The sequence below is a fragment of the Oncorhynchus keta genome, chromosome 4 (assembly GCF_023373465.1).
Source record: "Oncorhynchus keta strain PuntledgeMale-10-30-2019 chromosome 4, Oket_V2, whole genome shotgun sequence".
Taxonomy (NCBI): domain Eukaryota; kingdom Metazoa; phylum Chordata; class Actinopteri; order Salmoniformes; family Salmonidae; genus Oncorhynchus; species Oncorhynchus keta.
In genome coordinates this window covers 18,738,439-18,882,617 of record NC_068424.1, presented here as the reverse complement: position 1 = coordinate 18,882,617, position 144,179 = coordinate 18,738,439, and the positions used below count along the sequence as shown (strand labels likewise).

General features: G+C 43.6%; 6 protein-coding genes across 20 annotated transcripts; 3 read left to right on the top strand and 3 right to left on the bottom strand.

Moving 5' to 3' along the window:
• Positions 1-19,003: 19,003 nt before the first annotated feature.
• On the bottom strand, positions 19,004-22,184 carry LOC118383174 (forkhead box protein H1-like). The gene is made up of 3 exons (XM_035769777.1): positions 21,794-22,184; positions 21,046-21,150; positions 19,004-20,431 (listed from the first exon to the last, which is right to left on the bottom strand). The coding sequence occupies exons 1-3, from the start codon at positions 22,016-22,018 to the stop codon at positions 19,451-19,453; spliced, it is 1,311 nt and encodes a 436-aa protein (XP_035625670.1). The 5' UTR covers positions 22,019-22,184; the 3' UTR covers positions 19,004-19,450.
• Positions 22,185-29,116: 6,932 nt separating this feature from the next.
• On the top strand, positions 29,117-66,596 carry LOC118370304 (protein phosphatase 1 regulatory subunit 16A-like). 4 transcript variants are annotated; one of them, XR_008103301.1, is made up of 13 exons: positions 29,117-29,265; positions 38,118-38,187; positions 38,389-39,468; positions 40,407-40,477; positions 41,673-41,818; positions 45,875-45,978; positions 46,186-46,310; positions 46,979-47,104; positions 47,418-47,493; positions 47,697-47,826; positions 47,983-48,145; positions 48,283-52,085; positions 65,604-66,596. XR_008103301.1 is itself a non-coding variant. In XM_035755266.2 (12 exons), exons 3-12 carry the CDS (start codon positions 39,216-39,218, stop codon positions 48,763-48,765), a joined length of 1,677 nt encoding a protein of 558 aa, XP_035611159.1. In that variant the 5' UTR covers positions 29,117-29,265; positions 38,118-38,187; positions 38,389-39,215; the 3' UTR covers positions 48,766-53,068. The 4 variants fall into 4 exon arrangements, 3 of the variants coding, with proteins under 3 accessions (XP_035611159.1, XP_052359250.1, XP_035611164.1); XM_035755266.2 differs by lacking the exon at positions 65,604-66,596 and having other exon boundaries at positions 48,283-53,068; XM_052503290.1 differs by lacking the exon at positions 65,604-66,596 and having other exon boundaries at positions 29,128-29,265; positions 38,122-38,187; positions 48,283-53,068.
• On the top strand, positions 63,089-101,721 carry LOC118370247 (alanine aminotransferase 2-like). Of its 9 annotated transcripts, none has more exons than XM_035755201.2 (13): positions 63,089-63,213; positions 64,241-64,429; positions 77,666-77,854; positions 98,507-98,596; positions 98,702-98,810; positions 98,907-99,040; positions 99,203-99,446; positions 99,549-99,628; positions 99,747-99,883; positions 100,055-100,229; positions 100,370-100,525; positions 100,668-100,780; positions 100,877-101,721. In XM_035755201.2, exons 2-13 carry the CDS (start codon positions 64,292-64,294, stop codon positions 100,965-100,967), a joined length of 1,656 nt encoding a protein of 551 aa, XP_035611094.2. In that variant the 5' UTR covers positions 63,089-63,213; positions 64,241-64,291; the 3' UTR covers positions 100,968-101,721. The 9 variants fall into 9 exon arrangements, with proteins under 9 accessions (XP_035611094.2, XP_035611085.2, XP_052359247.1 ...); XM_035755192.2 differs by lacking the exon at positions 63,089-63,213 and adding an exon at positions 63,338-63,657; XM_035755185.2 differs by lacking the exon at positions 63,089-63,213 and adding an exon at positions 63,785-63,969.
• Positions 101,722-101,962: 241 nt separating this feature from the next.
• On the top strand, positions 101,963-105,345 carry LOC118370296 (ER membrane protein complex subunit 9-like). 2 transcript variants are annotated; one of them, XM_035755264.2, is made up of 6 exons: positions 101,963-102,227; positions 102,597-102,837; positions 103,007-103,083; positions 103,298-103,367; positions 103,466-103,560; positions 104,765-105,345. In XM_035755264.2, exons 2-6 carry the CDS (start codon positions 102,643-102,645, stop codon positions 104,943-104,945), a joined length of 618 nt encoding a protein of 205 aa, XP_035611157.1. In that variant the 5' UTR covers positions 101,963-102,227; positions 102,597-102,642; the 3' UTR covers positions 104,946-105,345. The 2 variants fall into 2 exon arrangements, with proteins under 2 accessions (XP_035611157.1, XP_035611149.1); XM_035755256.2 differs by having other exon boundaries at positions 101,976-102,227; positions 102,641-102,837.
• LOC118370276 (interferon regulatory factor 4-like) lies at positions 105,073-110,633 on the bottom strand. Of its 3 annotated transcripts, none has more exons than XM_035755239.2 (10): positions 110,145-110,632; positions 109,146-109,204; positions 108,846-108,968; positions 108,531-108,711; positions 108,021-108,163; positions 107,813-107,897; positions 107,599-107,649; positions 107,103-107,492; positions 106,883-106,986; positions 105,073-106,522 (listed from the first exon to the last, which is right to left on the bottom strand). In XM_035755239.2, the coding sequence occupies exons 2-10, from the start codon at positions 109,200-109,202 to the stop codon at positions 106,364-106,366; spliced, it is 1,293 nt and encodes a 430-aa protein (XP_035611132.1). In that variant the 5' UTR covers positions 109,203-109,204; positions 110,145-110,632; the 3' UTR covers positions 105,073-106,363. The 3 variants fall into 3 exon arrangements, with proteins under 3 accessions (XP_035611132.1, XP_035611124.1, XP_035611137.1); XM_035755231.2 differs by having other exon boundaries at positions 107,599-107,652; positions 110,145-110,629; XM_035755244.2 differs by having other exon boundaries at positions 106,373-106,522; positions 106,883-106,922; positions 107,599-107,652; positions 110,145-110,633.
• A 6,413-nt stretch (positions 110,634-117,046) lies between these two features.
• On the bottom strand, positions 117,047-137,903 carry LOC118370239 (E3 ubiquitin-protein ligase RNF31-like). Its single transcript, XM_035755164.2, has 24 exons — positions 137,715-137,903; positions 129,757-129,964; positions 129,512-129,658; positions 129,086-129,241; positions 128,907-128,975; positions 128,670-128,814; positions 128,383-128,520; positions 128,146-128,299; positions 127,898-128,043; positions 127,461-127,675; positions 127,088-127,333; positions 126,650-126,997; positions 126,281-126,466; positions 125,959-126,165; positions 125,635-125,808; positions 121,623-121,721; positions 121,440-121,529; positions 121,150-121,264; positions 120,819-120,931; positions 120,385-120,498; positions 120,221-120,269; positions 118,026-118,122; positions 117,657-117,822; positions 117,047-117,521 (listed from the first exon to the last, which is right to left on the bottom strand). Exons 2-24 carry the CDS (start codon positions 129,955-129,957, stop codon positions 117,474-117,476), a joined length of 3,423 nt encoding a protein of 1,140 aa, XP_035611057.2. The 5' UTR covers positions 129,958-129,964; positions 137,715-137,903; the 3' UTR covers positions 117,047-117,473.
• Positions 137,904-144,179: the final 6,276 nt, after the last annotated feature.

The following is a 144,179-nucleotide window of genomic DNA, read 5'->3' as shown; positions in this document are numbered from 1 at the left end:
GTATGACTCATGCTACTGTTGGTATGGTATGACTCCTGTTACGGTTGGTATGGTATGACTCCTGCTACGGTTGGTATAGTATGACTCCTGCTATGGTTGGTATGGTATGACTCCTGCTACGGTTGGTATGGTATGACTCCTGCTACAGTTGGTATGGTATGACTCCTGCTACTGTTGGTATGGTATGACTCCTGCTACTGTTGGTATGGTATGACTCCTGCTATGGTTGGTATGGTATGACTCCTGCTACGGTTGGTATGGTATGACTCCTGCTACGGGTGTATGGAAGGAAGTGTGTTCTTTATATTGTTGCCTATATTATGAACCAGCCCTACACTTTTGGTTTGGTAGTACCACACAGAAGACAAAAATATGAGTTGTAGACTGTGGTCAAAGGCCTGGTCTAATATACAGGTATTCTTGTCTAATGTCCATAGGTTGTTCTCTGACGCGACCGATGGCAACCTGGTTCTGGGCCGCCTGCTCCCTTCCTTCTTCCCCAGGATCTTTCATCCGGGAAAGGACGAGCCTCTGTCCAGCGATGACACCATGAAGCACTTCCACCAGCTCACCCGCGAGATCAACCTTTTCCTTTCCACCAACCAATCCCAGAGCAGTGCCAACGGGAGCGCCTATTCACACAACAGCAGGGTCATGGATGACAAATCAGAGATGAGCGTTGAGGAAGTTGCCATGGGTTTCGTCAGAGGGGCCAACGAGGCCATGTCGTCCAATCAGAGCATTGACACAGGTATTGAGGGGAGGGATTATTATCATGACACACAGCGAGACCCAGGAGGCAGATGGTTGGAGTTTAAGATGCTTAATAATCCAAAAAGGGTAGGTAAGAGAGTGGTCGTGGACAGGAAAAAGGTCAAAACCAGTTCAGACTCCACCCAGTCCAGGAGATACAGAGTGGCAGACAGGCTCGAGGTCAAAACCAGTTCAGACTCCACCCAGTCCAGGAGGTACAGAGTGGCAGGCAGGCTCGAGGTCAAGGCAGGCAGAATGGTCAGGCAGGCGGGTACAGAGTCCAGAAACAGGCAAGGGTCAAAACCGGGAGGACGAGAAAAAGGAGAATATCAAAGGCAGGAGTACGGGAAAAACCACTGGTTGACTTGGAACATACAAGATGAACTGGCACAGAGAGACAGGAAACACAGGGATAAATACACTGGGGAAAACAAGACAAACTGGTACAGAGAGACAGGAAACACAGGGATAAATACACTGGCACAGAGAGACAGGAAACACAGGGATAAATACACTGGCACAGAGAGACAGGAAATACGGGTATAAATACACTGGCACAGAGAGACAGGAAACACAGGGATAAATACACTGGCACAGAGAGACTGGAAATACGGGTATAAATATACTGGCACAGAGAGACAGGAAACACAGGGATAAATACACTGGTACGGAGAGACAGGAAACACAGGGATAAATACACTGGCACAGAGAGACAGGAAACACAGGGATAAATACACTGGCACAGAGAGACTGGAAATACGGGTATAAATATACTGGCACAGAGAGACAGGAAACACAGGGATAAATACACTGGTACGGAGAGACAGGAAACACAGGGATAAATACACTGGCACAGAGAGACAGGAAACACAGGGATAAATACACTGGGGAAAACAAGAGACACCTGGAGGGAGTTGAGACGATAACAAGGACAGGTGAAACTGATCAGGGTGTGACACCAATTTCATTAGTCTTTTGAGGAAAATTCCCAGACGCTGCCCAAATGCTCTGTCTAAACGCAAATACGCCTCACATTTATATAAGCAAGAAAAAATTATACTTTTTTTAAAGCATGTGTTGGCATGTTTTGGCAGACCAGGTGGGCAACACGCATGTGCCATCGCACAAGCTTTAGGAATGAGGACTGTCTTCATACACAAGTTAATCCTGTTGCCTGTGCACACATTTGTATGTCTGAGTACATGTGTGAGTTGAGTACACATGTGTTTGCAGGGGTGCAACTTCGGTTTTAGAAGTGGGGGGGACATAAAATATAAATGTTTTCATCCGGTTGGATAAACACTCCAAACATCCTACCCGACCTCTCGGAGTGGTCCACATGGTCCTAAAGCACACCGTTGCCTCGTTTTGTATTACATTCCAATGATACAACTGGGGGGGGACAAAAATGCAATTTCAGAATGTTTGGGGGGAGGGCAACAGTGAAAGTTGTGCCCCTGTGTGTTTGTGTATCCCAGAGAGGGACATGTGGAGAAGGAGAAAGTAGGGGTGAGAGAAAGAGGGGCAAGGAGCTTGCGAGGCTGGCATGAAAATAGTAGGCTTGTGTTTGAACGCTGGTGACATTTGATTTGAGTCCAACCAGTCGTTGCTCATGTCCCATGATTTATACCAGTGGCCACTGGCCAAGATGAAAAGGTGCCTAGGATGTTGCTGCCGCCTTTCACTATATCATTTATGACAGTATCAACCGTTACTTTCTTCAGAAACACTAGTGCCTTAGTTTCATGTTGTGTGTCCATGTCAAATCAAATCAAATCCAATTTTATTTGTCACATACACATGGTTAGCAGATGTTAATGCGAGTGTAGCGAAATGCTTGTGCTTCTAGTTCCGACAATGCAGTAATAACCAACAAGTAATCTAGCTAACAATTCCAAAACTACTACCTTATAGACACAAGTGTAAGGGGATAAAGAATATGTACATAAAGATATATGAATGAGTGATGGTACAGAGTGGCATAGGCAAGATACAGTAGATGGTATTGAGTGCAGTATATACATATGAGATGAGTATGTAAACAAAGTGGCACAGTTAAAGTGGCTAGTGATACATGTATTACATAAGGATGCAGTAGATGATATAGAGTACAGTATATACGTATACATATGATATGAATAATGTAGGGTATGTAAACATTATATTAGGTAGCATTGTTTAAAGTGGCTAGTGATATATTTTACATCATTTCCCATCAATTCCCAATATTAAAGTGGTTGGAGTTGAGTCAGTGTGTTGGCAGCAGCCACTCAATGTTAGTGGTGGCTGTTTAACAGTCTGATGGCCTTGAGATAGAAGCTGTTTTTCAGTCTCTCGGTCCCAGCTTTGATGCACCTGTACTGACCTCGCCTTCTGGATGATAGCGGGGTGAACAGGCAGTGGCTCGGGTGGTTGTTGTCCTTGATGATCTTTATGACCTTCCTGTGACATCGGGTGGTGTAGGTGTCCTGGAGGGCAGGTAGTTTGCCCCCGGTGATGCGTTGTGCAGACCTCACTACCCTCTGGAGAGCCTTACGGTTGTGGGCAGAGCAGTTGCCGTACCAGGCGGTGATACAGCCCGACAGGATGCTCTCGATTGTGCATCTGTAGAAGTTTGTGAGTGCTTCTGGTGACAAGCCGAATTTCTTCAGCCTCCTGAGGTTGAAGAGGCGCTGCTGCGCCTTCTTCACGATGCTGTCTGTGTGGGTGGACCAATTCAGTTTGTCTGTGATGTGTATGCTGAGGAACTTAAAACTTACTACCCTCTCCACTACTGTGTTGTGTGTGTTTAAGGGTTCTGAGTTGTGTATGTAAGGGTTCATCAGTATACTGTGTGTAAGGGTTCTGGGTAATACTTCACTTGAAACCCAGTATCATAACACATTATTATTTACACCTGTTGTGACATACAGTATATTGCATTAACTTATGGCTGGTTATGACACCTACATAAGAGTGTCAAAACACACATGTATTCAAATGTGTTTTTTCCTTGCCAAGAAGCTTCCTTTCGTTTCAAAGTTTGTTTCTTAAGTTCTGTTGTAAGAAATTCTTAACATACATCTTTTAAATAACTTGTAGAAAATGCACTTCATGACACTGTTATGAAGCATTATGACCAACCTCTGTCACTTTACTTGGACTAAGAAAATACACTTTATAACACTGTCAAGAAGCATTATGGACCCACTCACTGTCACAGTCATACGCTGGACCTAGTTTTGTCACATGGAATATATGTTGTCGATCTTAATGTTTTTCCTCATAATCCTGGACTATCGGACCACCATTTTATTACGTTTGCAATTGCAACAAATAATCTGCTCAGACCCCAACCAAGGACCATCAAAAGTCGTGCTATAAATTCACAGACAACACAAAGATTCCTTGATGCCCTTCCAGACTCCCTCTGCCTACCCAAGGACGCCAGAGGACAAAAATCAGTTAACCACCTAACTGAGGAGCTCTATTTAACCTTGCGCAATACCCTAGATGCAGTTGCACCCCTCAAAACTAAAAACATTTCTCATAAGAAACTAGCTCCCTGGTACACAGAAAATACCCGAGCTCTGAAGCAGGCTTCCAGAGAATTGGAACGGAAATGGCGCCACACCAAACTGGAAGTCTTCCGACTAGCTTGGAAAGACGGTACCGTGTAGTACCGAAGAGCCCTTACTGCTGCTCGATCATCCTATTTTTCTAACTTAATTGAGGAAAATAAGAACAATCCGAAATTCCTTTTTGATACTGTCGCAAAGCTAACTAAAAAGCAGCATTCCCCAAGAGAGGATGACTTTCACTTTAGCAGTGATAAATTCATGAACTTCTTTGAGGAAAAGATTATGATTATTAGAAAGCAAATTACGGACTCCTCTTTAAACCTGCGTATTCCTCCAAACCTCAGTTGTCCTGAGTCTGCACAACTCTGCCAGGACCTAGGATCAAGTACTATATCTGTTGACACAATGATGAAAATAATCATGGCCTCTAAACCTTCAAGCTGCATACTGGACCCTATTCCAACTAAACTACTGAAAGAGCTGCTTCCTGTGCTTGGCCCTCCTATGTTGAACATAATAAACGGCTCTCTATCCACTGGATGTGTACCAAACTCACTAAAAGTGGCAGTAATAAAGCCTCTCTTGAAAAAGCCAAACCTTGACCCAGAAAATATAAACTATCGGCCGATATCGAATCTTCCATTCCTCTTAGAAAAGGCTGTTGCGCCACAACTCACTGCCTTCCTGAAGACAAACAATGTATACGAAATGCTTCAGTCTGGTTTTAGACCCCATCATAGCACTGAGACGGCACTTGTGAAGGTGGTAAATTACATTTTAATGGCATCGGACCGAGGCTCTGCAACTGTCCTCGTGCTCCTAGACCTTAGTGCTGCTTTTGATACCATCGATCACCACATTCTTTTGGAGAGATTGGAAACCCAAATTGGTCTACACGGACATGTTCTGGCCTGGTTTAGATCTTATCTGTCGGAAAGATATCAGTTTGTCTCTGTGAATGGTTTGTCCTCTGACAAATCAACTGTAAATTTCGGTGTTCCTCAAGGTTCTGTTTTAGGACCACTATTGTTTTCACTATACATTTTACCTCTTGGGGATGTTATTCGACAACATAATGTTAACTTTCACTGCTATGCGGATGACACACAGCTGTATATTTCAATGAAACATGGTGAAGCCCCAAAATTGCCCTCGCTAGAAGCATGTGTTTCAGACATAAGGATGTCTTTCTACTATTAAACTCGGACAAAACAGAGATGCTTGTTCTAGGTCCCAAGAAACAAAGAGATCTTCTGTTGAATCTGACAATTAATCTTAATGGTTGTACAGTCGTCTCAAATAAAACTGTGAAGGACCTCGGCGTTACTCTGGACCCTGATCTCTCTTTTGAAGAACATATCAAGACCATTTCGAGGAAAGCTTTTTTCCATCTACGTAATATTGCAAAAATCAGAAACTTTCTGTCCAAAAATTATGCAGAAAAATTAATCCATGCTTTTGTCACTTCTAGGTTAGACTACTGCAATGCTCTACTTTCCGGCTACCCGGATAAAGCACTAAATAAACTTCAGTTAGTGCTAAATACGGCTGCTAGAATCCTGACTAGAACCCCCCAAAAATTGATCATATTACTCCAGTGCTAGCCTCTCTACACTGGCTTCCTGTCAAAGCAAGGGCTGATTTCAAGGTTTTACTGCTAACCTACAAAGCATTACATGGGCTTGCTCCTACCTATCTCTCTGATTTGGTCCTGCCGTACATACCTACACGTACGCTACGGTCACAAGACGCAGGCCTCCTAATTGTCCCTAGAATTTCTAAGCAAACAGCTGGAGGCATGGCTTTCTCCTATAGAGCTCCATTTTTATGGAACGGTCTGCCTACCCATGTCAGAGACGCAAACTCGGTCTCAACCTTTAAGTCTTTACTGAAGACTTATCTCTTCAGTGGGTCATATGATTGAGTGTAGTCTGGCCCAGGAGTGGGAAGGTGAACGGAAAGGCTCTGGAGCAACGAACCGCCCTTGCTGTCTCTGCCTGGCCAGTTCCCCTCTTTCCACTGGGATTCTCTGCCTCTAACCCTATTACAGGGGCTGAGTCACTGGCTTACTGGGGCTCTCTCATGCCGTCCCTGCAGGGGGTGCGTCACCTGAGTGGGTTGATTCACTGTTGTGGTCATCCTGTCTGGGTTGGCGCCCCCCCCCCTTGGGTTGTGCCGTGGCGGAGATCTTTGTGGGCTATACTCAGCCTTGTCTCAGGATGGTAAGTTGGTGGTTGAAGATATCCCTCTAGTGGTGTGGGGGCTGTGCTTTGGCAAAGTGGGTGGGGTTATATCCTTCCTGTTTGGCCCTATCCACACTGCCCTTTCCCATCTGAACAAAAGGAAAACCTATGTGATAATGCTATTCATTGACTACAGCTCAGCATTCAACACCATAGTACCCTCAAAGCTCATCACTAAGCTAAGAAACCTGGGACTAAACACCTCCCTCTGCAACTGGATCCTGGACTTCCTGATGGGCCGCCCCCAGGTGGTGAGGGTAGGTAGCAACACATCCGCCACGCTGATCCTCAACACTGGAGCTCCCCAGGGGTGCGTGCTCAGTCCCCCCCTGTACTCCCTGTTCACCCACGACTGCATGGCCAGGCACAACTCCAACATCATCATTACGTTTGCTGACGACACAACAGCCTGATCACCGACAACAACGAGACAGCCTATAGGGAGGAAGTCAAAGACCTGGCTGGGTGGTACCAGAATAACAACCTATCCCTCAACGTAACCAAGACTAAGGAGATGATTGTGGACTACAGGAAAAGGAGCACCGAGCACGCCCCCATTCTCATCGACGGGGCTGTAGTGGAGCAGGTTGAGAGCTTCAAGTTCCTTGGTGTCCCCATCAACAACAAAGTAGAATGGTCCAAACACACCAAGACAGTCGTGAAGAGGGCACGACAAAGCCTATCCCCCCTCAGGAAACTAAAAAGATTTGGCGTGGGTCCTGAGATCCTCAAAAGGTTCTACAGCTGCAACATCGAGAGCATCCTGACCGGTTGCATCACTGCCTGGTACGGCAATTGCTCGGCCTCTTTCCGCAAGGCACTTCAGAGGATAGTGCGTACGGCCCAGTACATCACTGGGGCAAAGCTGTCTGCCATCCAGGACCTCCCCACCAGGCGGTGCCAGAGGAAGGCCCTAAAAATTGTCAAAGACCCCAGCCACCCGAGTCATAGACTGTTCTCTCTACTATCGCATGGCAAGGGGTACTGGAGTGCCAAGTCTAGGACAAAAAGGCTTCTCAACAGTTTTTTTTACCCCCAAGCCATAAGACACCTGAACAGGTAACCAAACGGTTACCTGGACTATTTGCATTGTGTTACCAGTGGTCCAACACATTGGCTAACCGGGCTATCTCCATTATGTCCCACCACCCACCAATCCCTCTTTTTACGCTACTGCTACTCTTTATTCATCATATATGCATAGTCACTTTAACCAAACCAACATGTACATATTACCTCAACCGGTCTCTGTATATTCATCTAGTTTGCTACTCTTATTTTCAAATGTCTTTTTACTGTTGTTTTATTTCTTTACTTACCTACGCAGAAACACACACACATACCTTTTTATCGCCCTATTGGTTAGAGCCTGTAAGTAAGCATTTCACTGTAAGGTGACCTGTTGTATTCGGCGCAAGTGACAAACTTTGATAAATTGATAAAGTATGGGACTGTTGGTGTGGTGTACGTGTTGTCCATCTCTATTCATCTAGTGTAACACACTGTCTGTGTTGTCCATCTCTATTCATCTAGTATAACACACTGTCTGTGTTGTCCATCTCTATTCATCTAGTATAACACACTGTCTGTGTTGTCCATCTCTATTCATCTAGTTTAACACACTGTCTGTGTTGTCCATCTCTATTCATCTAGTATAACACACTGTCTGTGTTGTCCATCTCTATTCATCTAGTATAACACACTGTCTGTGTTGTCCATCTCTATTCATCTAGTATAACACACTGTCTGTGTTGTTCATCTCTATTCATCTAGTATAACACACTGTCTGTGTTGTCCATCTCTATTCATCTAGTATAACACACTGTCTGTGTTGTCCATCTCTATTCATCTAGTATAACACACTGTCTGTGTTGTCCATCTCTATTCATCTAGTATAACACACTGTCTGTGTTGTCCATCTCTATTCATCTAGTATAACACACTGTCTGTGTTGTTCATCTCTATTCATCTAGTATAACACACTGTCTGTGTTGTCCATCTCTATTCATCTAGTATAACACACTGTCTGTGTTGTCCATCTCTATTCATCTAGTATAACACACTGTCTGTGTTGTTCATCTCTATTCATCTAGTATAACACACTGTCTGTGTTGTCCATCTCTATTCATCTAGTATAACACACTGTCTGTGTTGTCCATCTCTATTCATCTAGTATAACACACTGTCTGTGCTGTTCATCTCTATTCATCTAGTATAACACACTGTCTGTGTTGTCCATCTCTATTCATCTAGTATAACACACTGTCTGTGCTGTTCATCTCTATTCATCTAGTATAACACACTGTCTGTGTTGTCCATCTCTATTCATCTAGTATAACACACTGTCTGTGCTGTTCATCTCTATTCATCTAGTATAACACACTGTCTGTGCTGTTCATCTCTATTCATCTAGTTTAACACACTGTCTGTGTTGTCCATCTCTATTCATCTAGTATAACACACTGTCTGTGTTGTCCATCTCTATTCATCTAGTATAACACACTGTCTGTGTTGTCCATCTCTATTCATCTAGTATAACACACTGTCTGTGTTGTCCATCTCTATTCATCTAGTATAACACACTGTCTGTGTTGTCCATCTCTATTCATCTAGTATAACACACTGTCTGTGTTGTCCATCTCTATTCATCTAGTATAACACACTGTCTGTGTTGTCCATCTCTATTCATCTAGTATAACACACTGTCTGTGTTGTCCATCTCTATTCATCTAGTATAACACACTGTCTGTGTTGTCCATCTCTATTCATCTAGTATAACACACTGTCTGTGTTGTCCATCTCTATTCATCTAGTGTAACACACTGTCTGTGTTGTCCATCTCTATTCATCTAGTGTAACACACTGTCTGTGTTGTCCATCTCTATTCATCTAGTGTAACACACTGTCTGTGTTGTCCATCTCTATTCATCTAGTATAACACACTGTCTGTGTTGTCCATCTCTATTCATCTAGTATAACACACTGTATCTCTATTCATCTACTGTCTGTGTTGTCCATCTCTATTCATCTAGTGTAACACACTGTCTGTGTTGTCCATCTCTATTCATCTAGTGTAACACACTGTCTGTGTTGTCCATCTCTATTCATCTAGTATAACACACTGTCTGTGTTGTCCATCTCTATTCATCTAGTGTAACACACTGTCTGTGTTGTCCATCTCTATTCATCTAGTATAACACACTGTCTGTGTTGTCCATCTCTATTCATCTAGTATAACACACTGTCTGTGTTGTCCATCTCTATTCATCTAGTTTAACACACTGTCTGTGTTGTCCATCTCTATTCATCTAGTATAACACACTGTCTGTGTTGTCCATCTCTATTCATCTAGTATAACACACTGTCTGTGTTGTCCATCTCTATTCATCTAGTATAACACACTGTCTGTGTTGTCCATCTCTATTCATCTAGTATAACACACTGTCTGTGTTGTCCATCTCTATTCATCTAGTATAACACACTGTCTGTGTTGTCCATCTCTATTCATCTAGTTTAACACACTGTCTGTGTTGTCCATCTCTATTCATCTAGTGTAACACTGTCTGTGTTGTCCATCTCTACTCTAGTCTGTGTTGTCCATCTCTATTCATCTAGTATAACACACTGTCTGTGTTGTCCATCTCTATTCATCTAGTATAACACACTGTCTGTTGTTGTCCATCTCTATTCATCTAGTATAACACACTGTCTGTGTTGTCCATCTCTATTCATCTAGTCACTGTCTGTGTTGTCCATCTCTATTCATCTAGTATAACACACTGTCTGTGTTGTCCATCTCTATTCATCTAGTATAACACACTGTCTGTGTTGTCCATCTCTATTCATCTAGTATAACACACTGTCTGTGTTGTCCATCTCTATTCATCTAGTATAACACACTGTCTGTGTTGTCCATCTCTATTCATCTAGTATAACACACTGTCTGTGTTGTCCATCTCTATTCATCTAGTATTGTCTGTGTTGTCCATCTCTATTCATCTAGTTTAACACACTGTCTGTGCTGTCCATCTCTATTCATCTAGTTGTCCATCTCTATTCATCTAGTATAACACACTGTCTGTGTTGTCCATCTCTATTCATCTAGTATAACACACTGTCTGTGTTGTCCATCTCTATTCATCTAGTATAACACACTGTCTGTGTTGTCCATCTCTATTCATCTAGTATAACACACTGTCTGTGTTGTCCATCTCTATTCATCTAGTATAACACACTGTCTGTGTTGTCCATCTCTATTCATCTAGTATAACACACTGTCTGTGTTGTCCATCTCTATTCATCTAGTATAACACACTGTCTGTGTTGTCCATCTCTATTCATCTAGTATAACACACTGTCTGTGTTGTCCATCTCTATTCATCTAGTTTAACACACTGTCTGTGTTGTCCATCTCTATTCATCTAGTATAACACACTGTCTGTGTTGTCCATCTCTATTCATCTAGTTTAACACACTGTCTGTGTTGTCCATCTCTATTCATCTAGTATAACACACTGTCTGTGTTGTCCATCTCTATTCATCTAGTATAACACACTGTCTGTGTTGTCCATCTCTATTCATCTAGTGTAACACACTGTCTGTGTTGTCCATCTCTATTCATCTAGTATAACACACTGTCTGTGTTGTCCATCTCTATTCATCTAGTATAACACACTGTCTGTGTTGTCCATCTCTATTCATCTAGTTTAACACACTGTCTGTGTTGTCCATCTCTATTCATCTAGTATAACACACTGTCTGTGTTGTCCATCTCTATTCATCTAGTATAACACACTGTCTGTGTTTGTCCATCTCTATTCATCTAGTATAACACACTGTCTGTGTTGTCCATCTCTATTCATCTAGTTTAACACACTGTCTGTGTTGTCCATCTCTATTCATCTAGTATAACACACTGTCTGTGTTGTCCATCTCTATTCATCTAGTATAACACACTGTCTGTGTTGTCCATCTCTATTCATCTAGTATAACACACTGTCTGTGTTGTCCATCTCTATTCATCTAGTATAACACACTGTCTGTGTTGTCCATCTCTATTCATCTAGTTTAACACACTGTCTGTGTGTTGTATAACCATGTCTGTGTTGTCCATCTCTATTCATCTAGTATAACACACTGTCTGTGTTGTCCATCTCTATTCATCTAGTATAACACACTGTCTGTGTTGTCCATCTCTATTCATCTAGTATAACACACTGTCTGTGTTGTCCATCTCTATTCATCTAGTATAACACACTGTCTGTGTTGTCCATCTCTATTCATCTAGTATAACACACTGTCTGTGTTGTCCATCTCTATTCATCTAGTTTAACACACTGTCTGTGTTGTCCATCTCTATTCATCTAGTATAACACACTGTCTGTGTTGTCCATCTCTATTCATCTAGTATAACACACTGTCTGTGTTGTCCATCTCTATTCATCTAGTATAACACACTGTCTGTGTTGTCCATCTCTATTCATCTAGTATAACACACTGTCTGTGCTGTCCATCTCTATTCATCTAGTGTAACACACTGTCTGTGTTGTCCATCTCTATTCATCTAGTATAACACACTGTCTGTGTTGTCCATCTCTATTCATCTAGTGTAACACACTGTCTGTGCTGTCCATCTCTATTCATCTAGTATCTGTGCTGTCCATCTCTATTCATCTAGTATAACACACTGTCTGTGCTGTCCATCTCTATTCATCTAGTATAACACACTGTCTGTGTTGTCCATCTCTATTCATCTAGTATAACACACTGTCTGTGCTGTCCATCTCTATTCATCTAGTTTAACACACTGTCTGTGCTGTCCATCTCTATTCATCTAGTATAACACACTGTCTGTGTTGTCCATCTCTATTCATCTAGTATAACACACTGTCTGTGTTGTCCATCTCTATTCATCTAGTATAACCATCTGTGTTGTCCATCTCTATTCATCTAGTATAACACACTGTCTGTGTTGTCCATCTCTATTCATCTAGTATAACACACTGTCTGTCTGTATAACACACTGTCTGTGTTGTCCATCTCTATTCATCTAGTATAACACACTGTCTGTGTTGTCCATCTCTATTCATCTAGTATAACACACTGTCTGTGTTGTCCATCTCTATTCATCTAGTATAACACACTGTCTGTGTTGTCCATCTCTATTCATCTAGTTTAACACACTGTCTGTGCTGTCCATCTCTATTCATCTAGTTTAACACACTGTCTGTGTTGTCCATCTCTATTCATCTAGTATAACACACTGTCTGTGCTGTCCATCTCTATTCATCTAGTATAACACACTGTCTGTGTTGTCCATCTCTATTCATCTAGTATAACACACTGTCTGTGTTGTCCATCTCTATTCATCTAGTATAACACACTGTCTGTGTTGTCCATCTCTATTCATCTAGTTTAACACACTGTCTGTGCTGTCCATCTCTATTCATCTAGTATAACACACTGTCTGTGCTGTCCATCTCTATTCATCTAGTTTAACACACTGTCTGTGCTGTCCATCTCTATTCATCTAGTATAACACACTGTCTGTGTTGTCCATCTCTATTCATCTAGTATAACACACTGTCTGTGTTGTCCATCTCTATTCATCTAGTGTAACACACTGTCTGTGCTGTCCATCTCTATTCATCTAGTATAACACACTGTCTGTGTTGTCCATCTCTATTCATCTAGTATAACACACTGTCTGTGTTGTCCATCTCTATTCATCTAGTTTAACACACTGTCTGTGTTGTCCATCTCTATTCATCTAGTTTAACACACTGTCTGTGTTGTCCATCTCTATTCATCTAGTATAACACACTGTCTGTGTTGTCCATCTCTATTCATCTAGTATAACACACTGTCTGTGTTGTCCATCTCTATTCATCTAGTATAACACACTGTCTGTGTTGTCCATCTCTATTCATCTAGTATAACACACTGTCTGTGTTGTCCATCTCTATTCATCTAGTATAACACACTGTCTGTGCTGTCCATCTCTATTCATCTAGTATAACACACTGTCTGTGTTGTCCATCTCTATTCATCTAGTATAACACACTGTCTGTGTTGTCCATCTCTATTCATCTAGTATAACACACTGTCTGTGCTGTCCATCTCTATTCATCTAGTATAACACACTGTCTGTGTTGTCCATCTCTATTCATCTAGTATAACACACTGTCTGTGTTGTCCATCTCTATTCATCTAGTTTAACACACTGTCTGTGCTGTCCATCTCTATTCATCTAGTATAACACACTGTCTGTGTTGTCCATCTCTATTCATCTAGTTTAACACACTGTCTGTGCTGTCCATCTCTATTCATCTAGTTTAACACACTGTCTGTGTTGTCCATCTCTATTCATCTAGTATAACACACTGTCTGTGCTGTCCATCTCTATTCATCTAGTATAACACACTGTCTGTGTTGTCCATCTCTATTCATCTAGTATAACACACTGTCTGTGTTGTCCATCTCTATTCATCTAGTATAACACACTGTCTGTGTTGTCCATCTCTATTCATCTAGTTTAACACACTGTCTGTGCTGTCCATCTCTATTCATCTAGTTTAACACACTGTCTGTGTTGTCCATCTCTATTCATCTAGTATAACACACTGTCTGTGTTGTCCATCTCTATTCATCTAGTTTAACACACTGTCTGTGTTGTCCATCTCTATTCATCTAGTATAACACACTGTCTGTGTTGTCCATCTCTATTCATCTAGTATAACACACTGTCTGTGCTGTCCATCTCTATTCATCTAGTTTAACACACTGTCTGTGTTGTCCATCTCTATTCATCTAGTCTACTCTCTTCTGGACTGTAGTCTGCTGCTTCTCATCACAGCTGATTTTAACCATGATGTAAAAGCAACAATATATGAAACAGATGTATGTGTCTACACGGGTGCTAAGTAAGAAGACTTGAAACATTACTCTCACTTCAGTTGTACCTTCTTAAAATCTGTCCAAGTCGAGGTGTATCCGACTTCGGATCTATGCAGTCAATAATGCAGTCAATAACTTGGATTTATTCTTGTGTATGTGTGTAACCTTAAGACCCCTCAAACTCAACTCTGGACCTTGAAGCCAGTTCCACTGTGTTTTTTCATTGTTCCCCTCTAATCAAGGACTGGTTGAGACCTAGGACACCAGGTGGGTGCAATTAATGATCAGGTAAAACAGAAAACCAGCAGGCTCCGGACCTCGTAGTGTCAGAGTTGAATACCCCTGCATTATTATACAACTGTAGAATTGGAGAATACATTTATTAAATCTTCCAGTGAAAGCATTCTGTTTATTTATATACAGTACCAGTCAAAAGTTTGGACACACCTACTCATTCCAGGGTTTTTCTCTATTTTTTTTACTATTTTCTACATTGTTGAATAATAGTGAAGACATCAAAACTATGAAATAACACAAATGGAATCATGTAGTAACCAAAAAAGTGTTAAACAAATCTAAATATATTTCAGATTCTTCAAAGTAGCCAACCCTTGCTATGATGACAGCTTTGCACACGCTTGGCCCTTGAATGAGGTGTGTCCAAACTTTTGAACGGTACTGTATATTAAAAATATATATATATTTAAAACAGTAATATATTCCAGGGTTTCCCAAACTCGGTCCTGGGGCCACCCCCTGGGTGCACATCTTTGTTTTTTGCCCTAGCACTATTGCTGATTCAAATCATAAAAGCTTGATGAGTTGGTAATTTGAATCAATCGTGTAGTGCTAGGGCAAAAAACAAAATGTGCACCCAGGGGACAGACCCAGGACCGAGCTGAATAATTAAAGAGGTTTTATAGTTGAAGTCAGACATTTACATATCCCTTAGCCAAATACATTTAAACTCAGTTTTTCACAATTCCTGACATGTAATCCTAGTAATAATTCCCTGTCTTAGGTCAGTTAGGATCACCACTTTATTTTAAGAATGTGAAATGTCAGAATGATATAGTAGAGAGAATGATTTATTTCAGCTTTTATTTATTTTATCACATTCCCAGTGGGCCAGAAGTTTACATACACTCAATTAGTATTTGGTAGCATTGCCTTTAAATTGTTTAACTTGGGTCAAACATTTTGGGTAGCCTTCCACAAGCTTCCCACAATAAGTTGGGTGATTTTTGGCCCAGTCCTCCTGACAGAGCTGGAGTCAGGTTTGTAGCCCTCCGTGCTCGTACACACGTTTTCAGTTCTGGCAAAAATTCTCTATAGGATTGAGGTCAGGGCTTTGTGATGGCCACTCCAATACATTGACTTTGTTTTCCTTAAGCCATTTTGCCACAACTTTGGAAGTATGCTTGGGGTCATTGTTCATTTGAAAGACCCATTTGCGACCAAGCTTTAACTTCCTGACTGATGTCTTAAGAAGTTGCTTCAATATAGCCACATCATTTTCCTCCCTCATGATGCCATCTATTTTGTGAAGTGCACCAGTCCCTCCTGCAGCAAAGCACCCCCACAACATGATGCCGACACCCCCTTGCTTCAAGGTTGGGATGGTGTTCTTCAGCTTGCAAGCCTCCCCTTTCTCCTCCAAACATAACGATGGTCATTATGGCCAAACAGTTCTATTTTTGTTTCATCAGACCAGAGGACATTTCTCCAAAAAGTACGATCTTTGTCCCCATGTGCAGTTGCAAACCGTAGTCTGGCTTTTTTATGGTGGTTTTGGAGCAATGGCTTCTTCCTTGCTGAGCGGCCTTTCATGTTATATCAATATAGGACTCGTTTTACTGTGGATATCGACACTTTTGTACCTGTTTCCTCCAGCATCTTCACAAGGTCCTTTGCTGTTGTTCTGGGATTGATTTGCACTTTTCGCACCAAAGTACGTTCATCTCTAGGAGACAGAACGCGTCTCCTTCCTGAGCTGTATGACGGCTGCCTGGTCCCATGGTGTTTATACTTGCATACTATTGTTTGTACAGATGAACGTGGTCCCTTCAGACATTTGGAAATTGCTCCCAAGGATGAACCAGACTTGTGGAGGTCTACAAATTTTTTCTGAGGTCTTTCCCATTTTCCCATGATGTCAAGCAAAGTTTGAGTTTGAAGGTAGGCCTTGATATACATCCACAGGTACACCTCCAATTGACTCAAATGTTGTCAATTGGCCTATCAGAAGCTTATAAAGCCATGACATAATTTTCTGGAATTTTCCAAGCTGTTTAAAGGTCACAGTCAATTTAGTGTATGTAAATCTCTGACCCACTGGAAACTATTTTTGGAAAAATGATGACTTCAACCTAAGTGTATGTAAACTTCCGACTTCAACTGTAGCTGTGAGAGCACAGCCCTGACCACATAGACCCAGGGAAAGTAGTTCTCCTCATCCAAACACACACACACTTCAAGCAAAATGTCTGACCCATCTATGTTTGCTGTTATTGCACTGCCACCCTGTGTTCAGAGCACCACATGCGGGTTTCTCAACCCTCTCCTCTGTCCCCCCATATGTTTCACATTTTAGTTAACCCAACACTGGCACACCTGTTTCAATTAGTCAAAGGCTTTATGATTAGTTGAATCTTGTTTCCAGTTTAGGGGTAAAACAAAAAGCTGAAATGTCTGGGGGGGGCTGCATCAACGACACCCAAATGTTACACAACATAACCTGAGTCATGAAGGGGCAATGAGCTATGGGAATGATTACAATGATTTTCCTCCCACGCCTCAGTTATAACACCAACCACTGCATGGTGTCTAGGTTTACAGTATCCGTCATTCTAACTCAATTCAAACCTCTAAAATAATAAATCCCAAACCAGCCTCCAATTGAATTCCAGGGAGTTGCAGGGTGTTCTGGGAGAGATAAGGAGACCCAGCAGAAGGATTGGCATATGGGGCTGAGAGGCAGGAGGGTTTGGGCGTGGAGCTGAGAGGCAGGAGGGTTGAGGCGTGGAGCTGAGAGGCAGGAGGGTTGGGAGTGTGGTGGAGCTGAGCGACAGGTGGGTTTGGTCATGGGACTGAGAGGCAGGAGGGTTGAGGTGTGGTGGGGCTGAGAGGCAGGAGGGTTGAGGTGTGGTGGGGCTGAGAGGCAGAAGGGTTTAGGTGTGGGTCTGAGAGGCAGGAGGATTGAGAGGGCCTCATCCCCACAGGGGGAGGAGAGTTTTCAGTGTCTATGATGACAGGGGAGAGGAGGGGGTGCAGGCCCAGGGCAGGCAGGCATGGAGAATAGATTGGGAGATAGTGAGCATTGATGTCCGAGCAGCAGGACGTTGGTAGAGTGATGTAAATCAGATGTTAAGGAGTGGCTTGGGACCTTACAGCACGGATCCAAGACAAGAAAATAAAAAATGTAAGGATCACAATTCCTGTGGTAAAAATGTTAGTCACACCCAAAGAGAAATCCTCAAACTCTGCCCCCTCCCAGTGAGCGGATATCTGCCTACTCATCAGGAAAGACGACTTGAAGACTCTACAAGTATTTCTTCAGTAGTAGCCAGTATTGTACACTAATACAGGGATAACATCGATGAACATTTAGGGGTGAAACTACATGACACCAATCTTTAGCGGTACCGAAACACTAAGTCTAGGACCAAAAGGCTCCTTAACAGCTTCTACCCCCAAGACATAAGACTGCTGAACAACTAATCAAATGGCCACCTGGACTATTTACATCGACTCACTCTTTATTTTTACACTGCTGCTACTCGCTGTTTAATATCTATGCATAGTCACTTTACAAATTACCTCAACTATCTTGTACATTGACTCTGTACCGGTAACCCCTGTATAGCCTCGTTATTGTTATGTTCATTTCTTGTGTTACTTTTTGATTGATTTGTTTACATTAGCTTATTTTGTAAATATTTTATTAACTCTATTTCTTGAACTGCATTGTGGGTCAAGGGCTTGTAAGTAAGCATTTCACGGTAAGGTTCGGCTCATGTGACAAATAAAAATATGATTTAGACTAGAATAACAGCTACCATTAACAGTAACCCTTATGCAAATAAGCCGTTTAGAGCTGGCTGGGGGAATTCAAGCTTTTTGTCAGGCAGGCAGACAGTAAGATCACGTTGTCTTGTGTTGTAACATTGGGACATCTCTATAGGACAAAGAATACAAGGCATTCGACACTGAACTTTAACTCTGAACCAATTATGCACAGCTTATCTCAAGTCAGGGACAAACACTCAATTTTGGTTTAACCATCTGAACAAACACACCTAACCTCACTGGAGTAAGAGGCAGTGATCCACTGGGCACCGATGAGACAAGATGACCAACACAGCACACACAGAAAGACAAAGAGCTCTCTCTTCACTTAGGTGAGGCTTAGAAAACCTCACTTCTCTGCAATATTGAAAAGCGCCATGTCTTTTCCTATATGAATACTATCAAAGCCAACAGTTGAGTGAAAGAAAACATTTTATTTCATACCCTGTGAAGAAAAAGATGACTTTTCAACACTGGCTCCATGTGCAGTTTTACATCTTAAAATATATTTACAAGCTTTTCAAAAGACAACCATAAAAACCAAAAGGAAGAAAATACTTTTCCTCTGGAAAAAAAATCCACTGAAAAAACACATTCAATAGTCGAGGTAGGCAACATTTAAGAGAGATTTCTTAAAAGGAAAAATTCATCACATTGACAATACAATCGTGCAAACGCGGGCAGTGCAACATCCCTGTATTAACTGATTTCATAAGAATGAGGTAAATATTAGTGGTTGTATATTTGAGGTAGATATTAGTGGTTGTATATTTGAAGGAGATATTAGTGGTTGTACATTTGAATTTACAATTTGGTCTTCTGTAAACATTTAATAAATGGGGACACAAAGTTAAGTTTGTACGGATAGGTCATTCTTATCCCTGCATTGCACTTACAATATGTTCGGTGCTTGCTTGATTTGAGTCATAGTCAATAATGGGGATAACGTCTGAGAGGGGGTTCACTCTGCAGGGCATACTGACCAGCAGGCTGGTGAGACGACTGATTGGGTGGACCCAGCACATCAAACACACTCTTATTGGGCGGTACTGACTGGAGCATAGTGTCCAGGTCCATAATGAGGGGAGGGCGCCCACTGGGTAAGAGGGGCCAGTAGGCATGACCTACAAAATGGCTGGATGTGACAGGAGACCCTCCGTAACCATACAGAGGCATGCCCAGAGGCATCAGAGGGCCTCCGTTAAAACGCATGCTGGGCGGGGCCACAGCATTGGGCGGTGTGTACTTGGCATATGAGGTGGGAAGCTCCCAGGGAGGGGGGCAGCCTCGGCGGGCAGTCTTGTGTGGAGGGGGTCTGCTGTCCTCGTACCCGTCTGATCCCGCCTCACCCTCGGGCACCTGCTTCCCGCCTTGCGACACGCCCCTCCAGTCCTCATCGGAAGATGAGGCGGGGCTGACGGAGCTCGCTGAGGCGCTGCGGGCGGAGGAGTAGCGAGCGCATGGAGGAGGGGAAGGACGAGAGTGGGGCTCCACCCCCCAGCAGTCCCTGCCCCTGTCGGGTTCTCCTGCTTCGCTGGCCGGCCTCAGGCTGTGGAGGAGGGAGTCAATGGCAAAGGACGAGTCCAGCTTGGGCCGGTACAGGTCCTCCTGAGAGGGGGAGAGCTGTCTGGTGGGCATGGGGGATAGAGCGGTGAAAGAGGGGCCGGGGTGGGGGGTTGTGATGGGTCCTCGGGGTAGAACAATGATTGGTGGTGGGGGGGCCGGGGGCTCTGCATCTGGCTTATGTTGGTGCCCATGCAGGATGTAAGGAGCAAGATCCTGGGCGAAGATGGTCTCATCCTGGCGTGACACAGCAGTGTTCTGCCTCTTGAGGAGCTCCAGCGGCACCCGGCTCACTTCCACGGCCCAGAAGTTCCCCTTCCCCTGGGGCTTCCCAGGATCCTTCAGTACCTACAGGGACCAGGAGTGATAGACAGCGGTGAGATCAAAAGTATAGTACAACCTGAAAACCAGTCAGACAGGATCTCCCCAGTTTCACATCTCATAATTTGTTAGAATGATTTGCTTCATCTAATGTTTCATAAAGCACTGCAGTGGCTTTCGATAGGCTACACAGGTAGTCTAGTGGTTAAGTGCATTGGGCCAGTAACCGAAAGGTCGCTGGTTCGAATGCCCGAGCCAACTAGGTGAAAAATCTGCCAATATGCCATTGAGCAAGGCACTCAACCCTAATGTTGGACTAGTAACCGGAAGGTTGCAAGTTCAAACCCCCGAGCTGACAAGGTACAAATCTGTTGTTCTGCCCCTGAACCCACTGTTCCTAGGCCGTCATTGAAAATAAGAATTTGTTCTTAACTGACTTGCCTAGTAAAATAAAGGTAAAATAAAAGTTTAAAAAATAATAATTGTTCCCGTAAGTCGCTCTGGATAAGAGTGTCTGCTAAATGACTAACATGTAAATGTAATATGTATACTTGCTTATAGGTTGTTTGGATTCTAGAATCAAACATATAATTGAGCCCACTGATTGACATAACAATAAAGAAGACACTAAACAGACACACCTTAACAAAGCAGTCATAGGAAGAGAGGTTGTGTCGCACTGAGTCCCGCCAGCCTTTGTAGTTCCCTTTGAAAAAAGGGAAAAGTGTACTGATCTCCTTTAGAATCTGGGGAGAGACAATAAGAAAGGAGTCAACTTGCATCAATGGGTGTCTGCATTAAACAGTCAAATTAGCAGACTATATTAAAGAGATACTGTATATGATTGAAAACATGATTGTAGCCTTTTCATAGGCCTATAATACAAAAGTAAGATGAACTGTCGGACTGATAGCCTACACAGAGAGCTATCATCGACTATGTTTCTTATCAACTCAACCAACTCCAGCTGATACATCTCAGTGTCTGGTTTCACTGTATGCTGCTATCCTTAACAAAACAAACCCAGAAAAGCATGGCAGTCACTGAAGTGGGCCAAGAGGTTACTAGCTTACTCTGTTTAGCGTCAAATGATTGTACTCTTCTGTCTGTTTAATGCAATCGAACGTCGTATACCTACCCCTACAAAGACCGTTTTTTAAAATTTGCGATAAGACAGAATCCCCGATTAGAACTTTTTAAATAATAAAGTATATCAACTTTCTTTGCTGGAACTTAAATAATACATGAAAATAACAATAATTAACAGCCAAAATGTACACAAATAACCATGCGTAATTTGGCCTAAATTGACACAAATAACCTTGCGTAATTTGACCAAAATGTACAATTTATTCTAAACTCGCATGTTCGCACACCAACTCACGTTACCTCAGACAACGTAAGCTTCTTCTCTGAAGAATTTTGGATGACCATGGCAATCATTGCGAGGTAGGAGTAGGGTGGTTTGGGGTAGCGCTGATAGTTTTTTTTCTTTCCATTTTTCGTCTGGTCCCAAGATTCCTCCTTAATCGGCCCATCTTTGTTGAGCTCGGGCGACGGCTGGTAGGATGACCCCGGCGGTCCGTGGTGGTTTGGCAGCATCGCTTTATCCATGGGCGCTGTGGCCCAGCTGAACTGGGCAGGGGCAAGCTTTTCCAGCCGTGGAGGCTGTTGGACTGGCACCTGGGTCGAGTATGAAGGCCCGTGTTAGGCTGCAGAGCTCCGCGCTGTGGCAATCAGAGGATGGATATGGAAGTCAAGTTGATGGTCGTGGTGGCCTCCCAGGCGAGGAGAGCGCAGGTAGGAGAGCGGGTGGTGCCAGCAGGCTCTGACCCCCCCAGTGCTTTGTCATGCTGATCATCCAGGGGGCTGCACTGTCGGGCAGGAGGGGGAGGGAGGGAGTCGGTTCGTAACCTCTGGCAGACTGTTGGCTCCAGGCCGCCTCTATTTAAAGAGCAAACAATTAACAGCTTCATGTAAATCCCGCTGCGTAATGGAGGAGAGAATGAAGCGCTATCTGCGGGCAGAAGGGGGGGGGGGTCTGTGTGTGCGAGAGAGTAAGACAGTAAATCTGTAAATAACCCCTCAGACAACAGGCAATTTACCACAGCATTCCTTTTGGCAAAGGTGCCCCAAAACTTTTACGCAGCAGGTGCGCATGGGAGTGATGAAGACAGTTTGGCTGTTATTACATTTTTGCATCTGAGCTCCTAGAGTGTGCGGCTCTCTTTTATTTTCAAGTTTCTATTCCGCTAGCCAGCACCTCGTCTTAATAGGTGTGCGTTTCTTTTTCTTCTAGCGCATGGGAGTGAGCCACACAGATTATCCAAATTGTGTTGTGTTGTATATCAGTCCACTTGAACGTTCCTTTTGAATCATTACCCCCCGCCTTACACAAGGTATTGGGGGTCATAATGAGAAACCCCCATCTAACTTTCTTAAATGTTGAGACTTGCTTACAGTAAGCACAGATTGTGACCCACAGAACGTGACCCATATAAAAGAGGTGGGAGACTCCAGAGATTTGAGAATGAAAGTAGAACGTTGGAGTGGGGGGAGGGAACGAGAGTGGCCCACAAGCAGAGAGGGGGAAAAAACGAGGAATTTTGGGTGAGGCTTTCATTCAATCAACAATTTATGGCAAGCAATATACATAGCACAGCTAATATACAAACATTGAGGGATTAACACCCTCGGTCCACTATAAACAGATACACTGAATGAAGATAGAGATCATGTCAATTCAAAATATTAGGCGTACTTCTCATTAATTGTGTTGCTGATTTGTTGTGCCATTGTGACAAATTGTCAACAAGTAGCCCAAAAAGTACTAGATCACATTAGGCTATAGTAACAGCACGGAAAAAATAGGCAGTCCTGTACACCATATTTATTACAAAACAATATATTATTGTAGCCTATTATAAAATATATATTTATTATCTAAATATATGGCTCTGCGTGTAAATATTAAAATATGGCCGATTGCATATTTTGAAAATATATAAAACAGTAGGCAGACTAGCCTAATGGGCACTGGCAGTAGCCTGCATGTGTCAGTATAATTAAAATAGATGTTCTTATTCAAAAGTATATTAAAACTTCTGAGAGTACTCAAACGCAGGTACTGTGCAGGAGCGTACCAGTTGGGTGTAGGCTATTTGCGCACAGTAGGAAGTCCCTTGAGAATATGCAGTGCGAGTCCAACGTGAAAGAATAGTTTCGGGAATGCATGTCTCTTTTGTGAAAGTTAATGTAGTGCTAATGCCCAAGCCCTTATTTCAGCAAGACCGTGAAAACAAGTTGGATTAGCCAGATTTTCATTGGCAGACAGACTGTCTCGTTTCATGGATGGACTACTATTTAGCGTGAGAGGACATACAATCGACGATTCAACACCATCCATGATCGCCAAGTGGTGGGGATATCATCTCGTTCCGATTTATGCACAGGTTTAATTTAAATATAGGCAATGCAGAAGCTGTTAAAGGCCACATTATGATGAAGGCTATCTAACCAAGTGAAAGTTTCAATGAATTAACTGGGCCCATTGAGACAATTAAGCAGACCAATATGGGGAGAAAATTGCACTTTCTAATAAATACATTTCGAATAAATAAATACATGTATATATATATATATATGAAAGTGTGAAATGAGTTTTAGCCTATTGTGTGTCTTATGTAGCAAAGGCCTGAAGTGTTTTTTAAAAATGTCAACCATCATGTCTTCTATTTTACCGTGTAGAAATCAAAAGTCAAATGTTTCAAATTAGAGTGAAGATTATATGGAAAGGTTGTGCATTCATGTTGTCCTCACCTGGCTGGCACATGTTCTAATTGCTCCAATGTGATCTCTTGTTTCCAATTGGTTGTAATCTATTATGAATTCTGTTTTTGACACGTTTTCCATGACAAACACAATTATGAAACTAAAATGTCCTTGGTTCATTTGGTATTTATAGAATAATGATGTGATATAGTTACTAAAGAAGAACTAACATTTTATTCTCCGCTGTTCAGAAACTCGTTAGGACATTTGAGTAGAGACAATGTTCAGGCCAAAATAGATACTTTGGTATTGTGCCCTGATTACTGTTAAAATGAGAAAATGAAGGATAATAGGTGTGTCCAAAATGTTACTGCTCTCTAGTAGGCCTAAAAGTCAATAAATGTGCCGTGTTTTTGCAGTTACACTGTGGTGCAATGGCAAGTATGAGGATCTCTACAAAATGACAGAAATTATACAGATATATAATTTGTCCAAAATACTCAAGTTCACTTCATTGTGTATTTTAAGAGTTCACATCTGCAGTTTTTGTGAGGTTTGCTAACAAACATAGAAAATTAAACTTTGACAAATATATTCAAGTTGCACACTATTCCTTATTCCAAAGACAGGTAGATTTGAATACATGCTGCAATCACTTCCAGGATATTGAAGAGACAAAATGGGTTTTGGTTGGATAGTGAAAACGGTGTGCCAATGAATAGAGTATCCTACAGGATTGGAATGGAGTGTACAGATGTCAGGACTAAAGAGAGCAGGTTTAGTCCTGCTGGGAGAGAGGAGTCTCTGTCTTTGTCCCCCTGAAGCTTTGAAATAAGGGACATATTTCATGTTTGAATCAATTGCAGACATTTTAAAGGGATTCTCAGTCAGGATGCACAATCCTCTGGTTTGGATAAGACAAAGACAAAGCTTTTGGTGTGAGAAGTAGAAATTGAGGGCATTGCACAGCATGGATGATCCACATGAACAAAAATCATGCAATCCCAATATCCTATTTAAGTGATCTTGAATCAGTACACTTCATAAAATAATTGTCATCTTTCTTTTCCCGAGCTTCCTATTACTGATCATATCTAAACAATGGTGCCTCAACAAGTACAGTCAAATATAATTTCCCCACCGATCACAGAACAATTTAGAAAACACAGGGATTGCATGATTATATAATTCCCAACGCATCAGTCATTGAGTGAAATACTACAAGAGAAGCTTCACATCTCCTGTGTCTAGTCCTCTGCAGAATGTTACTCCAGTGTTGACCGTGGAGGTCAGTAGTTCAGCAGATTGTCCCCGCCTGGGACTTTTCCCAGGATTCTCTATCAGTCCAACCTACCTTGAACAGTCAGTGGACCCTTCACATAAGCAGAATAGGCCTACTACATCTTGATTAAGGCCCTACTATATATCAAATAAGTTTAGGCTCAGGACCTACTACATTTAAAAAAAAGTTTTGATTCAGGTCAAATTTACTAGACCATGTTAACTAAATCTCATTAGATGAACATCAGACGATGTTTTGATTCTTATGCAACGATCTGACAACTATCAACTAAATCACTCCCTTCTCAGTTTTATTATCCTGCCCTTGCTATGTTCATTCTCTGATAGATACAACACCCTTCCTTTTTACAGCTGTAAAAGATAACATACTGTACCTACCCCCACATTACCTGCTCACAGACTCTGTCTTACGTCAAGAACATACCTTATCACTGATAGGGTAGGAGGCTCTTCATATCACTGTATGGTATGTTTCAGGTTCTTTCCATATGATTTCAATCACATTTAGGTGATAGGGGAGCTCAAAATGGAGCCTTTTGGCATACACCACCCTACCATCACTTTAAAAAGATAAACTGTTCTAAATCTTTTTATATCTAACCTTTAACATCTTATCTAAAAATGAGTAAACTCTGATTTGTTTCATGTTGCCTAGAAGGCCAGCATCCCGGAGTCACCTCTTCACTGTTGTTTTGTGGGTACTATTTAATGAAGCTGCCAGTTGAGGACTTGTGAGGAGTCTGTTTCTCAAACTAGAGAATCTAATTGTCCTCTTGCTCAGTTGTGCACTGGGCCTCCCACTCCTCTTTCTATTCTGATTAGAGCCAGTTTTTGCTGTTCTGTGAAGGGAGTAGTAGACAGCGTTGTACGAGATCTTCAGTTTCTTGGCAATTTCTCACATGGAATAGCCTTCATTTCTCCGAACAAGAGTAGATTGACGAGTTTCAGAAGAAAGTTCTTTGTTTCTGGCCATTTTGAGCCTGTAATTGAACCCACAAATGCTGATGCTCCAGATACCCGACTAGTCTAAAGAAGGCCAGTTTTATTGCTTCTTTAAATAGAACAACAGTTTTCAGCTGTGTTAACATAATTGCAAAAGGGTTTTCTAATGATCAATTAGTCTTTTAAAATTATAAACTTGGATTAGCTAACACAATGTGCCATTGGAACACAGGAGTGATGGTTGCTGATAATGGGCCTCTGTACGCCTATGTAGATATTACATTACAATAGTCATTTACAACATTAACAATGTCTACAATGTCTCAATTTGATGTTATTTTAATTGACAAAAAATGTGCCTTTCTTTCAAAAACAATGACATTTCTAAGTGACCCCAAACTTTTGAACGGTAGTGTATGTTGTAACTTAGAGACCTTATTTTGCGTCATCAAACGTGTTTGTGTTGTGCCCACCATTGGTGGAAAAACAGCATGCTCTTGAATATGTGTCATGTTTTGGCTGATACATGAACTAAAATGTCAATGAAAACAAATGTTGACTATCAAATGGTACCACAAAGATGGTTAGAGGTCCACACATCAGAGAATGTTGATGTGAGTTGGAATATCCATTGTCTTAAAATAAACTCTAAATATTCCATAGAAAACCTATTGAAATGATAGAAATATAGATATTAGAATAGACAGTCCCATTCAAGTTGATATTTGATGGTTGGTGGACTGCTGGCCAATGGTGGAAAAAGTACCGAATTCTCATACTTGAGTAAAAGTAAAGATACCTTATTAGAAAATTACTAAAGTGAAAGTCACCCAGTAAAATACTACATGAGTAAAAGTCTAAAAGTATTTGGTTTTAAACATACTTAACTTTCAAAAGTAAATGAAATTGCTAAAATATACTTAAGTATCAAAATAAAGTAAAAGTATAAATCATTTCACCAGATGGCTCAATTTTCTTGATTTGAACATTTATGGATATCCAGGGGCACACTCCAACACTCATACACAATTTACAAACGAAGCATTTGTGTTTAGTGAGTCCACCAGAACAGAGGCAGTAGGGATGACCAGGGATGTTCTCTTGATAAGTGTGTGATTTGGACACTTTTCCAATACTCTTAAGCATATAAAATGTAACGAGTACTTTTGGGTGTCAGGGAAAGTGTATGGAGTAAAAGTATTATCATTATTTTATTTAGAAATGTTAGTGAAGTAAAAGTAAAAATTGTCAAATATAAATAGTAAAGTACAGATAACCCCAAAAAACGACTTAAGTAGTATGTTAAAGTATTTTTACTTAAGTATTTTATACATCTGCTGGTGGCCATCTTTATGGCAGTAATTGAAACTTAAAAATCGAATTAAATGTAAATGTGTGTACCAGCTAAATTGCAGTGGTCTTAATGGGTAGGTCCATTCTATTCATTATGTTTCCGTTATTGAAATGACACCCACCCTGTGTTCAAGAGAATACTGTGTCTCAACCAATGATTTATATATAATGGTTTATATACATCATTGTTCTCAACCGATGATGGGCACAACACAAACACTTCAGACATTGTAAAATAGGGTCTAAGCTACAACATCTGAAAATGACAACAACAAAAAATCAGAGTTCACACTTTTTTGACAATTGACGTTGAAGATTAAATTACACTGTTGTGTTTTTTTCTCTCAAGAAATTATAAAATAGTTTGACAACCCTATTTCTAAGATTTCAAATTGTATTAAACTCAACCGTTAATCGTCCTCAGTGATTAAGACATGGATGTGTCGTGGTTGCCTGACGACAAAAGGAATTATTCTGCTGCTCTACAGTGCGTTCAGAAAGTCTTCAGACCCCTTGACCTCTTACCCATTTTGTTTTGTTACAGCCTTATTCTAAAATTGATTCAATTGTTTTCCCCTCTCATCAATCTACACACAAACCTGTTTTTGCTTTGTCATTATGGGGTATTGTGTGTAGATTGATGTGGAAAATGTTTTATTTAATCCATTTTAGAATAAGGCTGTAACAACAACATGTGGAAAAAGTCAAGGGGTCTGAATACTTTCTGAATGCACTGTATGTTCGCTACATACAAACGGCCCTGGGCGTGGCGTAGCGTTTGTCCGACGCAAGGAGTTTGAGTATCCAGGCAAGTCTCATGTGTGGGGTGTGCAAAATGGGTCGACTTTGAGCACCTATTTCTCCTGAATGTTTTCGGCATTGTTTTGGCATTCGGTTCCAAAAAGTAACTTTCTGACCTCTACCACGACCAAACATGTTTGGAAGGTTTCGTTCAAATCTAAAGGGGTGCAGTCAGAAAGTGATTGAATTCATACGAACCTTCAACAATTTATTATTTTGGTAGGCTATATTTTTACAGTGTATGTCATTGGGGGAAATGTTCTGCCCTTGATGACGAGTCCATATTTTTTTGTTAACATACATTTAGATGTACATTATATGGAGCTCCATAAACAGATGCTCCAGGTGGGCTGCAGTATTTTTCAGACAGCTGTTATTTTGAATGAATTTTAGAGGAAAATGTCAGAAAATGTGAGACTAAGTTTACGTAGGATTTTGTTGCCAAATAGTTTGGTGAGAGTCATTATACATTACAGTTAGGTAAACATTGCACTCGGTTTACAGCATTTACATTTCTAGAGTTTGCTCTGAGCAATGTTTCCCTCTAGTGGGCACCTTTCGATGACAGCACAGTGGTTGTTATGGAAAAGCATTTCCCCGGAGGATCGGGGACAGAACAGCTGATCGGGTTCAGTCGGGCTGAGAACACGGATACGAGTTTGTGCTGCTGTCAAACTGAATGAACTTCACAGGTAAGCAACAAGTCTTGTTTTTAATCTACAGTACATTTGAAGGTTGACATTTGAGTTACCCAAAGCAAACTTTTACCGGGGCTGAATGAGTACGGGTAAGTGAGCTGTGTAAACTAACGTTAGCAGGCTAGCGTGGATGCTACTGGGTTGCTAATTAATTGGCATTACAAAATGTTAAAGACTAACAGATTGCTGTCACGGATAGAGCGGGCATGTTGGATGTTAGAAGGTTATGATAAGCGATATTAGAAAAATAGTTGTTTATGGTCACACAACTTATTCAGCAGCTAGCTACAGAGTTATGTGACCGGAATATAATATAGTCTATTTTTGACTGAATTACTCGCATTCAGTGAAACCAGGCAGCAAGCATCCTAGCTAGTTCGCCTGTGTTACCTGGCTGTAGAGTGCTAGTAATCTGCTAACATCTACCCCGTGAAGAAGAATTTGCTTACTATTTAAGGCTTTTAATGTATTGGTCTGTCATCGGACACATCGGTTGAGAACAATGATGTATATAAACCATTATATAAAATCATTGTTTGAGACACGGCATTCTCTTGAAAACAGGGTAGCTGGCATTTCAATCATAGAAACTTAATAAATAGAATGGACCTATCCCTTAAGACCACTGCAATCGAGCATCTCCTGTTATTTTTGGTGGACAACTTCTTAGATGATTGTAGACTGTTGTTAACATGTTCAATTCATTAAACCGTATACTTGCATTTTTCAGTAGGTAATTTTTTAATAGCTCATGATTCAGTGTTATGAATCAATATGGTGCAGAACTGTTGTTTTGCTCACTTGGGTACCAGGTAAAGAAGCCTAGATCGATGCATACATGTAATACCTTACGTTCGAATAGAAATGTAAGTCTTTATTCTGAGTTTATCCACTTATGAGCTGTGTGGTGGAATTTGGCCATGCGTTCTTCTGCAAGTCTGACTTTATGAGTTGTATGTTAGTGTTTGTTTGTGTGTCCAGGGCCAACAGGATAGCAACCATAGAGTTTATGTTATAAGAATGCCAATGCTTTAAGATGCTAAGTGCCTTTCTCATTCATATGGCGGCAGTCCCTTCACTAAGGTGCGTGGTACATTTATTTGGTTACTTCCATTTTATTTGTTTTCATTAAGAATCTTTCTAGGAAAGAGAGGAAGCAAGCAGGTCACATTTCTTATTGTGCTTAGAGGTAACTTTTAGATGTAACTATGGCTGGCACAATTAATCGTATAACAGACAATTATGGACAATGACCGTGGATAAAAAAATTGTCTTAATACATATTAATTTTAGGAGAAGGGGGGTGGATCAACATTATATTCAAGTAGATATAATTTATCCAATAGCAGTTTTACATTTTTACATGAAGTTGGTCAAGTTCGTAGTCATTTTACGAGCAGAACAGCTTAATTTAAAAAAGTTCCAAGCAGTCAAAACCATTTGTTTTTTAGACCGGGGTGTCACCAAAGCGGTGTTGTATTAATTAGGTTTCTCGTAGCCATTTGTCAGAGATGCATTGCAAGCAACAACAAAAATGCCAACATAAATAACATTTGTGACAATAACCTTGGCTATTTGCATGACAATTAATCATTACCCCAAATTCCACAATGGTCACAGCCCTAGTTACAACTAGTACTTTTATTTGAGTAGCACGCACACAATGCTGCTGCACTCACAACTGTATGCTATCTCAGATTCTGGAGATCTGAGAACACAATATCCTAGGCCACATTGTGACATGGCACAAACACTGGCTTATGTAAACTTCTGCTCTTGCTCAGTGGCTGACTCTTTTGAACGAGGGTAAGGTTCTTAAGGTCTTTTATCTGAGCAGCACAGTTTTCATACAGAAAGGAAAGAGACCCCTACTTAATCAAGTCTTATCCAACTATTGAATAAACAATACTAGCTCCTATTTTCTCTGCCTTAATCAATATAGGCCTAACCATTGGGAACAATGTCCATTCTTCAAAGGAGCCAGACAGTATAGCCTTTACTAACCTGGCTGTCATTGATCCATCTCTAACTACTATGTAGCCTAATGATCTCTCTCTTCCTCAGCTTTGTCTTTTTAATTGCACATTAAACCAATTGCACATTGAAGCTGGGGATGGAAAAAAAAGCCTTTAGGAATATTGAACAGGAGATTAGACCACTGGGCAGTGGTTCAAGTGGCACGATCATTCCATAACACCAACCATTGATTCAGCATTGTTAGCCTACATGAAACCCACAAGCCATAGACACAGTGTACATGGGGTTGGTTCTTGCCTGGCTACCCAAACTCTTTTCTCTGGCAAAACGCTACGCCCAAATGCTACACCATGCCCAATGATTCTGGATGAACCTCCCTGATGATTTCTAGAATGGAAGATTGGTCCTAGAAACCGATGGGTTGGGTCAGAGCCAGAACACACGTGGGTATAGCAGGGTTTTGAGAATTCTTCATTGGCTTTGATACTCTGATTTGTTAAAGATGTTCCAATCGCTGATGGCTTTGTTTTGTACAACACCCCTCATTTTGACTTCACCACTAATGACTTCAATGATGGCAGTCTCAGAGTGAAGTATTTGAGAACGCTAGAGCAGCGGAAGAATTCAGTTTGAGTTGTCAGGCAAGGTTGGTTCTTTCTGTCCTTTGATGGAACAGAAATACAATTTAGGCCTAAATGTAGCCTACAGGTACGTTCAACTAGGCCTATCATTCTGACTGTAGCACTACCAACTTAGGCTATGTTTGCTTATTTCATCTTATCGCCTAAAACGCTGCTTTAATCAGATCTCAAACATATTTTGACATTGACTTTGTCTCACCAAAATACTTAGGCCTATTGGTTATGAAGTCATCCCTTTGTTTGCCCTATAACAGTCCTTCTGAAAACCTTCCTCTGTAGGCCTTAAACTGTAACTCATTTATGCACAAATGTGTTTTATGATTTGTAGGCAAATTAAGTCATTTGCTTTTTCACTTGGGGACTAAACCACACCAAACACATATGAATGTGTGAGTATTCATAGTGAGGGACAGTCACTGAGTGATTTGTTCCACAGAACCACCGGCCCTCCCTGCCCACACTGAGTCAATGACTCATTGATGGTGGCTCTCCTGTAAACAGTTTCAAGCATTTACTGACCAAACTCAAAGTACACCGATGATACATGAAGAACGCAGGTGACCAAACTAGGCCGCCCAGAAGCCGATAACCTGGGTCGTTCCACCTCAAAAATCACAAGAAAGAGGATTTCAACACCCATCATCTCAGATTGTTATGAAATTGTTTCTGTTAGAAACCAATAAGATTAGCATTCCCGCAACATTATTTTGTTGAAATATAATTTGATATCAGAGAAATGCGTCATTGCATTTTGGTACACCAGAAGTACATTCATTTCCATTGGAGTGCTGTGTTTGCCTTGAAGCATTGCGTTGCAGAGGCAGTTGCAGTGCGTTCTGTGTGGTGTATGCTCAACCTGAAAAATAACATTCCTATCCAGCTTTTAATATACTGAAGAAAAATATAAACGCAACAATTTAAAAGATGTTACTAAACTACACTTCATAGAAGGAAATCAGTCAATTTAAATAAAATCATTAGGCCAGAATCTATTGATTTCGCATGACTGGGCAGGGGCGCAGCCATGGGTGGACCTGGGAGGGCATAGGCCCAACCCACTTGGGAGCCAGGTCCACCCACTGGGGAGCCAGGTCCAGACAGTCAGAATGAGTTTTTACCCACAAAAGGGCTTTATTACAGACAAAAATACTCCTACCCCCCCACACACACACCATCTGGTATGCGGTTGTGAGGCCAGTTTGACGTACTGCCAAATTCTCTAAAAGGACGTTGTAGGTGGCTTATGTTGGAGAAATTAACATTAAATTCTCTTACATCTGCTCTGTTGGACATTCTTGCAGTCAGCATGCCAATTGCACACTTCCTCAACTTGAGACATCTGTGGCATTGTGTTGTTTGACAAAACTGCACAATTTAGTGGCCTTTTATTGTCCTGGGCACAAGGTGCACCTGTGTAATGCTAATTCTTTTTAATCAGCTTCTTGATATGCCGTGCCTGTCGGGTGGATGGATTATCTTGTCAAAGGAGAAATGCTCACTAACAGGGATGTAAACAAATTTGTACACAACATTTGAGAGAAATAAGCTTTTTGTGTGTGTGGAACATTTATGGGACCTTTTAATTTTAGCTCATGAGAAAAGGGACCAACACTTTACATGTTGCGTTGATATATTTTTCCCTGTATACTGGGTATGGTGACGTTGTGAAAAGTTCAGTAGGCCTACCAAGTGGTATGCCCATAAAAAAATGTATGATAAACTGTAATCTGATTGCTGCCAGAGTACAGTAGGTTTTACTATCTATTGAAATATGCCCAGTTGCCTAAATGAACTGAGATAGAGGAGAGAGCGTCCCTCCCAGTCTACCAGTAAATGATCCCTGATTTAATCTTCCCTCCTCTATCGACTGTATTAATAGCCACTCAGCCACCACACACACTAAACACCAAGGTGTTTTTTTCTGCCAAATTCAGCATCCCACCAACTTTTTGCAGACTTTTCTTTATATATGAAAGGTATTTATGGTTGACAAAGCCTCTACTTTTAATTCCACGAATCAAACTAGTCATGATTGCGGTAAAGTTCAGCTTAAAATGAACTGTAGCCGAGAGGCAGCATATGTACACACGGCGAGGTAGGGTACTCCCGTTACTTCTATGTTAAATTGCCTACTTCAGTCATAACCCGACAACGGCTGTATGTATATGTGTGTGTATGTGTTTATATACATACATACATGCATACATACATACATACATACATACATACATACATACATACATACATACATACTACCTTTCAAAAGTTTGGGGTCACTTAGAAATTACCTTGTTTTTGAAAGAAAAGCTCATTTTTTTGGTCCATTAAAATAACATAAAATTGATCAGAAATACAGTTTTAGACATTATTGTTTTAAATAACTATTGTAGCTGGAAATGGCTGATTTTTAGTGGAATATCTACATAGGCGTACAGAGGCCCATTATCAGCAACCATCACTCCTGTGTTCTAATGGCACTTTGTGTTAGCTAATTCAAGTTTATCATTTTAAAAGGCGAATTGATCATTAGAAAACACTTTTGCAATTTATGTTAGTACAGCTGAAAACTGTTTTGCTGATTTTAAAGAAGCAATAAAACTTGCCTTTTAGACTAGTTGAGTATCTGGAGCATCAGCATTTGTGGGTTCGATTACAGGCTCCAAATGGCTAGAAACAAAGAACTTTCTTCTGAAACTCGTCAGTCTGTTCTTGTTCTGAGAAATTAAGGCTACTCCATGTGAGAAATTGCCAAGAAACAGAAGATGTACGAGATACTCCCTTCACAGAACAGAGCCAAGTGTCAGTCAAAATAAGATCACTCAAGAAATTACATTATTTTTGACGTTTTTACTAAAGAGATTTTTACATCTAACAAAGATGTTTGGTGCAGTATTTGTCAATGAAAAAATGTGCATGAAAACGAGTCGTCTCTCGTTGAATGACAACAAAGACTTTATTGAAGAATCGCTACTGTTGACCAATCACCGATGAAGTAGACTTCAGCTCCGAACTTCGGCTTGCCTCCAGAATTTGTTTTGTGTGCCAGAACAGCCGAAGAAACCCTCACCAAAGTTCAAAACAAAAAACGTATCAAAATGTTGTCGTAATATATGCACAAACTCTACCGAACTGTTTCAGGTGGGAAGCATGTGGATGCCTTTACAGGGCAGAGAGGTTCTCTGAGTTGAGGAGGCACAGTGGCTGTTATTGTGCTAAACCTCGCTGTGGGCCACTGTGCCAGTCTGTGCTGGGCTAAAGTACACATACTGATCTGCTTCTGTTCCAGACTTACTCGCTGTTCCACTGCCTGGCTGTGACTTGGTGTGCTTTATGTTTCGCATTTGAACTGCAACAGACGGGCAAGGATGTCCTTCCGGCCTAAAACTCACTTTGTGACTTGCTCTATAAAGGACGCCTTCCATCCGCCTCAACCTTGTGTACACAAAGGGTCATAAGTTGATCCATAGGCGCCAACATGTTTCCTGACCCCAGGCAGAGCCCTGAGTTCATATCGATGTTTGGTTATGTAATTCAGCTATCACTTTCAAAATGCCCTTTGAGACACCAGGCACAGTATATTCACAGAAATATGAGCGTGATCTCTTTTTTTATTGTTATCATAAGTTGAGATCTAGGTGTATTCTACTGGCTATTCAGGGTGAAAGGAGACCCTTTTTTGTAGGTTTCATTGCCATTGTTCAGTGTGATTTTTAAATAGGTGAGGTTTCATGGTCACTAATGGTCTTAAGATATAGTGGTGGCGTTTATATCCTTGGTGATTGACAGCATTACTGTGAGGACTGTAAGCCAAAGACATTGAGATTAGGCAGGAAGCGGAAGTTAGAGGTTTTGTGATTAAGCCATCGTTATGTACAAAGATGTAGCCTACTGCTACGACATCATATATCACTTCTGTCACACTCACGCTGAACACACTGCAACTGAACAGGCTCAACACAAGCATGCATAGAAAGCTATTATGTCCCTGAGTCCCATGGAGTTGTGTGTTCCAAGTGAGGTCGGCCAATGATCTGTGATTCAGAGGACAAACGCATACAGACCAGTAGTTCTCTGTGTCTTCATCACTTCATCCCTTTTGTTACATTGTGATGAGAGAAGTACATTAAAATATAGGCCTAGCTATTGGTGGTGTTGAATAAGATGTCACGTGCTGATTTGTGCTCTTTTTTTATTTGAAGCATTATGATTTACCTGAAGTGTTTAGTTCTTCTGTGCTGATCCTAAAGGGATTGTGGGGATCTTCTTCCCAAATCTCCTTAAAGCTGGAATCCTTAATGCTGAAATTGTCACGTCCATTTGTGATATTACAACAACAAAGAAGTTACTGAAAACAACATTTTTTTCATTGCACTCTTGATAGCAGAGCACCATTTAAAAAAAATATATATATATTTTACCATAATGCGGCAGCAAAAACCAGTGGTGGGGCACCTACTGCAGATTCCATCTTTAAAGATGGAGTCTGGGATCTTAAGCATAACAAATTCGTAACATATTGTACAAATCGGATTTGTAACATATCATACAAAATGGATGACGTAGTACACAATTAGATGATGTGGTACACAAAAAACGAGTACCCATTTTGGCTCGTGAGCACCACTTTCAACACTACTGGCTAAAATGATACAAAGTTCTAGAGCATCACTTTAAGAGTCTGTAAATAAGGATTATTCTCTTTCTGTGTTTACTGTAGTGGAAACCGGGCACCATCCCTCCGGTTTCTTATTGTGCACTGATTACAAGCTGTTCTGTGGAGTGTGAACACACTAGACATCGACAGCCTGTGTGTCAGCAGCAGGTGTCTGTCTGTTTATGGCTGCTTGGTGTCTCTGTAGCTAGGTCTTGTTTAGGAACAAAGTTCAGTTCTCTGTGATTGGGGATCAAGCAAGGTGTGGCCCTGGCCTCTATATTGCAGTAGGGCCTCATTATATTTTAATAGGAATACCGGTATACTCTGTGCCACTTTGTTAGTGTGTGCGGGTGTGTAGGATAAACATTCTGATTTGAATCCAAGGAAATCCTTACATTGTGGTCTGGGCACTGACAAAGGAAAGGTCATCCTAAATATAGTTTGAAGCCATAGTGACAGAAGTGTCCCTAAAGCAGGTCTATTCATTCAATCCTTCATTCAAGGGATGACAATTATGAAAAGATTATGTTGTAGGCCAGTTGTTTTCCAACTCTTTCAGTGGGGGCCACTTAATTTTTTTTCACCAGAATTTCTGGGTACCCCCCTCCCCCCCCCAAGATTTAATCGCAACCCCCATCCCAAATCTAATGGCAACCTTACAATTGGTACATTTTGATTTTTACATCAACAAATAAACTTACATTCATTACATGTTCATTTCTTATCAAAAATACATCGATACATTTTTCTAATTATCTTTCTCATTAACGATTGTATATTGTCTCATTAATTTGTTTTAAATGTTGGCGACCCCGACATTGATTACCACTGATGTAGGCTGCAGTAAGGTCACAACACAGTGGTCTCTGTAGTTTCACCATAGGTATACTTGAATGTAGCCAAAAGTGCCATGTGTTTGTGATGCCATCTTTCCTGTCTATGTTACAAGATATTTGATGTCTTTTTCCAGTCCCAGACCTGGTCCCCTCTGTTAGGCCTCTGTGACTTGAGTGGTCTCCGTCTAAGCTGGGCCTGCCCGTAACAACTGCTCCCTCTATCTCCCTGAGTGCGTCTAGTTGACCTTCCTCTCAGCGACTCACAGGCCAGGCTAAATAATGGATGAGGTGCCTGGAAAGAGCGACTGGTGTGAGATGTTACTTACCTGGATAAATGGGAAGGGAGGGACAGAGGGCTCGGTGACAGCCAGGAGGGCCACTGCTAGCCTAGCACTTAGCACCCAAACCATTGTCTAGTTACTAGTACTACAGCCTGACTAATTAACAACCTACAGAATCCCTTCCTGATCCGTTCTCTTACACTAACCAACCACAGAGCGTGCTGTGCTGAAGTTGAGGGGGCATACGCAGGGCAGGCAGGGTGTCAATCATTAATGAAAGGCGTCCCATCTCCGGTTTCCCTGGGATAGAGGAGTGGGAGTGAAGAGTGGAGGATAAGGAGTGTACAGCTTCCAGATAACAGGCTTAGGAGGGCAGGTTGTGTACATTGCTGTAACAGGGCTCTCTCTCTCTCTCTCTCTGAATATCACACTCACACACACTCTCTCCCTCTGTCAGGTAGCCTGGCGGGTAAGAGCGTTGGGCTACTAAACGAAAGGTTGCTGAATCGAATCCCCAAGCTGACAAGGTAAAAATCATCTGTCGTTCTGCCCCTGAGCAAGGCAGTTAACCCACTGTTCCACCCGATGGCGTGGATGTTGATTATGGCAGCCCCCCCCGCACCTCTCTGATTCAGAGGGGTTGGGTTAAATGCGGAAGACACATTTTCAGTTGAATGCATTCAGTTGTTCAACTGACTAGGTATCCCCCTTTCTCTTTCTGTTTGCAGGTGTCAGGGGAGGGAGTAGAATGTTCTGTATTCTAAGAAGCACAATGGATTCTTGAGACGCTTTGATGCCTGACTCTTCCTGGTTCCCGAAGCACCACCTGCAGTGGCCTATTACAGGACTAGAAGTGATCCAATCCCCATGCATCCCCCACCTCTGACCAACCCCTGCCCTTACATTCTCTCATACTACTGCACTCTAAAAACAAGCTCTATGCAGTATTAGTCCAAATCTCTGTTTATATTTTATTATCACATTGAACAATGTGACCTGGTTCCTCTTAGATGCTGAGATTGTACTCTAAGTAACCACTTCACTTCAAGGTTTGCACCACAGCTCTCAGTATGGACTCCCACCCGGGGACTTGTGTGCTGGGTCCACTTCCCAGAGAGTGTAGGCCTAACCATCAATGGTTGCATTGCTGGCACTGACAGGGGGCAGAGGCGAAGTAGTGTCACTGTTTCGGTCCCCCTCCCTCCAACCCAGAGGAATACAGGAAGGAACACAGGATTTAAGGACAGAGACGTGGTTCAGTAATCTGGATGGATCTGTTCCAGCAGGAGATGTTCCATAAAGATCTAGAGTAAGAACCAGTTGGTTCTCAGGTCTTGAATTTCCATACATAGTCTTTAAAGCATATAGGCCCATGGAAGAGAAATTGATTCTGTGTTACTCACACAAAGAATACCGACTTGGACCTTTACACCTTGGAGATGTCTGCCACCTGACCTTCCAACAGCAGTGTTCACTTTCAACTGATAAAACCCAGAACCAGATCAGAACAGTGAAACGGGAGGTGTAGGAAGTCTGAGGTGGGCGGTGGTGTGGCATGGCGGAGCACGGCGAGCTGCTCGGTGAGATGGCTACGGTTGGGCGTCTGAGTGCCACGGAGCGCCTGAAGCACGCCCAGAAGCGGCGCGCCCAGCAGCTGAAGGGCTGGGCCCAGATGGACAAGGATATGGCCCGTGGCGGGGGCAAGGCCGGACAGAAAGTGGACAAGAACAAGGGGCGCACGCGCAGGGTGGTCTTCCCCAACAACATCACCCTGCTGGAGGCTGCAGCCCGCAATGACCTGGAGGAAGGTGAGTCAGTCAGCACACAACTATGGGCTGGTTTCCTGGACACAGAAAGACTAGTCCTGGAATAAAAAACATGCTCAATGGAGAATCACTATTAAAAGTGTGTTTTAGACCTGGACTAAGGCTAATCCATGTTTGGGAAACCAGCCATAGAGGTTATCCCACTTTATAAACTGGGTGGGTCCAGCCCTGAATGCTGATTGGCTGAAAGCCGTGGTATATCAGACCGTATTCCACAGGTATGACAACATGTATTTCTACTGCTCTAATAACCAGTTTATAACAGCAATAAGGCACCTCGGGGGTTTGTGATATATGGCCAATATACCACGTCTAAGGTCTGTGTCCAGGCACTCTGCTTTGCGTCGTGATTAAGAACAGCCTTTAGCTGTGGTATATTGGCCATATAGCACACCTCCTAGGGCCTTAAATAACCCTCACTGTTGTTGTTATGGTTGCTGTTCTTCCAAGTAGCCTAGCATGAATTACACAGTACAACTACTCTATAAACACAAGGGCAATTCCACAATAACAGTGATGCTGAGACTTTGATTTTTCACTTTAAATGTATGTTAAACAAAAAACAATGATTGTTAACAGAATGACTGTTTGTGCTGTCATTCTGTTATCTAACTTTGCATCGGCACTGTTCCTCAAGTAAATGTGTTTTTGTAAAATGTTCAATGGAAATTGTTAAAAGTTGTACTTGTGTATAGGAAATGATTCATGCATATTTTTTGTGAGACATACTTCTAAACTTGTCAGACCAGGCATTTGGTTTCAATGGTGCTATTGTTTCCACACATGATTATGGTTAATTATAGTGGTCACTCGTAACTAACTTTTGCCTGCATTACAAGAGCAGAGGCTATCTGAAGTTAGGATTCGTAGCATAGCTTAGTGAGTAACGTTCACGCTGTTGTGATTGTGTGTCTCTGCAGTCAGGGAGCTGCTGAACGGTGGAGTCAGTCCAGATCTGTACAATGAGGACGGACTCACTGCCCTGCACCAGGTACACACACACACACACACACACACACACACACACACACACACACACACACACACTGTAGCTCAGTTGGTAGACATATGCACCAGGGTAGTGGGTTCGATTCCCGGGACCACCCATACGTAGAATGTATGCACACATGACTGTAAGTCGCTTTGGATAAAAGCGTCACAAATAGCACATACATACATACATACACATACATACACTCAAACACTCTCAAACATATACACACGCACACACACACCAGGTACAGACAGTTGTGACCACCCACAACCAACAGGTCAGCCTGTGTGTGCATTGTTTTGTGTTGTCAGCTCTCAGAACTGTAAGTACTGTCTGTTGTGTCTATCTGTCTGTTTTGTCTAACTAACATCACAGTTTATGTAAACACTGTAGAGCGTTTTCACATTGCTTCCAGGGCTAGACATGTAACTGCTGCTCTGGACCAAGGCTCTTGCTTACATTCCTAGACCATTGGGGAGGATAAGTGTAGTTATGCTTCCCTTCATAGCACTGCTGTGTTGTTTGGAAAGTTCTACGAACACCACCAAGAAACAACACTGCTCTCTTTATAAGTCAAAATGACACAGACCCTACATATATACATTAACACACCCTGTCAACACATGAGTGTCACTAGAGAGAACAGTGTTCTCTTTATAAGTCAAAATGACACAGACCCTACATATACACATTAACACACCCTGTCAACACATGAGTGTCACTAGAGAGAACAGTGTTCTCTTTATAAGTCAAAATGACACAGACCCTACATATACACATTAACACACCCTGTCAACACATGAGTGTCACTAGAGAGAACAGTGTTCTCTTTATAAGTCAAAATGACACAGACCCTACATATATACATTAACACACCCTGTCAACACATGAGTGTCACTAGAGAGAACAGTGTTCTCTTTATAAGTCAAAATGACACAGACCCTACATATACACATTAACACACCCTGTCAACACATGAGTGTCACTAGAGAGAACAGTGTTCTCTTTGTAAGTACTATCTATAATTATTTCTTCCCTTTGAAAAAAGTGAATGTGTTTTACTTAGTAAACGACTGGAGGCCTGGGCCTATGCAAATTCAGCTTACACTGCAGTTGACTTACTGATGGTAGAACACTGTAGGTGAGCATGTATTCATTGGTTTGTCTGTCTGTCTGCCCCCCCCCCCTGCAGTGCTGCATTGATGACTTTGTGGAGCTGGTACAGTGTCTGTTGGACGCCGGGGCCAGTGTGAACGCCTGTGACAGTGAGCTGTGGACGCCGCTCCACGCTGCTGCCACCTGTGGACACACAGCCCTGGTGCAGCTCCTGGTGCAGTCGTGAGTCACATTTAGAAACCCTTCAACGTGACACACTCTCTCGCTGTACTGCTGGTCACAGAAATGTACACACAGTTACAATGTACTACTTAGACTTGGAAAAATAAGTTTGAGTAACTAAGTATGAGTTTGGACACGGCCCTCTGATTGAACTTCCCCAAAATCTATTCTTAGCCTTTCTTCATAGGCACTATCGTATCATATAAACATATGGTTACAATTCTAGGACATCATTTACTACAGTAAATTACCACTGTGTGTCAGTGAATATACTGTACTGCAGCTACATGTCTGCTAACCGTTAGCTGTCTTACCGGCTGCTATCTGAATAGACAATCGGACAATTTTATTTTATTTTATTATTATTATTTCACTGTAGAGCCTCTAGTCCTGCTCACTATACCTTATCCAACCTATTAGTTCCACCACCCACACATGCAATGACATCTCCTGGTTTCAATGATGTTTCTAGAGAAAATATCTCTCTTCATCACTCAATACCTAGGTTTACCTCCACTGTATTCACATCCTACCATACCTTTGTCTGTACATTATACCTTGATGCTATTTTATCGCCCCCAGAAACCTCCTTTTACTCTCTGTTCCAGACGTTCTAGACGACCAATGCTTATTGCTTTTAGCCGTCCCCTTATCCTACTCCTCCTCTGTTCCTCTGGCGATGTAGAGGTGAATCCAGGCCCTGCAGTGCCTAGCTCCACTCCTATTCCCCAGGCGCTCTCTTTTGACGACTTCTGTAACCGTAATAGCCTTGGTTTCATGCATGTTAACATTTGAAGCCTCCTCCCTAAGTTTGTTCTATTCACTGCTTTAGCACATTCTGCCAACCCGGATGTTCTAGCTGTGTCTGAATCCTGGCTTAGGAAGACCACCAAAAATTCTGAAATTTTAATTCCAAAATACAACATTTTCACACAAGATAGAACTGCCAAAGGGGGCGGTGTTGCAATCTACTGCAAAGATAGCCTGCAGAGTTCTGTCCTACTATCCAGGTCTGTACCCAAACAATTTGAACTTCTACTTTTAAAAATCCACCTCTCTAAAAACAAGTCTCTCACCGTTGCCGCCTGCTATAGACTACCCTCTGCCCCCAGCTGTGCTCTGGACACCATATGTGAACTGATTGCCCCCCATCGATCTTCAGAGCTCGTGCTGCTAGGCGACCTAAACTGGAACATGCTTAACACCCCAGCCATCCTACAATCTAAACTTGATGCCCTCAATCTCACACAAATTATCAATGAACCTACCAGGTACCTCCCCAAAGCCTTAAACATGGGCACCCTCATAGATATCATCCTAACCAACTTCCCCTCTAAATACACCTCTGCTGTCTTCAACCAAGAATGATCTCAGCGATCACTGCCTCATTGCCTGCATCCATAATGGGTCAGCGGTCAAACGACCTCCACTCATCACTGTAAAACGCTCCCTGAAACACTTCAGCGAGCAGGCCTTTCTAATCGACCTGGCCGGGGTATCCTGGAAGGATATTGATCTCATCCCGTCAGTAGAGGATGCCTGGATATTTTTTTTAAATGCCTTCCTAACCATCTTAAATAAACATGCCCCATTCAAGAAATTTAGAACCAGGAACAGATATAGCCCTTGGTTCTCCCCAGACCTGACTGCCCTTAACCAACACAAAAACATCCTATGGCATTCTGCATTAGCATCGAACAGCCCCGTGATATGCAGCTGTTCAGGGAAGCTAGAAACCATTATACACAGGCAGTTAGAAAAGCCAAGGCTAGCTTTTTCAAGCAGAAATTTGCTTCATGCAACACTAACTCAAAAAAGTTCTGGGACACTGTAAAGTCCATGGAGAATAAGAACACCTCCTCCCAGCTGCCCACTGCGCTGAAGATAGGAAACACTGTCACCACTGATAAATCCACCATAATTGAGAATTTCAATAAGCATTTTTCTACGGCTGGCCATGCTTTCCACCTGGCTACTCCTACCCCGGTCAACAGCACTGCACCCCCAACAGCAACTCGCCCAAGCCTTCCCCATTTCTCCTTCTCCCAAATCCGTTCAGCTGATGTTCTGAAAGAGCTGCAAAATCTGGACCCCTACAAATCATCCGGGCTAGACAATCTGGACCCTTTCTTTCTAAAATTATCTGCTGAATTTGTTGCCACCCCTATTACTAGCCTGTTCAACCTCTCTTTCGTGTCGTCTGAGATTCCCAAAGATTGGAAAGCAGCTGCGGTCATCCCCCTCTTCAAAGGGGGGGGACACTCTTGACCCAAACTGCTACAGACCTATATCTATCCTACCATGCCTTTCTAAGGTCTTCGAAAGCCAAGTCAACAAACAGATTACCGACCATTTCGAATCTCACCATACCTTTTCTGCTATGCAATCTGGTTTCAGAGCTGGTCATGGGTGCACCACAGCCACGCTCAAGGTCCTAAACGATATCTTAACCGCCATCGATAAGAAACATTACTGTGCAGCCGTATTCATTGATCTGGCCAAGGCTTTCGACTCTGTCAATCACCACATCCTCATCGGCAGACTCGACAGCCTTGGTTTCTCAAATGATTGCCTCGCCTGGTTCACCAACTACTTCTCTGATAGAGTTCAGTGTGTCAAATCGGAGGGTATGCTGTCCGGATCTCTGGCAGTCTCTATGGGGGTGCCACAGGGTTCAATTCTTGGACCGACTCTCTTCTCTGTATACATCAATGAGGTCGCTCTTGCTGCTGGTGAGTCTCTGATCCACCTCTACGCAGACAACATCATTCTGTATACTTCCGGCCCTTCTTTGGACACTGTGTTAACAACCCTCCAGGCAAGCTTCAATGCCATACAACTCTCCTTCCGTGGCCTCCAATTGCTCTTAAATACAAGTAAAACTAAATGCATGCTCTTCAACCGATCGCTACCTGCACCTACCCGCCTGTCCAACATCACTACTCTGGACGGCTCTGACGTGGACAACTACAAATACTTAGGTGTCTGGTTAGACTGTAAACTCTCCTTCCAGACCCATATCAAACATCTCCAATCCAAAGTTAAATCTAGAATTGGCTTCCTATTTCGCAACAAAGCATCCTTCACTCATGCTGCCAAACATACTCTTGTAAAACTGACCATCCTACCAATCCTCGACTTTGGCTATGTCATTTACAAAATAGCCTCCAATACCCTACTCAACAAATTGGATGCAGTCTATCACAGTGCAATCCGTTTTGTCACCAAAGCCCCATATACTACCCACCATTGCGACCTGTACGCTCTCGTTGGCTGGCCCTCGCTTCATACTCGTCGCCTAACCCACTGGCTCCATGTCATCTACAAGACCCTGCTAGGTAAAGTCCCCCCTTATCTCAGCTCGCTGGTCACCATAGCATCTCCCACCTGTAGCACACGCTCCAACAGGTATATCTCTCTAGTCACCCCCAAAACCAATTCTTTCTTTGGCCACCTCTCCTTCCAGTTCTCTGCTGCCAATGACTGGAACGAACTACAAAAATCTCTGAAACTGGAAACACTTATCTCCCTCACTAGCTTTAAGCACCAACTGTCAGAGCAGCTCACAGATTACTGCACCTGTACATAGCCCACCTATAATTTAGCCCAAACAACTACCTCTTTCCCAACTGTATTTAATTTATTTAGCTCCTTTGCACCCCATTTTTATTTCTACTTTGCACATTCTTCCATTGCAAAACTACCATTCCAGTGTTTTACTTGCTATATTGTATTTACTTTGCCACCATGGCCTTTTTTGCCTTTACCTCCCTTCTAACCTCATTTGCTCACATTGTATATAGACTTGTTTATACTGTATTATTGACTGTATGTTTGTTTTACTCCATGTGTAACTCTGTGTCGTTGATTCTGTCGAACTGCTTTGCTTTATCTTGGCCAGGTCGCAATTGTAAATGAGAACTTGTTCTCAACTTGCCAACCTGGTTAAATAAAGGTGAAATAAATAAATAAATAAAACATGTGACGGTGATGCATGTACCACTGGTGTCATGAGTCCCTGTCTCCTGATGTAACGTTCTCCTTGTCTGTGTCCAGTGGTGCAGAGATGCTGGCGGTCAACGCTGATGGCAACATGCCCTATGACCTTTGTGAGGACGAGGCCACGCTGGAGCTGCTAGAGATGGTCATGGCAGAGCAGGGTCAGAACCCAACTCGACATCCTCTCCTTCTCCACAACCTTGTCCTCTATTTGCATTCCCAACTACTCCCAATCATTCTCATGCCATGACTACAGCCTTGAGCCTTCATCATTAGCTACCTAGCCCTTCTCTTCCCAGTTGCGATCCCCACCATGACCCTTACTAAAAATCGGTCCTAGTGTGTTGACTTCCTGTGTACCTGTGCAGGTATAACCCAGGACCGTATAAACCAGTGTCGTGGGGCTAAGGAGATGGAGATGCTGACGGACCTTCGAGCGCTGGTCCAGAGTGGTGCGGACCTGAACGCTCAGGATGACAATGGGGCCACACTGGTGAGACACTGTAATCTGTTTGTTTTTTAAAATGTTTATCTTCCCCTCTAATCAGGATGACAACAACAGGTGGGGCCAGATAAAACACTGGACCTTGTATGAGACACTGTAATCACCTGAAAACACACTTTGGGAATAACTGTTTACATTACTGAAAATGTTTATCAAAAGCACTTCCCCTCTAATCAGCACTGATTTTAGACCTGGGACAACAGGTTCACATTACTGGTGCACTAAGGTTCAATTATCAAACAGATAAAACAAACAGAAGTTCACATTACTGACAAACCTTTCACATATGACAAACAGTAAGGTTCATTTTGAATAAAGCACTAAGGTTCCATTACTAAACCTTAAAATACACCTGAAAACACACTTGGCTGGGAATAACTGTTCAAATACATTACTGACAAACAGCACTAAGGTTCACATTACTGACAAACAGCACTAAGGTTCACATTACTGACAAACAGCACTAAGGTTCACATTACTGACAAACAGCACTAAGGTTCACATTACTGACAAACAGCACTAAGGTTCACATTACTGACAAACAGCACTAAGGTTTGAACTTCTAGTCTCATAATATAATCCATAGATTCACCTCACCACTGGTATAAAAGGTTGACCGTGTAACAATCTGTCCTCTTGTCTCACTTCACATCCAGCTGCACTTAGCGGCGGCTAACGGCTACCTGTTGGTAGGGGAGCTGTTGTTGGAGCACCAGGCCAAAGTGGAGGAGAAGGACACAGACGGCTGGACACCACTCCATGCCGCCTCCTGCTGGGGACAGGTCAGTATTGCCGCACTCAGAACAGTTTAGAAAGAAGCTACGTCCCCCTTTCTCAACTGTCATGCTATGGGCGGCAGGTAGCCTAGCGGTTAAGAGCATTGGGCCAGTAACCGAAAGGTCGCTGGTTTGAATCCCCGAGCTGACTAGGTGAAAAATATGTTGATGTGCCCTTGAGCAAGGCACTTAACCCTAATTGCTCCTGTTCAGGATAAGAGCGTCCTCTAAATGACTAAAATGTAAAATATGCCATGCTATGCTAAATGGCTGTATTGCCTGACAAACCTGAACATGCTGGTGTGTCTTGTTTCCCCAGGTCCAGCTGGTGGAGCTACTGGTGGCTCATGGGGCCAGTCTCAACACCAAGTCCGTTCTGGAAGAGACCCCACTGGGTAAGAACACAACTATCAACCCAATCAGAGACTGTGTAGATGTGAAGGGCAATGACAGAAAAGGATTGGACAGTATAGATTAACTTACTGTTGTCTTGGTAGATAATTGTTGTCCAGACACAGCATAAACGTGTTTCAGAGGGACTGAAATCCTGAATGGGGATGACATCTCCTGACCCTGTTGTGTTTTCTGTCCGTGGCAGATGTGTGTGCGGATGAGGAGGTGAGAGCCAAGCTGATGGAGCTGAAGCACAAACACGATGCCATCATGAAGAGTCGGGACCGACACAAGGGCACCTTGCAGAAACGAGCCTCCAGCACTGGCAGCAGAGGGTGAGTGGGGGGACAAGAGAGAGGATTAGTTCAAGAATTGAGGGGATAGGATAATGGTTTTGTTTAGACACATGTAAAACCCTCAAGCTACTGTCACTCTCTCCAGCTTGTAGCTGTATCTACAGTATCTCTCTCTGTCGCCCCCTGTCTGAGCAGTAAGGTGGTGCGGCGTGTGAGCATCAATGAGCGTTCCAGCCTGTACCGGCGGGAGCACCACAAGGAGGCCATGGTGTGGCAGGAGAGAGGCCGGCAAGCCGAGCCGCAGGACGACGACGAGGACAGACAGACTGACTACGAGCTCCACCAGCATGTTGCCATGGTGAGTGGTACTGTATTACTCCTGTCATAGCAACAACACCAGGACAAACTTCTATCATGTTCAATTAACACTGAGAATAGATGATATGGTTGATAGGTGAATGTGTCATATTAACTCTCTTGCGCTGGCTCTCTCAGGCTGCAGGTGCCATGTCGAGGGGGGAGGATGACGAGGGAGGGGAGAGGAAGTTCAATCTGGGGAACGGTGGGATTCCCCTGGCCCTGTTGGCGTCAGTCCCAGGGGAGCAGTGGAGCGCAGGCCGGATGGACCGCAGCGCCTCTTACCAGCTGAGCCCTGCCTCGGGGACCGGGGAGGCAGGGGACAGCATGACCCGGGAGAAATCCCACCAGACACTAGCAGACCTGAAACGCCAGCGGGCTGCAGCCAAGCTCAACAAGCACCCAGCCCCACCCGCTCCAGAGGAGATGCCCCCTTCTCCCGCCCCTCTGCAGGATGTGACCCCGTCCGGAGCCGCCCAGGAGACACACAGCACAGAGGTGGCCTCCCCCGGCACTGTGTACTTCACCCCAGCCAGCGGGGACCCGCCCCTGCTCAAACTACAAGCCCCAGAGGAGGACACCTCCAACAACACCAAGGAGCCCTGCTGTGGACTCATGTAGGGACAAACACTTCCAAACACCAACTGCCTGACTGGAAATTAAAGTGGGCGATGTGTAACAATCAAAAATGATTTCAAAACGCTACGGTGACGACCAGATATACTTTTAAAGATTCATTGCAGTTGGATTTATTCTAAGTTTATTATTTGGTTCCGTTAAGCGCCTACTTCCATCAATTACATGCCATTGAATTTTTGGTCTACTCTCCATTTTGGTCAATGTGGTTATACATTCCATCTTCTTGCATCAATTTATTTTTAGCCGTCCTTCCTGAAATGTCTAAAACAAGATTTATCTAATGGAGGGAATGTAAAACATATTCCAATATATGAGCACTTAACGTTCCTCTGTTGATAAGGGTGTGGCCAGAGCCATAGATTTACATACATGGATATTGCTCTGCATATCTATGGACCTCGTATAGAGAGAGACCTTATGTGCCCACCTGGTGGCTTCTAAGAGAACTACAGATTCCAGTATTACTCCTTCAATAGCACGGAGTACTTCTTTTTGTTTAATCCCTTTTTTCCATGTTTGTTTAAGGCAATTCAATCAAAAGAGAGCGTTTTCTCATATCAAGCATATTATATATGAACTGGCCATCTGACTTAAGTGAATAAGATTTGCTCATTTAAAGCAGAAAGGGGCTAGAGAAGCGTGAATGAACCAAAGCTGATTATTTTACTTTATTTTTTTCAAGCTGAAAATCGGACCAATGAATGATAATTTTCTACTCATGATTGACTGAGCATGATTTGAGATATGCACAGTAAATGGATTTAAGAGAAGGAGAGATTAGGATCGAGAGTGATTGTTACAAAAGGGTACATAATAATGGCATTTGTTGGTGTTATTTGTTTTCTATACACACTCACACCAGTCTGTCTGTTGACAGGGTACAGAAGTGGGAGTGTTTGTAGATTATGGTTTCTCTTTGTTGTTGCTTTGAATTTGCATCAAATTTACACACGTGTAGACAAGTGCTATTTCCCTGCCTTTCTACTGATCAGCACTGTTCTCAAAATTGTTTTTTTTTGTTCGTAAATCAACATACTGTTCCAGTGCACTAAGAACCTACATTTTCTACGGTGCAATTTGTAAACAAGGGTTTTGTTTTCTAAATGATTGTAAGAGATGATCTAATATTCAAATTAATATAAATTGTGTTTTTGTCATGGTGTTTGTCCCACCTCAGGATAAAATGACTTCTTATAGGCATTTCTATTTAAACTATTTCTATGCTGTGAATAGGGATGTACACAGTGTACAAAACATTAGGAACACATGCTCTTTCCATGACTTGGACTGACCGGGTGAATCCAGGTAAAGTCTATGATCCATTATTAATGTCACTTGTTAAATCCACTTCAGTCAGTGTATATGAAGGGGAGGAGACAGGTAAAAGAAGGATTGTTAAGCCTTGAGACATGGCTTGTGTATATGTGCTATTCAGAGGGTGAATGGGCAAGACGATATTTAAGTGCCTTTGAACGGGGTATGGTAGTAAGTGCCAGACGGACCGGTTAGTGTGTCAAGAACTGCAACGCTGCTGGGTTTCACGTTCAACAGTTTCCCTTGTGTATAAAGAATGGTCCACCACCCAAAGGACACAATCGTGGACCGCATTGGCGTCAACTTGGGCAAGCATCTGTGTGGAACACTTTTGACACCCTGTAGAGTCCATGCCCTGACAAATTGAGGCTGTTCTGAGGGCAAAAGGGGGTGCAACTCAATATTAAAGGTGTTCCTAATGTCTTGTACACTCTGTGGATATTAATGACATTTCATTTTTGTGTCAACACAATTTGGCAACCCATCCATTACAGGATTATTTCACACACAAACTACAATGATTCACAGTGATAGTTATTCCGGTGTTCCGTACAGTGTGCACCTCAAAAGGAATGAAAATCAAAACATAAATAGTAGATATGGTTATCCAATCAATAATAACCCTAGGGCAGTGAAAAATGAAATACTGAAAAATGTCTTATATTTTTGTGTATGGAGTAGATTGACCTGAACCATTCCTGCCTAGAAAGCAGTATCTTCTACATTCCTGCCTAGAAAGCAGTATCTTCTACATTCCTGCCTAGAAAGCAGTATCTTCTACATTCCTGCCTAGAAACCAGTATCTTCTACATTGCTGCCTAGAAAGCAGTATCTTCTACATTGCTGCCTAGAAAGCAGTATCTTCTACATTCCTGCCTAGAAAGCAGTATCTTCTACATTCCTGCCTAGAAAGCAGTATCTTCTACATTGCTGCCTAGAAAGCAGTATCTTTTACATTCCTGCCTAGAAAGCAGTATCTTCTACATTCCTGCCTAGAAAGCAGTATCTTCTACATTCCTGCCTAGAAAGCAGTATCTTCTACATTGCTGCCTAGAAAGCAGTATCTTCTACATTGCTGCCTAGAAAGCAGTATCTTCTACATTGCTGCCTTAATTAAATGAAGGGGGCATCAGAACAACTGACAGACCATCTTGGTTAGCCTTGTCAATGTGATGGTTTGTCAACAGTAAGTGCCTACTGTAGGGTTGATTGGCTAAGTGTAAATAGTTTGCATTGCTTGCACAAAGTTCCACATAGACCATGTGGGATTCTGATTGATGTGAAGTATGGGACTAAATGCCTTTGACTCTCTCCTAAATGTACTATTGAAATGTCTCCTTCCATAATGGAACTCAGTCCTCAATTACACATTTACATTTGTTTGTTTTAATGTAGAACATCATTTGTATGGTTGTTGCCTGTTTAAAAAGTCATGTTTTCACAGAGGGTGGTGCGACATGGGCTTAGGAGTACATGTGTGGACATGTCATTTATTTGTATATATTGGGAGTAAGATGGACAGTCGTGCTTGCTCTCCTAATAGATACACTATATATACATAGGTATGTGAACACCTCTTCAAATTAGAACATTCAACTAGTTCAGCCACACCTGTTGCTGACAGGTGTATGAAGTTGAGTACACAGCCATGCAATCTCCATGGACAAACATTGGTAGTAGACTGGCCTTACTGAGCTCAGTGACTTTCAACGTGGCACCATCATAGGATGCCATCTTTCCAACTAGTCAGTTTGTGAAATTTCTGCCCTGCTAGAGCTGCCCCGGTCAACTGTAAGTGCTGTTATTGTGAAGTGGAAACGTAATTTAGAAACAACGGCTCAGCCACGAAGTGGGAGGCCACACAAGCTCACAGAATTGTACCGCTGAAGTGCGTAGTGCAAACAAATCGTCTGTCCTTGGTTGCAATACTCACTACTGAGTTCCAACCTGCCTCTGGAAGCCTTGTCAGCACAAGAACTGTTCATCAGGTTCTTCATGAAATGGGTTTCCATGGCTGAGCAGCTGCACGATCACCATGTGCAATGCTAAGCACCGGCTGGAGTGGTGTAAAGCTCACTGGCATTGGACTCTGGAGTAGTGGTGAGGAATGATGGTCTGGGGCTGTTTTTCATGGTTCGGGGTAGGTCCCTTAGTTCTAGTGAAGGGTCATCTTAAAGCTATAGCATGCAATGACATTCTAGACGATTCTGGGCTTCCAACAGTTTGGGAAAGGCCCTTTCCCATTTCAGCATGACAATGCCGGCGTGCACAAAGCGAGGCCCATACAGAAATGGTTTGTCAAGATCGTTGTGGAAGAACTTGTCTGGCCTGCACAGAGCCCTGACCTCAACCCCATCGAACACCTTTGGGATGGATTGGAACGCCGACTGCGAGCCAGGCCAAATTGCCCAACCTCACAAAGGCTCTTGTGGCTGAATGAAAGCAAATCCCCGCAGTAATGTTCCAACATCTAGTGGGAAGCCTTTCCAGAAGAGTGGAGGCTGTTAGAGCAGCAAAGGGGGACCAACTCCATATTAATGCCCATGTTTTTGGAATGAGATGTTCGACGAGCAGGTGTCCACATACTTCTGGTGCTGTAGTGTGTGTATGTGTAGCGTCCTACATCTGCTACATAACTGTACTTCAAGCCAGCAGGGGGACACTGAGGGAAGAAAACCATGCTGCTCAACATTCACACCAGTTTCATTCTCTCTATTGTACATGGAAGTACCTGCACTGAGTATATGAATGGTTGAAATATTGAAGGTTCCTGGAGTTCATTGTCTTTCCTGTCCAGCTAATGAAGATGAACCATAAAAGGGTGGGATGTTTGTGGGAAGGACTCAGACTGATCAAGGACCTACAGTAGCTTACCTGTCAATGTATTTCTGATACCTTAATTTTGATCACCTTAAAACAAATCTAGAGCCTTTGTATATATTTTACAATAAATATATTATGTCAAACTTGAGTGTGTGCTTTCCTTGTATTTTATGTGCTTCTTTCATGTTTATAGTACATATGGATACAGTAAACATTACCCCTTAGTGGTGGAATTGTACAGTGAATTGGCACATAAGATCTTCCATTCTTTACACCACCTAGGTGTAATTCTGATGTGAGCTCTCGTAGCTTTACACACACACAGCACAAATGCACACACACTACTGATCACGGACCAGGATGTCTTGCTCCCAGGCAGACTAAACTTTTTTTGCAGTCGAGGTGAGTAAGACATTTAAACATGTTAACCCTCGCAAGGCTGCAGGCCCAGACGGCATCCCCAGCCGCGCCCTCAGAGCAGCAACCTCAGAGCAGCAACGTCATCCTCACACAACTGCATGAACTTGAATGTTTATAGCTACATCCACAAGGCTCATTGCTAACAAAATACCCACAATCTATACAGTAGACTAGACACTGGTGGACATTATACTATACAATGAAATAATAAATGTCTGAAATTATATGACAGAAACAACAGGGTTAGCAGGCTTACAGGTAAACACACTAATTAGCACAACAAAGGAGTACGTTCCACATGAATAGTAAGAAATATGAACTCACAGGAGATGGCTGGAACTTATCACTTGGCTTGTGTACTTTCTCTAGTTACGTCCTTCTCCTCAATTAGAGATCACCCAGCATGCTCTGCTCCACATCACCAGTGAGCAGAGTGACAGCTCTCCTATGATGAACTAATATTTACTCTCAATAGTCTTTTGTATAGCCACCCCAAATTTTGACGTCAATTTGGTTCTGAGATAGGCTAAGGGTTCTTGAGCGTGGTTACGGCAGGAGTACTGTTGTTGTCTTCTCTGTCCGGGAGAGCTGAGAGGACTACCAGACGGGCAACAGGACAGGTGTATGTTCTGTCCTCGATCTTGACCTCGGCAGACCTCACATGACCATCTGCGCTTGAGTGAACTTTAATGACACGTCCGATTGGCCAGAGGGCCCTCAGAAGCTGGGTTCCACCAACATTACCACCATATCCCTTTTGAGGTCGTCAGGGATGGTATGCCACTTCTGGCGGGCTTGCAGGCTGGGTAGGTAGTGCCTGATGTAGCTGGACCACAAGTGATCCGTCAGGATCTGGCAGTGTCGATGTCTGCTGAGGAGCTCAGTCTCTGTGTACACCAGTTGTGGCAGGGATCCGTCTGGCCGCCCCATCAACAGGAGCGTGAGGCGCAGGCATGCAGCTGGCAGGTCAGCCATCTTGGGGACAGCAGGTCTGGATTTACATCTACGGCATTCTTTGCAGGTGTGCTGGAATCGACGGATGGCTTCCCGCCCGCAGAGGACCCAAAGGATGTGGCGGATCTCTGCAAACACTCTCTCAGGGCCTGGATGGCACAGATGGCTGTCGTGATCTTGGATAAGGAGTCTAGTGGATGGATGACCAGGATTGAGGACGATGGGATGAACTGTAGAATGTTCTAGATCTTCGGCATAACCTAGTCTACCACCAACTCGGATGAGCTCTCTGGACTTGTCAAGCTCAGGTGACAAACTAAATAGACGACTGCTGGAAGGGACAGGCTTACCATCTTTCAGGACACAGAGCTCATCTGGTAAACTCTCCCGCTTGGCTCTCTTGAAGATGACAGTGTCCGCTTTCTGGTAGTCTTCAACAGTAGGGTCACCACCCTGTCTTTGCTGTTGAAGTTACCGAGTCAATGTGCAGGGGTACAGGTTAGTCGACGTAATATGTGCAGTACCAGTCAAAAGTTTGGACACACCTACTCAAAAAGGGGTTTTCTTTATTTTTACTATTTTCTACATTGTGGAATAATAGTGAAGACATGAAATCTGACTATGAAATAACACATGTGGAATCATATTGTAACCAAAAAATTGTTAAAGAAATCTAAATATATTTTAGATTCTTCAAAGTAGCCACCCTTTGCCTTGCTGACAGCTTTGCACACTCTTGGCATTCTCTCAACCAGCTTTACCTGGATTGCTTTTCCAACAGTCTTGAAGGAGTTCCCACATGTGCTGAGCACTTGTTGGCTGCTTTTCTTTCACTCTGTGATCCAACTCATCCCAAACCATCTCAACTGGGTTGAGCTCGGGTGATTGTGGAGGCCAGGTCATCTGATGCAGCACTCCATCACTCTCCTTCTTGGTTAAATAGCCCTTACAAAAGTCTGGAGGTGTGTTGGGTCATTGTCCTGTTGAAAAACAAATTATAGTCCCACTCAGCTCAAACCAGATGGGATGGCGTATCGCTGCAGAATGCTGTGGTAGCCATGTTGGTGTGCCTTGAATTCTAAATACATCACAGACAGTGTCACCAGCAAAGCACCCCCAAACCATCACATCTCCTCCTCCATGCTTCACGGTGGGAACCACACATGTGGAGATCATCCGTTCACCTACTTTGCGTCTCACAAAGGCACGGCGGTTAAAACCAAAAATCTCAAATTTGGACTCATCAGACCAAAGTCTAATGTCCATTGCTCGTGTTTCTTGGCCCAAGCAAGTCTCTTCTTCTTATTGGTGTCCTTTGGTAGTGGTTTCTTTGCAGCAATTTGACCATGAAGGCCAGATTCTCGCAGTCTCCTCTGAACAGTTGATGTTGAGATGTGTCTGTTACTTGAACTCTGTGAAGCATTTATTTGGGCTGCAATTTCTGAGGCTGGTAGCTCTAATAAACTTATCATCTGCAGTAACTCTGGGTCTTCCTTTCCTGTGGCGGTCCTCATGAGAACCAGTTTCATAGTAGTGCCTGATGGTTTTTGCGACTGCAATTGAAGAAACTTTCAAAGTTCTTGAAATGTTCTGTATTGACTGACCTTCATGTCAAAGTAATGATGGACTGTTTTTTCTCTTTGCTTATTTGAGCTGTTCTTGCCATAATATGGACTTGGTCTTTTACCAAATAGGGCCATCTTCTGTATACCATCCATCGGAAGGACAGAAAGTTAGCATCGGGTAAACTCAAGGGGTGGTGTGTGTCTTTGTTAACAACAGCTGGTGCACAATATCTAATATGAAGGAAGTTTCAAGGTTCTGCTCGCCTGAGTTAGAATACCTCATGATAAGCTGTAGATCATACTATTTATTTTTGTAGCCATCTATTTACCACCACAAATTGATACTGCCACTAAGACCGCACTCAACAAGCTGTATAGGGCCATAAGCAAACAAGAAAATGCACATCCAGAGGCAGTGCTCCTAGTGGCCGGTGATTTTAATGCAGGAAATCTAAAATCAGATTGACCTCATTTCTACCGGCATGTCACCTGTGCAAAAAAGGTGAAAAAAACTCTAGATCACCTCCACACACAGAGATGCATACAAAGCTCTCCTTTACCCTCTATTTTGGTGAGGATGCTAAGCTACAGGACTGTTTCACTAGCACAGACTGGAATATGCTCCAGAACTCATCCAATGGCATTGAGGAGTTTACCAAATCAGTCACCGGCTTCATTAATTAACAACTTGCAAACTATAATGGATTACAAAGGGAAACATAGTCACGAGCTGCCCAGTGCTGCGAGCCTACCAGATATGCTAAATGCCTTCAATGCTCGCTTCGAGGCAACCAACATTGAACCATGCGTGAGAGCACCAGCTGTTCCGGACGACTGTGTGATCACGCTCTCCGTAGCCGATGTGAGTAAGACCTTTAAACAGCTTAACATTAACAAGGCCTCAGAGCCAGATGGATTGCCAAGACGCGCACTCAGAGCATGTGATGACCAGCTGGCAAGTGTCTTCACTGACATTTTCAACCTCTCCCTGACCCAGTCTGTTACACCTACATATTTCAAGCAGACCACCATTGTCCCTGTGCCCATGAACACCAAGGGAACCTCTCTTAATGAAATCACCCCGTAGCACTCACATATGTAGCCATGAAATGCTTTGAAAGGCAGGACATGGCTCACATCAATACCATCATCCCAGACACCCTGGACCCACTGCAATTTGCATACTGCCCCAACAGATCTACAGATGATGCAATCTCTATTGCACCCCACACTGCCCTTTCCCACTTGGACAAAAGGAACACCTACAGTACATGACAATGTTGTTCATTGACTACAGCTCAGAGTTCAACACCATAGTGCCCTCTAAGTTCATCACTAAGCTGAGGATCCTGGGACTGAAAACCTCCCTCTGCAACTGGATCCTGGATTTCCTGACAGGACACCCCTAGATTGTGAGAGTAGGCAGCAACACATCCGCCATGCTGATCCTCAACACGGGGGCCCCTCAGGGGTGTGTGCTTAGTCCCCTCCTGTACTCCATGTTCACCCACGACTGCGTGGCCAAGCACAACTCCAACACCATCATTAAATTTGCCGAGACACGATGTTGGTGGGCCTGATCACTGACGACGATGAGACAACCTATAATTTTTATTTTACCTTTGTTTAACTAGGCAAGTCAGTTAAGAACAAATTCTTATTTTCAATGACGGCCTAGGAACAGTGGGTTAACTGCCTGTTCAGGGGCAGAAGGAGAAGGTCAGAGACCTGGCAGTGTGGTGCCAGGACAACAACCTCTCTCTCAACGTCAGCAAGACAAAGGAGCTGATCGTGCACTACAGGTAACGGAGGGCCCAGCCCATCCCCATTCACATCGACAGGGCTGTAATGAAGTGGGTAGAGAGCGTTAAGTTCTTCGGTTTCCACATCACTAAGGATCTATTATGGTCCAAACACACCAACACAGTCATGAAGAGGGCATGACAATGCCTCTTCCCCCGCAGGAGACAGAAACGATTTTGCATAGACCCTCAGATACTCAAAACGTTCTACCGCTGCACCATTGAGAGCATATTGACTGGCTGCATCACCGCTTGCTATGGAAACTGCTTGGCATCCGACCACAAGATGCTACAGTGGGTAGTGCGGACGGCCCAGTACATCGTTGGGGCCGAGCTCCTTGCCATCCAGGACCTCTATACTAGTCGTGTCAGAGGAAGGCCCTAAAAATTGTCAAAGACTAGCCACCCAAGTCATAGACAGTTCTCTCTGCCACAGCACGGCAAGCAGTACCGATGCACCAAGTCTGGAACCAACAGGACCCTGAACAGCTTCTACCCCCAAGCAATAAAACTGCTATATAGGTAGTTAACTAACTAACCAAATATCTAACCGGACTATATGCATTAACCCTTTTTTCACTAACTATTTTAGACTCATCACATACACTGCTACTGTCTACTATCTGTCACTTTATTCCTAGTATATGTACATATTTATCTCAATTACCTCGTACTCCTGCACATCGACTCGGTATTTGTACCACTCATTGTGTATTTATTACTACGTGTTTTACTTATTTCTCTATTTTCTTTCTCTGCATTGTTGGGAAGGGCCCATAAGTAAGCGTTTCAATGTTAAATCAAATCAAATTTATTTGTCACATACACATGGTTAGCAGATGTTAATGCGAGTGTAGCGAAATGCTTGTGCTTCTAGTTCCGACCATGCAGTAGTATCTAACAAGTGATATAACCTAACAATTTCACAACAACTACTTATACACACAAGTGTAAAGGAATGAATAAGAATATGTACATAAAAATATATGAATGAGTGATGTCCGAGCGGCATAGGCAGGATGCAGTAAATGGTATAGAGTACAGTATATACATATGAGATGAGTAATGTAGGGTATGTAAACATGATATAAAGTGGCATTGTTTAGTGGCTCGTGATGGCACATTACATCAAGATGGCAAGATGCATTAGATGGCAAGATAGATGGTAGAGTACAGTATATACATATGAGATGAGTAATGTAGGGTATGAAAACATTATATAAAGTGGCATTGTTTAGTGGCTCGTGATACATTACATCAAGATGGCAAGATGCAGTAGATGGTATAGAGTACAGTATATACATATGAGATGAGTAATGTAGGGTATGTAAGCATTATAGAAAGTGGCTAGTGATAAATTGATTACATCAATGTTGCTATTATTAAAGTGGCTAGAGTTGAGCCAGTATGTTGGCAGCAGCCACTCAATGGTAGTGATGGCTGTTTAACAGTCTGATGGCCTTGAGATAGAAGCTGTTTTTTTGTCTCTTTGATGCACCTACACTAGAGGTCAACCGATTAAACGGAATGGCCGATTAATTAGGACCGATTTCAAGTTTTCATAACAATCGGAAATCGGTATTTTTGGGTGCCAATTTTGCCTTTTTTTATTTTTACACCTTTATTTAATCTTTATGTAACTAGGCAAGTCAGTTAAGAACATATTCTTACTTTCAATGACAGCCTAGGAACGAGGCAGAAAGACAGATTTTTACCTTGTCAGCTCGGGGGATCCAATCTTGCAACCTTAAAGGTAACTAGTCCAACACTCTAACCACCTGCCTCACGAGGAGCCCGCCTGTTACACGAATGCAGTAAGCCAAGGTAAGTTGCTAGCTAGCATTAAACGTAATCTTGTAAAAAACTATCAATAAACGACTGTCATTGCACCAATGTGTACTTAACCATAAACATCAATGCCTTTCTTAAAATCAAAACACAAGTATATATTTTGAAACCTGCATATTTAGCTAAAAGAAATCCAGGTTAGCAGGCAATATTAACCGGGTGAAATTGTGTCACTTCTCTTGCGTTCATTGCAGGCAGAGTCAGTGTATATGCAACAGTTTGGACCGCCTGGCTCTTTGCGAACTAATTTGCCAGAATTTTACGTAATTACGACATAACATTGAAGGTTGTGCAATGTAACAGGAATATTTAGACTCGTGTATGCCACCCGTTAGATAAAATACGGAACGGAATAAACGTTTTGTTTTCGAGGTGATAGTTTCCGGATTTGACCTAAGGCTAGTGTTTCTGTGTGTTTATTATAGTTAAGTCTATGATTTGATATTTGATAGAGCAGTCTGACTGAGGGGTGGTAGGCAGCAGCAGGCTCGTAATAGTCAAAGGTACAGTGGAGCAAAAAAGTATTTAGTCAGCCACCAATTGTGCAAGTTCTCCCACTTAAAAGACGAGAGAGGCCTGTAAATTTGTAGGATTTTTAATAAATGTATTTTCAAATTATGGTGGAAAATAAGTTTTTGGTCACCTACAAACAAGCAAGATTTCTGGCTCTCACAGACCTGTAACTTCTTCTTTAAGAGGCTCCTCTGTCCTCCACTCATTACCTGTATTAATGGCACCTGTTTGAACTTGTTATCAGTATAAAAGACACCTGTCCACAACCTCAAACAGTCACACTCCAAACTCCACTATGGCCAAGACCAAAGAGCTGTCAAAGGACACCAGAAACAAAATTGTAGACCTGCACCAGGCTGGGAAGACTGAATCTGCAATAGGTAAGCACAACCTCAAACAGTCACACTCCAAACTCCACTATGGCCAAGACCAAAAACGCCTTGGCGTTTTGATATCAGTGTAAATCTCACTAGGATAAGGTAACGTTTGTCCAAAAAAAATCATAAATCCACTTTACAATTTTTTAAAATCTTTGCTTATATTTAGCCAATATTGATCAGAGTTACCTTGTCCTATGGATATCTACACAGTTCTAAAATTGGCAAGCTGGTGTAAGCCTACAGGAAACACAGACCTTATTTTAAGTGAATCAGAAAATATCCTATGGAAAAAATGAATGAAGGAACCGCTTTTCAGATTTTGCTAGAAGGTGTCATGGGAATTATGCCTCGCACTTTGGTAGTCAATTCATACCATGTCCGTTATTAGAATAGGATTTCCTGCATATAGAAATTACAGTTTTTGTTTTCAACATTCATCACAGGTAACTTAAACTCTATTTTTATTCAAACAGTTGAGAGTATTTGTCTCCTAAGCAGATTCTTCAGTATCATTGTCACTTCAGAGCTGTGTGTGTGTTTTACAGATGACAGAGAAAAGCAGAGCACCAGTGTGGGACTATTACATGGAATTGGCACCAGGGAAAGCAAGGTGTCTTATTTGTGATAAATATGTAAGCATGGGGTCAGCAACGGCTAAATCAAAAAATACCACCAACCTGTGGAAGCCCCTTAAGAACACCCATCCAAAAGCCCATATGTATTATATTAAGTTAAAATAAGTGTTCATTGTTCATTCAGTATTGTTGCAATTGTCATTATTACAAAAATGTGTGTATATATATATACATTTTTAAAAATTGGCCGATTTGATCGGTATCGGCTTTTTTTTGTCCTCCAATAATCAGTATCGGCGTTGAAAAATCATAATCGGTCGACCTCTAACCTGTACTGACCTCGCCTTCTGGATGATAGTGGAGTGAACAGGCAGTGGCTAGGGTGGTTGTTGTCCTTGATTATCTTTTTGGCCTTCCTGTGACATCGGGTGGTGTATGTGTCCTGGAGGGCAGGTAGTTTGCACCCGGTGATGCATTGTGCAGACCTCACTACCCTCTGGAGAGCCTTACGGTTATGGGCGGAGCAGTTGCCGTACCAGGTGGTGATACAGCCCGACAGGATGCTCTCGATTGTGCATTGATTGTCCATTTCAGTTTGTCCGTGATGTGTACGCCGAGGAACTTAAAACTTTCCACCTTCTCCACTACTGTCCCGTCAATGTAGATAGGGGGCTGCTCCACCCCACTCCAGGTGTTGCCCATCTTCCCCATTATCCAGTGTTTTCTGTCTGTCTGTGCAAGTTTGTCTTGTTTGTTCAAGTCAACCAGTGTTCTGTGGCTCAGCTCCTGCTTGCCTGCCTGACCACTCTGCCTGACCACTCTGCCTGGCACTAAGCCTGCCTGCTGACCGGTTCTTCTGCCACCCTCTGGATTACCAATCTCTGCCTTACCCTGAGCCTGCCTGCCCTCCGGTACTGTTGCCCCACCTCGGGTTTTCTGACCCCTGCCTGCCTTGACCTGTCTATTGCCTGCCCCTGTTTGGAACATCAAACTATTGTTTATCCGACGTGGTCTGCATCTGGGTCTTCCCTTCATACCTGATAGTTAGTCCACACCTTGATTTGATTTTCTCTCCTATGTCCTGGGTGTCAGGATAAAGCTAAACTAATGTAGCAGGCGTAAAAGAAATGCCTGACCGGGGTCGCCACATCCAGTTTACAGGGGAAAAGTAAGCTAGGTTGAAAATACTGTATCCCTAAGAACCGGATGTTTCTGGATTCTTCCAATGGGGTACAGGTAGAGATAAAACGGCCTCACAGACACACAGGGATATGCAGAGAGAACCATTGTGCTTCCACTGACTCGTGCAGGGGTGGGCAAACTTTTTGGCCCGAGGGCTAAATTGTGATTTTGACATACTTTCGATCTAGTTTTAGACGTTTAAGTGTGGCAAGGGCCGTGGCTTTTGTGGCACGATGGGTAACGATGCTTCGAGGGTGGCTGTTGTTGATGTGTGCAGAGGGTCCCTGGTTCGAGCCCAGGTAGGGGCGAGGAGAGGGGGAACATTGTATTGCTGACATATGTGACATGGATAATTGCAAACTTGTGCATTGGAGTAATTTAGGACATGGGAGGAGTTATTTAGGTTAGGATGTTGACATTCAAGGGAATGGTTTGATAATTACATGTGTGCAGGGGTGTGTGTGAGGGTGTTGTTGTGGTAGCAACCTCTGGAGTTGGGCCATGACCTCAGGGTGGGGGTGCAGCATGTGTACATTTGTTCAGGCAGTAAGAGTAACACCACACCCCTCGGTGGGAAGAGGGCCCAGTTAAGAGCACACAGAGTGCTGTGCCAGTGCCACAGACTAATTTGTAGCCCTTTCAGGTTCTGTGCAATTCAAGAAAGCAATGTAAAGAGCTCAGGCAAAAATGCATTTCAACACTCCATGGCAATAATATTAATATTTCAATTAAATGGTTAATGTTTTAACTTTGACCATTGAAAACCTACATGGCGATAATTATAGATAATAATAAAAAACAACAAATATTTTGGGTCACAAGTGTTCTTTAAATCCACCCCAGCTTCATTGTCTAGGCTGGCCTATTTAAGTAAGTAACTACACTCTTAGAAAAAAGGGTGCCAACGGTTTCTTCGGCTGTCCTCATAGGAGAACCCTTTGGGTTCCATGTAGAGCACAGCCCATATTTTTTAAATATATTTTGTAATATATTTTTTGGTGCACGGCCCATATGTTATAGCTGTCTAGTGCCCGCCTGCATATTCGATGACGAGGTAGGCAACCATTGGTTGATGCATCCAATTTAGCCACCGAGAAAAATTATAACGCCGATAATAATTGTCATCATTCATTCATCTCTTAGTGCCATTGAGAATACACTGAGCGCATCCGTTACTGTCATGCTTGCACCATTACTACAGAGAGAACGGATTGTTTCTAGCCCAAACCGTTCAAAATCTATGATACATATTACCGATGCAAAGTTTTTTTTCTTCTCATCTCACATAGGCAGGACAGCATTTTACATTCACGAACTATGGCACACAGGCCGTTCTAAAACTACTTACAAGCCGCTAACCGATAACCTAGTTCAGTCGTGTTACAGCATTAGCTAGCTATCTAACAACCTGAAAGTTATCATATTTGTGGGAACTTTACCAGTAGTAGGCCAAACATTTGGTGTCACCGAAATAAATGAAAAGTGAGAGCTTATTCAGGTGATGTGCTTTTAAAGTTGCTAGGATCCATATCTCAAAACAATTTAAATCACATTTTTCTGGTTCTACTAAACTTGCATAAATGTTTTCGTGCTCCTAAATTGATCAAGTTAAGAGAACATGATGTACAAAAAATGACATTGACTGGCCTGGGGGGTTTAGATACCAGAAGTCTAAAGGAGGCGTGACAACCTTATAAAACCATCGACTATTATTTGTAAGAGAGGTTGTCACTTTAGCGGAATAGAGAAAGAGCTGGAACTGACAGGAACTATCTAGTGACCGCTTAAACGTGCGTTTTGGGTGGTTCTGGTAAGCTCTGATAACAAAACAGTTTTATATCCAGCTTAGGTCATTGAACGAAAGAAAGCAAGACAATTAGGGAAACAATTATTTCACGCTGAATGGTTGGTGGGCTTTTTGCCTTCGCATTGTGCACGTGTCTTCTGCTGCAACAGTAGGCCTAATGTTGTCTTTGGCTAGTACCAACCCGTACTGTAAATCCTGGTGTGGTGCTGCTGTGCATTGGTTGTTTCACACTTAACTTCCCAACCACTCTTCATTGTTTCTCTAAATTCCACAGACCAGTTCGTGGACTATCAGCGGAACATTTTGTGAGCTCCAGAAACCGAACATGACTGAAAATGGACTTGGGCACCGGGAGAGGGTGCTTAACGTGGACACCATGAACCCGAATGTAAAGCGGATTGAGTATGCTGTCCGTGGTCTAAATGTGCAACGTGCGGTGCAGATTGAAAAAGAGCTTAAAGAGGTACATTTTCATGTCTACTATTGGATAGAGGTTTGCAATAATCGGTCCTTCTGGTGGGCAAACAAAGCTTTTGAACAAGGGGTTGACTTTTTCCTTTAGAGAATACAGCTCAGGTGACATGGAGCAAATGACCAGATGTATTCGGGCAATGGGAAGTTGCCCATTAAACTAATGTAGCAGGTGTAAAAACATACCAATTAGCTATAAGAAGGTGATGAAAAGTGGAATCCCTCCCACTAATTTAGCAAAGTGCCTCACTGAAACACTCACTTTTACGTTTTGTATTGTATGTATTCATTTGTGGATGTTCATTCATTTCGTATGATATTGTACAAATTGCAATTAGTAACATACACACATATGTTACGGATTTGCAAAATGTACTGTAGGGTTGATTGGCTAAGTGTAAATAGTTTGCATTGCTTGCACAAAGTTCCACATAGACCATGTGGGATTCTGATTGATGTGAAGTATGGGACTAAATGCCTTTGACTCTCTCCTAAATGTACTATTGAAATGTCTCCTTCCATAATGGAACTCAGTCCTCAATTACACATTTACATTTGTTTGTTTTAATGTAGAACATCATTTGTATGGTTGTTGCCTGTTTAAAAAGTCATGTTTTCACAGAGGGTGGTGCGACATGGGCTTAGGAGTACATGTGTGGACATGTCATTTATTTGTATATATTGGGAGTAAGATGGACAGTCGTGCTTGCTCTCCTAATAGATACACTATATATACATAGGTATGTGAACACCTCTTCAAATTAGAACATTCAACTAGTTCAGCCACACCTGTTGCTGACAGGTGTATGAAGTTGAGTACACAGCCATGCAATCTCCATGGACAAACATTGGTAGTAGACTGGCCTTACTGAGCTCAGTGACTTTCAACGTGGCACCATCATAGGATGCCATCTTTCCAACTAGTCAGTTTGTGAAATTTCTGCCCTGCTAGAGCTGCCCCGGTCAACTGTAAGTGCTGTTATTGTGAAGTGGAAACGTAATTTAGAAACAACGGCTCAGCCACGAAGTGGGAGGCCACACAAGCTCACAGAATTGTACCGCTGAAGTGCGTAGTGCAAACAAATCGTCTGTCATTGGTTGCAATACTCACTACTGAGTTCCAACCTGTCTCTGGAAGCCTTGTCAGCACAAGAACTGTTCATCAGGTTCTTCATGAAATGGGTTTCCATGGCTGAGCAGCTGCACGATCACCATGTGCAATGCTAAGCACCGGCTGGAGTGGTGTAAAGCTCACTGGCATTGGACTCTGGAGTAGTGGTGAGGAATGAATAGGAATGATGGTCTGGGGCTGTTTTTCATGGTTCGGGGTAGGTCCCTTAGTTCTAGTGAAGGGAACTCTTAAAGCTATAGCATGCAATGACATTCTAGACGATTCTGGGCTTCCAACAGTTTGGGAAAGGCCCTTTCCCATTTCAGCATGACAATGCCGGCGTGCACAAAGCGAGGCCCATACAGAAATGGTTTGTCAAGATCGTTGTGGAAGAACTTGTCTGGCCTGCACAGAGCCCTGACCTCAACCCCATCGAACACCTTTGGGATGGATTGGAACGCCGACTGCGAGCCAGGCCAAATTGCCCAACCTCACAAAGGCTCTTGTGGCTGAATGAAAGCAAATCCCCGCAGTAATGTTCCAACATCTAGTGGGAAGCCTTTCCAGAAGAGTGGAGGCTGTTAGAGCAGCAAAGGGGGACCAACTCCATATTAATGCCCATGTTTTTGGAATGAGATGTTCGACGAGCAGGTGTCCACATACTTCTGGTGCTGTAGTGTGTGTATGTGTAGCGTCCTACATCTGCTACATAACTGTACTTCAAGCCAGCAGGGGGACACTGAGGGAAGAAAACCATGCTGCTCAACATTCACACCAGTTTCATTCTCTCTATTGTACATGGAAGTACCTGCACTGAGTATATGAATGGTTGAAATATTGAAGGTTCCTGGAGTTCATTGTCTTTCCTGTCCAGCTAATGAAGATGAACCATAAAAGGGTGGGATGTTTGTGGGAAGGACTCAGACTGATCAAGGACCTACAGTAGCTTACCTGTCAATGTATTTCTGATACCTTAATTTTGATCACCTTAAAACAAATCTAGAGCCTTTGTATATATTTTACAATAAATATATTATGTCAAACTTGAGTGTGTGCTTTCCTTGTATTTTATGTGCTTCTTTCATGTTTATAGTACATATGGATACAGTAAACATTACCCCTTAGTGGTGGAATTGTACAGTGAATTGGCACATAAGATCTTCCATTCTTTACACCACCTAGGTGTAATTCTGATGTGAGCTCTCGTAGCTTTACACACACACAGCACAAATGCACACACACTACTGATCACGGACCAGGATGTCTTGCTCCCAGGCAGACTAAAAACTTTTTTGCAGTCGAGGTGAGTAAGACATTTAAACATGTTAACCCTCGCAAGGCTGCAGGCCCAGACGGCATCCCCAGCCGCGCCTCAGAGCAGCAACCTCAGAGCAGCAACGTCATCCTCACACAACTGCATGAACTTGAATGTTTATAGCTACATCCACAAGGCTCATTGCTAACAAAATACCCACAATCTATACAGTAGACTAGACACTGGTGGACATTATACTATACAATGAAATAATAAATGTCTGAAATTATATGACAGAAACAACAGGGTTAGCAGGCTTACAGGTAAACACACTAATTAGCACAACAAAGGAGTACGTTCCACATGAATAGTAAGAAATATGAACTCACAGGAGATGGCTGGAACTTATCACTTGGCTTGTGTACTTTCTCTAGTTACGTCCTTCTCCTCAATTAGAGATCACCCAGCATGCTCTGCTCCACATCACCAGTGAGCAGAGTGACAGCTCTCCTATGATGAACTAATATTTACTCTCAATAGTCTTTTGTATAGCCACCCCAAATTTTGACGTCAATTTGGTTCTGAGATAGGCTAAGGGTTCTTGAGCGTGGTTACGGCAGGAGTACTGTTGTTGTCTTCTCTGTCCGGGAGAGCTGAGAGGACTACCAGACGGGCAACAGGACAGGTGTATGTTCTGTCCTCGATCTTGACCTCGGCAGACCTCACATGACCATCTGCGCTTGAGTGAACTTTAATGACACGTCCGATTGGCCAGAGGGCCCTCAGAAGCTGGGTTCCACCAACATTACCACCATATCCCTTTTGAGGTCGTCAGGGATGGTATGCCACTTCTGGCGGGCTTGCAGGCTGGGTAGGTAGTGCCTGATGTAGCTGGACCACAAGTGATCCGTCAGGATCTGGCAGTGTCGATGTCTGCTGAGGAGCTCAGTCTCTGTGTACACCAGTTGTGGCAGGGATCCGTCTGGCCGCCCCATCAACAGGAGCGTGAGGCGCAGGCATGCAGCTGGCAGGTCAGCCATCTTGGGGACAGCAGGTCTGGATTTACATCTACGGCATTCTTTGCAGGTGTGCTGGAATCGACGGATGGCTTCCCGCCCGCAGAGGACCCAAAGGATGTGGCGGATCTCTGCAAACACTCTCTCAGGGCCTGGATGGCACAGATGGCTGTCGTGATCTTGGATAAGGAGTCTAGTGGATGGATGACCAGGATTGAGGACGATGGGATGAACTGTAGAATGTTCTAGATCTTCGGCATAACCTAGTCTACCACCAACTCGGATGAGCTCTCTGGACTTGTCAAGCTCAGGTGACAAACTAAATAGACGACTGCTGGAAGGGACAGGCTTACCATCTTTCAGGAGACAGAGCTCATCTGGTAAACTCTCCCGCTTGGCTCTCTTGAAGATGACAGTGTCCGCTTTCTGGTAGTCTTCAACAGTAGGGTCACCACCCTGTCTTTGCTGTTGAAGTTACCGAGTCAATGTGCAGGGGTACAGGTTAGTCGACGTAATATGTGCAGTACCAGTCAAAAGTTTGGACACACCTACTCAAAAAGGGGTTTTCTTTATTTTTACTATTTTCTACATTGTGGAATAATAGTGAAGACATGAAATCTGACTATGAAATAACACATGTGGAATCATATTGTAACCAAAAAATTGTTAAAGAAATCTAAATATATTTTAGATTCTTCAAAGTAGCCACCCTTTGCCTTGCACAGCTTTGCTCTTGGCATTCTCTCAACCAGCTTTACCTGGATTGCTTTTCCAACAGTCTTGAAGGAGTTCCCACATGTGCTGAGCACTTGTTGGCTGCTTTTCTTTCACTCTGTGATCCAACTCATCCCAAACCATCTCAACTGGGTTGAGCTTGGGTGATTGTGGAGGCCAGGTCATCTGATGCAGCACTCCATCACTCTCCTTCTTGGTTAAATAGCCCTTACAAAAGTCTGGAGGTGTGTTGGGTCATTGTCCTGTTGAAAAACAAATTATAGTCCCACTCAGCTCAAACCAGATGGGATGGCGTATCGCTGCAGAATGCTGTGGTAGCCATGTTGGTGTGCCTTGAATTCTAAATACATCACAGACAGTGTCACCAGCAAAGCACCCCAAACCATCACATCTCCTCCTCCATGCTTCACGGTGGGAACCACACATGTGGAGATCATCCGTTCACCTACTTTGCGTCTCACAAAGGCACGGCGGTTAAAACCAAAAATCTCAAATTTGGACTCATCAGACCAAAGTCTAATGTCCATTGCTCGTGTTTCTTGGCCCAAGCAAGTCTCTTCTTCTTATTGGTGTCCTTTGGTAGTGGTTTCTTTGCAGCAATTTGACCATGAAGGCCAGATTCTCGCAGTCTCCTCTGAACAGTTGATGTTGAGATGTGTCTGTTACTTGAACTCTGAAGCATTTATTTGGGCTGCAATTTCTGAGGCTGGTAGCTCTAATAAACTTATCATCTGCAGTAACTCTGGGTCTTCCTTTCCTGTGGCGGTCCTCATGAGAACCAGTTTCATAGTAGTGCCTGATGGTTTTTGCGACTGCAATTGAAGAAACTTTCAAAGTTCTTGAAATGTTCTGTATTGACTGACCTTCATGTCAAAGTAATGATGGACTGTTTTTTCTCTTTGCTTATTTGAGCTGTTCTTGCCATAATATGGACTTGGTCTTTTACCAAATAGGGCCATCTTCTGTATACCATCCATCGGAAGGACAGAAAGTTAGCATCGGGTAAACTCAAGGGGGTGGTGTGTGTCTTTGTTAACAACAGCTGGTGCACAATATCTAATATGAAGGAAGTTTCAAGGTTCTGCTCGCCTGAGTTAGAATACCTCATGATAAGCTGTAGATCATACTATTTATTTTTTGTAGCCATCTATTTACCACCACAAATTGATACTGCCACTAAGACCGCACTCAACAAGCTGTATAGGGCCATAAGCAAACAAGAAAATGCACATCCAGAGGCAGTGCTCCTAGTGGCCGGTGATTTTAATGCAGGAAAACTAAAATCAGATTGACCTCATTTCTACCGGCATGTCACCTGTGCAAAAAAGGTGAAAAAAACTCTAGATCACCTCCACACACAGAGATGCATACAAAGCTCTCCTTTACCCTCTATTTGGGTGAGGATGCTAAGCTACAGGACTGTTTCACTAGCACAGACTGGAATATGCTCCAGAACTCATCCAATGGCATTGAGGAGTTTACCAAATCAGTCACCGGCTTCATTAATTAACAACTTGCAAACTATAATGGATTACAAAGGGAAACATAGTCACGAGCTGCCCAGTGCTGCGAGCCTACCAGATATGCTAAATGCCTTCAATGCTCGCTTCGAGGCAACCAACATTGAACCATGCGTGAGAGCACCAGCTGTTCCGGACGACTGTGTGATCACGCTCTCCGTAGCCGATGTGAGTAAGACCTTTAAACAGCTTAACATTAACAAGGCCTCAGAGCCAGATGGATTGCCAAGACGCGCACTCAGAGCATGTGATGACCAGCTGGCAAGTGTCTTCACTGACATTTTCAACCTCTCCCTGACCCAGTCTGTTACACCTACATATTTCAAGCAGACCACCATTGTCCCTGTGCCCATGAACACCAAGGGAACCTCTCTTAATGAAATCACCCCGTAGCACTCACATATGTAGCCATGAAATGCTTTGAAAGGCAGGACATGGCTCACATCAATACCATCATCCCAGACACCCTGGACCCACTGCAATTTGCATACTGCCCCAACAGATCTACAGATGATGCAATCTCTATTGCACCCCACACTGCCCTTTCCCACTTGGACAAAAGGAACACCTACAGTACATGACAATGTTGTTCATTGACTACAGCTCAGAGTTCAACACCATAGTGCCCTCTAAGTTCATCACTAAGCTGAGGATCCTGGGACTGAAAACCTCCCTCTGCAACTGGATCCTGGATTTCCTGACAGGACACCCCTAGATTGTGAGAGTAGGCAGCAACACATCCGCCATGTGATCCTCAACACGGGGGCAGGGGTGTGTGCTTAGTCCCCTCCTGTACTCCATGTTCACCCACGACTCCCTGCCGAGACACGATGTTGGTGGGCCTGATCACTGACGACATGAGACAACCTATAATTTTTATTTTACCTTTATTTAACTAGGCAAGTCAGTTAAGAACAAATTCTTATTTTCAATGACGGCCTAGGAACAGTGGGTTAAAGGGGCAGAAGGAGAAGGTCAGAGACCTGGCAGTGTGGTGCCAGGACAACAACCTCTCTCTCAACGTCAGCAAGACAAAGGAGCTGATCGTGGACTACAGGTAACGGAGGGCCCAGCCCGTCCCCATTCACATCGATGTAATGAAGTGGGTAGAGAGCGTTAAGTTCTTCGGTTTCCACATCACTAAGGATCTATTATGGTCCAAACACACCAACACAGTCATGAAGAGGGCATGACAATGCCTCTTCCCCCGCAGGAGACAGAAACGATTTTGCATAGAGCCTCAGATACTCAAAACGTTCTACCGCTGCACCATTGAGAGCATATTGACTGGCTGCATCACCGCTTGCTATGGAAACTGCTTGGCATCCGACCACAAGATGCTACAGTGGGTAGTGCGGACGGCCCAGTACATCGTTGGGGCCGAGCTCCTTGCCATCCAGGACCTCTATACTAGTCGTGTCAGAGGAAGGCCCTAAAAATTGTCAAAGACTAGCCACCCAAGTCATAGACAGTTCTCTCTGCCACAGCACGGCAAGCAGTACCGATGCACCAAGTCTGGAACAAACAGGACCCTGAACAGCTTCTACCCCCCAAGCAATAAAACTGCTATATAGGTAGTTAACTAACTAACCAAATATCTAACCGGACTATATGCATTAACCCTTTTTTCACTAACTATTTTAGACTCATCACATACACTGCTACTGTCTACTATCTGTCACTTTATTCCTAGTATATGTACATATTTATCTCAATTACCTCGTACTCCTGCACATCGACTCGGTATTTGTACCACTCATTGTGTATTTATTACTACGTGTTTTACTTATTTCTCTATTTTCTTTCTCTGCATTGTTGGGAAGGGCCCATAAGTAAGCGTTTCAATGTTAAATCAAATTTATTTGTCACATACACATGGTTAGCAGATGTTAATGCGAGTGTAGCGAAATGCTTGTGCTTCTAGTTCCGACCATGCAGTAGTATCTAACAAGTGATATAACCTAACAATTTCACAACAACTACTTATACACACAAGTGTAAAGGAATGAATAAGAATATGTACATAAAAATATATGAATGAGTGATGTCCGAGCGGCATAGGCAGGATGCAGTAAATGGTATAGAGTACAGTATATACATATGAGATGAGTAATGTAGGGTATGTAAACATGATATAAAGTGGCATTGTTTAGTGGCTCGTGATACATTACATCAAGATGGCAAGATGCAGTAGATGGTATAGAGTACAGTATATACATATGAGATGAGTAATGTAGGGTATGTAAGCATTATAGAAAGTGGCATTGTTTAGTGGCTCGTGATACATTACATCAAGATGGCAAGATGCAGTAAATGGTATAGAGTACAGTATATACATATGAGATGAGTAATGTAGGGTATGTAAACATGATATAAAGTGGCATTGTTTAGTGGCTCGTGATACATTACATCAAGATGGCAAGATGCAGTAGATGGTATAGAGTACAGTATATACATATGAGATGAGTAATGTAGGGTATGTAAGCATTATAGAAAGTGGCTAGTGATAAATTGATTACATCAATGTTGCTATTATTAAAGTGGCTAGAGTTGAGCCAGTATGTTGGCAGCAGCCACTCAATGGTAGTGATGGCTGTTTAACAGTCTGATGGCCTTGAGATAGAAGCTGTTTTTTTGTCTCTTTGATGCACCTACACTAGAGGTCAACCGATTAAACGGAATGGCCGATTAATTAGGACCGATTTCAAGTTTTCATAACAATCGGAAATCGGTATTTTTGGGTGCCAATTTTGCCTTTTTTTATTTTTACACCTTTATTTAATCTTTATGTAACTAGGCAAGTCAGTTAAGAACATATTCTTACTTTCAATGACAGCCTAGGAACGAGGCAGAAAGACAGATTTTTACCTTGTCAGCTCGGGGATCCAATCTTGCAACCTTAAAGGTAACTAGTCCAACACTCTAACCACCTGCCTCACGAGGAGCCCGCCTGTTACACGAATGCAGTAAGCCAAGGTAAGTTGCTAGCTAGCATTAAACGTAATCTTGTAAAAAACTATCAATAAACGACTGTCATTGCACCAATGTGTACTTAACCATAAACATCAATGCCTTTCTTAAAATCAAAACACAAGTATATATTTTGAAACCTGCATATTTAGCTAAAAGAAATCCAGGTTAGCAGGCAATATTAACCGGGTGAAATTGTGTCACTTCTCTTGCGTTCATTGCAGGCAGAGTCAGTGTATATGCAACAGTTTGGACCGCCTGGCTCTTTGCGAACTAATTTGCCAGAATTTTACGTAATTACGACATAACATTGAAGGTTGTGCAATGTAACAGGAATATTTAGACTCGTGTATGCCACCCGTTAGATAAAATACGGAACGGAATAAACGTTTTGTTTTCGAGGTGATAGTTTCCGGATTTGACCTAAGGCTAGTGTTTCTGTGTGTTTATTATAGTTAAGTCTATGATTTGATATTTGATAGAGCAGTCTGACTGAGGGGTGGTAGGCAGCAGCAGGCTCGTAATAGTCAAAGGTACAGTGGAGCAAAAAAGTATTTAGTCAGCCACCAATTGTGCAAGTTCTCCCACTTAAAAAGACGAGAGAGGCCTGTAAATTTGTAGGATTTTTAATAAATGTATTTTCAAATTATGGTGGAAAATAAGTTTTTGGTCACCTACAAACAAGCAAGATTTCTGGCTCTCACAGACCTGTAACTTCTTCTTTAAGAGGCTCCTCTGTCCTCCACTCATTACCTGTATTAATGGCACCTGTTTGAACTTGTTATCAGTATAAAAGACACCTGTCCACAACCTCAAACAGTCACACTCCAAACTCCACTATGGCCAAGACCAAAAACGCCTTGGCGTTTTGATATCAGTGTAAATCTCACTAGGATAAGGTAACGTTTGTCCAAAAAAAATCATAAATCCACTTTACAATTTTTTAAAATCTTTGCTTATATTTAGCCAATATTGATCAGAGTTACCTTGTCCTATGGATATCTACACAGTTCTAAAATTGGCAAGCTGGTGTAAGCCTACAGGAAACACAGACCTTATTTTAAGTGAATCAGAAAATATCCTATGGAAAAAATGAATGAAGGAACCGCTTTTCAGATTTTGCTAGAAGGTGTCATGGGAATTATGCCTCGCACTTTGGTAGTCAATTCATACCATGTCCGTTATTAGAATAGGATTTCCTGCATATAGAAATTACAGTTTTTGTTTTCAACATTCATCACAGGTAACTTAAACTCTATTTTTATTCAAACAGTTGAGAGTATTTGTCTCCTAAGCAGATTCTTCAGTATCATTGTCACTTCAGAGCTGTGTGTGTGTTTTACAGATGACAGAGAAAAGCAGAGCACCAGTGTGGGACTATTACATGGAATTGGCACCAGGGAAAGCAAGGTGTCTTATTTGTGATAAATATGTAAGCATGGGGTCAGCAACGGCTAAACCACCAACCTGTGGAATCAAAACACCCATCCAAAAGCCCATATGTATTATATTAAGTTAAAATAAGTGTTCATTGTTCATTCAGTATTGTTGCAATTGTCATTATTACAAAAATGTGTGTATATATATACATTTTTAAAAATCGTCCGATTTGATCGGTATCGGCTTTTTTTTGTCCTCCAATAATCAGTATCGGCGTTGAAAAATCATAATCGGTCGACCTCTAACCTGTACTGACCTCGCCTTCTGGATGATAGTGGAGTGAACAGGCAGTGGCTAGGGTGGTTGTTGTCCTGAACATCTTTTGGCCTTCCTGTGACATCGGGTGGTGTATGTGTCCTGGAGGGCAGGTAGTTTGCACCCGGTGATGCATTGTGCAGACCTCACTACCCTCTGGAGAGCCTTACGGTTATGGGCGGAGCAGTTGCCGTACCAGGTGGTGATACAGCCCGACAGATGCTCTCGATTGTGCATTGATTGTCCATTTCAGTTTGTCCGTGATGTGTACGCCGAGGAACTTAAAACTTTCCACCTTCTCCACTACTGTCCCGTCAATGTAGATAGGGGGCTGCTCCACCCCACTCCAGGTGTTGCCCATCTTCCCCATTATCCAGTGTTTTCTGTCTGTCTGTGCCAGTTTGTCTTGTTTGTTCAAGTCAACCAGTGTTCTGTGGCTCAGCTCCTGCTTGCCTGTCTTGACCCCGCCTGCCTGACCACTCTGCCTGGCACTAAGCCTGCCTGCTGACCGGTTCTTCTGCCACCCTCTGGATTACCAATCTCTGCCTTACCCTGAGCCTGCCTGCCCTCCGGTACTGTTGCCCCACCTCGGGTTTTCTGACCCCTGCCTGCCTTGACCTGTCTATTGCCTGCCCCTGTTTGGAACATCAAACTATTGTTTATCCGATGGTCTGCATCTGGGTCTTCCCTTCATACCTGATAGTTAGTCCACACCTTGATTTGATTTTCTCTCCTATGTCCTGGGTGTCAGGATAAAGCTAAACTAATGTAGCAGGCGTAAAAGAAATGCCTGACCGGGGTCGCCACATCCAGTTTACAGGGGAAAAGTAAGCTAGGTTGAAAATACTGTATCCCTAAGAACCGGATGTTTCTGGATTCTTCCAATGGGGTACAGGTAGAGATAAAACGGCCTCACAGACACACAGGGATATGCAGAGAGAACCATTGTGCTTCCACTGACTCGTGCAGGGGTGGGCAAACCTTTTGGCTCGAGGGCTAAATTGTGATTTTGACATACTTTCGATCTAGTTTTAGACGTTTAAGTGTGGCAAGGGCCGTGGCTTTTGTGGCACGATGGGTAACGATGCTTCGAGGGTGGCTGTTGTTGATGTGTGCAGAGGGTCCCTGGTTCGAGCCCAGGTAGGGGCGAGGAGAGGGGGAACATTGTATTGCTGACATATGTGACATGGATAATTGCAAACTTGTGCATTGGAGTAATTTAGGACATGGGAGGAGTTATTTAGGTTAGGATGTTGACATTCAAGGGAATGGTTTGATAATTACATGTGTGCAGGGGTGTGTGTGAGGGTGTTGTTGTGGTAGCAACCTCTGGAGTTGGGCCATGACCTCAGGGTGGGGGTGCAGCATGTGTACATTTGTTCAGGCAGTAAGAGTAACACCACACCCCTCGGTGGGAAGAGGGCCCAGTTAAGAGCACACAGAGTGCTGTGCCAGTGCCACAGACTAATTTGTAGCCCTTTCAGGTTCTGTGCAATTCAAGAAAGCAATGTAAAGAGCTCAGGCAAAAATGCATTTCAACACTCCATGGCAATAATATTAATATTTCAATTAAATGGTTAATGTTTTAACTTTGACCATTGAAAACCTACATGGCGATAATTATAGATGATAATAATAATAAAACAACAAATATTTTGGGTCACAAGTGTTCTTTAAATCCACCCCAGCTTCATTGTCTAGGCTGGCCTATTTAAGTAAGTAACTACACTCTTAGAAAAAAGGGTGCCAACGGTTTCTTCGGCTGTCCTCATAGGAGAACCCTTTGGGTTCCATGTAGAGCACAGCCCATATTTTTTAAATATATTTTGTAATATATTTTTTGGTGCACGGCCCATATGTTATAGCTGTCTAGTGCCCGCCTGCATATTCGATGACGAGGTAGGCAACCATTGGTTGATGCATCCAATTTAGCCACCGAGAAAAATTATAACGCCGATAATAATTGTCATCATTCATTCATCTCTTAGTGCCATTGAGAATACACTGAGCGCATCCGTTACTGTCATGCTTGCACCATTACTACAGAGAGAACGGATTGTTTCTAGCCCAAACCGTTCAAAATCTATGATACATATTACCGATGCAAAGTTTTTTTTCTTCTCATCTCACATAGGCAGGACAGCATTTTACATTCACGAACTATGGCACACAGGCCGTTCTAAAACTACTTACAAGCCGCTAACCGATAACCTAGTTCAGTCGTGTTACAGCATTAGCTAGCTATCTAACAACCTGAAAGTTATCATATTTGTGGGAACTTTACCAGTAGTAGGCCAAACATTTGGTGTCACCGAAATAAATGAAAAGTGAGAGCTTATTCAGGTGATGTGCTTTTAAAGTTGCTAGGATCCATATCTCAAAACAATTTAAATCACATTTTTCTGGTTCTACTAAACTTGCATAAATGTTTTCGTGCTCCTAAATTGATCAAGTTAAGAGAACATGATGTACAAAAAATGACATTGACTGGCCTGGGGGGTTTAGATACCAGAAGTCTAAAGGAGGCGTGACAACCTTATAAAACCATCGACTATTATTTGTAAGAGAGGTTGTCACTTTAGCGGAATAGAGAAAGAGCTGGAACTGACAGGAACTATCTAGTGACCGCTTAAACGTGCGTTTTGGGTGGTTCTGGTAAGCTCTGATAACAAAACAGTTTTATATCCAGCTTAGGTCATTGAACGAAAGAAAGCAAGACAATTAGGGAAACAATTATTTCACGCTGAATGGTTGGTGGGCTTTTTGCCTTCGCATTGTGCACGTGTCTTCTGCTGCAACAGTAGGCCTAATGTTGTCTTTGGCTAGTACCAACCCGTACTGTAAATCCTGGTGTGGTGCTGCTGTGCATTGGTTGTTTCACACTTAACTTCCCAACCACTCTTCATTGTTTCTCTAAATTCCACAGACCAGTTCGTGGACTATCAGCGGAACATTTTGTGAGCTCCAGAAACCGAACATGACTGAAAATGGACTTGGGCACCGGGAGAGGGTGCTTAACGTGGACACCATGAACCCGAATGTAAAGCGGATTGAGAATGCTGTCCGTGGTCCAATTGTGCAACGTGCAGTGCAGATTGAAAACGAGCTTAAAGAGGTACATTTTCATGTCTACTATTGGATAGAGGTTTGCAATAATCGGTCCTTCTGGTGGGCAAACAAAGCTTTTGAACAAGGGGTTGACTTTTTCCTTTAGAGAATACAGCTCAGGTGACATGGAGCAAATGACCAGATGTATTCGGGCAATGGGAAGTTGCCCATTAAACTAATGTAGCAGGTGTAAAAACATACCAATTAGCTATAAGAAGGTGATAAAAAGTGGAATCCCTCCCACTAATTTAGCAAAGTGCCTCACTGAAACACTCACTTTTAGTGTAACGTTTTGTATTGTATGTATTCATTTGTGGATGTTCATTCATTTCGTATGATATTGTACAAATTGCAATTAGTAACATACACATACATATCTTACGGATTTGCAAAATGTACTATATAGGGAAAGGGGGATACCTAGTCAGTTGTACAACTGAATGCCTTCAACTGAAATGTGTCTTCTGAATTCAACCCAACCCATCTGAATCAGAGGTGCGGGTGTAACGGATGTGAAACGGCTGTGAAACGGCTAGCTAGTTAGCGGTGGTGCGCTCTAAATAGCGTTTCAATCGGTGACATCACTTGCTCTGAGACCTTGAAGTAGTGGTTCCCCTTTCTCTGCAAGGGCCGCGGCTTTTGTGGAGCGATGGGTAACGATGCTTCGTGGGTGACTGTTGATGATGTGTGCAGAGGGTCCCTGGTTCACGCCCGGGTATGGGCGAGGGGACGGTCTAAAGTTATACTGTTACATTAATGCTGTTTACCCAGATCACTGGTTGCTGCGGAAAAGGAGGAGGTCAAAAGGGGGGTGAGTGTGAAACGGCTAGCTAGTGTAACGGATGTGAAACGGCTAGCTAGTGTAACGGATGTGAAACGGCTAGCTTAGTTAGCGGTGTGCGCTAAATAGCGTTTCAATCGGTTACGTCACTTGCTCTGAGACCTTGATGTAGTAGTTCCCCTTGCTCTGCAAGGGCCGCGGCTTTTGTGGAGCGAAACGATGCTTCGAGGGTGACTGTTGTCTTAGAAGGTCCCTGGTTCGCGGGGTATGGGCGAGGGGACGGTTTAAATTATACTGTTGGTGCAATCTCAATCGGTGACGTCACTTGCTCTGAGACCTTGAAGTAGTGGTTCCCCTTGCTCTGCAAGGGCTGCGGCTTTTGTGGAGCGATGGGTAACGATGCTTCGTGGGTGACTGTTGATGATGTGTGCAGAGGGTCCCTGGTTCACGCCCGGGTATGGGCGAGGGGACGGTCTAAAGTTATACTGTTACATTAATGCTGTTTACCCAGATCACTGGTTGCTGCGGAAAAGGAGGAGGTCAAAAGGGGGGTGAGTGTGAAACGGCTAGCTAGTGTAACGGATGTGAAACGGCTAGCTTAGTTAGCGGTGTGCGCTAAATAGCGTTTCAATCGGTTACGTCACTTGCTCTGAGACCTTGATGTAGTAGTTCCCCTTGCTCTGCAAGGGCCGCGGCTTTTGTGGAGCGATGGGTAACGATGCTTCGAGGGTGACTGTTGTCGTTGTGTGCAGAAGGTCCCTGGTTCGCGCCCGGGTATGGGCGAGGGGACGGTTTAAAATTATACTGTAAGCGGTGGTGCGCGCTAAATAGCGTCTCAATCGGTGACGTCACTTGCTCTGAGACCTTGAAGTAGTGGTTCCCCTTGCTCTGCAAGGGCTGCGGCTTTTGTGGAGCGATGGGTAACGATGCTTCGTGGGTGACTGTTGATGATGTGGTTCGAGCCCGGGGACGGACTAAAGTTATACTGTTACACGGGGGGGCTGACTTAATTGACATCAACGTCTTCAGCGCCCAGGGAACAGTGGGTTCACTGCTTTGCTCAAGGGCAGAATGACAGACTTTTACCTTATCAGCTTGGGGATTCGATCCAGCAACCTTTCGGTTACTGGCCCAACGCTCTAACCAGTGGCTAGGTGGCTAACGGAAACTAACGTTAGCTAGCTAGCCAGAATGAACATATCATACGTTTTGCAAATTCGTAACATACTGACTGTTTTGTAATAGGTGTGTGTGTCACGAATGGAATGTCTCAGATTTACATAAAGAATAATACAACATGCTTTGAGCCCAGGTTGAACTAAGATGTTTATCTATTTGAATGGCTAAAATATTCAGTGTTGAGGCCATGGAGCTATTAGGCTACTTGTCAATTAGGCTACTCTAATTTTTTACTTTAATTTTTTTTTTTTTTGGCATTTTCCAATTAAGAACATTCAAAACAAAAGTGAAAAGATATTAGACAACGATAGGACAAAGTGACAGTAACAGATGAACGTAACAAAAATAAATTATGATTATAGTTATATAAACAAACCTACAATAAAAAAAATAACGAGACATTGGATCACCTGCCGTAGGCTACATAATATACATTACGTGTGAAACATTATGTGAGGATTATATATAGATTCAATCAATGAGATGTGGGGGGAGATTCTCCATATAGTCAAAAGGTTGCCAAATTCTGTAAAATGTCTTTAACTTATTCCTCAAGCAGTAAGTGATTTTCTCCAAAGGGATACAACTATTAACTTCCGAAAGCCACATTGCAACTGGCAGGGAGGAATCCAATTTCCATTTCAAGGCAATACATTTCTTGGCAATCGCTAGCAATATTTCTGTTAGCTTTATAGTATGGCTTTGCCTAAGATTGGTGTTAGTAAAGTTACCCAGTAGACAGACCTCCGGGTCTAAAGGGAATGCAACCCCGTGAATTGAGGATATGGTATCGCATACCCCCTGCCAGAAACCGTGTAGTTTTGAACACTGCCAAGTGGAATGGAGGAATGTTCCTTCATCTGAGCCACATCTGAAACATAGGGAGGAGATATCTGGGTTGAACCTGTGCAGTCTAGCTGGTGTGATATAGAGCTGATGGAGGAAATTAAACTGGATCAGTCTGTATCTGGAGTTCAGTGTGGATGTAACCCCATCCCTGCACAGGTCACTCCATAGATCCTCATCAAGATCAATACCCAGATCTCTCTCCCATCTAAGTCAGGGTTTATCTAGCCCAGGCAGTGTTAGTCCTGACATAAGAGCATTGTAAACACGGGAAATGGTCTTGAACAGTGGTTGGTCTGCGTGGCAGTTGTTCAATAGGTGACATCTTAGGTAGGTTCCATTGTCCCTTGAGTCACCCTAATAAAGTTTCGTAGTTGTAGGTAGCTAAAGAAGTCCCTGTTAGGCAAGTGGTATTTCTGTTTCAGCTGATCAAAAGACATAAGAACTTCCTCCTCGTAACAATGTTCCAGAAGAGTGATCCCCTTATCAGACCATGGTCTAAAGTTACTATTCTGGAAAAACATAGGGATCAATCTATTGTTCCATAAAGGGGTTTTAGGGGAAAGGAATCCCCCTCGTCCGAACAGCTCATGCAGTTTGCACCATGCCAGGACAGAATGTATGATTAAAGGGTTGTCTGTGATGGTTTTTATAGATTTTCTGTCCCATTTGTAACACAAATCTGCCCCAGTGTCATCATTTACCTCAAGCTTTTCAATGTTCAACCATGAGGGAGAGGGACCATTGTCAAACCTCTGAGCCAGAAACCTAGACTGTGCAGCCCAGTAGTACATTCTAAAATTGGGGAGGTTTAAGCCCCCTCGACTGTAATCAAGGGTCACTTTATCCAGGCCAACCCTAGGGGTTTTGCCGTGCCAGATAAACCGTCTGGTCAGCTTGTTGAGAGAGGAAAAAAATGCTGCGGGAACAGGGATAGAAACCTGGGCAGGACATTCATTTTAATTACATTGATTCTACCCAGTAGAGTGAGAGGTAAGTCCATCCATTTACAAAGGTCAACCTCCACCTTTTGCAACAAACTGGCCAGATTGAGTTTATAGAGGTTGTTCAGATTACCATCCACCATTATGCCCAAATATGTGAAGCCCATAGGCGACCATCTAAAAGGAAACTTGTGCTTGATGGTATGATGGTCAAAGACAGACAACGGTAAGATTTCGCTTTTATCAAGATTGACCTTATATCCAGAGAAAGAACTATAACACTGTAGTAGGATCTGCAAGTGAGAGAGGGAGTGTTCTGGGTTTGTTAGGAATAAGACAAGGTTGTCCGCAAAGAGTGATAATTTATGGGTATGGGGGCCCACCTCAAAGCCATGTATGTCAGGGCACGTTCTAATAGCCTCAGCCAACGGTTCGATGGCGAGGGCAAAGAGGTGGGGGCTAATTGGGCAACCTTGTCTGTTCCCCCTATAAAGAGGGAAAGAGGAGGAAGTAATCCCATTGGTAGCAATCCTAGCTTTAGGAGATTTGTAGAGTGATTTTATCAAATTTACAAACACGGTACCTAAACCGAACTTTTCCAAGACACGAAAGAGGTATGGCCATTCAACCCTATCAAAGGCCTTTTCAGCGTCGAGGAAGACTGCGACACCAGGTATTTTGTTTTTGTTAGCATGGTGAATTATATCAAAGAACCTTCTGAGATTATTGGAGGACAATCCTATTAATTATGAAGCCAGTCTGATCTTTGGTTGACCAACAGGGGAAGACATGACTCCAGTCTCTTAGATAGCATCTTGGTGACCAGTTTACAATCTGTGTTAAGGAGAGAGATTGGTCTATAGGAGGCGCACTTTAGCGGGTTTTTCCCTTTCTTGTGGATTACAGTAATCACTGCTTGAGAGAAGGACTCTGGAAAGCAGTTGTCTTCTCTGGCTTTTTTATGTACCTCCATAAGGTAGGGGACCAACAGCTCCCTAAATTCTTTATAGAACTCTGGAGGGAAGCCATCCTCCCCAGGAGATTTGTTAGAAGGTAAGGATTTAATGGCCTCCAACAATTCAGGGACTGAGAAGTGTTCACTCAGGTGCTTGCTGTCTTCCCCTGACAGGCATGGGAGGTTGAGAGACGGGAGAAAGGAGTCTCTCTCTGATAGATCATCGCTTGATTGGGAAGTGTAGAGGTCTTCATAGTATTTCTTAAAAGTATTATTAATTTCAGTAGGGTTGAAAGATATCTCTTTCGTGAGTTTCTATGGCATTAATTGTCCTCTTACTTTCCTCTGCTTTCAGTTGCCATGCCAATACTTTGTGAGCTTTCTCTCCAAGCTCATAATAATGCTGTTTTGATTTAGTGATGGCCCTCTCAGCTTGATATGTGTTCAGAATATTATATTTAAGTTTTTTATTTACCAAAAGCCTGTATAGATCTTTAGTCGGGCCTCTTTGGTAGGTTTTCTCTAGCTCGGAGATTTCAGATTCAAGAGCACTCAGTTCCGCACCGTGGTTTTTCTTCAGCCCTTTAGTATAGGAAATGATCTGTCCCCTCAGGTAGGCCTTCAACGTGTCCCAAAGAATGAAGCTGTCAGGGGCAGAGGGTTTGTTTGTCAAAGTAAAAATATTGATCTGCTCTTTGATGAATGCACAAAATTCAGGTTGCTTTAGAAGTGTAGAATTTAGTCTCCATCTATATGCTCCATTTACCTTGGTAGGAATGGAGATTGATAATACCAGAGGAGAATGGTCACTAAGCAATCTGGGGAGATACTCGACATCTAACACTCTATGAAACAGTTTTGTCGAAAGTAAAAAGTTATCTGTGTGTGTGTGTGTCTTGTGTGGGTGTGAATAAAAAGAGTAGTCCCTATCCTGTGGGTGCAACTGTCTCCAGATGTCTAGTAAATTGAGATCTTTCATGAATGACATGGTGAGCTTGCCGGCTTTGGTAAGAAGTGAGGGTTTATCAGAAGACCTATCAAGAACTGTATCTAAGCAAAAATTAAAATCTCCAACCAGTAGCCATCCTGGTGGTGCTTGAGCAACCTGAAGGAAGACATTCTGAATAAACATATGGTCATCGAAGTTAGGAGCATAAATATTCAATAGGGTCCAAGACTCTGAAAACATATGCCCCTGCACCAAAACAAACCTGCCGGAGGGATCAGAGATGGTGTTGTTGACTCTGAAAACATATGCCCCTGCACCAAAACAAACCTGCCGGAGGGATCAGAGATGGTGTTGTTGACTCTGAAAACATATGCCCCTGCACCAAAACAAACCTGCCGGAGGGATCAGAGATGGTGTTGTTGACTCTGAAAACATATGCCCCTGCACCAAAACAAACCTGCCGGAGGGATCAGAGATGGTGTTGTTGACTCTGAAAACATATGCCCCTGCACCAAAACAAACCTGCCGGAGGGATCAGAGATGGTGTTGTTGACTCTGAAAACATATGCCCCTGTACCAAAACAAACCTGCCGGAGGGATCAGAGATGGTGTTGTTGACTCTGAAAACATATGCCCCTGTACCAAAACAAACCTGCCGGAGGGATCAGAGATGGTGTTGTTGACTCTGAAAACATATGGCCCTGCACCAAAACAAACCTGCCGGAGGGATCAGAGATGGTGTTGTTGACTCTGAAAACATATGGCCCTGCACCAAAACAAACCTGCCGGAGGGATCAGAGATGGTGTTGTTGACTCTGAAAACATATGCCCCTGCACCAAAACAAACCTGCCGGAGGGATCAGAGATGGTGTTGTTGACTCTGAAAACATATGCCCCTGCACCAAAACAAACCTGCCGGAGGGATCAGAGATGGTGTTGTTGACTCTGAAAACATATGGCCCTGCACCAAAACAAACCTGCCGGAGGGATCAGAGATGGTGTTGTTGACTCTGAAAACATATGCCCCTGCACCAAAACAAACCTGCCGGAGGGATCAGAGATGGTGTTGTTGACTCTGAAAACATATGGCCCTGCACCAAAACAAACCTGCCGGAGGGATCAGAGATGGTGTTGTTGACTCTGAAAACATATGCCCCTGCACCAAAACAAACCTGCCGGAGGGATCAGAGATGGTGTTGTTGACTCTGAAAACATATGCCCCTGCACCAAAACAAACCTGCCGGAGGGATCAGAGATGGTGTTGTTGACTCTGAAAACATATGCCCCTGCACCAAAACAAACCTGCCGGAGGGATCAGAGATGGTGTTGTTGACTCTGAAAACATATGCCCCTGTACCAAAACAAACCTGCCGGAGGGATCAGAGATGGTGTTGTTGACTCTGAAAACATATGCCCCTGCACCAAAACAAACCTGCCGGAGGGATCAGAGATGGTGTTGTTGACTCTGAAAACATATGCCCCTGTACCAAAACAAACCTGCCGGAGGGATCAGAGATGGTGTTGTTGACTCTGAAAACATATGCCCCTGCACCAAAACAAACCTGCCGGAGGGATCAGAGATGGTGTTGTTGACTCTGAAAACATATGCCCCTGTACCAAAACAAACCTGCCGGAGGGATCAGAGATGGTGTTGTTGACTCTGAAAACATATGCCCCTGTACCAAAACAAACCTGCCGGAGGGATCAGAGATGGTGTTGTTGACTCTGAAAACATATGCCCCTGTACCAAAACAAACCTGCCGGAGGGATCAGAGATGGTGTTGTTGACTCTGAAAACATATGGCCCTGCACCAAAACAAACCTGCCGGAGGGATCAGAGATGGTGTTGTTGACTCTGAAAACATATGGCCCTGCACCAAAACAAACCTGCCGGAGGGATCAGAGATGGTGTTGTTGACTCTGAAAACATATGGCCCTGCACCAAAACAAACCTGCCGGAGGGATCAGAGATGGTGTTGTTGACTCTGAAAACATATGCCCCTGCACCAAAACAAACCTGCCGGAGGGATCAGAGATGGTGTTGTTGACTCTGAAAACATATGCCCCTGCACCAAAACAAACCTGCCGGAGGGATCAGAGATGGTGTTGTTGACTCTGAAAACATATGCCCTGCACCAAAACAAACCTGCCGGAGGGATCAGAGATGGTGTTGTTGACTCTGAAAACATATGGCCCTGCACCAAAACAAACCTGCCGGAGGGATCAGAGATGGTGTTGTTGACTCTGAAAACATATGGCCCTGCACCAAAACAAACCTGCCGGAGGGATCAGAGATGGTGTTGTTGACTCTGAAAACATATGCCCCTGCACCAAAACAAACCTGCCGGAGGGATCAGAGATGGTGTTGTTGACTCTGAAAACATATGGCCCTGCACCAAAACAAACCTGCCGGAGGGATCAGAGATGGTGTTGTTGACTCTGAAAACATATGGCCCTGCACCAAAACAAACCTGCCGGAGGGATCAGAGATGGTGTTGTTGACTCTGAAAACATATGCCCCTGTACCAAAACAAACCTGCCGGAGGGATCAGAGATGGTGTTGTTGACTCTGAAAACATATGCCCCTGCACCAAAACAAACCTGCCGGAGGGATCAGAGATGGTGTTGTTGACTCTGAAAACATATGCCCCTGTACCAAAACAAACCTGCCGGAGGGATCAGAGATGGTGTTGTTGACTCTGAAAACATATGCCCCTGCACCAAAACAAACCTGCCGGAGGGATCAGAGATGGTGTTGTTGACTCTGAAAACATATGGCCCTGCACCAAAACAAACCTGCCGGAGGGATCAGAGATGGTGTTGTTGACTCTGAAAACATATGCCCCTGTACCAAAACAAACCTGCCGGAGGGATCAGAGATGGTGTTGTTGACTCTGAAAACATATGCCCCTGCACCAAAACAAACCTGCCGGAGGGATCAGAGATGGTGTTGTTGACTCTGAAAACATATGCCCCTGCACCAAAACAAACCTGCCGGAGGGATCAGAGATGGTGTTGTTGACGCAGAAGGGGATGTGTCTACTTATCAAAATTGCAGTTCCTCTTGCTTTGGAGTTAAAAGAGGATGCAAAAACTTGTCCTACCCATTCCCTCTTCAATGTCTTGTGTTCACTGGCTGTAAGATGTGTTTCTTGTAAAAACACAATGTCAGCCTTTAATTTCTTAAGGTAGGTGTAGACTCTTTTCCTTTTAATCGGGCTGTTAAGACCTTTTACGTTGAATGACATATTTTAGTGGATTAAGCATAGGTTAGGTTTCAAATATGTAACTGAATAGAAATCTATCATATGCAGATAATTAGGAAATGTTTAAACTTTGGTTTGAGCACAAAAGTGACCTGTGTGTCTCTTTAGGGAGGAAACAATAAACATAGAAAAAAGGAAGAAAAAAAGTATAAAAATCCCACCCACCCCGATTGTCAGACTAGAACAACAGTCCCAACAATCAAACATGAATACACTTGTAGAAGAGATACGTTGCTGCTCGCTTTCCATCTTGCTCTTACTAGCTAAACCTTGGCGTAAACTAAAACCTGCGAGCTCTCTAAATTGAAAACAAATGTTGTGAATAGATATTTATGGCTGAATATTTACTGCCCACGGTAAGGGCTGCTTGAGTCTCTTTACGAAAGATTAACATAAATGAGGGGAAAGCAGTGGGCCTAAACCCACATATTGCTTCGCCCAGTAGATATGGACTAAACCAAAATATACTCTCCTGTAAATGTAATAGAACTCACCCCGGGAAGATACGGTTAGTTGAAAATTTACAAATCAATTAAAGTGACCGGGAGATACCAGCAGTTCAATCCGGATAAGAGAAAACAAACTAACTGCATTTTATCCCCCAGAGAGACCGTCCTGGCTCAGACTCAGACGTTGCTCAGTTCTTTGAGAAAAGTGTGCACTTCTCCCGGTGTGTTGAAGAGATGGCTTCGGCCTTTGTACTGAACTTTCATCCGCGCAGGGTGGATGAGGAAGCCGGTGATGTTCTTCTCCTTCAGTGCTTTGGTGGCAGGTCTGAACTGCTTGCGGCGTCTGGCGAGGTCCGCGCTCATGTCCGGGAAAAGGCTGACCCTCTTCCCATCGATGGCGATGTCCCCTTTGGCTCTTGCGAGTTGCAGGATCTTTTCTCTGTCTTGGAAACGGAGGAACCTGATCAGGACGGCTCGTGGGGGCTCATCTGGCCGGGGTTTCGGCGCTGATGTTCTGTGGGCGCGTTCGATTTCCAGAGGCTTGGTGAAGTTGGTTATGCCTAGGACCTCCGGGATCCATTGAGTGAAGAAACGGACCGGGTCACGGCCCTCGCTGTCCTCTTTCAATCCCACCACATGGATATTACTACGTCTACTCTGGTTCTCCGTCTGATCTACTTTGTTTTTGAGGTAGGCATTGTCCTTTTGCAGTTGTGTCAAGACCTGGTCATGTCTAGCGATGGTATCTTCAACTGTGCTAATGCGCAGCTCTGCCTCAGTCGTTCTCAAAAGGAGATCATTCATGGAGGATTTCAGGTCGTCAATGGAAGAATGTTCAGCCGATTTCTTATCGATTTTCAGAGAAAGACCTCTGTTAACATCCTGAATTTCCCGGAGGAGAGTAGCCAGCATGTCGACAGGCTCGCAAGAGGCTGCTGAGAGCAACAGTCTGGAACTGTCGTCTGAGTTATGAGGGCTAATGCTAATCTTGCTAGCTGTAGCGTTATCTTGGGAATCAACTACGTTTTGGTCGTCCTTCTTGCCTCTCGGTCGGAGGTCCATGGCTCTTTGGGAAGGTAAGTACTTGACAATTTATCAGCCGATGTTAGAATATTGTTTCAACGTTGTTATTTAGGTAAAAATAGAATAACTTTGAAGAGCTTGGTTTGTCAACGTCTGCTCAGCTCCGCGGCATCACGTGTCTCCCTAATTTTTTACTTTACATGGCCAGTATTTAATAGAGGACAATTCTAGCCAATTTTGAGCGCTTGAGACTGTTTTAGAACCAGATAATACAGCAGTGGTTTTATCTACTGCACACCTGTGTCAATTGCGTGTCGGCCATTTGCGGTTATAGCCTACACGAGTCCCGGTGGAAAGTTATTTTTGGACATGACAATAATACCTGCTAATGGTTAACTCATGTTCCAAGGCTAACCCAGCTAATTAGCTACTAGCTATTTAGTCATTGTTAGCCACAGCTACCATTTAGCTCGGACTTAAGCCACTTTAGCCCGGATAATACCTACCAGTCTGCACAGTGCAATATCATATTTATTTATATAGCCCTTCCTACATCAGCTGATATCTCAAAGTGCTGTACAGAAACTCAGCCTAAAACCCCAAACAGTAAGCAATGCAGGTGTAGAAGCACGGTGGCTAGGAAAAACTCCCTAGAAAGGCCAAAACCTAGGAAGAAACCTAGAGAGGAACCAGGCTATGTGGGGTGGCCAGTCCTCTTCTGGCTGTGCCGGGTGGAGATTATAACAGAACATGGCCAAGATGTTCAAATGTTCATAAATGACCAGCATGGTCAAATAATAATAATCACAGGCAGAACAGTTGAAACTGGAGCAGCAGCACGGCCAGGTGGACTGGGGACAGCAAGGAGTCATGTCAGGTAGTTCTGAGGCATGGTCCTAGGGCTCAGGTCCTCCGAGAGAGAATTAGAGAGGGCATACTTAAATTCACACAGGACACCGGATAGGACAGGAGAAGTACTCCAGATATAACAAACTGACCCTAGCCCCCCAACACAAACTAGTGCAGCATAAATACTGGAGACTGAGACAGGATGGGTCAGGAGACACTGTGGCCCCATCCGATGACACCCCAGGACAGGGCCAAACAGGAAGGATATAACCCCACCCACTTTGCCAAAGCACAGCCCCCACACCACTAGAGGGATATCTTCAACCACCAACTTACCGTCCTGAGACAAGGCCGAGTATAGCCCACAAAGATCTCTGCCACGGCACAACCCAAGGGGAGGCGCCAACCCAGACAGGAAGATCACATCAGTGACTAAACCCACTTAAGTAAGTGATGCACCCCTCCTAGGGACGGTATGAAAGAGCCCTAGTAAGCCAGTGACTCAGCCCCTGTAATAGGGTTAGAGGCAGAGACAGCAAGGGCGGTTCGTTGCTCCAGAGCCTTTCCGTTCACCTTCACACTCCTGGGCCAGACTACGCTCAATCATATGACCCACTGAAGAGATGAGTCTTCAGTAAAGACTTAAAGGTTGAGACCGAGTTTGTGTTTCTCACATGGGTAGGCAGACCATTCCATAAAAATGAAGCTCTATAGGAGAAAGCCCTGCCTCCAGCTGTTTGCTTAGAAATTCTAGGGACAAGGAGGCCTGCGTCTTGTGACCGTAGCGTACGTGTAGGTATGTACGGTAGGAGCAAGCCCATGTAATGTTTTGTAGGTTAGCAGTAAAACCTTGAAATCAGCCCTTGCCTTGAAATCAGCCCTTGCCTTGACAGGAAGCCAGTGTAGGGAGGCTAGCACTGGAGTAATATGATCACATTTTTTGGTTCTAGGCAGTGCTAAATACGGCTGCTGGAATCCTAACTGAAGTTTATTTAGTGCTTTATCCGGGTCGCCGGAAAGTAGAGCATTGCAGTAGTATAACCTAGAAGTGACAAAAGCATGGATGAATTTTTCTGCATCATTTTTGGACAGAAAGTTTCTGATTTTTGCAATGTTACGTAGATGGGAAAAGGCTGTTCTTGAAACAGTCTTGATATGTTCTTCAAAAGAGAGATCAGGGTTCAGAGTAACGCAGAGGTCCTTCAGTTTTATTTGAGATGACGATATCAGCCCTAAGCTTATCAGACTGCTTTTCTACCCCCCGCTACATCACCGGATTCCTGCCGCAAGCTCTGGACCATTACACCGGATCTTCGCAGCTAGCTAGTTGCTACCGGGTGGCTATTGTGGCTAACGCCCTTGTCCAGAAGCATGCACCAGTTATCCTCAAGCTATCCTTGAGCAAGGCCCTTATCCCGGCTAGCAAACGAAGTACCCCAACTACCTCTCTTACCAATTGGCCTGGACCCTTTGTCGACACGGAGCCCCGCCGATCCATCACTACTGGTTTGCTGACATAATTCGGCCGATGTGCTCTCAACCGGCCTCTACGTCGTGGATATTGGTGATGATCCATCTGCTAGCCCCGGCCCGCTAGCTTCCTGAATGCCGGGTCTCCTTCTCGCCTAGCGTCGTAATCAACTACCGAACTGCTCCCTGTTTCATCTATTACTGCTCATTGCTCAACTAGCCTACCTGGTTAAATTAAGGTAAAACAAAAAAAGATTTAGGCAATTCAATACATATTCTGTAGTTAGGATGGTAATCTAGTTAGTCTGTTGTAGGCTATATTGTTATTTTAACTGCTGCGCAAGGTCTCTCGCTCCTCTGGCAATGGCTCATTGGCAAAAAACGCAGGTGATGCACACACCATTACTTTTACAGGATGTTTATTGCTGACCAGAAATGAGCTATACCTGGGCAAATAACTCGGTCTAGTCCTGCGTAAGTAACCTTCTCTTATATTATGTTTGGTTCCATATCATACTAATTTGTGTTGCACAGATTTACGTTTACAATGCTATGTCTAGTCTATGAGACCAGGCTGCACACTTACACAACCCTGCGTGCTAAATAAGTTGTGACACAGGCAATGTCAGACTCAGTCAACATATTTACTATAAGGTTTTAAAGCGTTGCGTGCACAGACACGGTCAAATAGTGTAGCGCTGCATAATGATGGTGAGCTCTGGGCGGCAGGTAGCCTAGCGGTTAAGAACGTTGGGCCAGTAACCAGAAGGTATTTCATTCCATGTTTGAATCCTCGAGCTGAATAGTTGAAAAATCTGTCTGTGCTCTCCAGCAAGGCACTTAACCCTACAAGTCGCTCTGTGTAAGTGTGCCTGCAAAATGACTTACATGTAAACATTTGAGATTGGTGACGCTGATCTATGATAAGTGCTATGCTTTCCTTAGGAGAAAATACAAACACAGGCAAAGGATTAGTCTTTGTGAGGGGCTGTGATGTTCTCCTGGGCTGCACTGAATCTAATGCCCACTTGCTCTTTTGGAGACGCTGCATTGTTCTCTCATGGCAGTAGTCTCCTAAAGGATTTTTACAACTAGTGGCGTCACATACGAATACAATGCAATCAACTGGAGGAGTGGAGATGTCACTCCCTCTTATGGCTTGAGGTCGGGATAAGAACCAAATGTTTCAGAGTTGACATTGGATTGGTTTAGAGTTGACATTGGATTGGTTTAGAGTAGATATTGGGTACGTTTGACATCCCTGTCTTTGAATTGGCTCTCTCCCTTGGGCTGGTCTGAATCTTTGTAGAGCAGAGTCATAGAGATCCTATTAAATTACTTAGACTGAACAAAAATATAAACTTTACATGTAAAGTGTTGGTCCCATGTTTCATGAGCTGAAATAAAATAACCCAGAATTTTTCCATAAGCACAAAAAGCTTTTGAAAGTTGTTTACATCTGTTAGTGAACATTTTTCCTTTGCCAAGATAATCCATCTACCTGACAGGTGTGGCATATCAAGAAGCTGATTAAACAGCATGATCATTACATTACCTTGTGCTGGGGACAATATAAAGCCATTTTAAAATGAGTTGTCACACAATGCTACATATCTCAAGTTTTGATGGAGCATTCAATTGACATGCTGACTGCAGGAATGCCCACCAGAGCTGTTGCCAGATAATTGAATGTTAATTTCTCTACCATAAGCCACCTCAAACAGTTTTAGAGAAATTGGCAGTTTATTTAACTGGCCTCACAACTGCCGACCACGTGTAACCACGGCAGCCCAGGACCTCCATATCCGGCTTCTTCACCTGCAGGATCGGCTGAGACCAGCCACCCGGGCAGCTGAGGGGTATTTCTCTGTAAAAAAGCCCATTTGTGGGGAGAAACAAAATCTGATTGGCTGGGCCTGTCTCCCCAGTGGGTAGGCCCGGATCCCAAGTGGGTGGTCCTACCCATGGCTGCGCCCCTGCCAAGTCCTGTGAAATCCATAGATAAGGGCTGAATTTCAATTGACTGATTTCCTTATTATGAACTAACTCAGTAAAATTGTTGCATGTTGTGATTTTAAACTGTTTTCAGTTTGTCACTCCTAATTCTATGAGCAAAGTTCACTGGGCTTTGTGCCACGTCTTAACAGCTGAATACTGTATGTATTATGTCATGTTTTGTGTGGACTCAATACTGCAGCCTAGGTGTAAATGACTGACCAGTCTGAAGTATTGGCACCCTGAACGCTCTTTTCATGATGGTGACTCAAATTCACTCAAACGAGTCTGGGCACCAGTCTTCAAAAAAAAAAAAAAAATTAGGGAACGTTCCACTTCTGACTGGAATGTGATGGCTTAACAGACGGCAGTCAGGCTAGATTTAAACAGGCTCCTGTGTGAATAATAAGTGCTATTTGATTACCCTTACACAACACTTACCATGTATCCCAGATCACATTGGCTAGCGTAAATGACACTGGCTGAAGCAGCGACCACAAATGCCATTTATTCTGATTTTAATTATGGGAATAACAAGTGTTAGGACTCTACGACGGCAGTCAAACTAAGGGCCGTATCCACAAAGCTTTTGAAAGTGATTTCACGTGAGGCCCATTTCACATGATAGGCCTGTGCCTATAAATACTTATAACGAGGCTAATAAATAAGCACGTCTTTCTATCGATTGTTATTTTAAATTCGTCATGCCTTGAAGTTGGGCAATTGAAGGCATCAAAGGCTTATGTTAACGTAGAACCCAATGTAATGACACTTCAAATGTTGTATGCAACATTATCGGCAAGTGACTTGATGCCCACAGTGTCAAAGCAATTTAGTTGTGAAACGGGAGTGACGAGTGTGTTGACATAACGGTAATTGTCCATTGCGCTTTTAATAACATCAGAATGTATAAAAAATGAATGCCTACATATTGGCCAATAATTAAGAGTAGGCAAAGTGATTTTATGTCAGGCAAATTATATCTCACGTTTTACCATCGCAACATTTGATTGTACGGTCACATTCACTCCCACTGGGCACACACCAGTTGAATTAAGGTTCCATGTCATTTCAATAAAATGACTTGACGTCGTGACTCGGTTGTCTGAAGCGTGCTATAGTGTTCACCGGCGTTGTCCATGCCTTATCGCGATTAGTTGTTCCCAGTAATTTGCAACCATGCAATGAGCGTCATTGTATTTCCTTTGCAATACCTGTTGTGTTTTACTAGCTGAGAAACATTTGAGTTGGTTTTACTCCTGGTTCGTTTTTTTTCTGGGCAGTGTCTCTTTTTAACAGGATTCCTAGGATCTTTTCTGACATGCGTTGTGGATACAGGTCCTGACCTGTATGGTAATTACACTGAACAAAAATATGTTGGTCCCAGGTTTCATGAGCTGAAATGTTCCATATGCAAAAAAAAAAAGCATACATTTAATTTACATCCCTGTTACTGAGCATTTCTCCTTTGCCAAGATAGTCCATCCACCTGACAGGCGTGGCATATCAAGAAGCTGATTAAACAGCATGATCATTACACAGGTGTACCTTGTGCTCGGGACAAAAGGCCACTTTAAAATGTGTGGTTTTGTCACAACACGATGCCACAGATGTCTCAAGTTTTGAGGGAGCATGTAATTGCATGGTGACTGCAGGAATGTCCACCAGAGCTGTTGCCAGATATTTTAATGGTCATTTCCTTACCATAAGCCACCTACGTCATTTTAGAGAATTTGTCAGAATGTCCAACCGGCCTCACAACCACAGGCCACATGTAACCACGTCACCCATGGCTGCTCCCCTGCCCAGTCATTTGAAATCTGTAGATTAGGGCCTAATGAATTTATTTTAAATCAACTGATGTCCTTATGAACTTTAACTCAGTAAAATCATTATATTTTTGTTTCTTTTATAGAATGAGGTGAATCAGTTGGTTAAAATAATGGAGATGACTCAAGTAAAACGATTCCATGCTGACTGTCAGCGTCGGCTTTCTATTCCGCAACAAAGCCTCCTTCACTCACGCCACCAAACTTACCCTAGTAAAACTGACTATCCTACCGATCCTCGACTTCGGCGATGTTATCTACAAAATAGCTTCCAACACTCTACTCAGCAAACTGGATGCAGTTTATCACAGTGCCATCCGTTTTGTCACTAAAGCACCTTATACCACCCACCACTGCGACCTGTATGCTCTAGTCGGCTGGCCCTCGCTACATATTTGTCGCCAGACCCACTGGCTCCAGGTCATCTACAAGTCCATGCTAGGTAAAGCTCCGCCTTATCTCAGTTCACTGGTCACAATGGCAACACCCACCCGTAGCACGCGCTCCAGCAGGTGTATCTCACTGATCATCCCTAAAGCCAACACCTCATTTGGCCGCCTTGCGTTCCAGTTCTCTGCTGCCTGTGACTGGAACGAATTGCAAAAATCGCTGAAGTTGGAGACTTTTATCTCCCTCACCAACTTCAAACATCAACTATCTGAGCAGCTAACTGATCGCTGCAGCTGTACATAGTCTATCGGTAAATCGCCCACCCATTTTTACCTACCTCATCCCCATACTGTTTTTATTAATTTACTTTTCTGCTCTTTTGCACAACAATATCTCTACCTGTACATGACCATCTGATCATTTATCACTCCAGTGTTAATCTGCAAAATTGTAATTATTCGCCTACCTCATGCCTTTTGCACACAATGTATATAGACTCCCCTTTTTTTTCTACTGTGTTATTGACTTGTTAATTGTTTACTCCATGTGTAACTCTGTTGTCTGTTTACACTGCTATGCTTTATCTTGGCCAGGTCGCAGTTGCAAATGAGAACTTGTTCTCAACTAGCCTACCTGGTTAAATAAAGGTAAAATAAAAATAAAAAAGCCAGGCCTAGTCTAAACGGAACCAGTAGTGGTCTCTCTTGCCTTCTGTGATTGGCAGAAGTCATAAGATGCCCCCTGATATTGACCAATAGGAGGACATCTGGGAGGTCTCCTGTAGTTTTAGGTTTCAGTTAGGGGGACAAACAGTGGCTATTTAGCTACAGCAAGTAGAGTAGTGTCAGCTATAGTCCATAGCTTTAGATCGCTGAACAAAAGATGCAGCACTCAGACATACAGTAAATGCAGCATAGACATCACATAGGCTGTCTTTAATATTCTGTAGTGTGTAGCCTAGATAACACCTCAGGGACTATGAAAGTTAAACCCCACTAACCGATTTGCTGCACAGTAGAAACATGGGTGCCTTATCACATTATTAGTTCAATGACTACTAGGCCTACCGCATCTACACAAAAGAACATGTCAATGTCATGTTACACACTGGTTCCACAATCTGGTTCTTGTCCCTGCTTTCTTGGAAAATCAAGCTGTTGCATTGCAAATTTCCATCAGTATCACGAGTTTGAATTAAATGATGAGAACTGGAGGGAAATGGAGTGCCCTTGAGCTGGTGCAGAATGAGAAGGAGAGAAAAGAGCGGGAAAGAAAGGCATTGGCACAGCAACCTTATTGTTGGCACAGCAACCTTATTGTTGACCCAGATCGTTCCCCTCCTCCCCAGTCCTCCACACAGTGAGTATCACAGCTGTCCTGTCCCTCTTTGATAGCCTGTTGGCTTCTGGAATGATACAATGTCCAATGGTTGAAATAAGCAGAGGTTTTAAACCAAGTTTTGAGTTGTCATCTTAGTTGGCACAAAGTTTTGCGGTTTGAGGTTGTTGTGCACTAAATCTGACTTTGTTGTACAGTGCATTCGGAAAGTATTCAGACCCCTTGACCTTTTTCCTCCCCAAATTACGTTACAGCCTTTAATCTATTTTAAAATAATTGTTCCCCCTGATTGGAATGCTGCAGAGATGGTTGTCCTTCTGGAAGGTTCTCCCATCTCAGCAGAGGAACTCTGGAGCTCTGCCAGAGTGACCATCAGGTTCTTGGTCACCTCCCAGAACAAGGCCCTTCTCCCCTGATTGCTCAGTATGGCCAGCTCTAGGAATAGTCTTGGTGGTTCCAAACTTCTTCCATTTAAGAATGATTGAGGCCACTGGGTTCTTGGACCTTCAATGTTGCAAAAAAATGTGTTGGTATCCTTCCCCAGATCTGTGCCTCTACACAATCCTGTCTCTGAGCTCTACAGACAATTCCTTTGACTTCTTGGTTTTTGCACTGTCAACTGTGGGACCTTTATCGAGACAGGTGTCGTGTCTTTGGCTATGCCGGATTAAGTGATATGACATGCTATTCTATAAGATGATTTCTCCGTAATTAATATTACCTGATTGAGCTAATCATGTAAATGTAATTAACTAGAGTCGGGCACGACAAAATAATATTTATAGAGCTGTTATCTTCCGAAATAAACTCTTAAAAACCTATTAATATTTTACATCAATAGCAGTCAATATTAATCGACATCTTAATTCAGTCTCATCTGAAAGTTGTAAAATCATGGTTATCTGCACGAACCCTGGCTAACAAGTTGAATCATCAATACAAAATTGGGTTTAATTATTTATTTACTAAATACCTAACTAATTACACATAATTAAATCATAACTTGATTACAAATTACGTCATAAAGGACAACGTCCCTAGCGGGTGGAACAGATATGAGAGATTTTTTTTTTGTAACAAAGGGGCTGGGTTTGAGTGAAAGAGCGGGAAGACTGAGGAACAAAGGGTGACGCTGTGCTATCGTAAATACAGCATCTTATGCATTCTAAATGACCGCCCATTTGGAAAAGGAAAATGCAATAAATATTTACTCTGAGCTGCGCTTCGGTAGGTTGGTGGTAGATAGTAGGCCATGCTGCCCAACCGAGTCCCTTGAAGAATGTCTCTGCTGGTAAATTGAATACGTTGTTGTAATGTCGTTGTGGGGTAGACGGGATACTCTGTCTGTTCCTTCCTAACCCTCGTTTGCAGCGGCTGTTGCTAACTCAACGGCTAGGAGGTATCACTTCTGTCGTGAATAAGAGTTCAAAGCTCATGCTGATGTTGGCTTCGTTCTGTAGTTATCTGAACCATTCTGACATCGGACCATCGTCCTCGGAACAGCAGGTTATATTGTCGTCAAGGGCTTATATAGGAAGGGAGAGGAGGGTGTGTTTGAAAAGTTTTATAGCCCATGTCCCTTCACAGGGGCGGGCCACTGGCGGGCCGCAGAGCCCTACCTTATGAAAACCCAAATCTCACATTTTAGAAGCTAAAATCACATTTCATCCCATCACAAATAATGTCATATTCAAACATTTAAATTGAACAACAATTCCATGTGAATCCGATAACTCTGTGTAGACTTTCCACTGTAGAGTTTGTCATCTTATCATTGATGAGAACGTCTCAGATGACAACCGAACTGACATCATATTCATTAAGTACCACCGCATATGTTCAATTGGTCAGATTACCAGAATATAGTTCATTTCCCCCCACCTTCTGATGTTCCCAGAATCTCTATGTTAACCAAGGGTTTTGCAAATGTAACATCGGTAGGGTAGAGGGAGGAAAAAGGGGGAAAGCGGTATTTATGACTGTCATAAACCTATCCCCCAGGCCAACGTCATGACACAGGTGTCTGCCTTTCCAAATCAAGTCCAATCAATTTAATTTACCGCAGGTGGACTCTAATCAAGTTGTAGAAACATCACAAGGATCATCAATGGAAACAGGATGCACCTGAGATTGAGATCAATTTCAAGTCTCAGAGCAAAGGGTCTGAATACTTATGTAAATAATGTGTTTCATTTTTTTTTTTTTTTTATACTTTTGCAAAAAATTCTAAACCTGTTTTTCCCTTTGTCATTGTGGGTAGATTGATGCAACGAAACAATTTAATATATTTTAGAGTAAGGCTGTAATGTGGAAAAAGTCAAGGGGTCTGAATACTTTCTGAATGCACTGTGGATAACCATATCTGTGTATTAACTGTAACTCTGTTTTATTTGCAGGGAGTTAAGAAGCCCTTCACTGAGGTCATTAAAGCCAACATCGGTGATGCACATGCCATGGGCCAGAAACCAATCACATTTTTCAGACAGGTCTGTTAATTGTTCTAAACCTGTGGTACATTTTTATATCCAAGTGTCCCATTATTACAGATGACTATTTACAAAATATGACTTGATCTGCTTTGTTCCTGTCAGGTTATAGCGCTGTGCGTGTACCCGGATCTCCTAGAAGACGACAAGTTTCCAGAGGACGCTAAAAACCGAGCGCGGCGCATCCTTCAGGCCTGTGGAGGGGGTAGTTTAGGTGAAACACCGCTAGTTCTACTGTAGGCAGGCAGTGTGTACATGCTGAATGACAAACATTGGATAAATATCCACTGAACTTGTATTTTTACTCCAGGTGCATACAGTGCTAGTTCAGGCATTGAGGTCATACGACAAGATGTTGCTAAATACATTGAGAAGCGGGACAGTGGAATTCCCAGTAACCCTGACGACATCTACCTCTCTACTGGGGCCAGTGATGCTATAGTGGTAAGAATGACGATGACAACCTTTATTTTAATTTCCGGTCAATGGCAATTCGATCTACAGTACATGACTCCCCCCTTTCAGTCCTTTCTACCTCCCTCACATTTACATTTAAGTCATTTAGCAGACGCTCTTATCCAGAGCGACTTACCCTCTGTCCTGTAGACCATGCTGAAGTTGTTGACGTCAGGCGAGGGGAAGACCCGTACAGGGGTGATGATCTCCATCCCTCAGTACCCCCTCTACTCTGCTTCACTGGCTGTGCTGGCGGCTGTCCAGATCAGCTACTACCTGGATGAGGACAAGTGCTGGAGCCTGGACATTGGTGAGCTGAGGAGGTCTGTGAAGGCAGCTAGGGAGCACTGTAACCCCCGCGCCCTCTGCATTATCAACCCTGGCAACCCCACAGGTATGTGGAAAAGTTTCCGTTCCAAAACATTAGTGATCTGTGAGTCCTTTTTAATTTATACCCAATCTCTGTTCTGATTAGTGTACTCCCTTCACTGTGTAGGTCAAGTCCAGAACAGGCAGAGCATTGAAGATGTGATCCGATTCGCTGCTGAGGAGCACCTTTTCCTGATGGCTGATGAGGTAATTTGTATTATTATTAATCTCTTGTTTCTGGTTTGACCTTTCTCCCCCTTCTCTAAGGTGTTTCTTCTAGACTAGTTACTCAATATGTATGACTCCCTCCCTCTTTTCCTGATAGGTTTACCAGGATAATGTGTACATGGAGGGTTGCCAGTTCCACTCCTTTAAGAAGGTTCTGTTTGAGATGGGACCAGAGTACTCCAGTGTTGTGGAGCTGGCCTCCTTCCATTCCACCTCCAAATGCTACATGGGAGAGTAAGTCTTTAGCTACACACCCATACATTCTCAGATGGTGACTGACTGCACTACTTGGCTCTTTATAAAACGTACCTTTTGATACGTTGGCTGTGAATGAAGTGTTCTCCAATTTTCTGCAAGGGATACGTTAATGTACCATGTTGATGTTTGTCACTGACTGTCCTGCAGGTGTGGTTTCAGGGGAGGATACATGGAGGTGATTAACATGGACCCTGAGGTGAAGTTGCAGCTGACTAAGCTGGTGTCTGTGCAGCTGTGCCCCTCCATCCCTGGGCAGGTCCTACTGGACCTGGTAGTCAACCCCCCCCAGCCTGACGAACCTTCCTACGCCACCTTCATCAAGGTCCGCATACACATGATGTGGCTGTTCAGTTAGGATAAATGTTCCATGAAGGTTATTACAGTGTAACAAGTGCTGTTTATTTTATTTGTATGTAAAATAAAATATACCAACTTGTTGGTATTAACCTGACCTGTTTACAGGAGCGTACTGCCAACCTGCATATCCTGTCTGAGAAGGCCAAGATGACAGAGCAAGTCCTCAACACAGTCCCAGGGATCCACTGTAACCCTGTCCAGGGAGCCATGTACACCTTCCCCCGCCTCACACTGCCAGAAAAAGCCATCAACGCGGCCAAGGTCTCTCTTCCTCGCTCTCTAACCCCCCCTCTTTACTTGTATTTGAATGATCTGCCTGTTTCTGATGCGCTTCTCAGTTGTTTTCTTCCAATGTTGTTCAACCCATATGCCCCCTGCACGCTCTGTGTTGCTGTGTGTGTAGGAACAGGAACAGGCTCCAGACATATTCTACTGTATGAAACTGCTGGAGGAGATGGGCATCTGTCTGGTCCCAGGGAGTGGCTTCGGACAGAGGGATGGAACCTACCACTTCAGGTTAGACCTGTTCACTGCTACTGTACAGTGTCAATGCCAGTGTTTAGTGATGGTTAAGGTACGATGATAACACCGAAAAATTCATTCTTTCTGTAGGATGACCATCTTGCCTGCAACTGAAAAGCTGAAGATCGTTTTAGAAAAGATCAGGGAGTTTCATAAGCGGTTCACAGAGGAGTTCTCATAACCCTAAACTCCTCCCCCAGATGCAGTCTGTTTCAGAAACTCACCCATCCTCTTCAGAAAATGGATTGAATAGCCAACAAAGGGTGCCAGTGAGTTACCAAGTGTCATTGTGTGGCTGGAACTGGAACAGTCACCACAACACACCTTGTGTTGGAATATCTCCCCTCTAATACTCGAGTTGACATTGCAAGGGAAGCACTGTTAAAAAAACGGAACTATTCAACATGGTGCCTGCTATTCTGTTTTAGCTTATTGTTTTTAATTGTGTCAGCATCTGCACAGTGGCTGGAGAGAACAGGCTCATAGTAATGGCTGGAACAGAATGTATGGAACTGTATCAAACACATGGTTTCCATTATTATGAGCTGTTCTCCCCTCACCAGCCTCCTTTGCAATATGTGTGTATTCATGTGATGACTGAAAACCGATATCAGCTCATGACTTTTTTTTTTCTTCCAGTTAAGAGTTTACTTGTCCTGCCAAGTATTTTACAGGTCATACAGCAACACTGGTCCAAACTAGTCCAAATATCAGTAAATGGTTGGTGGAGGTGTGCTTCTTTTGCACGACAGGAGTGCAATGGATATTGCGTTGAAACAGGTGCTGGGTTGAAAAGAGTAGTTTCCATTGAACAGTTGACTGTAGCTACAGGTGTGTGTATATATATATATATATTTGTGACTAATGTTGATTGTATCAAGAATTGTATAAATAAAATAAATGTATTTGTCTACTGTATTGGTAGTTGAAAGAGAGATTGTCAACTGAGTTTACTTCTACAAAGAGACTATTTACTGCATTCTCTGACAATATTTATGTTAATGTCACTGACTATAGGAGTTGAAAAGACGGCACAAACAGATCTGGCTATACTACATATCATATTTTGTAAATGTGTCAAAAAAACATGAATGCATGATTGGGTTACAAGGTATGTCAAACTCTGTCCACCAGGAGGAGACACCGTCACTACTTGAAGAACGGATCCACTTCCAAATGATTGGCATACTGAGACTCCAATAGAACTTTAGACAGTCGCTATTGTTACCAACCCAAATGCAGATGTACTGTTGGTAGGCGGGCACGGAACAGGAAATGGTCTTAATGAATGATGCAGTTTCAGCTCCACAGTGCAAACGTTTGTAAATGATCAATATTCAGTTATATATGTATTAACACGCACTATTAGATGAGTTTCAAACAAGACGTTTGTTTTACTGGACTTCTGAAATTTCATCCCAGCAAATAATATCCATTGACGGTAAGCCTAGCTTGCTACTAACTGTTAGCTAGCTAACGTAACGTTAACTCGTGATGAACGCCTATATATCCTATCAAATATATATATATTTTTTCAATATCTACACTATAGACTTTCCCAGTTATATTTTAATAAAAGGATAGTAACTACTATTGGCCATAACTATCTACGTAGGCAGGCCCTTCGACCATAAGATGTGTGCTAACCAGCTGGCTACCATTTCAGCTAGTTACTATAGCTGTTACACCTATTTATTACCATCTCAGCTTTCATGACTTCTGCCATCAAAATGCTCAAATCCAGCCAACAATAGTGTTTTGTTATAGTGACATGGAATAACTACAATAACGTATTCATCACTAAATGCAGTTTGCTGCATTTTCTCTGGTCTGTGCACCCTTTTCTGTCCACAGCAATGGGGGAGGTTGAGCTGTCCTGTCTGGCCTATGTGAAGATGTACCTGCACGGCTGTTTGTTTCCACGGTGTAGTGTCAATGGGCTGCTGTTGTCGTCCAGTCCAGCAGGTGGTGCTGTGTGTGTGACGGACTGTGTTCCCCTGCTCCACTCTCACTTACCTTTGGCTCCCATCACCCAGCTGGGTCTCACACAGGTAACCATTTAATATCCTGAGTGATCTTCACTGTCAAACATGTGTCTGAAATGACCAATACAGTTAGCCTAACTACTCATCCTTACCTGGCAGTGGTGCATGTACATTGTGGTTGTCTTTTGACTTAATGTATTTGTTATGTTGTAATGTATCCTACCTTTTGCTTCAGGTGGATGTATGGTGTGCACAGACACAGCAAAGGATTGTAGGATACTACCAAGCCAACGCTTGTGTGTCAGACAACAGGTGTGTCCCATAGTGGTCCAGCTTCACCTCTGTAGATGTTATTTTCTCTATTTGGTCGTTTGTGGCTGATAGCCTGCTTATCACATGCATATGCTGTCATGCACTGCTGTCATTGTAAAATAAGAATTTGTTCTTAGCTGACTTGCTTAGTTAAATAAAAATATCACCTGTGTTAAACACGAACCATTCCTTCTCTCTCTCCTTCGTTGGGCAGCCCTACGCCATGTGCATTGAAGATTGCAGATAAGATTGCCGAGCAGTGTAACAATGCAGTTTTGTTAATGGTAAGTATCCACGAAAATGTAGTCTAAATTCCTGTGTGTGTACATGATGTGTGTAGATTTTTGGTAAATCTACTTCTCTGATCTATGTGGCTTTTCAGATTGATGGTGGAAAGATGTCACCTGACTACAGGGTGCCTCCCATAGTGATGTATGAGCGGAAAGACACCCGCTGGACCCTCAAAGACAAACATACGTAAGAGCTGGACATCTCTGCTGTCCTTTCAAGATACTGTAGTTAACTATAGTTTGCTTTTCTGTTATTAATAGCACACCTTTTATCAACTGCATATGACTACATACATTGCACCTGAGTGAGCATGGAACTAAATTCCAATAGTCAGTAGCTAGGTTTCCATCTAAATGGTGACAGATTTTCATGCGAATATTCTAAAATCTGCATAAAAACAATGTGTATTTTCCTACCAGAGATGTTTCCATCAAATTGACTCGTTGCAGATAAAAGGCTGTGTGTGATGACCTAGTGCACATAAAAACAACTTGTGGTTAAATTCCCATGTACCGAAATAATAATAAAAAGTACAAGTTAAATGGGTTTATCACATTTTCAACTCTTCTGATGGTTTTGTCACAAAATGTTGCGTTATATAATGAATGTGCCCACTCTGGTCTTAGTACGTGTGCTCTAGCCAACAGCTGGCAGATAGTGCGGGTATAGCCTATGTAACAGTATAACTTTTTAATCCGGGCTCGAACCAGGGACCCTCTTGCACACACAGACAACTGACACCCACGAAAGCAGTTACCCATCGCTCCACAAAAGCCGTGGCCCTTGCAGAGTAAGGGGAACCACTACTTCAAGGTCTCAGAGCAAGTGACGTCACCGATTGAAACGCTATTAGTGCGCACCACCGCTAACGAGCTAGCCATTTCACATCGGTTACACCTACATGAGAGTATTAAGGACAAAAGAGATATTATCTTTGTGAAATGGCAGCCAAGCATGTCACCAGAATTAGACCCTCAATATTTATTGGAAAGGAGCATAAAGCTCATCACTGCACTTTCACCACCTTGTGAAGTATATCATAACTTATTTCATCTGTTGCCTAATAAATTGCATACTTTCCCAAGTCGTAGTGGGAGGACAACATAACATATCGCCTGACTCCAAGTTTACTTCGATATGGTTATCAATGTGCATAAGCGTTTAGTCATTTACACAATTTTAGACAAAAAGATCCCACCTTGTCTAGCATGTTTTGTCAACATTTGGAAAGTGCACCGCCAAATGTAATGTTTCCATCAGGCCTGTCTAGGCATTTTTCAACTGTCATGTACTTCACTTGCATAAAAAGGTTGGATGGAAACATGGTTAGTGTTAGTACCTGAAGAGGGAAGTACAGGTTCATTTAAAGTTACCTTTGTTTTTCTTCCAGGATAATGCTGCGGCAGTGGGAGGAGACCCGGGAAATAGCCAATCAGCTGCTGGACTCTGGAGATCACTCATTATTAGTGGATTTTGACAGCCATTTGGACGACATCACTAGGGACTGGACAAATCAGAAACTCAATGCCAAAATAGCAGAGCTTGCCTCACCAGCCAATGGTAATGTCTGAAATAAGTTTGTGGTTTAATTTGTTACTTTGAAAAAGTTTGAATTATTTGTCTTAAACCTACTGATACTACAAATTAAGAATATTTTTATTAACATATAACAGTCAAATAAGCGCACATCATCCAAGATAATATGAAATGCATTTAATGCGGTCAGACAGAACATTGAATAAAAGACAAGCATAAATAACAAATATTTAGTTTGACAAATCTGTGCAGTCTTCCGGTCTCTCAGTCAGTGTGCCTTGTCAAACCCAGTAGCCATGTTGTTAACCCACTTACAACTGACAAAGCTGTGCTCATAGTTCACTGACTGCTAATGGCATCACATTATGTGCATCCTGTCCCACTGCTTTCAGTGTGTAACCTTATATACATTTATTAAACTACATCTACAAACTACTTCAAGTGTTCATGTGCTATGTTCATATAAATATCAATTCAAATTAATTTCTACAATACTAACAGATTAAAAAGTCTGACGAGGCCAGCCATCACCTTGTGCACTTAAAGGCTTAAATAGACCTTATGTATAAACATACTTGATTTGTGCAATAGAGCAGATTGCCAGTTCAAAGGTGCAGAAAACAACCTTTCAGACATGGTCCCTAGAACAGTCTTCACACCTGCTTTATACTGTGGCTTGTGTAATTTACTAATTGGGTAAACCTGTAAAGTGACCCGCCATGCAAAACTGGGCCAATCTCATTAACACTAACTTCCTACGGTTGGGACTAGTAGTAAGTGCTGAGTTATGGAGAGAAGATTAACAAATGCAAAACAAACTCACTTGCTCTTGAATACATACTTGCAAACACATTTAAGAGTCCAATGTCTCTAGTGAAGGAGCCTGCTTCAAAGTCTAGGAATATTAATGTCCTCTATAGAAATGTGCGTTACCACTTTCAGAAACAGAAATGGAAGACAAGTTCGTTTCCCGCCTCATAACGGTTGGCATGGTGATGATCAAATCACTGACCTTCAGCCTACTATGGCTTCAGAGCCTGTCAGTGTTTCTCTCATATGCTACTTAAAACAACTTGGTCAACAGGTACACCTATGTAAGCAACATTTGGACACGGAGAGGTGTCTGACGCAGTACCAGTCAGCATTCAAAGACTGCAACAAGGAGTAGAAGTATCTGACTCCATATAAAAGTGAGTTTGGAACATCAGTATAACATCACAAGTTGGTAAAGGGCAATACTGAGGGCAAAACCAAAGTGACATCTTCCACTCCATGTAGTGCTATTCAGACAAGTATTTAGTGCATCATGTGTATACCTTAGTATCTGATCAGAGTGCTTCATTTAAAAAAAGACTAGTCAATTATACAAGATGTTCTGTGATTGGATGCTAAAGGACACTTTTACGTGCTATCCCGCCCCCATTTGAAGTTGACATTTTTAAATGTTTAGGGTTTAAGGTAGGGATGTCTCAAGGATCTCGGATAGCAATGAACCTGATACCAGGTTGATGGTGACCTCTCCTGATTCGCTGGTTATGTTGCGGAAGTAGGTCATTGACTCCCGGAAGTCTTCAGCTTCCTTGACCTGCTGCTGAGCCCAGGGTAGGGTTATCTGGAGGAGAGGGGGTGGGTGGTTCAATCCCTCTTATTTCACAGGGAAAAATAAGGTGTAGCAATGCTGTACTTTCATAAACCTTAGGGATCTATTCAATCTGTAAAGCTGTTAACAGATTCCCTGATTTTTATATATTTTAAAGGTAATTTCAGATTGAGCACACAAATGCAGTCTTCGCTAAAGCAGAAACATTGCCTTTAAATTTCAATCACGCTTTAAAGCTGAACTTCTGCGATGCAGATTGAATAGACTAGTATTAACATTCTACGGTATGCATTTGCTACACCTTTTTGTTTACATTTGAACAGGTTTAACAGTTATTTTATGATTAGGTGGGAACGGCTTAGTCAGCTGTACCTGTGTGACGATGAGTTTGCTGGATGGGTCCTCTTTGTCACTGAAACACAAGGTGAAGCCACACTGAGGAGGGTCTCCCCCATGGCTGCTGAAGTGGTCTAGCTCTAAGGAAACAGTCAGTAAATACACACTGACTGCTGAAATACTCAAATCCATTAAGGGGACAAAAAAGAAGTGGGGTGATCCTCACCGAGAGAGTGAACAGCCCCATGTCACTCACCCATTCTGAAAGCCTCTCTATCGAAGAGCCGCACGGGCTCCACAGCATGGTTCATCTTGTGCGGTCCCGCCGTGGCTGAATGTGGCCCTGTCCAGAACACCTGGCCCTGGCAGTAGCGCTTAGCATAGACCCCTGTTCTCATGGAGGTCAGGATCACCCCTTTCTCCATGAAGGGCAGCAGGGTGGAGAGGGCCTGGAACTGGGGCCCGATGCTGGAGGTCAAGGTGGAAGGGGGGTCGGGCAGGGGGATGCGGGGGAACCCAGCCACCATCAGGGTGGGGGGAACGGGCGAAGAGGGCAGATAGGCGATCCGGACATCGCTGCCCATGACCCCACGTTTAAGCACCTCCTCTCCCATGTACTTCACTAAGACATGGAAAGAGTCCCGGGCTGGGGGAGAGAATGAGATTGAATGAGAGACTGCAGACTGCGTTTTCAGTGTATGTGATGAAAACCAGTTCTGATATACTCTGTCTAGCATTTACTGTAGCATTACCTCCAGGGGGAGGGACGGTCTCGATCGTGAAGTTCACCTGGATCTCATTGACTGCTAGAGGAAGACAACAGAATGTCAAGAGCATGTCAATCAACCACATGCTATTGGAACTCCACAGACTGAAGAGACTGTTGATGCTGGATCTCTCAGCCACTAACATAGAGATTCAGTGTCTGACAGACATGACATTGCATTAGTAAGACATAAGACTTACTCCCAGCACTCTTCACCATGACCGAGGGCTGATCAACCTGGTCTAGCTGGATTGTAAGAACACTTTCCTCAATCTCCTGAACAGACTGATAAATAGAAACATCAAACATGTCGGTGAGAGACTGACATAACTAATAGAGATGCATCCAAAAGTTTCTATAACTTGTTTCCATTGGATTGGTATTTTCCCCTCAAAATGCCAGACCTACCATGGTGATTGGTAGGGAGGTGGTAACCTCTTTCATCTGCTTGACCTTCACCACCTCTTCCTCCGCCTCGATGTCTGAATCGCGGCTCCTTCTCTTCCTCCCCCCTGCTCTGGCTTGGACCTTCATGTCAACACTCCCCAATGCTGTGAAGAGAAAAGGGACCATAGGTCACGGATTTGTTTACTGCCCTGCTTTGAAGTTGTCTCCATAGCTACAAACTATATGGAGTTATTGTTGTGCTAATTTGCATGGATGACTCTGGTATGACTATGAACCTTTGGACTGACTGAGGGAACTAGAGTATTGAAGTTGGCAAATGTCAATCCTCTCAACCTTGAGTGAAATTTAAAGAATGTAAGAGGCTACACCCAGTTTCTATTGCCAGATCGTAGGTATGATGTTGTTATAGATGTCTACACAAAGGATCAAAAGATAATTGCTGGATCATCTTAGCAGAGGGGTAGAAATAAACATAGTTTAACAAACTAACAGCGTGTGTGCTGGTCTCACCTTGTTCGTTGATGGGTACGAGGCGGTAGACTTTGTATGGTTCGGAGATTTCCAGCTGTGACCTCTCAGGTTCCTCTCTGAACTCCGGGCTCTTATTGAGAGCAACTCGCAGCCGTGTCTTCCAGGAGGCAGGGTCCGCATGACACCCCTCAGACAACTTCCCCTTAAACACTGCCCACGCCTGTCGAGGAGTAGAAAGAGGAAGGCATTTAGATGCAGGAAGTAATATCTACTACTGTGTTTTTAATAGATAATACATGACGAGCCTACTGTAAAATGTCAATGAACTAGTCATAAAGTTGTTAGTGTTAGGACCTTGAAGATGGCTCCATCCACTTCGCTGCGGAATTCTTGTTTCCCGGCGTGTTTCCATGGTATACGAAACATGGTCTCGTCGTCGTCGTCCCATATCAGGCCAGGGTACTTCCCACTGCTGACCTGCACCAATACATTCAACAGGATGCGGTGAGTGTTGCTTGGGAAACACTCGACCCATTTCCCAGACAGTACATTGACTCTACCTATCACTATGACATAGCAGCTGAAACACTCACTGTAGTCAGTTGTTACAATTAACACACATTTGACTATTGAGCCCATCCTCCAAACACTCACCTGTTCTACCATCCAAGCGCGTAGTCTGCGCGTGGAGCGAATTTTCCCAGATGCCATAGCTGTGAAGAGGCAGTATAACTTCATTTGAGTCTAGTTTGGCAATACACATTTGTGTCTGATAAAAACGATACACTATACAATGGAAAATAAATAAACCAAACAGAATACACGAAGAGTGCTAGCTGTGAGGAGTGTGGTAGTGCATAAATAACAAGTTATTTTCAGCTGTTTGAAGATGGTGTACAAAACAGGAAGTAAAAAGATGAGCTAGCCGTAAGCATAGAAGTAGCGCACAAAGAATGGATATACAGCTTCAGACTTGCTTTCAATGAAAATGACATCCATAACTCACATTTCTATATGAATTTGGTCGGGTCGCTCACATTGTTACTTACAGGACTTTTAAATAATTTATTATTGGTGAGTAAATATAATGCCAAAGATGGTTTGACTGTGATTACACTTAGAGACGATACTATAGTGTAACGACCCTGGGTTTATGAACGCGGAAATCAGCTCTGCCCGCAGGAGCTATTCTTTTGCGGCACAGTCGATAGCGCGCCGGACCTCGGGCTCGATACCTGATCCCTGCTGTTTCATTACAATATATTTAATTGTATATTCATGATAAAGCATGAAATAACTACATTTTATAAATGCAGCAGACGCGGATAAGCGCGACTTACAGTAGTGAGTGCATACATTTGTTTTTGTTCGTACGGGTGCCCCGTGGGAATCGAACCCACAATTCTGGCTTTGCAAGCGCTATGCTCGACCAACTGAGCCACATGCGACCGAATCACGTTGATCACGATCCTAAAGTAATTCATTTTTATTCTGCACCGGTTGGTATGAAAAATATATCAAACTATTCATCTCCATCTAAAAATAGCGAACTAAATAAATCAAGATTGCTCATGAAGCGAAACCTACATATTTTCCACAGATTTAGAATGATTGTCATTCATGTATGTTATTGGGTGACCTGGTTTCGCTTACCTTAGGTTGCGTTTCCTCCGTTTCCTAAATACAGTTGAGCGCACCCCCGCATTGCACTTTGACTGGAAATCCAGAAGTTGTTTACTTGCCTCGCACAGAGCAGAGGGGGACGTTCCTTTTCCCAGAAATCACGTGACTTTACAGAACTAACTTAGGTACTGTTGTGACGCCAGGGGGCAACATATCGCTTAAAATATGGCCTATGCTCAGAAAGTCGTCTCCCCAGGCAGAGCCTCCCACAATTAACACCCAAATGCATAAAAAACACCAGACACCCCTCAGCCCTCAAATGAAGTGGACACTTCAAATCAAATTTTATTGGACACATACACATGGTCAGCAGATGTTAATGTGAGTGTAGCAATGCTTGTGCTTCTACATTCCAACAATCTAACAATTCCACAACTACCAAATACACACACACATCTAAAGGGATGGAATAAGAATATGTACATATAAATAAGGATGAGCGATGACCGAGCGGGATAGGCAAGATGCAATAGATGGTATAAAATACAGTATATAAACTAAGCAAAAAAAGAAATGTCCTCTCACGTGTTTATTTTCAGCAAGCTTAAGATGTGTAAAAATGTGTATGAACATACAAGATTCAGCAACTGAGACATAAACTGAACAGGTTCCAAAGACATGTGATGAACAGAAGTGGAATAATGTGTCCCGGAACAAGGGGGGTTTCAAAATCAAAAGTAACAGTCAGTATCTGGTGTGGCCACCAGCTGCATTAAATACTGCAGTGCATCTCCTCATGGACTGTACCAGATTTGCCAGTTCTTGCTGTGAGATGTTACCCCACTCTTCTACCAAGGCACCTGCATGTTCCCGGACATTTCTGGGGGGAATGGCCCTAGCCCTCACCCTCCGATCCAACAGGTCCCAGACGTGCTCACTGGGATTGAGATCCAGGCTCTTTGCTGGCCATGGCAGAACACGGACATTCCTGTCTTGCAGGAAATCATGCACAGAACGAGCAGTATGGCTGATGGCATTGTCATGCTGGAGGGACATGTCAGGATGAGCCTGCAGGAAGGGTGCCACATGAGGGGGGAGGATGTTTTCCCTGTAACACACAGCATTGAGATTGCCTGCAATGACAACAAGCTCAGTCCAATGATGCTGTGACACAACACCCAATACCATGATGGACCCTCCACCTTCAAATCAATCCCCCTCCAGAGTATAGGCCTCAGTGTAACGCTAATTTCTTCGGCGATAAACGCATATCCGACCATCACCCCCGGTGAGACAAAACCGCGACTCGTCAGTGAAGAGCACTTTTTGCCAGTCCTGTCTGGTCCAGACGGTTGGTTTGTGCCCATAATCGACGTTGTTGTCAGTGACGTCTGGTGAGGACCTGCCTTACAACAGGCCTACAAGCCCTCAGTCCAGCCTTTCTCAGCCTATTGCGAACAGTCTGAGCACTGATGGCTGGATTGTGCGTTCCTGGTGTAACTTGGGCAGTTGTTGCCATTCTGTACCTGTCCCGCAGGTGTGATGTTCGGATGTACCGATCCTGTGCAGGTGTTGCACGTGCTCTGGTAATACGAGGACAATCAGATGTCCCTCCTGTTTCCCTGTAGCGCTGTCTTAGGCGTCTCACAGTACGGACATTGCAATTTATTGCCCTGGCCATATCTGCAGTCCTCATGGCTCCTTGCAGCATGCCTAAGGCACGTTCACACAGATGAGCAGGGACCCTGGGCATCTTTCTTTTGGTGTTTTTCAGAGCCAGTAGAAAGGCCTCTAGTGTCCTAAGTTTTCATAAATGTGACCTTAATTGCCTACCATCTGTAAGCTGTTAGTGTCTTAACGACCGTTCCACAGATGCATGTTCATTAAATGTTTATGGTTCATTGAACAACCATGGGAAACAGTGTTTAAACCCTTTACAATGAAGATCTGTGAAGTTATTTAGATTTTTATGAATTATCTTTGAAAGACAGGGTCCTGAAAAGGGGACTTTTCTTTTTTTGCTGAGTTTACATGTGAGATGAGTAAACATTATTGAAGTGGCCAATGATTTCGAGTTTATGTACAGTCGTGGCCAAAAGTATTGAGAATGACACAAATATTAACTTTTACATTCTGCTCCCTCAGTTTGTATGATGGCAATTTGCATGTACGCCAGAATGTTATGAAGAGTGATCAGATGAATTGCAATTAATTGCAAAGTCCCTATTTGCCATGCAAATGAACTGAATCCCCCCAAAACATGTCCACTGCATTTCAGCCCTGCCACAAAAGGACCAGCTGACATGTCAGTGATTCTCTCGTTAACACAGGTGTGAGTGTTGACGAGGACAAGGCTGGAGATCACTCTGTCATGCTGATGGACTGAGTTCGAATAACAGACTGGAAGCTTCAAAAAGGAGGGTGGTGCTTGTAATCATTGTTCTTCCTCTGTCAACCATGGTTGCCTGCAAGGAAACACGTGCCGTCATCATTGCTTTGCACAAAAAGAGCTTCACAGGCAAGGATATTGCTGCCAGTAACCTAAATCAACCATTTATCGGATCATCAAGAACTTCAAGAACTTCAAGGAGAGCGGTTCAATTGTTGTGAACTGGCTTCAGGGCGCCCAAGAAAGTCCAGAAACGTCTCCTAGGTCCCGGAGGTCTCCTAGTTGATTCATCTGCGGGATCCGGGCACCACCAGTACAGAGCTTGCTCAGGAATGGCATCAGGCAGGTGTGAGTGCATCTGCACGCACAGTGAGGCAAACAGGTTTAACAGTCTGATGGCCTTGCGATAGAAGCTGTTTTTCAGTCTGGAGAGCCTTGCGGTTGCGGGCGGTGCAGTTGCTGTACCAGGCGGTGATACAGCCCGACAGGATTTTCTCAATTGTGCTTCTGTAAAAGTTTGAAGGTTTTAGGTGTCAAGCCAAATTTCTTCAGCTTCCTGAGGTTGAAGAGGCGCTGTTGCGCCTTCCCCACACTGTCTGTGTGGGTGGACCATTTCAGTTTGTCCGTAATGTGTATGCCGAGGAACTTAAAACCTCCACTGCTGTCCCGTCGATATAGATAGGGGGGTGCTCACTCTGCTGTTTCCTGAAGTCCTCGATCATCTCCTATGTTTTGTTGATGTTGAGTGAGAGGTTGTTTTCCTGACACCACACTCTGAGTGCCCTCACCTCCTCCCTGTAGGCTGTCTCGTCGTTGTTGGTAATCATAATCGTAGGTATTCCTCTTGTCCAGATGGGATTGTGCAGTGCGATGGCATCGTCTGTGGACCTATTGGAGCGGTATGCAAAATGAAGTGGGTCTAGGGTGGCAGATAAGGTAGAGGTGATATGATCCTTGACTAGTCTCTCAAAGCACTTCATGATGACAGAAGTGAGTGCTATGGGGCGATAGTCACTTAGTTATCTTTGCCTTCTTGGGTACAAGAACAATTGTGTCCATCTTGAAGCATATGGGGACAGCAGACTGGTATAGGGAGAGATTGTCCGTAAACACACCAGCCAGCTGGTCTGCTCATGCTCTGAGGACGTGGCTAGGGATGCTGTTTGGGCCGGCAGCCCTGCGAGGGTTAACACGTTTAAATGTCTTACTCACGCCGGCCACAGAGAAGGCGAGTGGGGGCCCGCAGTCCTTGGTAGCGGGCCGCGTCGGTGGCACTATTATCCTCAAAGTGGGCAAAGAAGGTGTTTAGTTTGTCTGGAAGCAAGATGTAAGTGTCCGTGACTTGGCTGGTTTTCTTTTGGTAGTCCGTGATTGCCTGTAGACACTGACACATACGTCTCGTGTCTGAGCCGTTGTATTGCGACTCCACTTTGTCCTTATACCGACATTTCGCTTGTTTGATTGCCTTGTGGAGTGAATAACTACACTGTTTATATTCGGCCATATTCCCAGTCATCTTTTCATGGTAAATGCGGTGGTTCTATCCACGGTTTCTAGTTAGGGTAGGTTCTAATGACATATCATGAGGTAGAGCGGTGGGCATTAATGTGGGGATTCAGGTTCTCTGTAGAGGATGAAGGTGGGAGACTTTATTTAACCTTTATTTAATTAGGCAAGTCAGTTAAGAACAAATTCTTATTTACAATGACGGGCTACCCCGGCCAAACCCTATTTGACACTAGACTGACCTGAGCAGAACACATTGAGAGAGTGGTGGGAAAGTGTAAGAAGTTGCTAAATGTAATGTGCTGTCTGACGGAGAAGGAGTGAGCATTCCTCATTGAGGACCAAGTACAGAGGCTTGCAAATGTATTAACCCCCTTGGCATTTTTCCTATTTTGTTGCCTTACAACCTGGAATTAAAATAGATTTGAGGGTTTGTATCATTTGCTTTACACAACATACCTACCACTTTGAAGATGTAAAATATATATTTTTTTGTGAAACAAACAAGAAATATGACAAAAACAACTTGAGCGTGCATAACTATTCACCCCCCCCAAAGTCAATACTTTGTAGAGCCACCTTTTGCAGCAATTACAGCTGCAAGTCTCTTGGGGTATGCCTCTATAAGCTTGGCACATCTAGTCACTGGGATTTTTGTCCATTCTTAAAGGCAAAACTGCTCCAGCTCCTTCAAGTTGGATGGGTTCTGCTGGTGTACAGCAATCGTTAAGTCATACCACAGATTCTCAATTGGATTGAGGTCTGGGCTTTGACTAGGCCATTCCAAGACATTTAAATGTTTCCCCTTAAACCACTTGAGTGTTGCTTTAGCAGTATGCTTAGTGTCATTGTCCTGCTGGAAGGTGAACCTCCGTCCCAGTCTCAAATCTCTGGAAGACTGAAACAGGTTTCCCTCAAGAATTTCCCTGTATTTAGCACCATCCATCATTCTTTCAATTCTGACCAGTTTCCCAGTCCCTGCCGATGGAAAAACATCCCCACAGCATGATGCTGCCACCACCATGCTTCACTGTGGGGATAGTGTTCTCGGGGTGATGAGAGGTATTGGGTTTGAGCCATAGTGTTTTTCTTGATGGCCAAAAAGCTCAATTTTAGTCTCATCTAACCAGAGTACCTTCTTCCATATGTTTGGGGAGTCTCCCACATGCCTTTTGGAGAACACAAAACGTGTTTGCTTATTTTTTTCTTTAAGCAATGGCTTTTTTCTGGCCACTCATCCGTAAAGCCCAGTTCTGTGGAGTGTATGGCTGAAACTGGTCCTATGGAACGATACTCCAATCTCTGCTTTGGAGCTTTGCAGCTCCATATATATATATAAAGTATTTAGTCAGCCACCGATTGCAAGTTCTCCCACTTAAAAAGATGAGGCCTGTAATTTTCATCATAGGTACACTTCAACTATGACAGACAAAATGAGAAGAAAAAAAATCCAGAAAATCACATTGTAGGATTTGTAATGAATTTATTTGCAAATTATGGTGGAAAATAAGTATTTGGTCAATAACAAGTTTATCTCAATATTTTGTTATATATCCTTTGTTGGCAACGAGTTACTAGAGCAACTAGAGCGTGATGGGACAAGGACATCCCGGCCGGCCAAACCCTCACGACGCTGGATCAATTGTGCGCCACCTTATGGGTCTCCCAGTCGTGGCCGGCTGCAACACAGCCCGGGATCGAACCCGGGTCTGTAGTGACGCTTCTAGCACTGCGATGCAGTGCCTTAGACTGCTGCACCACTCGTTATCTTTTTTAGAGCAACGGAGTGGGCAGTTAGGATTTAGTTTCCCCCTGACGCTGGCCCACACTACAGTACAGTAGGTGGCGGTAATGCACCATAACGTTGAATGCCAACTACCGATAAACCCCACCAAAGAAGATGACGTATCATGTCACATGATGAGTTGACACTTGCAGGGCAAGGTGTGAGGGAAGAATGGATTCATTTTAAATGGGCCGCCCTTGCCCGGAAATTCGTCACTCGTTCGTCCCACGGATTTCTGTCATCATGGAACCACCGGTAGCGGTTGTGTGTCCTGTATATGCGCTACAGTCCATTATGGTTGCATTTCATATCTGGGCTATATCTTGGCTAGAAGACTACGCATCCGCAGACATGGAATACTAGCCATCCGCAGGTATGCGCTAGCTAACGTTTCCAAAAGCTAACCAAACAAAAGCATCACAACCTTTACCAAACATGTTAGTGCCGTCATGTGCCTTAGTAGCTGTCACGCCTTGGTCATTGTATTTTGTGTTTTCGTTATATGTTTGGTCAGGCCAGGGTGTGACATGAGTTTATATGTTGTGGTTCGTATTGGGGTTGTTGTATTATTGGGATTACGGCTAAGTAGGGGTGTTGCATAGGCTTGGCTGCCTGAGGCGGTTCTCAATCAGAGTCAGGTGATTCTCGTTGTCTCTGATTGGGAACCGTATTTAGGTAGTCTGTGTATCTCTTTGTATTTCGTGGGTGATTGTTCCTGTCTCGGTGTAGTGTTCACCAGATAGGCTGTAATAGGTTTCACGTTCCGTTTGTTGTTTTGTATTTTGTATATTACGTAATTTTCATGTATCGTCATTTCATTCATTAAAGAACATGAGTAACAACCACGCTGCATTTCGGTCCGACTCTCTTTCGACAAACGAAGAACGCCGTTACAGTAGCACAATTTCTAAATGATTTACAATTGTTTTTACTTACACTTATTTTGACAACTAACATCAATATGAGAGTAAAGTTTAGTCTGACTTTTCTTAGCTGATGTTCAATCATCACAAATTTAATTATGGGGTGTTTCAGGCCTCGGAGATAACGGAATTGCACACTCGATCACAAACGAGGGCTGAGGGTCTTACATTGTCAACTTCCCTTGCTTGGCTAATTGTTTGGACTGACGGCAAACATGGCTGCGGGGATTCCCCCAAGGGCAATAGGTGAGGGTAAGTGGACTTTACGTGTTTGGAACGCACCCCCAGAGACAGCAATTGAGAATAGAAAAATGAGATCTGTCATAAGTAATTTTCAAATCAATAAAATACTTTATTGCATGAGTAGCCTATTTATTACATGGTATACCCTGCATTTACACTTTGAAAATATCTCACAATATGGACTGTCATGTGTAAGTTGACAAACACCTGATTATTTCTTAAATTGTTTAGTGACATATAAAATATATTTTCAATCTTTAATAAAAAATAAACAAGAAAGACGGTTGTTGATTAGCCTGTCTTTGCAACTGTATCCTTACAGAGAGGCATTTTGATACTGGTAACTGTAGATGTCAAATCTAATGAAGCATGTGAATATAGCAGGTTGGTTGGTTGGTTGGTAATGCTATGTGGTGGGAGGTTTGAAACCTGACTCCTTCACTTCATGCTGTTTGCAAATAGGATACCTGTACTTTCCTTAGAATGATTTAAAATATTTTATTAACCAGTTTTCATCTCATCCGAGGAACCCTTTCTCCAAGTGGAACTTCCATCAGTTTCTGTAAAGAAAGAGTTGTATACACTTTCACACAATCTGAACCACAACAAAAACACGACATCAAAATGAAGATTGAAACTATTTAGTGCAAACTTCCAGCGAGGCCACAAGCCTAACTGAGTGATGGATGACTGACCTTCAGCAGTCGATCCTGGTACACCCGGTCGTCCTCCCCCTCCCCTTGTTGCTCCTCCACCTGGTACCTCCTGCAGGCAACTGTCACCTCTTGTTGGTCATAGACAAGAGCGGGATCCAGGGTGTGTCCGTTAATGAGACTAACCAGGTACTCTCTGTAGTGTTTACTGCAATGGCCACACAGAGACAGACATAGTGAGAACAATGGCCACAAACGGAGACAAAGCAAGAACAGCCTAACAGCCAAAAAAGGTTTAAAAGTGAATATCATGAACTTCATGGCATGTCTTCAATACAATTAAACCCACAGGATATGTGTGTGGTAGTGCACAAATAATAAACAATTAGGTATTTTGTGTGTGTGACTCACTCGCAGAGTCCAGCTTCTCCTGGCTGAGTTTGGACTCCACAGGGTGAGTCAATCTGCTGACCTCCCTCATCCTTCTGCTCCATCACTCCACATGCGTCTGAGTCACAGAAAGATAAATTGAAAGTATGGGCAGAAAGAGAAAAAAATACTAAAGTTCTCACATACAGTGCATTCTGAAAGTATTCAGACCCCTTGACTTTATCCACATTTTGTTACGTTACAACCTTATTCTAAAATGGATTAAATAAAACATTTTCCTCATCAATCTACACATAATACCCCATTATGGCAAAGCAAAAACAGGATTTTAGCCATTTTTGCACATTTATAAAAAATAAAAAACAGAAACCTTATGTAAATAAGTATTCAGACCCTTTGCTATGATACTCAAAATTGAGCTCAGGTGAATCCTGTTTCCATCGATCATCCTTGAAATGTTTCTCCAACTTAATTAGACACACCTGTGGTAAATTCAATTGATTGGACATGACTTAGAAAAGCACACACCTGTCTATATAAAGGTCCCACAGTTGACAGTGCATGTCAGAGCAAAAACCAAGCCATGAGGTTGAAGGAATTGTACGTAAAGCTCCGAGAACAGGATAGTGTCAAGTCACAGATCTGGGGAAGGGTACCAAAACATTTATGCAGCATTGAAGGTCCCTAAGAATACAATGGCCTCCATCGTTCTTAAATGGAGGAAGTTTGGAACCACCAAGACTCTTCCTAGAGCTGGCTGCCCTGCCAAACTGAGCAATCAGGGGAGAAGGCCAGATGGAAGCCACTCCTCAGTAAAAGGCACATGACAGCCTGGTTGGAGTTTGCCAAAAGGACTCTCAGATCATGAGAAATAAGATTCTCTGGTCGGATGAAACTAAGATTGAACTGTTTGGCCTGAATGCCAAGCGTCACATCTGGAAGAAACCTGGCACCATCCCTACGGTGAAGCATGGTGGAGGCAGCATCATGCTGTGGGGATGTTTTTCAGTGGCAGGGACTTGGAGACTAGTCAGGATCAAGGGAAAGATGTACGGAGTACAGAGGTTTCCTTGATAAAAAACCTGCTCCAGGGCGCTCAGGTCCTTAGACTGGGGCAAAGGTTTACCTTCCAACAGGATAACAACCATAAGCACATAGCCAAGAAAACGCAGGAGTGGCTTCAGGACAAGTCTTTGAATGTCCTTGAGTGGCCCAGCTAGAGGCCGGACTTGAACCCGATCTAACATCTCTGGAGAGACCTGAAAATAGCTGTGCAGCGATGCTCCCCATCCAACCTGACAGAGCTTGAAAGGATCTGCAGAGAAGAATGTGAGAAACTCTCCAAATACAAGTGTGCCAAGCTTGTATGGGGCCACAGTGTCTCCTGACCCCTCCTGTCTCAACCTCCAGTACTTATGCTGCAGTAGTTTGTGTCGGGGGGCTAGGGTCAGTTTGTTATATCTGGAGTACTTCTCCTGTCCTATTTGGTGTCCTGTGTGAATCTTAAGTGTGCGTTCTCTAATTCTCTCCTTCTTTCTTTCTCTCTCTCGGAGGACCTGAGCCCTAGGACCATGCCCCAGGACTACCTGACATGATGACTCCTTGCTGTCCCCAGTCCACCTGACTGTGCTGCTGCTCCAGTTTCAACTGTTCTGCCTTACTATTATTTGACCATGCTGGTCATTTATGAACATTTGAACATCTTGGCCATGTTCTGTTATAATCTCCACCCGGCACAGCCAGAAGAGGACTGGCCACCCCACATAGCCTGGTTCCTCTCTAGGTTTCTTCCTAGGTTTTGGCCTTTCTAGGGAGTTTTTCCTAGCCACTGTGCTTCTACACCTGCATTGCTTGCTGTTTGGGGTTTTAGGCTGGGTTTCTGTACAGCACTTTGAGATATCAGCTGATGTACGAAGGGCTATATAAATACATTTGATTTGATTTGTAGCATCATACTTGAGGCTGTAATCATTGCCTTCAACAAAGTACTGAGTAAAAGTTCTGAATGCTCATGTAAATGTGATATTTACATTTTTAATGAATTTGCAAAAGAAATCAGATTTTTCATTATGGGGCATTGTGTGTAGATTGATGAGGGGAACAAAAATAGATTTTAGAATAAGGCTGTAATGTAACAAAATGTGGAAAAGGGGTCAAGGGGTCTGAATACTTTCTGAATGCACTGTAAGTGAGGATAAACAGGAGGTTACTCTCACCAGTCTGATTCCCATTAGGGGGGTCTGTGTTGAACACAACAGCATTCCTCTGTGGACAAAATACAAACACCTCACCTCAGAAACATAACATTGAAATGACAGCCCTGTAACGTTCCCCAAACATTTCCCCTGTAACGTTCCCAGAACATTTCTTGTCTCTGTACCTGCAGCAGGGCCTGTAGTCTGACAGGCTCCCAGTCCCTGAGGTAGAAGAGACAGTCTCGTGGGTGATGAGCATGGAGACCTGTGATTTTACACTGGATTGTCTTACACGCCGTCTGACAGAGAGAAGTGGAGGGAGGGAAAGGGGTGAGAAAGAGAGAAAGGAAACAGACATGAGGATGGAGAATGAGAAAGCCCTGACAGAAAGAGAGATCCTTCCCTCTTACTGAATCCATTTAGTAAGACATTCTGTACTAGATCAGTGGTTCCTAACCAGGGGGTACTTGAGAAGATTCATGAGACCATAGGCCTACTGGTAAAATGCACAGGGTTACTTGAAAGGTACTCCGGGCAGAGCACAATTCAGTTGGTGGTACAAGTAACCAAAAAAGGATGGGAACCACTGTCCTAGATAATATCCCTGTGCGTGACTTACAGTGTGGAAGGGATTGTTACAGCCACTGCAGAACTGGTATCTGCATTGGGAGCAGCTGAAGTGCATGCAGCCCCCTTTGGTCAAGGCATACTGGAACCTGCAGTGAGGACAGGCTATGGAGAGAGATGAGAAGAAGGACCACATCATGGTGTTATAATAATGATGATGGTGGTGAGATGGCATTGTGTGATCTAGGATCAGGTCCTGTCTGTCCATATAATCTTATTTATTGTAATCTAAAAGGGAAATCTTATCCTAGATCAGCACCTACTCTAAAACTCTTTGTGAATATGGGCCAATAACTGCAGGCTGTTTAGGCTGACTGACTCACTGATGCCGTTGTCCCGCAGGAACCCGGCCAGCCCCTGTCTCTGGTAGTCAGGGTCGTTCTCTCTCTTCCACAACTGGAACTGCTCACAGGATACATCCTGGTGCTGAGCTTCCCACTGACACAGAGAGAGAGGGGGAGGGGGGCGAGAGAGCGTGAGAGAGATGGGGAGAAGGAGAAAGAAAGATGGAGAGAGAGAGACAGGCATCATTATTTAGGTTCCACATACATGTAGCTATGAAATGACACAATAGATGGCAGGCAAGGCAGCAACATGCATCTTTTGTACTTACAGGCTTTTTGCATTGGTTGCAAAAGCTCTTCATACACGTGGGACAGGTGACTTTGAACTGGTTCCCATCATAGATAAACCCAAAGGTGCACTGAGGAGGGAGGAGAAGAGAGGGGTGGGTGGGTGAAAAGTTCAGTAGAGAAGTAACTTTATATGTGATGGAGATGGTTAGAAACCCACTCACGTGACAACACCACAGGAACATGGGGTCCTTCATCAGAGCATGCTCCGTCAGCTTCTTGTGGAAGAGCTCGTACACCTCACGATCCAGACAGTCTCGCAGCTAAACACACAACATCAATAACTATGTAATAACCATATAATTGCACAAGCTTTAGCAACACATGATCTCCCCATTTCCATCTGCCTATATCCCTAATAGGGTTGCAAAATTCCAGAAATGTCAAACAGGGATTTTTTTTGTCTTAAATTGATACTTTGGGATTTTGAAAATGAGGCCATCTATCTACTTCCCCAGAGTCAGATGAATTTGTGGATACCACTTGTATGTCTCTGTGTCCAGTATAAAGGAAGAAGAAGTCGTTTCAAGAGCCAATGCCAACTAGCATTAGCACAATGGCTGGAAGTCTATGGATATATACAGTTGAAGTCGGAAGTTTACATACACTCCACAAATGTCTTGTTAGCAAACTATAGTTTTGGCAAGTCAGTTAGGACATCTACTTTGTGCATGACTCAAGTCATTTTTCCAACAATTGTTTACAGACAGATAATGTCACTTAAAATTCACTGTATCACAATTCCAGTGGGTCACAAGTTTACATACACTAAGTTGACTGTGCCTTTAAACAGATTGGAAAATTCCAGAAAATTATTCCATGGCTAGCTGCTGATAGGCTAACTGACAACATTTGAGCCAATTGGAGGTGTACCCGTGGATGTATTTCAAAGCCTACCTTCAAACTCAGTGCCTCTTTGCTTGACATCATTGGAAAATCAAAAGAAATCAGCCAAGACCTCAGAAAAAAAATTGTAGACACCCACAAGTCTGGTTCATCCTTGGGAGCAATTCCCAAACGCCTGAAGGTACCATGTTCATCTGTACAAACAATAGTACGCAAGTATAAACACCATGGGACCACGCAGCCATCATACCGCTCAGGAAGGAGACGTGTTCTGTGTCCTAGAGATTAACGTACTTTGGTGTGAAATGTGCAAATCAATTCCAGAACAACAGCAAAGGACCTTGTGAAGATGCTGAAGGAAACAGGTACAAAAGTATCTATATCCACAGTAAAACCAGTCCTATATCGACATAACCTGAAAGGCTGCTCAGCAAGGAAGACGCCACTGTTCTAAAACCACCATAAAAAAGCCAGACTATGGTTTGCAACTGCACATGGGGACAAAGATTGTACTTTTTGGAGAAATGTCCTCTGGTCTGATGAAACAAAAATAGAACTGTTTGGCCATAATAATCATTGTTTGGAGGAAAAAGGGGGAGGCTTGCAAGCCAAAGAACACCATCCCAACCTTGAAGCAGGTGAGTGGCAGCATCGTGTTGTGGAGGTGCTTTGCTGCAGGAGGGACTGGTGCACTTCACAAAATAGATGGCATCATGAGATAGGAAAATTACATGGATATATTGAAGCAACATCTCAAGACATCAGTCAGAAAGTTAAAGCTTGGTCGCAAATGGGTCTTCCAAATGGACAATGACCCCAAGCATACTTCCAAAGTTGTGGCAAAATGGCTTAAGGACAACAAAGTCAAGGTATTGGAGTGACCATCACAAAGCCCTGTCCTCAATTCCATAGAACATTTGTAGGCAGAACTGAAAAAGCGTGTGTGAGCAAGGAGGCCAACAAACCTGACTCAGTTACACCAGCTCTGTCAGGAGAAATGGGCCAAAATTCACCCAACTTATTGTGGGAAGCTTGTGGAAGGCTACCTGAAACGTTTGACCCAAATTAAACCATTTAAAGTCAATGCTACCAAATACTAATTGAGTGTATGTAAACTTCTGACCCACTGGGAATGTGATGAAAGAAATAAAAGCTGAAATAAATCATTCTCACTACTATTATTCTGACATTTCACATTCTTAAAATAAAGTGGTGATCCTAACTCACCTAAAACAGGGTTCTTTACTAGGATTAAATGTCAGGAATTGTGAAAAACTGAGTTTAAATGTATTTGGCTAAGGTGTATGTAAACTTCAGACTTCAACTGTACTAGCATGCTTGCAGATTCCCATAGACTTCCAGTGCATTGTCTAGCGAAACTACCTCCAACTTCATTCATACTGGACACAGTATCCACAAATTCACCTGACTATGTGGAAGTAGTTAAAGGGCATCAAGTATCCCTTTAATATGTTGCTGTCTAGTACTGTTTTTTTTTGCTAGCTCGGGCCATCTACTTTAGGTGCTGCCTCTCCCCAGTAGCCTACTTGGTGTGTGAACTGCTCACTGCTCATAACTAGCAGATGATTGTTGACACATCAACCAGGATGAAGGGGCAGGGCAATTTGTGACTGTTGTTTTGGTCATCATTCAAAATTCGCTGTCGTCAGCAAAACAATTTTGTAGTTTTGGCAACTATGTGTTTTCTATCCCAGTTTGCTCCTCTCCCTGTAGGTTTTACAGACTCTCCCCATCCCTTGGCTGCAGCCCTTCTAATTTAGTGTACCCTGCGCACACAACCCATGTGGAATTCCTGGTTTCCGGCAGCGTTTGAAACTGCTGATCTGCGGTAAAGATCACCAAGTTAATCTCAGCCTATGCTGCCCTTTATTCAGTCCCTAGACTTTTTGGTCCTGATGGAAACATCACCACAGTGAACACTGCTACTCCAGCTGCTCTCTCTTCATCTGACTATGTTTTCTCTCATAGCCTGACAGAATCTGGTCGTTGCGATGGTGGCACAAGGCTACTCATTCATCCTAAATAGAGATTTTCTCTTTTCTCCATCTCTCACTTGTCCATCTCCTTATTTGAATTATATGCTGTCACTGTCACTTGTCCACTCAAGTGTAAGATTATTGTCATCTACTGTATTGCCCACCAGGTGCCCTTAGAGAGTTCCTCAATGAGCTTGACACCTTGATAAACTATTTTCCTGAAGATGGCTCACCGTTCTTGGTACTGGGTGACTTCAACCTCCCGACGTCTGTCTTTGATTAATTTCTTTCCCTTCCTTACCTCTTTTGACCTCACCCTTTCCCAACCCCCCCCTCATGTGGCAGGCAATACGCTTGACCTCATCTATACTAGAGGCTGTTTGCCGACTAATCTCACGGCAGTCCTCCTCTCTGCATGCCTAGCAAATATCTCAGCTTGGATGTCGGCCCGCTACCTCAAGCTCAACCTCGACAAAATGGAGCTGCTCTTCCTCCCGGGGAAGGCCTGCCCGCTCCAAGGCCTCTCCCTTCCGGAGTGCAAAAAACCTTGGCTTGACCCTGGACAACACCCTGTTGTTCTCTGCAACGCTGTGACTCGCTCCTGCAGGTTTATGCTCTACAACATCTGTAGAGCACAACCCTACCTCACACAGGAAGCGATGCAGGTCCTAATCCAAGCACTTGTCATCTCTCGTCTGGACTACTGCAACTCGGTGCCTGGGCTCCCCGTTGGTGCCATCAGGCCCCTGCAATTTCTCCAGAACGATGCAGCCCGCTTTGTGTTCAACCTTCCCAAATTTTCCCATGTCACCCCGCTCCTCCGCCCACGCCACTGTCTTCCAGTCAAAGCTCGAGTCCACTACAATACCATGGTGCTTACCTATGGAACAGCACCTTCCTACCTTCAGGCTCTGTTCAAACCCTACACCCCAACCCAAGTACTCTGCTCAGCCCAGTCCAAACTCTTCTCTCTCCTGGCACCCCAATGGTAGAACCAGCTTCATAAATCCCTGCCCATCTTCACAAAACATCTGAAAACCCTACCTCTCAACGAGTATCTTAAATAATCCCACTGCACCACTCTCCCCCAACAAAAAAACAAAACAACTAACACTCACACTTAACTTTTCCCCCCTACTAGCACTGACTTTGCTGATAGCTACTTTATTGAGGGAAAATGTACTTACTATGCCTGTGATGTGGTTGTCCCACCTAGCTATCTTAAGATGAATGCACTACTGTAATAAGAGTGTCTGCTAAATGTAAAAATGTCAAATGTAGAAAATAACCTTCCTCCCTTGTATCTCTAAATCTTTTTTTCTATAGTATGTACCTGGATGTCCAGGGTGGAGAAGTAGCTGTCCAGGTGCTCGGGGTCGTTGATGTCTGGTCCTGCGCACACGGGACACACCATGTCTCTGATGTGTTTGTCTCTCACAGCGATGGTGAAGTGCTGCGTGAAACAGTCGTGGCACACCGAGCACTGACACGAGGTCAGGGACTGCATCTGAGAGGTACAGAGAATTCATACAGGACAAAAGGGAACAATTTAAAGTCCATAGGACTATTGACTGACAAGGCAATACAGATACAGGGAGGAGGTAATAAGAGCTCATCATCCACCCCAAGGCAAAAAGACAGAGCCCTAGCAGCCCACCTTGCTGTGGGGGAAGATGCTGAGGCAGCAGGGACACTCCTTGTTGAGGAGGCGGCGGAGGAACTCTCTGTCCTGGGACTCCTTGACGGCCTGGATGACGTCCTCCAGGGAGTACTGGGCATCAGGCTCCTGGAGTAGAGACAGGGCCAGCTCACAGCGCCCCCAGCTGGGCAGCTCGTACAATGCCAGCAGGCGCCTGCACATCCGCTTAGGTAACACAATGTAGGTTCATGGTGATTAACAATCAGGTTATTTGTTTTGTGTGTGTGGTCTTGAAAAATGCAGTTCATTGAGTTCTGCTGGCTCTCGTGTACACACACACCTGTTTGTCGGGGCTCTTTGCATCGATAGGGGCCACTGGCTGGTCGCTCCAGATGCGCTGGTGGAAGGGCTCCAGGAGGGGCCGCTGCAGCACGGACAGAGCCCCCTGCACCTCTCCTCCACTCAGACGCAGAGCCTCCTCACACTGGGACGCCTCCCGGAAACCCAGAGAACGCAGCTCGCGCATCTACACACACCAGAGACAGACGCAGTTGGACTGGATACTGCAGTGGATGTACTTTGCATATAGGCTTAAACAGACAAACTCAGTAAACTCTAAGATCTTGATTTACTTGAGTTGATATCAAAAGTATTTAGTCATATCTGTCTAGAGTGACCATTTGGGTCAGATGACATGTCTGGTTCTCACCTTGACCTCTCTGTCTCTGAGCAGCTGACGGACTGCTCTCTCAGTGTCGCCTCCTGCTGCCAGCCATGCCTGCTTGGCCTCAACCCTGGACAGCCGCACCCCCTCACCCAGCAGCACACTGGGACTCTGCTGCTCTGTCGAACCTCCATCCCGCTCCGTGTTATCTTGCGGCCCAGAAACCCCTGATTTGTAGTTCTGCAAAGCAGACGAAGCCGCCATGGCACAGATCTCATCCAGTAGGTGGGGCAGCTCTGATTTCAGCCAATCACAGGGGTTGACGTTGCTGCCTCCAGAAACGCAAAGGGCTGCGTAGACCTCCTCTGGGCCCACTCCATTTTTCTCTCCCTCCTGAGGAAGAACATTAGGTTAAAAGTTAGAAAATATAGTAGCAGTTAATCTGATTTTAATTCACATTGTGTCCATTTGTACTCCACCTACTCGTATTTGATGGACAAGTTTCAGCCCTTCATCCCTCATCAGGTTCTGTCTCTTGATGTCGATGTTCACCCTGGGAGGGATCTGGGGATGGAGTTGGGGTGTAGAAGGTGAGGCTAAGTCTTTGATCGGAGACTGCAGGGGGAGGGACTTGAGGCTGGTGCCTGCAGGATCTTTACACGGCAAGTTGCACATCTCACAAACCACTACAGGCTGAGAGTTCACATAGGTGCAGAACTGACACATCCACTAAAGAGCGAGAGAGACAGCATGGGAGGGGGGGAGTGAAAGATTAAAACAGAAAAGATACGCTGGAATGATTATGTCTCAGAGCATTCCAATTGTAGAGAGTATTTAAACCACTGGGGGGTCAAACCTCTGTTCCGTTATCTGACGTGGGTCCTTGCATGGAGAGTACTGGAGTACTGGGGAGTACTGGAGTACTGGGGAGTACTGGAGTACTGGGGAGTACTGGAGTACTGGGGAGTACTGGCGTGATAGAGGGACGGGTGGCCAGACGGGGGCGCTCACACACCTCACACAGTATACTGCTGCCCTGGTTCACGACAGTACAGCTCTTACACTGCCATTCTACGAGAGAGGTCAGATAGACTAGATAAACAGAACCTGGTATTGATCTAGCTCAGTTTCTAGCTATGTCTGTATAATGACATTACTGATGTATTATCAATGCTATAGAGGCACAGATGACGTGAACACCTCAAACAGGATAGGATAGGTGACTGACATGTTGTTTTAATGAACGTCACTTGAAAACTATTCATCAGTTGACCCGTGTATATGGAATGTGACCTGCGCTGGATGGCGGTTGCCCAGGGTCCTCCTGAACTATAAGGGAGGCGAGGGCAAGTCGGGGTCGTTCACAGGTCACACACAGCACGGCCTTCACCTCGTTGACTGTAGTGCACTGAGCACACTCCCACAAGGAAAAAGAGTGGCTGAAAAAGAGAAGAAATGCGAGTTAGAAGAAGAAGTGATTTGGTGTGAGTGAGTACGTACACGCGCGTGGAGTAAAATATTAACCCTTCCTAATTTCTAACCTTAAAGCTCTTTTTGGTTTAGCAACCACTGTCCTGTTGTGACCCCCGCGGTCAGGGTGAGAATGGTACAGTCTGTCACACTCCAGACACAGCCTCTGAGAACAGGTCGAGCAATGGGCAGAGACTTGGGACACACCACAGAGGATACAGGTCTCTACGGGGGGGGTGATCAGTGTTACTTTACATATTGATAGGATGGAATATTCAAAGAAATCTAAGCTATGACCCATATCTTACCCTGTATTCTATCTCTCCTGTGATTGGCTCTGGACGGGTGGTGGTGGTAGAGGAGGTCACATGACTGACAGAAAGGAAGAGAACCACAGGCCGGGCAGAGGAGAGAGGGAGTGGCACCGCACAAATCACACATCCCATCTTTGAGAGAAAGAGAGAGAGAAAGAAAGAATAAATAATGGGTTTGTCATCCGCTGACAGTACAACACATTGGCCAGATGACATAAATGCTGGTAGGCAGAAAGCAAGGTGACAGGTAGACTGGTACAAGGAATGACTGCTTGTCTCACCAGTAGGAGTGGTGGGGACATGTCTTAGTCCAGGACTGGTAGCATGTTTGGGTGGAGGAGATAGTGGCTGAAGGTCTTTCCCCCTGTCCCCGTGCTCCTCTCCTAGTGGAATGACCACCACATCAGACATCATCTCTGGTTCATCCTGAGGAGAGTCAAATAGCCATTAGTCAGCATGACAACACTAAAACCAGAAAGAGGTAGAGGTAGAAACAGACGAACCGATGAACCACAGACCTGGGTTATCCTCTGTAGATTAGGGGATGGGAGGATATTGCTGTACATTTCTGGGTGAGCATGTGTACCCTGACAGGCAAAACACAACACATTACCTCATAACAGAGCAAACATGGAAACATGTCTTTGTGGTCATATTCAAATTGAGAATGACACAAATGTAAAAATAGATTTCACACCTTGATGAGCATGTCCATTTCCATGCGCAGGATCATGACCTCAATGGTCACCGCAGCAACCTTCTCAACGTCTGGATGTGTGACATCATCAGGGAAGCTGAGCCCGTCTGGCTGCTGATTGGTGTAACCGTAAAGAAATAGGACTGATTTGCCACCCTGTAGAAAAGAAAGCAGCCCATTGACTGAAATGAGTGAAAAAGTCAACTCAAATGCTTTTAATATCAGTGGGTCTGTGACTTACTAAGGCACTCTAAACATCTCTTATTGATCCACTCCCTTTTTCAACCATCTGACAATTCATAGTGAAATCAATGGATGAGATGACCTTCAGACTCTGTAATCTGTACTACGCATAAGGAAGTCAATCATTATACTGTAAGAATAGGGTTCCTGACAGGGTTTAGAGAGGCCTGTCTGTCTCTTCACCTTGATTTCGTCCACGGTGGTCCTGAAAACGGGGTTGTTGTGCTTGACGCTCCGCCAGTACCTGGGCCTGCTGGGGCTGGTCAGATTACAGCCATACTTCTCCAGGATATTCAAGGCTTTAATTAGCCGACCCAAAGACTCTAGGACCTGTGGACAGGGAGAAAAAGAGCATCGCTATGTGAAGACGGTAAGGAGGCACATAATGTGAAACAAGGAATACAGTTGAATGTCAAAACATGCCTCACCTCTTGCCTTCTGTGCCCTGTGATGTTCTCTGTCACCATGGTCTGTGCTGTGATGTGGTGAAACTTGTCAGACAGGGACAGGGGGATGTTAGCCATGACCTGGACATCATCCTTTACCACCTGGGCAGAGCCTGAAGAGGATAGGAGGGACTCAGCTCTCCTCCGCACCTCCTCAAATGGGACAGACTGGGTACTCATCATTCAGACTCTGGGGGAGAAAGAGATAAATAAGGACAGTATGGTAAACTCTGGGCTGGGATTGTTGGCTGATATACAGTACATTCGGAAAGTATTCAGACCCCTTATTCTAAAATGGATTAAATAATAAATGTTCCTCATCAATCTACACACAATCCTCCATAATGACAAAGCAAAAACAGGTTTTTCTAAATGTTTGCAAATTTATAAAAATCAAAAACAGAAATACCTTATTTACATAAGTATTCATAAGTATTCAGACTCGTTATGAGACTCGAAATTGAGCTCAGGTGCATCCTGTTTCCATTGATCATCCTTGAGATGTTTCCACAACATGATTGGAGTCCACCTGTCTATATAAAGTCCCACAGTTGACAGCGCAGTCAGAGCAAAAACCAAGCCATGAGGTTGAAGGAATTGTCCGTAGAGCTCCGAGACAGGATAGTGTTGAGGCACAGATCTGGGGATGGGTAACAAAACAATTCTGCAGCATTGAAGATCTCCAAGAACAAAGTGGCCTCCATCATTCTTAAATGGAAAAAGTTTGGAACCACCAAGACTCTTCCTAGAGCTGGCCGCCCAGCCAACTGAGCAATCGGGGGAGAAGGGCCTTGGTCAGGGAAGTGACCAATAACCTGATGGTCACTCTGACAGAGCTCTACAGAGTTCCTCTGTGGAGCTCGGAGAACCTTCCAGAAGGACAACCATCTCTGCAGCACTCCACCAATCAGGCCTTTATGGTAGAGTGGCCAGACGGAAGCCACTCCTCAGTAAAAGGCACATGACAGCCCGCTTGGAGTTTACCAAAAGGCACCCAAAGATTCTCAGACCATGAGAAACAAGATTCTCTGGTCTGATGAAACCAAGGTTGAACTTTTTGGCCTGAATGCCAAGGGTCACCTCTGGAGGAAACCTGGCACCATTCCTACGGTGAAGCATGGTGGTGGCAGCATCATGCTGTGGGGATGTTTTTCAGCGGCAGGGACTGGGAGACTAGTCAGGATCAAGGGAAAGATGAACCGAGCAAAGTACAGAGAGATCCTTGATGAAAACCTGCTCCAGAGCGCTCAGGACCTCAGACTGGGGAATAGGTTCACCTTCCAACAGGACAACAACACTAAGCACAAGGCCAAGACCACGCAGGAGTGGCTTCGGGACAAGTCTCTGAATGTCTTTGAGTGAACCTGATCTAACATCTCTGGAGAGACCTGAAAATAGCTGTGCAACGACTCCCCATACAACCTGACAGAGCTTGAGAGGATGAAACTCCCAAAATACAGGTGTGCCAAGCATGCAGCGTCATACCCAAGAAGACTCAAGGCTGTAATCGCTGCCAAATGTGCTTCAACAAAGTACTGAGTAAAGGTTCTGAATACTTATATAAATCTCTGCAGCCGATGTGAGTAAGCCCTTTAAACAGGTCAACATTCACAAGACCTTAGGGCCAGACGGATTACCAGGACGTGTACACCGAGCATGCTCTGACCAACTGGCAAGTGTCTTCACTGACATTTTCAACCTCTCCCTGTCTGATTCTGTAATACCAACATTTTTCAAGCAGACCACCATAGTCCCTGTGCCCAAGAACACTAAGGTAACCTGCCTAAATGACTGCTGACCCGCAGCACTAACGTCTGTAGCCGTGAAGTAGTTTGAAAAGCTAGCCATTGCTCACATCAACACCATTATCCCAGAAACCCTAGACCCACTCCAATTTGCATTCTGCCCCAACAGATCCACAGATGATGCAATCTCTATTGCACTCCACACTGCCCTTTCACACCTGTACAAAAGGAACACCTATGTGAGAATGCTATTCATTGACTACAGCTCAGCGTTCAACGCCATAGTGCCCTCAAAGCTCATCACTATGCTAAGGACCCTGGGACTAAACACGTCCCTCTGCAACTGGATCCTGGACTTCCTGACGGAACGCCCCCAGGTGGTAAGGGTAGGTAACAACACATCCGCCACGCTGATCCTCAACACGGGGGCTCCTCAGGGGTGCATGCTCAGTCCCCTCCTGTACCCCCTGTTCACTCATGACTTTTCAAATCAAATCAAATTTTATTTGTCACATGCAGATGTTAATGCGAGTGTAGCGAAATGCTTGTGCTTCTAGTTCCGACAATGCAGTGATAACCAACAAGTAATCTAACTAACAATTCCAAAACTACTGTCTTATACACAGTGTAAGGGGATAAAGAATATGTACATAAGGATATATGAATGAGTGATGGTACAGGGCAGCATACAGTAGATGGTATCGAGTACAGTATATACATATGAGATGAGTATGTAGACAAAGTAAACAAAGTGGCATAGTTAAAGTGGCTAGTGATACATGTATTACATAAGGATGCAGTCGATGATATAGAGTACAGTATATACGTATGCATATGAGATGAATAATGTAGGGTAAGTAACATTATATAAGGTAGCATTGTTTAAAGTGGCTAGTGATATATTTACATCATTTCCCATCAATTCCCATTATTAAAGTGGCTGGAGTTGGGTCAGTGTCAATGTCAGTGTGTTTGCAGCAGCCACTCAATGTTAGTGGTGGCTGTTTAACAGTCTGATGGCCTTGAGATAGAAGCTGTTTTTCAGTCTCTCGGTCCCAGCTTTGATGCACCTGTACTGACCTCGCCTTCTGGATGATAGCGGGGTGAACAGGCAGTGGCTCGGGTGGTTGATGTCCTTGATGATCTTTATGGCCTTCCTGTAACATCGGGTGGTGTAGGTGTCCTGGAGGGCAGGTAGTTTGCCCCCGGTGATGCGTTGTGCAGACCTCACTACCCTCTGGAGAGCCTTACGGTTGAGGGCGGAGCAGTTGCCGTACCAGGCGGTGATACAGCCCGCCAGGATGCTCTCGATTGTGCATCTGTAGAAGTTTGTGAGTGCTTTTGGTGACAAGCCGCCTTCTTCACGACGCTGTCAGTGTGAGTGGACCAATTCAGTTTGTCTGTGATGTGTATGCCGAGGAACTTAAAACTTGCTACCCTCTCCACTACTGTTCCATCGATGTGGATAGGGGGGTGTTCCCTCTGCTGTTTCCTGAAGTCCACAATCATCTCCTTAGTTTTGTTGACGTTGAGTGTGAGGTTATTTTCCTGACACCACACTCCGAGGGCCCTCACCTCCTCCCTGTAGGCCGTCTCGTCGTTGTTGGTAATCAAGCCTACCACTGTTGTGTCGTCCGCAAACTTGATGATTGAGTTGGAGGCGCGGGTGAACAGGGAGTACAGGAGAGGGCTCAGAACGCACCCTTGTGGGGCCCCCGTGTTGAGGATCAGCGGGGAGGAGATGTTGTTGCCTACCCTCACCACCTGGGGGCGGCCCGTCAGGAAGTCCAGTACCCAGTTGCACAGGGCGGGGTCGAGACCCAGGGTCTCGAGCTTGATGACGAGCTTGGAGGGTACTATGGTGTTGAATGCCGAGCTGTAGTCGATGAACAGCATTCTCACATAGGTATTCCTCTTGTCCAGGTGGGTTAGGGCAGTGTGCAGTGTGGTTGAGATTGCATCGTCTGTGGACCTATTTGGGCGGTAAGCAAATTGGAGTGGGTCTAGGGTGTCAGGTAGGGTGGAGGTGATATGGTCCTTGACTAGTCTCTCAAAGCACTTCATGATGACGGAAGTGAGTGCTACGGGGCGGTAGTCGTTTAGCTCAGTTACCTTAGCTTTCTTGGGAACAGGAACAATGGTGGCCCTCTTGAAGAATGTGGGAACAGCAGACTGGTATAGGGATTGATTGAATATGTCCGTAAACACACCGGCCAGCTGGTCTGCGCATGCTCTGAGGGCGCGGCTGGGGATGCCGTCTGGGCCTGCAGCCTTGCGAGGGTTAACACGTTTAAATGTCTTACTCACCTCGGATGCAGTGAAGGAGAGACCGCATGTTTTCGTTGCAGGCCGTGTCAGTGGCACTGTATTGTCCTCAAAGCGGGCAAAAAAGTTATTTAGTCTGCCTGGGAGCAAGACATCCTGGTCCGTGACTGGGCTGGGTTTCTTCTTGTAGTCCGTAATTGACTGTAGACCCTGCCACATGCCTCTTGTGTCTGAGCCGTTGAATTGAGATTCTACTTTGTCTCTGTACTGACGCTTAGCTTGTTTAATAGCCTTGCGGAGGGAATAGCTGCATTGTTTATATTCGGTCATGTTACCAGACACCTTGCCCTGATTAAAAGCAGTGGTTCGCGCTTTCAGTTTCACGCGAATGCTGCCATCAATCCACGGTTTCTGGTTAGGGAATGTTTTTATCGTTGCTATGGGAAAGACATCTTCAACGCACGTTCTAATGAACTCGCACACCGAATCAGCGTATTCGTCAATATTTTTATCTGACGCAATACGAAACATGTCCCAGTCCACGTGATGGAAGCAGTCTTGGAGTGTGGAGTCAGCTTGGTCGGACCAGCGTTGGACAGAACTCAGCGTGGGAGCCTCTTGTTTAAGTTTCTGTCTGTAGGCAGGGATCAACAAAATGGAGGCGTGGTCAGCTTTTCCGAAAGGGGGGCGCGGCAGGGCCTTATATGCGTCGCGGAAGTTAGAGTAACAATGATCCAAGGTTTTACCACCCCTGGTTGCGCAATCGATATGCTGATAAAATTTAGGGAGTCTTGTTTTCAGATTAGCTTTGTTAAAATCCCCAGCTACAATGAATGCAGCCTCCGGATAAATGGTTTCCAGTTTGCAAAGAGTTAAATAAAGTTCGTTCAGAGCCATCGATGTGTCTGCTTGGGGGGATATATACGGCTGTGATTATAATCGAAGAGAATTCTCTTGGTAGATAATGCGTTCTACATTTGATTGTGAGGAATTCTAAATCAGGTGAACAGAAGGATTTGAGTTCCTGTATGTTTCTTTCATCACACCATGTCTCGTTAGTCATGAGGCATACGCCCCGCCACTCTTCTTACCAGAAAGATGTTTGTTTCTGTCGGTGCGATGCGTGGAGAAACCCGTTGGCTGCACCGCCCGGATTGCGTCTCTCCAGTGAGCCATGTTTCCGTGAAGCAGAGAACGTTACAGTCTCTGATGTCCCTCTGGAATGCTACCCTTGCTCGGATTTCATCAACCTTGTTGTCAAGAGACTGGACATTGGCAAGAAGAATGCTAGGGAGTGGTGCACGATGTGCCCGTGTCCGGAGTCTGACCAGAAGACCGCTACGTTTCCCTCTTTTACGGAGTCGTTTTTTGGGGTCGCTGCATGGCATCAATTCCGTTGACCTGTTTGTAAGGCAGAACACAGGATCCGCGTCGCGGAAAACATATTCTTGGTCGTACTGATGGTGAGTTGACGCTGATCTTATATTCAGTAGTTCTTCTCGACTGTATGTAATGAAACCTAAGATGACCTGGGGTACTAATGTAAGAAATAACACGTAAAAAAACAAAAAACTGCATAGTTTCCTAGGAACGCGAAGCGAGGCGGCCATCTCTGTCGGCGCCGGAAGTACTGCAGGGCCAGGCACGACTCCAACACCATCATTAAGTTTGCAGATGACACAACAGTGATCACCTGCCTGATCACCGACAACGATGAGACAGCCTATAGGGAGGAGGCCAGAGACCTGACCGTGTGGTGCAAGAACAACAACCTCTCCCTCAACATGATCAAGATAAAGGAGAGGATTGTGGATTACAGGAAAAGGAGGACCGAGCACACCCGCATTCTCATCGACAGGGCTGAAGTGGAGCAGGTTGAGAGCTTCAAGTTCCTTGGCGTCCACATCAAAGTTCCTTGGCACTACAAAACCTATTCCACCTCAGGAGACAGAAAATGTTTTGCATGGGTCCTCAGATCCTCAAAAGGTTCTACAGCTGCACCATCGAGAGCATCCTGACGGGTTGCATCACTGCCTGGTATGGCAACTGCTCGGCCTCCGAGCGCAAGGCACTACAGAGAGTAGTGTGTATGCCAAGCTTCCTGCCATCCAGGACCTCTATACCAGGCGGTGTCACCAAGCTTCCTGCCATCCAGGACCTCTATACCAGGCGGTGTCAGAGGAAGGCCATAAAAATCGTCAAAGACTCCAGCCACCTTAGTCATAGACTGTTCTCTCTGCTACCGCACGGCAAGCAGTACCGAAGTACAAAGTCTAGATCCAAGAGGCTTCTAAACAGCTTCTACCCCCAAGCCATATGATCGACTAACCGGGGCCCCTGCACAACGACTCTGTACCGGTACCCCCTGTATATCTCCTTTCGCCCTTCTGATGACCAGGTGGCGAATCGCATCTCTGCATGTCTGGCAGACATATCAGTGTGGATGACGGATCACCACCTCAAGCTGAACCTCGGCAAGACGGAGCTGCTCTTCCTCCCGGGGAAGGACTGCCCGTTCCATGATCTCGCCATCACGGTTGACAACTCCATTGTGTCCTCCTCCCAGAGCGCTAAGAACCTTGGAGTGATCCTGGACAACACCCTGTCGTTCTCAACTAACATCAAGGCGGTGGCCCGTTCCTGTAGGTTCATGCTCTACAACATCCGCAGAGTACGACCCTGCCTCACACAGGAAGCGGCTGGACTACTGCAACTCGCTGTTGGCTGGGCTCCCTGCCTGTGCCATTAAACCCCTACAACTCATCCAGAACGCCGCAGCCCGTCTGGTGTTCAACTGTCCCAAGTTCTCTCACGTCACCCCGCTCCTCCGCTCTCTCCACTGGCTTCCAGTTGAAGCTCGCATCCGCTACAAGACCATGGTGCTTGCCTACGGAGCTGTGAGGGGAACGGCACCTCAGTACCTCCAGGCTCTGATCAGGCCCTACACCCAAACAAGGGCACTGCGTTCATCCACCTCTGGCCTGCTCGCCTCCCTACCACTGAGGAAGTACAGTTCCCGCTCAGCCCAGTCAAAACTGTTCGCTGCTCTGGCCCCCCAATGGTGGAACAAACTCCCTCACAACGCCAGGACAGCGGAGTCAATCACCACCTTCCGGAGACACCTGAAACCCCACCTCTTCAAGGAATACCTAGGATAGGATAAGTAATCCTTCTCACCCCCCCCCCTTTTAAGATTTAGATGCACTATTGTAAAGTGACTGTTCCACTGGATGTCATAAGGTGAATGCACCAATTTGTAAGTCGCTCTGGATAAGAGCGTCTGCTGAATGACTTAAATGTAAGTGTATATAGCCTTGCTATTGTTATTTTACAGCTGCTCTTTAATTATTTGTGACTTTTATTTCTTATTTTTTGTAGGTATTTTTCTTAAAACAGCATTGTTGGTAAGTATTTGGCGCATGTGACAAATACATTTGGATTTGATTTGTTTATGAGTTGTTGTTTTTTTACATTTGCAAAAATGTCAAAACTTTTTTTTGCTTTGTCATTATGGGGTATTGTGTGTAGATTGATGAGGGGGGAAACAATTTAATCCATTTTAGGCTGTAGTGTAACAAAATGTGGAAAAAGTCAAAGGGTCTGAATACTTTCCCGAATGCACTGTATGTAGACCTAGGACTGTCTTCAATGTAGCTAGCTTGCTAGTTGAGTGTACTGTCTATGTAGCTAACATTACTCTCTCTACTGTGAAGATTGAAGTATATTGAAGTTAGCTATTATTATCTCAAAATGACGCAGTGACACTAGATAGCTGTAAACTTTATAGTTAGTACATGTACTGAAATTGAAGTGGAAAATGTAGTTGGCCGGTAAGTGTTAATCTGACCATGCGTCAGCTAATTTATTACTAAATGACTGGCTAGCAAGTTGAAATCAAAAGTGTATAATGACAGCCAGATCAGTGCTTACTTTAATCTTCAAGGTTTCCAGATGTATTTTATGATCCAGGTCCTTATGAATCCAATAGACTTAAATATCAAGGCAAAATGTAGCTACATTTCCAGAGTCACGTCGGTCTTCTGAACCATTTCTTCAAAAGCATAAAGTCAAAACAACAGTAAACTAGAATGTAGTTGACGCGGAAGTTATCGAGAGGGGCGGCACAGAAGGAGACAAAATCTTTGGGGGTAGTATGTAGGTTAAACCTCGAGGTACACTACCCTCTAGTGGTCATATATATAATATCAGTTACTGTAATGCACTGACTTGAGTTCACAACATTGTTATTACATTGTTATAAATCAACCACTCAGTCCATGTTTTGGACACTTCGTCTTCTTTACGACAGTCAAATTTACCTTTGAAGTCCACAAACTGCCGTTCAAGTATTCTTCTTGGAACTGAACACAAAACACTATCTTAGTTTTGCTCTCCAGGCTGTATCTATCACAACCGGCAGTGATTGAGAGTCCCATAGGGCGGCACACAATTGGCCCAGCGTCATCCAGGTTTGGCCGGTGTGGGCCGTCATTGTAAATAATAATTTGTTGTAAACTGACCTCCCTAGTTAAATAAAGGTCAAATAATACAACATTTAAACAAATATTTCTTAGAAACATTACTTTTCATGGTTGGACTGCTTTCAATAATTATCTTAAAGACCAGTTCAACTCTTCTGTGTGTAAGCTTTTATTTATTAACATATATGCAGTGCTTGAGCTCCTGTTCCTCTTATAGAATATTATTTCAAAAGTATTGTGTAGCTACTGCACCTAAATGTAAACGATACCGACACCCAAAATGAGTACTAGAACCAATTTCAGTCCAAGTCAAGCACAGTCTATATCAGGGCTCTCCAACCCTGTTCCTGTAGATCTACCCTCCTGTAGATTTTCACTCCAACCCCAGTTGTAACTAACCTAATTCATCTTATCAACCAACCCTGATCTATATGCCCAATTTACAATGTCCAAAGATTATACTATCTTTGTTCTACCACCAAAGGAAGCAACTGCTATTTGAGTAAATGTAGTGCCTTCTCATCATGACATGGCAAGAAGAACTCATAGTGTCATTGAAGTTATTGCAATGACAATGATAATATCAACCATAGGGTAGTAGTGGTCAGTATCAGGACTTGAACAACAAAAGGACTCTGCAACCTTTTCTTCAGGTGAGGGCCTGTATGTGAGAAGGGATATGATTCTCAATTTGACTACATTCACTGATATCTAACCCAGGCCCGTACTAACATATTAGGGTCTGAAGAGCATCCACAGGGCACTGGTGACAGATTGAGATTTATACGAATGCCAATGCAGGTCAATTGCCGAATCCAGGCAGTTCATTGCCCATGACTTTGCACTCTAGTTAGCATCTAGAGTATTAATCATGTATTGGTGCTGCTGGTGACTTGCTATTGCCAGAAAGTGCCATTAGTGGCACTGAAGATGTGATGCCCCTTATACCATTCACACTCGATACATTTTGGGCCAAGCACAACAGACCTCCATCACGCATCACTTAGATTGGCCTCGGATCTGGAACCTGATACCCATTTATCAGACTAATCACACCTTCAGATCAGGACAAACATGTGGGTTGCTAAAGGAATTACCCACCGTAACATACAGATGTTCTCTGAGAGGACTCTAAAAGGTTGAGGATATGTAATACTTTAGAAACATCAAATTAATAAAGACTGACAGAAAAAGCAAAACTCAAGATTTCAATTATATCCAAGTGCCTTTGAAAGGATAGCAACACCACATTTTCGACTCAAAGAGGGTGCTACAGCTTTATAATATACACTACCATTCAAAGGTTTGGGGTCACTTAGAGATGTCCTTGTTTTTGAAAGAAAAGCACCTTTTTTGTCCATTAAAATAACATCAAATTGATCAGAAATACAGTGTAGACATTGTTAATGTTGTAAATTACTATTGTAACTGGAAACTGCAGATTTTTTTATAGAATATCTACATAGGCTTATATCGGCCCATTATCAGCAACCATCACTCCTGTGTTCCAATGGCACATTGTGTTAGCTAATCTAGTTATTTTTTCATTTAAAAAAGTCCTCAACAGGCAACTTCATTAAATAGTATCCGCAAAACACTAGTCTCAACGTCAACAATGAAGAGACGACTCCAGGATGCTGGCCTTCTAAGCAGAGTTATAAAGAAAAAGCCATGTCTCAGACTGGCCAAAATAAAAGACTAAGATGGGTAAAATAACACAGACACCGGACAGAGGAACTCTGCCTAGAAGGCCAGCATCCTGGAGTCGTCTCTTCACTGTTGACGTTGAGACTGGTGTTTTACGGGTACTATTTGATGAAGCTGCCAGTTGAGAACTTGTGAGGCGTCTGTTTCTCAAACTAGATAATCTAATGTACTTGTCCTTTTGCTCAGTTGTGCACCGGGCCTCCCACTCCTCTTTGTATTCTGGTTAGAGCCAGTTCTGTGAAGGGAGTAGTACACAGCGCTGTACCATATCTTCAGTTTCTTGGCAATTTCTCACATGGAATAGCCTTCATTTCTCAGAACAAGAATAGACTGACGAGTTTCAGGAGAAAGTGCTTTGTTTCTGGCCATTTAGAGCCTGCATTCGAACCCGCAAATGCTGATGCTCCAGATACTCAACGAGTCTAAAGAAGGCCAGTTGTATAGCTTCTTTAAGCAGCACAACAGTTTTCAGCTGTGCTAACATAATTGCAAAATGTTTTCTAATGATCAATTAGCCTTTTAAAATGATAAACTTGGATTAGCTAACACAAAGTGCCATTGGAACACAGGAGTGATGGTTGCTGATAATGGGCCTCTGCACACCTATGTAGATATTCCATTTAAAAAACTGCTGTTTCAAGCTACAATAGTAATTTACAACATTAACACTGTCTACACTGTATTTCTGATACATTTGATGTTATTTTAAATGGACAAAAAATCTGCTTTTCTTTCAAAAACAAGGACATTTCTATGTGACCCCAAACTTTTCAGCGGTAGTGTACATTGGAAATATAAAATGGTTGTGTGTTCCACCTGCAGTGTAATACAATATCTGTGGTAAGTTCCAATCCTGTTGTTGTGGAAAATTAGATCCAAAGATTAAGAGACTATTTAATGTTACAATAGAAACATCTTTAATACAAGCAGCTGCATGGGAGATCCACCTCTGATTTCACAGGGAAGAACTCAGAGTAAATGTTACATGTCTCTTCTATAGTGGGAGGTAATAATACAATCATATTGTTACACAACCGTGATTTTATACAAGCAACAGTTCCAGAACACAATGGCCTTCTGTTAGGGCACAGACATAACACGAGTCTATGCAAGGCATAACGTCACAGTCCAACACAGAACATATCAAGTGAGAAGTTACATCAGCTCACCCCAAATTCTGTCACCACAATTCCCCCTTTTGATGCTATGAAAACCATAGGCATCACCATACATTATATATCTGAGCTGTTGTCAGACTGAATTGAAAATACTCTGGTTTCTGGGAAATTGGCATTTTACCCAGAAAGGGGAGGTCTGAATGGAACTCCTAAAAGGTCATTTAATCATAACAATCCGGGGAAAAGGGGGGTTCATAGGGATGGGGTCATTTCGATGGCAGAAGGCACTATCATCTCTAATAGGGCAAAATGGATCCCCAATAAAGGGCGAACCAGTGGTGAGATCTGTCAGGTCATAAAAGTTTACTTCTGATGGGGAGGAGATACTGCTGTTTCACACAATTTCCTCACCAAGGTCATCAGGCATGAGAACAGACCACTAAGTCCTCACCAAGGTCATCAGGCATGAGAACAGACCACTAAGTCCTCACCAAGGCCATCAGGCATGAGAACAGACCACTAAGTCCTCACCAAGGCCATCAGGCATGAGAACAGACCACTAAGTCCTCACCAAGGCCATCAGGCATGAGAACAGACCACTAAGTCCTCACCAAGGCCATCAGGCATGAGAACAGATCACTAAGTCCTCACCAAGGCCATCAGGCATGAGAACAGACCACTAAGTCCTCACCAAGGTCATCAGGCATGAGAACAGACCACTAAGTCCTCACCAAGGTCATCAGGCATGAGAACAGACCACTAAGTCCTCACCAAGGCCATCAGGCATGAGAACAGACCACTAAGTCCTCACCAAGGCCATCAGGCATGAGAACAGGCAGAATGATAGCACAAGGACTCCAACCACGGCTAGGAAACCAGGCTAGTTTTCACCCATGTAAATAGATCCCAACCCCACTCGTTATCTTGCTTGTTTACAGTAGCTACCACCTGGCTGATAGTGGCAACAGACTCAGCAAACCCAATGGTGGAGTTCGAAATGTAAGTACAACATTTAGCAACCCCCCCCCCCATACATAGGCTTACAAAGTCCCATTATCAGCAACCATCACACCTGTGTTCCAATGGCACGTTGAGTTAGGTGATTTAGTTAGTTTTTCATTTAAAAAAACTTAGATTAGCCTCACAAGTCCTCAACAGGCAACTTCATTAAATAGTATCCGTAAAACACCAGTCTCAACGTCAACAATGAAGAGACGACTCCAGGATGCTGGCCTTCTAGGCAGACTTACAAAGAAAAAGCCATGTCTCAGACTGGCCAATGTCTCAGACTGGCCAAAATAAAAGATTAAGATTGGTAAAAGAACACAGACACCGGACAGAGGAACTCTGCCTAGAAGGCCAGCATCCCGGAGTCGCCTCTACACTGTTGACGTTGAGACTGGTGTTTTGCGGGTACTATTTGATGAAGCTGCCAGTTGAGGACTTGTGAGGCGTCTGTTTCTCAAACTAGACAATCCCCCTTTAATTTACTATTCATATTTTTGACTACTTTTACTTCACTACATTCCTAAAGAAAATTGTACTTCTTACTAATTTTCCCTGACACCCAAAAGTACTCGTTACATTTTGAATGCTTAGCAGGACAGGAAAATGGTTTAATTCACACACTTATCAAGAGAACATCCCTGGTCATCCCTACTGCCTCTGATCTGGCGAACTCAGTAAGCACATGCTTAATTTCTAAATGATGTCTGAGAGTTGGAGTGTGCCCCTGGCTATCCATAAATAACTAAAAACTAGAAAATGTGTCTGTCTGCTTTGCTTAATATAATATAAGGAATTCAAAACTGATTTATACTTTTAATTTGACTTTTGATACTTATTAAGTACATTTTAGCAATTACATACTTTTACATAGTACTTTACTCAATTAGTATTTTATTGGGTGACTTTCCCTTTTACTTGAGTCATTTTCTATTAACGTATCCTTACTTTTACTCAAGTATGACAATTGGGTACTTTTTCCACCACTGCTAGTTTGTAAGACCATGGTACGTGTAGCTACGAGTTCAGAAGTTAAAGCAGTGGCTGTAGCATTCTCCCCTCTTTCTACTTCATTGGCTAGTTCTCGAATGGAATCAAGCACACTGTGTTTGGTGTTGTGTGGTATAGCTACCATTGCAGGATGAATCATTCTCAGAATGGTGGTAGAAGTTCTAAATAATATATAATAATAATATATATGCCATTTAGCAGACGCTTTTATCCAAAGCGACTTACAGTCATGTGTGCATACATTCTACGTATGGGTGGCCCCGGGAATCGAACCCACTACCCTGGCGTTACAAGCGCCATGCTCTACCAACTGAGCTACAGAAGGACCACACTAAACATGTTGCTCTTGACAACATCACACCAACCCTGGGCGAGCTAACCTCAACCACATCTATTTTTGTACTCATCATCCCAATGTCAGCGTAGACAGACCTCTTCCCTCACACATCCCACTCACTAACCTCATATTACGTTTCTAAATCACACACAATACGAGACCGTGGGACTGTGGTTGTGGTTAACAGCCATGAAGAGCAACCGTGAGGTGCCTTTGAGTTCAACATTGGACACTTTTTTAAAACTACCTTCAGTCTTTTATGCTGCCCTTTCATATTTTTAGCACCAGTAACAGACACACTGGTTTCTATTAACAGATGTCTTCTTCACTACACACACACACTAATTGTGTGTGTGCAGATGGAAGGCTGTGGATGGCAGATGTTCTTTTTCTGTCAAATGCAGCTCTGTCGTCTTTCCCCATAGGCGTTGGTGTTATGTAGGCCTATCCCCTACATCTCTATATCCAGTATCAGGGTGGGACCTCTTCACTAACCATAGAGTGAATCTCTGGATCTAGTCTAGTGTGTTTCCCATCAACTCTGATGTCCCTAATGTCTAGAGAATATTCTAGGCCCTCAAAAGGGCATCTAAATTCAGCTGCTTAGCTAGGCCAACTGTGGTAGGATGCCGCTCGGGCCTGATGGATGTTTCCCGGCCTTGTCATCTTGCCCTATCAGAATGGTCTGTGCTACCTGGAACTTTCCTGCCAAGGAAGTCATCTCCATCTGCTTCTC

Excerpts from the sequence above, each read along its gene's own strand:
- LOC118370239 (XM_035755164.2), bottom strand. The coding sequence starts at position 129,957 with ATGATGAGTACCCAGTCTGTCCCATTTGAGGAGGTGCGGAGGAGAGCT. Across the intron at positions 126,166-126,280 it reads CAAAGAGCCCCGACAAACAG|CGGATGTGCAGGCGCCTGCT; the intron begins GTGTGTGTGTAC and ends GTGTTACCTAAG. Across the intron at positions 120,270-120,384 it reads GACTACAGGCCCTGCTGCAG|AGGAATGCTGTTGTGTTCAA; the intron begins GTACAGAGACAA and ends TTTTGTCCACAG.
- LOC118370304 (XM_035755266.2), top strand. The coding sequence starts at position 39,216 with ATGGCGGAGCACGGCGAGCTGCTCGGTGAGATGGCTACGGTTGGGCGT. Across the intron at positions 45,979-46,185 it reads GATGGTCATGGCAGAGCAGG|GTATAACCCAGGACCGTATA; the intron begins GTCAGAACCCAA and ends GTACCTGTGCAG. Across the intron at positions 47,494-47,696 it reads TCTGGAAGAGACCCCACTGG|ATGTGTGTGCGGATGAGGAG; the intron begins GTAAGAACACAA and ends TGTCCGTGGCAG.
- LOC118383174 (XM_035769777.1), bottom strand. The coding sequence starts at position 22,018 with ATGGATAAAGCGATGCTGCCAAACCACCACGGACCGCCGGGGTCATCC. Across the intron at positions 21,151-21,793 it reads AGAAGCTTACGTTGTCTGAG|ATTCTAAAGGAGATCAGTAC; the intron begins GTAACGTGAGTT and ends GTCTCTCCCCAG. Across the intron at positions 20,432-21,045 it reads CCTATGACTGCTTTGTTAAG|GTACTGAAGGATCCTGGGAA; the intron begins GTGTGTCTGTTT and ends TGGTCCCTGTAG.
- LOC118370296 (XM_035755264.2), top strand. The coding sequence starts at position 102,643 with ATGGGGGAGGTTGAGCTGTCCTGTCTGGCCTATGTGAAGATGTACCTG. Across the intron at positions 103,084-103,297 it reads GCTTGTGTGTCAGACAACAG|CCCTACGCCATGTGCATTGA; the intron begins GTGTGTCCCATA and ends TTCGTTGGGCAG. Across the intron at positions 103,561-104,764 it reads ACCCTCAAAGACAAACATAC|GATAATGCTGCGGCAGTGGG; the intron begins GTAAGAGCTGGA and ends TTTTTCTTCCAG.
- LOC118370276 (XM_035755231.2), bottom strand. The coding sequence starts at position 109,202 with ATGGCATCTGGGAAAATTCGCTCCACGCGCAGACTACGCGCTTGGATG. Across the intron at positions 108,969-109,145 it reads GCGCTTGGATGGTAGAACAG|GTCAGCAGTGGGAAGTACCC; the intron begins GTGAGTGTTTGG and ends GTATTGGTGCAG. Across the intron at positions 106,523-106,882 it reads GCAAACTCATCGTCACACAG|ATAACCCTACCCTGGGCTCA; the intron begins GTACAGCTGACT and ends CCTCTCCTCCAG.
- LOC118370247 (XM_035755176.2), top strand. Across the intron at positions 98,811-98,906 it reads CTGTGGAGGGGGTAGTTTAG|GTGCATACAGTGCTAGTTCA; the intron begins GTGAAACACCGC and ends TTTTTACTCCAG. Across the intron at positions 99,041-99,202 it reads GGGCCAGTGATGCTATAGTG|ACCATGCTGAAGTTGTTGAC; the intron begins GTAAGAATGACG and ends TCTGTCCTGTAG.